Here is a 143,124-nt window from a genome sequence, read left to right as displayed (position 1 = left end):
ACTTTGTGAAATTTGTATTCTTGTTTTTGTTTGTTTTTTCTTTTTCCTTTTGAAAGCTTCACACGATTCTTCGATAGCAGCAATTTTTGTAGACACGAACGTGGTTTGAGAGATTTTGAAAATTTTCAATAGCGGTTTCGATCGTGAAGAATGAATGTTATTTCATATTCAAGCGCAAATGGTAACGTTTGGAAGGAGAGGGTTCGCGCGTGTATATATATTTCATTTAATGAGACTGAATAAATTACTTAGATGTATAGTCCAACTGTTATATATATATATATATATATATATATATATATATATATATATATATATATATATATATATATATATATATATATATATATATATATATATAGGCATTTAAAAACCAACAAAACTTACTGTTTTGGATATATATGATGTTTATAAATCAAATGGTTAATTTGTATTATTCAAAAAGTTAGAATTTTATTATTTTAATAATATTAAGTAAACTGTCTTTTTATATAGTACTTGTAATAACCACACAGAGCCTTACACTTAGGATGTAAAACAGAGGTGGCGAGGCGCTACGACCTCTAAAATAAAAATTTTATATATATAATATAGTGAAAAATGTTTATAACTAGGAGCCTTTGAAGAAAAGGTTAAAGCAAAAACCGTTAAATTGAAAAGCGCAACACTCCGCGTACTGTAACGTAAGCAAGATAGAGCAAACTAACGAATTTATATACCCCTTCCAAAAATACATGTAACAAAACTCAAGACTCGACTCGCGAAGATAAACTGGTCCGAGCACATAGTTATACATATATAGATATATATAGGAAAACCCAAAAGAAAACCCAAAAATACAGAGTCACAAAACCTGAATCTCCAAGATCACCTCTAAGAGGAATAAATACAGCATATATATAACAGGTAGAGATATTAAGTATCTAAACAAATACATATAACCAAAATAAACTCAAAAGGTAAAGATCTTCGCAACATCAGAAGCTTCCAGCATGCTTCAGCGAGGTACCGCCTGCCTTACATCTGAAAACCACAAAATCCGCATGGGTGAGAACCGGAGGTTCTCAGCATGGTAACAGTGCCCACATATCTAATATATAATGTTCTGGGAAAGTCGGAGGCAATCCTAGAACTTCCAACAGTTAAATAAAGCTTAAAACATAACTAAACCATAAAGAGAAAACAGGCAACTAGCTTAGGGTCTTCAGAGCTATCTAAAACTCTCATTTTTAACTCCTCCAAACCTTCCAACCACCAACGGAACCCAATGCAACAAACACAATGATTACAAACAGATAAATCACAAATAGAATTCAAATAGAGCAGATAATCAAGTAGCATTTAGTTATGCAATTACTTAGGCAATCCAAACAAGACATATAGATGCATATGATGCATGCCTGTCCTAGTGGCTGATGAGTCTCATCTGTCGGTTGCAAAGCCAACCCGACATGTCCTGGTAGCTAACCATTGGACAGAACACCAAACACGGAGTAAGTGGGACCACGCCACAACCCTTGCATCTTACCCGCGTACCCGGAGCAGGGGACAACTTCACCCTGCTTCTTACCCAGGCAGTGTTACTTTTTCGGCCCGGAGCAAGCGGCAACAAAACACAGCCCTTGCGTCTTACCCGCAGCCTCATCCGGAGCAAATGGATAACACCATTGCGTCTTACCCGGAGTCACATATATAAACACAGTTTCATTATCATTACCATTCGTTCATTCATTCATTCATTTATTCTCAAACCATACCCAGAGCGAGTGGTTATTTCCCACCGCCTCTTACCCGGCACCTCTATCTCATTCAATCATACGCATATACATAGTCCATTCTAACAGATAATTCTCCTCATTCCTTCACCAATAACATTCTCATTAACAATTATTAGCCATCAACAATACTAACCATTCTCAACAACTATAATAATTCTCAACATTAATCATAACTCATCATAATATCCCCTTTCATCGCCCATAAGTTACCCCCTTCCCTAGCTTCCTCTCAATTACTATACATTCTATATTGATCTAAGATTTGAAGGATGAAATCGGGGTTTATAAACATGAAACAACATCCCGGAAGGTTACAAGCTTGTTGGAAATGTGAAAGACTTGAAAACAGAAGCTTTAGTAAAGAACAGGGTTGTGTGCGTACGCACAGGACTGTGCGTGCGCACACAACCCAGAAATCACAAATTCTGCAGAATTTGTAGAATTTAGAATTTTTTGGCCCAAACTTCCAACAATCATATCTCCTTCCACAAAATTCAGATTTCAACCAAATTTAAACCATTTTAAAGCTTATGAAATTATCTTTCATTTGATATAAAAATTATCAATTTCCAAAAACAATATCTCAAGATATGATCCGTTGAAGTTCGTCAAAATCTCAATTTTACCAAAGTTCATCATTTCAAACTTTCAAAACTTACACTTCCAATTTCATCACAAACCAACCAAACTCAACTATCCCAGCATCAAACATCTCTAACCTCTCATCCAATCATTAACCCACCAAACTTTTTCATATTTAGCCACATTTCAAATCAATAATCTCAATTTACAATCAACACTCCATGATTCAACTTTCCAAGCATTTATTCAAGTTATCAATCATCATGAACATACACATATCAAAGTCATACATCCAATCCTACTCACCAACACAAGCCTCAACCTTACCATCAATTAAACATAATAGTTCATATCCCATACAACATCACATGCTTTATCAACCATTATCACCATTACTCATAAATTCCACTCAATCCAAATCATCCAAACAATTACATCAATATTTCACAATCCACCAAGATACATACATAATAACACAACTCACATCATCCATAAACCACATCAATATTTCCAAATATTATCCTAGGGCCACTAGCCTACGTTTTCACAACCACATTACATTTTAGATACAGAAAACCGAAACCATACCTTGGCCGATTCCCCGCTCAACTCGGAATACTTTCAATTTCACTTTTCCTCAAGCTCTTGGGGCTCCAACACCACCAAACTCAGATTTTCAGCATCACAACTCCACTTCCAAGCCTTTCCAAGACTTCAATCAAGCTCCAATTTGACAATTTCAACTCTAATTCAACATAAACTCAACTAGTTCATACAATTGAATAATTTTAACACTAGGGCACATGAAATTGGATAACCACAAGGGTTTAGAACTTCCTTACCTTTACCCACTGATCTTTGAGCAATGCCCATAAGGAATCAACTCTAGTGAACCCCTAAAACATGAAAATCATCAAGGAATTGAGTTTCTCAAACCTTAAACCCGAAATTGATATACCAGTAGAAATGGAGCTAGGAAAACGCAACTTACTTGTGAAAATTAGTAAAGCTAATTTTAGAAAATATACAAATAAATAATAACTAAATAAAATGAGAGGTAATAAACAATCTTAGTTTATAACCTTAGAATTTTAGTGGTTGAAAAAGAGAAGAATTATATACCTCTAATTGACGGATGGTTCATATTGAAGAGACTCACCTATAAATTGAGTTTTTCTTTAATTCATTTCAATCAAGTCATCCAGATAGAATAACATAATATTTCTTTGAGTAGTTTTCTCCTATATATAGAGAGAGAAGTGTGTTCTCCTTTTGTCAAGAGAGAGTGTTATTGTAATCTCCTTGTAATAGAGAGAAGTTGTAATTCTCAAAGAAAGTTATTCAATTGTTTCTATATTTTATACAAATTTCTAATTTTTCATCTCTATATTTTGCTGTGTCATTTGTCTGGTACCTAACAGTGGTATCAGAGCCAAAGGTTGCTGATTAATATATTTTTTTTTCCGCTGCGAGTTACCGTCTAAAAAAAAATGGCAGCAAAGTATGAAATTCCGAAATTCAGTGGGAGTAATTTTTTCATATGGAAATTGAAGATAAAAGCCATTATGAGAAAAGACAATTGCGTGACAGCAATTGAAGGTAGACCCACTGGAATTACAGATGAAAAATGGAAGGAGATGGACAACAATGCTGTTGCAAACTTACACTTGGCACTAGCTGATTCAGTTTTATCAAGTGTAGCAGAGAAAAAGACAGCAAAAAAAATTTGGGATGCTCTCACCAAATTATATGAAGTCAAGTCACTTCACAACAAGATATTCTTGAAGAGAAGACTTTATACTCTTCGAATGAGTGAATCCACATCGGCAACGGATCACATCAACAATCTAAATACGCTATTTTCCTAACTTTCATCGTTGGAATATACCATAGCGGAAAACGAACGTGCAGAGCTCTTACTTCAAAGTCTACCAGATTCATATGATCAGCTTATCATTAACTTAACTAATAATATTTTGATTGATTATCTTTCTTTTGATGACATGGCTGCTGCGGTTCTTGAAGAAGAATCTAGGCGCAAGAATAAGGAAGATAAATTAGAAAGCTCAAAACAAGCAGAGGCTTTGTTGATGACAAGAGGGAGATCAATGGAGCGTGGTTTCAGTGGGAGTCAAAGTAGACCAAAGTCACAAAGTAAGAAGCAGGTCAAATGCTACAATTGTGGTAAGAGAGGGCACTTCAAGAAAGATTGTTGGAATAAGAAGAGTATAGAGAAGGTTCCAGAAGGATCAAGTTCTCAAGGATGTGTTGCGAGCACCTCTGATGATGGAGAAATCCTGTATGGCGAAGCAACAATTGGTTCTAAAGGCAGCAAGCAGCTCACTGATGTTTGGATTATTGATTCAGGAGCAACATGGCACATGACTCCTCATCGTGATTAGTTTTGTACATATGAACCTGTCTCGGAAGGATCAGTGTTTATGGGAAACGATCATGCCTTAGAAATTATTGGAATGGGTACTGTCAAGATAAAAATGTTTGACGGTTCTATTCGTTCACTTCAAGGGGTAAGACATGTGAAAGGCTTGAAGAAGAATTTGTTGTCGATTGGGGAAATTGGATGAACTTGGATGCAAGACCCATATTGAAGGTGGGATCTTGAAAGTTGTTAAAGGAGCTCTTGTGGTAATAAAAGCAGAAAAGATTGCAGCAAATCTATACATGCTTGTGGGAGATACTTTGCAAGAGGCAGAGGCATCAGTTGCTTCATCAAGCCAAGAAGAAATGACGATGATATGGCATTGTAAACTGGGCCACATGTCAGAACGAGGCTTGAAGATTCTTGTAGATCGTAATCTCATTCCCGGGCTCAAATCGGTAAACTTACCATTTTGTAAGCACTGCGTTACAAGCAAACAACATAGATTGACGTTTGGTAGATCAACTGCTCGGAGCAAGCACATATTGGAGTTGATTCATTCTGATGTGTGGGAATCGCTGGAGATGTCCCTAGGAGGAGCAAAATATCTTGTATCATTTATTGATGATTACTCTAGGAGGCTATGGGTGTACCCGATCAAGAAAAAGTCAGACGTGTTTGCGATGTTCAAAGAGTTAAAAGCAAAGTTAGAACTTGAATCTGGAAAGAAGATCAAGTGTTTAAGAACAGATAATGGAGGAGAATATGTTGATGGTGATTTTCTAACATTTTGCAAGCAAGTAGGTATTCAACGACAATTCACAGTTGCATATACGCCTCAGCAAAATGGTGTAGCAGAGCGAATGAATAGGACTCTCCTAGAAAGAGCACGAGCTATGTTGCAAACTGCAGGTTTAGCCAAGTCTTTTTGGGCAGAAGCTGTTAAAACCGCCTGTTATGTGATAAATCGGTCACCATCATCTGCAATTGGGTTAAAGACACCAATGGAGATGTGGCAAGGTAAGCCACCTAATTATTCTTCTTTACATATATTTGGTTGTCCTGTGTACGTGATGTACAATTCCCAAGAAAGAACAAAGCTAGACCCAAAGTCTAGAAAATGTATATTCTTGGGTTATGCTGACGGTGTTAAGGGGTATTGCCTGTGGGATCCCACTGCCCGCAAGGTAGTTGTCAGTAGATATGTGATATTTGCAGAAGATGAATTGCAAAAAGAACAAGAAAATGACAGCACTATTAAAGAGATAACCACTATTCAAATAGATGAAAAATGCAGAGAAGGTGATCTTTCTGAAGCAGAACCACAGCACGAAGAACAAGAAGCAGAGGCTAATGATATATAAGTTCGTCGATCCACTCGACAAAGAAGAACACCATCATGGCACTCAAATTATGTTTTGACAAACCATGATGCATATTGTCTTTTGACAGAAGATGGAGAGCCAACAACTTTTATGGAGGCTATGCACAATCCAGACGCTTCTATGTGGATGACAGCAATGCAAGAAGAAATTGAGGCATTACATAGGAACCATACCTGGAAACTTGTTGAACTTCCAGCAGGTCGGAAAGCCATTGGTAACAAATGGGTTTACAAGATCAAACGAGATAGTAATGATCAGGTGGAACGATATCGTGCAAGATTGGTTGTCAAGGGATATGCTCAGAAAGAAGGTATTGACTTCAATGAAATATTTTCTCCGGTGGTGAGACTAACTACTATTAGAGTAGTTTTGGCTATGTGTACTGCATTTGATTTACATCTAGAGCAATTAGATGTAAAGGCTGCTTTTCTTCATGGAGAACTTGAAGAAGAGATATATATGCTCCAACCAGAAGGTTTTGAAGAACAAGGAAAAGAAAACTTGGTTTGCAGGTTAACTAAATCTCTGTACGGTCTAAAGCAGGCGCCAAGGTGTTGGTACAAGAGATTTGATTCTTTCATTATTAGCCTTGGATACAACAGACTTAGTTCAGATCATTGTACTTATTACAAGAGGTCTGGTGATAATGATTTCATCATTCTACTGTTGTATGTGGATGACATGTTGGTGGTAGGTCCCAACAAAGATCAAATCCAAGAATTGAAGGCACAGTTGGCTAGGGATTTTGATATGAAAGACTTGGGACCAGCAAACAAGATTTTAGGGATGCAAATTCACCGAGACAAAAAAGATAGGAAGATTTGGCTATCACAAAAGAATTATTTGAAGAAAATCTTGCAACGCTTCAATATGCAAGAATGTAAGCCAATTTCAACCCCACTTCTGATGAATTTCAAATTATCCTCAAGTATGTGCCCTAGTAGTGAAGCAGAGAGGATGAAAATGTCTCGAGTACCGTATGCATCAGCGGTGGGAAGCCTTATGTATGCCATGATCTGTACAAGACCAGATATCGCTCAAACAGTTGCGGTGGTAAGTCGATTCATGGCAGATCCGGGTAAAGAGCATTGGAATGTTGTTAAGAGGATCTTGAGATACATCAAAGGAACCTCGAATGTTGCATTATGTTTTGGAAGATCGGAATTCATTGTCAATGGATATGTCAACTCAGATTTTGCAGGTGATCTTGATAAACGAAAATCTACTACAGGATATGTATTTACACTTGCAGGAGGAGCTGTGAGCTGGCTATCTAAATTACAGACTGTTGTAGCTTTATCTACTATAGAAGCTGAATATATGGCAGCTACACAAGCATGCAAGGAAGCTATTTGGATCCAAAGGTTGATAGAAGAACTCGGGCACAAACAACAGAAGATTTCTGTGTATTGTGATAGTCAGAGTGCCTTGCACATTGCAAGGAATCCTGCCTTTCATTCAAGAACAAAACACATTGGAGTATAATATCACTTTGTTCGGGAAGTAGTAGAAGAAGGAAGTGTTGATATGCAGAAGATTCACACTAAAGATAACCTAGCAGATGCCATGACAAAACCAATCAACACAGAAAAGTTTGAATGGTGTAGATCCTCATGCGGCCTATGGAATACATGAGCAACATGAATTTTGAAAATTTATCAAAATTAGCTTTAAGTGGGAGATTGTGAAAATTAGTAAAGCTAATTTTAGAAAATATATAAATAAATAATAACTAAATAAAATGAGAGGTAATAAACAATCTTAGTTTATAACCTTAGAATTTTAGTGGTTGAAAAAGAGAAGAATTATATACCTCTAATTGACGGATGGTTCATATTGAAGAGACTCACCTATAAATTGAGTTTTTCTTTAATTCATTTCAATCAAGTCATCCAGATAGAATAACATAATATTTCTTTGAGTAGTTTTCTCCTATATATAGAGAGAGAAGTGTGTTCTCCTTTTGTCAAGAGAGTGTTATTGTAATCTCCTTGTAATAGAGAGAAGTTGTAATTCTCAAAGAAAGTTATTCAATTGTTTCCATATTTTATACAAATTTCTAATTTTTCATCTCTATATTTTGCTGTGTCATTTGTCTGGTACCTAACATTACTTACAGTTTTGTTTAGATAGAATTGAAGATCTCGACGAACCCGACGCGTGGTCGCAAACGACTCGTCAATCGAAACTCCGGATCAAAAGTTATGATCAATTGAAGATAACCAAGGGTTTATGTTTCATGGAGTGCTCTTCCTCCTCTTCTCCAAGTGCTTCAGCGTGTTTTTGCTGAAGGAGAGAGGAAAGCATGGCCCATTTAATGTGTCTTGGCTGAATGGGTTGGGCCTTGGGCCCATTTTGGGCCCAGTTCAATCGGTTTGGTCCGTTTGGCCCAATTTTGGGCCGATTTTTTTAAAATTAGTGTCGAAATTCTCGTTTTAATTTTCTCTATCGTATTAGACCATAAAAAAACTCATTTCTTATTTTCTAAAATATATTTTAATTTATGGGTTAATTTATCATTAATTAACCGGGTTTTACAGTACTCTTAATGTATCTTTAAGATATTTGTTAAAAAAAATTAAATATTTTATAATTCATTGCACGGTAAACAAAAAATATTTAAAAATATATACTTTTTAACAAAAAAAATACTTAAAAAGAATTTAATTAACAAGTTTTAATATACTACAGGATAGGCAGAGGATAGCGGCTAAAAAATTCCGGCCGTTTATCTAATCGCCACAAATATCAGAAATCGCAGCAATTGACATCATGTGCCGCAGAGTCTGATTGATTAGCGGCTATTTCTTGAACAACCGCCACTAATCAAGACGTTGATCCTATTATTATTATTATTAAAACACTAACACCATCATATATACTACTCCCCCTTTGAAAAACCCTCTTTCGTTATACACTCCCCACCAGCCCTAACCCTCAGCTCTGACTCCCTATGCCCTCCAGCCGTCGAAGCACTTGCCTCTGGACGCTCTCACCTCACGCAGCCCTCGCCTGTAGCAGCTCTCGCCGTCGAAGGTCTGCTTATCTCCTCGTGTCGCTAGAAGGCCGTTTCGGAGTTGCTGCTCGCGATGCCGTCTCTGCCCTCTTCGTGAAGCCCGGACCTGTCCTCGTCGTCATCGTCGGTTCAGATCTTCTGCTGGCTCGCCTTCTCATCTCCAGTAAGCGCTCATCCCTAATTCTTCAGTTGCGTTTTTTTTCTTGTTAATTTTCAAAATTGTTGTTGGGTTTGATTCTGACTTCTAATGTGTTATAAAACTAGCCAGCTAGTACAATAAAGGAGTATGATTGCATTAAAATATATAATTGCTTTAATTGATTATTTAACGGTTTGATAATTTTTATGCTTTCCCAAGCCAATAATTCTCACTTTGTTAGCTGTTTAAGTCCTTTTTCAACATGTCCATTAATCATATTCAATTATATTTTGGTGTTTTAATTTGTTTTGTACAATAAAAAAAAAAAAAGAAGAAACAAGTGTTATGAGATGTTGAGAACTATGTCTTTTCTTAAGATGGAAATGTTTCCTCTATTGTTGTCTTTAGGAATTTTTTGGGCTGAGATTAATGCCATGTCTTCATGTATATTGATTCTCAAGATGGTAATGTGCTACAAGATTCTCTATCTTATTTATTATTGTGGATTATTTTCTTTAAGGTATAGCTAATCTTAATTTGGCATATTAATCTGATTCTGTTAATGTTTATTGATCTTAGTCTAGACCTGATCTATAGCATACATGATCATTTTCTACTTAATTGAAAATATGATATAGGTTTTTTGGATTTTTGGGCAACTAAACACAATTATATACTTTTCAGATAGTGAGGGAATTGAGATTTATTCAAAAGGGCAGTGAAACATATGTTGATAAATGGAAGGCAGTTTCTATACCAGTGCTACACTTCAGGTTTGTCATTTGTATCTGTAAGACCCAGAACTTTTGAAGGATCTTATTAGGAGCTGATTTTTAATATATTTATTATTAGAGATTTTACTTTCAGAAATTATTTCATTGAGATTGATTAATCATTCTCAATGAAATAATTTCTAAAAATAAAATCTCTAATAATAAATATATTAAAAATCAGCTCCTAATAAGATCCTTCAAAAGTTCTGGGTCTTACAGTATCACTTTTTTACCTTATGATAATAGAATTTAGTTGAGACCTTCACAAATTTTACCAATCTTATTTACAAGTTTTTCTTTGACTTTTGAATCAACTTGTCTGCTCATCAAATCTTTTACATATAGGAGTGTGTGATGATTGTAGACACTTTATCCATTATAATTTAGTAATATCACATCATTCTTTTTATTGTATATTTTATATGCTGCTCATTACGGATGAATATAACTGTAGAGTTTCTCACTCGTCATGTTTTTTTGACATCTTAATTTGTTTTGTCTTCTATTTGCTTACTACTTGTTTGCTCTTATTTTTCTCTTTTAACATTGGGAGAAATAATTTAAAAATTCTTTCTCTTATTTCTCAAATTGGTGTTTCCTTTGGAATTGAGCAATCTCTTTTTTATTTCTAATTTGTGTAAAATATGATACAGGCAACCTCTCTTGGTAGCAGTTTCATTTAAATATGCCTTGAATAAGTACCCTGTTTATGAATAATGTAGATGGTACGTCATTCTTCTCCATCTAGTGAAACTGAAATGCTAGTTGTGGACTCTGCGATAAGCATATTGTTACTCAGAATTTTAATCTTTTATGGGGTGAAATCCATTCAAATTTTTTGGGCTTAATCCTTGGCTTGTTTAGGTGCCAGGCGGTCCAGCTAATAAACATTTGGAGCTAGACGATGTGCTTGTTCGTATCAATGAAAAAGTAAGTGTGTCATGATACACAATTTTAGTACATCACAAAATCATATAATTCTTTCCAGTACATCACATCAGATCATTTCATATTATGTCACGTAATCATATAATTCTTTCAACAATTTTTTTTTTAGGTTTAGCACTACAAGAGAGTATAGACATTGCGGCGGTTTTTTTATTATTAGCGGCGGTTTTAAATCGCCGCAAAATCAAAGACCGGCGGTTAAGTAAAACGCCCTGGATAGTGGCGCGGGCAATTGTTTTAGCGGCGGTTTCCAGCAACCGCTGGTACAACCGCCACTAAATGGAATGAGTTATTTGCGGCGGTTTTAAACCACCGCTATTTGAAAAACAGGTTTTAAAAAAAAGTTGTGGCGGTCAGGAACCGCCGCAATTCAGCATGCATTTTTTTTAAAAAAAAAAAACAGCAAATGTTTATAACCCCCACAATCTTCACTATTATAGTAAAAAAAATAATTTCTCCACAAAGCTACCTAATTTTTTCTACAACTAGCCAAAAAAACACATTTTGATATTCCTTCAGCTTCTCCTAAAGAAGAATACAATGGTAATAACTCGCTCAAATCCATCACATGATTCAAACAATCCTCAGCCATATCTAACTGCAAGACAACAAGGCACTCACTTCAGAATATTTTGACATGGATAGTTAGAAATGAAATTCAGCTTAGGTGTTGGAGATATACAATTTAAGTTTCAAATAACATAAAAAGTACCCTTCCATTAGACATAGCTAATTCTCCCATCTGCTTCCATTTAGACTCACTCTGCATTTCTGTTGCAATACTCTGCAGCGAAAGAGGGCAAAAATTATTCATGGCATGAAATAGCAAGTGAAACACAAATATAGAAATTAACCAAGTTAACAACTTTTACAAGCCAACTAATATCTCTTTGCAGGCATTACAAGAACAAACCTTTGCAACTTCTAATCTTCCAAACTGTATTGTGCAAAGAAATACTATGTATTTGACAAGCATATCACCAAAATTGGGCTAAAAGAAATACACTGAATAATCCCTTTCACTCAACACCAAATTCAGATAAATCCCGCACATAAGTGACACAGTACCAACCTGTACCAGCTCTGGATGTAACTACTCTGGAATTGCCAACATTTGTAACAAGAATTCGGTCGCCCAACACCATAGCTGTTGATGCAGTGGACCCAGCATCCCTCTGATGGCCATTTTCCTTATTGAGGTAATCAACATCTGTCTGTTATGATATATAAATAATATATAAATAATATAATGTGCATTGGATATAAATATAAGATCCCCACTATCATTGTCGTTATGATATATAAATAATATAACGGGTGAGCGACTTAGTCCTCCTGTCATCTCTGCTTCATGGCACTTACTATAAATAATGTTCCAAATATTAAGTTGTAATCAAGTGAACAATTCAAGTTCTTTTGTGGCAAATGGAATGGACATAATTAAAGACATGTTGAATTGCAGATACCAAATTGGCAGGATATTTGCCTACTATATCTTTGGATAAATCGTAAGAAAATGGAAAAAGAAGAATACCGGTAGAGGTACTGATGGTAGTTAAGTTGCAAATGGTGTCACAGAGTTATTGCTGAGGCTGGCTATGGTTAACCAAGAATTCAATTGGTCTTGAGGGGTCAGAAGCATCATCCAGAGGCCTAGGAACGGCATCCAATATAATGTGATATATAAATAATATAATGTGAAAAATTAATATTAATTATGTACCTATTAAAAACAGAGAATGGTGGCCTGGCCTGGTGGTTGATTGAGAAGTCAATCCCTAATGCACGAGAAACTGGCAAATTATGTCCCAAGGTAACTATCATGGGATAGGCATATATATATATACACACGTTTGGTCAAGAAATTAAAATATATATAGCTGACAAAAGAAGACCCATATAGTGTTCCAAACTAGCACAGTTTAAACACAGGATAAATACATCTAGGTAAACACTTGGAAGGTTTAAGATTAATTATGTGATTTTTTTTAAATGAAAGTAAAAATTTGAAAAGAAAATTCACCTGAAACACTTGCTTTAATTGCCAAAGAAGTGTAGCAAATCTACAAACATTTATATTCAGGCTAATACAACAAAATCATCATTAAAATTGAGTTCCCCTCTGTGAGCAGACCGAAATTACATAATAAATAAAGACTATAGAAAAGGTGAAGATAGGAAAGGCATCTATCTAATTGTCTAGTAAGAGAAATAAAATCTTTTGTCCCTTTTCTTAAATGCCAACTAAATAACATAGCTAACTAAAAGTAATCACTTTTGTGATTAATCTGCAAGACTCCAATGGCTTTCTGCCACTGCTTGTCTTTGATACCTTGATTTCCCTGATTAAGTAACAAACTGAAAAAGTTAAAAGATAAATTAACAAAATAGTAATAATAATACAAGAAGAAAGAAAGAAAATCCAGTGTATAATGTACATGGATTCAAATGAAAGATAAGCATGGTTTATAACAGCTGAGTTTTAGCAAAAGATGATATCGTAAAATGTGCCAGCCATGTTGCATAATTATATCAGAACTCATAAAGTGCTGAATTTATCTAAAGAAGTATATAAAATTTGGTCCACTATATGATCAGCATGTGAGCAACAAAATTAATATAATCAGCATGTGAGCACAATTTGGAATAAAATTTGCAGACAACCATGCTATAAATTAATATTAATAAATTGTACAACTTGGATTAAAAATCTAAAGAAGTATATAAAACTTATAATAAGAGCAATAAATAAATCTAGATTATTGGATTAAAAATCTAAAGAAGTATATAAAACTTATAACAAGAACAACAAATAAATCTAGATTAACGGCTCATGCTAATGCAGTATGTCTAACACTACCATCAATTTCACAAACTTAAAAGCCTTTCTCACTAAAATAGTAATCCAGTATGTCTAACACTTTGGTCCACTGACTGAATATCAAAACCTAAAAGCAACTGGCAAACACAAATAACCATAACAGCTTAGGGAAAATAAAATAATGTATTGAGAAACAATCACATAATTGGTGAACATACTTTGTGTTTCCTTGCAAATAACCTTTCCAACAGCCGTTCAAGCAAACGAAATTTTTCACATTATTCAACTATCTCATTTACAGGAGGATAAAGCCCTAAGAAAGCAAAACACAGCTTAGTTGAGAACCATAAAGCACCAAACCAATAGAACCTCTAATAGCATGGTACTTACATGAACCATCAAAGGCAGACTCTAAGAGGTTAGGATGGTTACAGACTTCCCTAAGTTGAATAACCAAATTACAATATGTAGAGCACACTCTTAATTGATGACAAATAGCTCCAATTTTTGAGAAAATAATGTTAGTACCAACTTAAATTGACAACTTCAAGATATATATCAATTTAGTATCTAATTTTCAATTTTCAATTAGGCAAACACTAGCACACTTACACAGTTCTGAATAATGTAAAATTTCAACAATTCTAGTTCTATAAAATTAACAACAGACCTAAAAAACTAACAACAAAGAAAGTTGACAGCAACAAAATAAATAACAGTCCAAAGGCAGAACAAATTGTTAGGTGACATGAAAATTTACCAAGTATATATACAACAGTCAGTAGCAGCAACAACTTATCAAAACAGAAAAACATCAGTAGCAGCATTAAGTAACTAAACCCTAAATAGCCGACACAATATTCACAATGTTCACAACAGAATATACCAAGTCTAATTATCCCTAGGTACCAAATACAAATAAATCGGCAAGGGATGAGAAATTGAATACAGAGTGAATAGAATGAAAGAAGGTTCTCATAGAATATAAACATATTTGATGTTTTCAGATTAGGGATTTCGCGCACCGTGGAGGAGGAAGCAGGGGTTTCGCGCACTGTGGAGGAGAGCCGAAAGGTCGACGCCGGGAAGAGACAGACGGATGGCAGCCGCGCGACTCCACAACCCCATAGAGGCGCAGGGTGGATCAGAGATTAGGGATTTCGCGCACCCTGGAGGAGGGAGGGAGTAGGGGTTTCACGCTGTGGAGGAGAGGCGAAAGGTCGACACCGGAGAGAGGAGGATAGCTGGGCAGCAGTGGCGCACAGTGGAGCAGCACCATCAGGGCTTCGCGCGCTACCAATCTCAGTTCGCCGCTTTCTACAGCTTTAGGGGAATTATTAGTTATAAGATAAAAGAGAGATAGGATAAATGATGATAAAGATCCTGATTAGCGGCACATGAAAATCAATTGCTGGTATCCATGAAATTTGCGGCGGTTAGGTAAAAGGTTGGTAATTTTTGGCCGCTATTCTCCGCCTCTCTTGTAGTGTAGTAGTAGTTTCATAAATTATGTGATGAGTTTAGTCATGACCTAGGATCTTATTAGTCATATCAAGTAAATCTTTTGTACTTTATGGTCAATTGAACCATGTTTCATTCTTACATTATTTTCGAATGTGTATTTTACTATTGACATTTTATTTTTAAGATATCATTATCTTGATTTTTTATTTACTTTACTCGCACTACAAGAGAACCGGGTGTTAGCTGCGCTAAAACACCAGCCCCTTTTCCAGAGCGCTGCTGTTCGAGGGAGCTGCTGCCGTTCGTCATGCGGTTTGAAGGTCCGCATCTAAGAACCTTATTGCCGGCCCAAATTGCCGGCCGTTCTCCCCAACCGCTCCAGATTGCTCTATTTTGTTGCGATTCCTGCTGCGTGAATACTCCCCCGCTCCAAATAAACTGAACGGAGGCGGTAATGGGCCCTCACCGCAGCAGATGACATTGGGGGGAAGGGGATTTTGCCTCACTAAAATACCCAGAGCAAATTGATTTCGCGCCACAACCTTCAAGTATTTGGCGCGAGAACCCTTTATTCAGAGCCAAGGTATAGCAATCAACAAGGCTCCTTCCCCGCCGTCCTTACCCTTCCCTCTGTCAGATCCAACCGAGTCCGCTCCATCGTTGTTCCGGTCACCAGGCTCCTCCCTCATCCGTGTAGCTCCCGTGCACGAAGGTGAAGTAGAAGGGGTCGTCGGAGTCTTCTCCTTCTGCTGTGCATGCGTGTGAAGTCGTCGGCGTCATCCCAATCCATCCGTCCCTGTGTCATTCTTGGCAGCCTTCTCCCCTTTGGCGGTGCTTCGCGTTGCCGATTGCAATAGACTCCCCTCTCAGTGGTAAGTTCCTCTCCCTCGTCCCAATTTACGTTTCGGGGCTCTTGAGAAAACTATTCGAGCATCAATTAATCTTTATGCTTCATTAATTTTGGTCTGAACAACGTATGTTGATTAATTTTGGCCAAATTTTTCTTCAATTTAACACTCAGATTGAATTTTTCCCCAATATCTGAACCCCTGAGTCTTGATGTGTTTTTAGGAGTTAGTTGATTTACTTGTTAAATGCTGAAAAACCTGCTTGCTTTGCGTGGAACCTGTGATTGCTTTCTTTCGTATCAAGACCCATGCACTGTCTATCTGAATTTATTTTACAATCCTTTAATTTTTTTCATACTCTGAATAGTCTTCATGTTTCCAAGTTGGAGATGTATGTGTTTTTGAACTCACCAATGAAAAAGATCTGTTTGATGTTCATATTTGTAGAGCCCAATGCTAGGGTAATGTATTATAACTTCAGGAACTAAGAGCTTTTAATTCTTAAATAAGGTTAATTACGCGGAGATGCATCACCTTTTTTTTCCTTTTCTGCATAATCAAACTTTTATATTTGGTTTGGAGCAGGTTTATATATGTATGTACTAAGTATTTTAATTTTATTTCTTGTTTTGTCACTCCATGTTTGTGTTTTTGAGCTCATCAATGAAAAAGATAAGGAGGTAAAGTTGTAGCAAACTCCTAGTCCGCAGCCGTCAAATCTTGGGAAACATACCAGTGGTTCACCTTCAAGCTAAAAATATATCTGCTAAGACATATCAAAGTAGTAGTACTAAGCAATGCTATTGCGGTTATGTGCTTGATTCATGTAACAAAAAAAGTTCAACTTCTTATTGTCTTTCTTTTCTTCCTTTTTTAACTTTTTACCACATACTTTGTTGTTTGACTGCATTATTGCTTGAAAGTAACTATAAAATGGGCAGGTATATTTTCATGTTGATGGATAGATCCTCTTGCATGTTACATGATTGCTGTATTGAATTTAAGTTTTATTTTTATTGGAGTCGTAGATTTGGAATCTATAGAGAAAGAACATAAAAATTAAAGTGCAAAAACTGTTCAATCTAAAATGACTTCTTGGTAAAACACCTCAATTGACCATGTAAGGAAAGGGACATGTTTGGGAGTAGTTTGTGTTCAATTTTTCAAGAACAAATTATTCATTTCTTTGATTATATCTTATTAAAAAGAGATAGTGATGGTGACTTTGACGTGTGTATTCACATGCATTTGGAGAATTTGTGTTTTTGTTCATGCTGAGTAGTGGTACTATACAGTGACAATGAATGCATACACAAGGCTTTGATATGATGCGTTTGGTTGGCTTTTACTTTCCATGGTTAGACAACAAATATCTTTACAATATGTGCTTGTATAACAACACCATTAGCCCTACATCTTTAGTCTCAAGATGAAACCCATTTCCCATAAGCACTAACCAGTCCTTTCAAAGATGTTGACAGCATTTCAATAATGGTTTAGGTATTGCAAGAAAAAATATGCATATTCGTTGTGCAGTGTGTTTGATTTGGCTAGACCTCTTTTTTTCATTTTTTTTTCTCAAATGCGTTGGACTGTCTCCAATCTTTTTTTTCATTTTTGTTTACCATGTGCCAAGGCCTCGTCACATTTGGCTAGAGCTAGAGTTTATTTTGCAGTAAAGTGGTTTATATTTGATAGTTTGATATCTGTTATGAATGTTTATTTTCCATGGTTTTAATCTCAAGATCTCTCATCAGCTTATCAATATCTTGGTTACCATTGTTAAATGTTTCCTCTAATTCTCGGAGTTAAATTCTGACTTTCTCTGAACTTAATTTATTTGCATTGAATCAGGTTCTCGGACGAGCGGGTATATCGGAGCTCTGAAATAATTTACTTGGGGTGTGTTCCTGTACCTGCAGCTGTGACAGGTATTATCAATAGAGTAGAACCAATAAGTCTTGCACAAAGTCTTTTGGGGAATTTATTAAGTATTAATTTTTATATTTTTATTTGATATATTTTGTTTTTAGTTGAATTGGAGGATTTTGTTGTATTATTTTTAATTTTTTTTTTTGCATTTTTTCCCCTTAGGCTAGGCATCAGGATTTTGTTGAATGGGTGATTAGTATCTGTAAAATGACACTATAGTTTGTCTCGGAGAGTGTTATAGTGAATAGTGGATTTGGTTCCATACTTCCATTACTGTTAGTTGTTACAAGTTGAATGTGAAAAGGCCTGTTGTATCCCTCGTTTCTATCCATCCTTTAATTATGTATTCGTATTTTGTACTACTCAGATTCTTTTGCGAGTTTGCTGATTAGCGTATGGATGCTGCGTTGAACTGTGTTGTGGTGCATAGCTTTGATCCAATTTTGCTGTGTTTTGCATATCAAGCGAATTACTTAGTTATTTGATTTTAGTTAAATGTGAAAATTGTGTATACTCGTGTTCAGCATTTCTTTTTAGTCTATTTTATTTTATTTTTTTATTTTGCATCAGATTTGTACGTGAACTGTATTTTATATTTTTTTGCTGCTAGCAATCTGAGAGAGTTGTTTCTTATTTGATTGAATGCCAAAATCAAGTAGTTTTCAGTTTTTGAATAATATTCATTTTTTATTCTGAGTGAGTTGTTTTGGTTCTTTTTGTGACAGCTGTGTACGCTTGATATTTTTATATTCCCCCTTTTGACATGCATGGTTATATGAGATGTTATTATTTGATACGTGTATTCCATGAGGAAAACTGAAGTCTTTGTTTATCTTTCCATCGTGTAAATGATTTTGGATGCAGATTTTGAAGGCAAGACAGATCTCAACATTCGTGCTTTAGAGGTTGTGGAAGAACTTAGAACTAAAAGAGCAGACAAGCAGGTCAGTTATTAGTTATCACCCTTGAATGCTAATATCCATATGTCGTTGTCAGTGTTGTAAACTCTGGATCATACTTTGACCTTTTTCCTTTTTATGGTTTTCCCGTTGTCATTACCACTAATTTATAAAAGAAGGTTTTCAAAGTTTTTTTTCTTCTCAACTCTATTTTTCCTCTATTTCTCTGTAAAGAAACAAAGTTTAGCGTAAATTGTGAAGCTCAAGTCTCTTGAAAAGAATATGTAACTTCATTAACTATATAATTGTTATTTGTATTTATTAGATATATAATTATTTATATATTTTTACTTAAAAAATAATTTTTTAAAATAAATAATTTTATGACATAGTATCATAATATAATATTTAAAAAAAATCTGAAATTTGATCATTATTTTATTTTAGAAAAAATATTAAATACAAAACAAATAAAACAGTATTCATGCTTCAAAGCTTAAAAAGCGACTCTGTTGAGGAAATATTTTTACAAAAATAATTTTGTGATCATGTTATAGATGGAGAAATAGATATTACTATATTAAAGAGGGTTTAATTTTTATGGTAACTTAGAATCAGGATCCAGGTGATTTAGTGGACTTGAGTGAGTAATGATCAAGTAACATTTGCGGTTGTCTTGTTGACCACATTATATACGCAACTCAATTGGTTGATGAATGGTTGTTTACCATTTTGACTTACCCCTTTCCATTTCTATATTAGTGCCTTCGCCAACTCATACAGTATATTTTAATGCTATACTAATTTCTCATTTTTTTATTTCTCATATTAATATAATATTCCTCTTTTTCTTTTTTAAGGAAGGAATTTTATTTTTCATTTCAAATATTTGGCATCGGACCCAGAGTTTCTTTCTTCCAGTATTTTTGCGTTTGAAAGTGCAGCATTTTTCAATGAGTAAGCAAATTTCTCCTACATTTCTGGTGCCTGTGTATTATCCTGTATGCTAGTAATTAAAGGTTTTATTATTCGGTTTAACAATCAATTGCCAATTCTATATCAAGTGTTAATTACTTACTTTTTTCTCGTGGTCCGACTTTATTTTTCGATTTGTCGTCGTTCCAATTTTCTCAATAAACTAGATATCGATAAGAGCTGGATTTCAAAATCACGAGTTGGTGCAGAATATAGGGACGGTTTGACCAGATTCCTAGATTTTGCATTTGCCAATGCATCATCTGATGGGATGATACGTTGTCCATGTCCGAAGTGTGGTTTCCGCCTCTTACAAAATAGAGAGGATGCGTTCGATCACTTGGTGATCAACCCTTTCCCGTCTACTTACACATTTTGGATCCATCACGGTGAGAGACGCGGGGTCGAGCCCTCTTTCGACGGACAAGAAGATCAATCTGAACAACATTTCAACGCCCCGATGCTTGATATGGTCCACGATGCATTCAACTTCTCAGGACTTCCCGGTCCCGAAGAAGGCTCGGAGAATGAACCGGACGGCGGCGCTATGGATGAGTTGCCTAACTTATACAATGAACCTAGTCGAGAGTCCCGCAACTTTCAGTGCCTACTCGAAGACGGGGAGCAGGAGTTATACCCAGGATGTTCAAAGTTCTCTAAGTTATCTTTCTTGGTGAGGCTCTATCACATTAAGTCCATGTGCGGAGTGAGCGATAAGGCCTTCGGAATGATATTGGAGTTGCTCGCGGATGCGTTTGAGCATGCCCGGATTCCATCCACTGTGCACGATGCCAAAAAAGTCATAAGAAGACTCGGTCTCGAGTACAAGAAGATAGATGCATGTCCAAATGACTGCATGCTATACCAGGGCAACGACCAAGAGCTGACCAAATGCAAGCAGTGTGGGACATCGAGATGGAAGCATAAGACTAAGAAGAACTCTAGGGTAAGGATCAAAATGGTTGTCAAGAAGAACGGCAAACCACAAGCGGCGAAGATTCTTCGTTACTTCCCCCTTATTCCACGATTGCAGAGGTTATATATGTCTAGTAAGACAGCCGTTGACATGCTGTGGCATAAGAGAGGTCCTAACTCTGATGGTATGTATAGGCATCCAAGGGACGCCGAGGCATGGAAGTCATTTGACGTACGATATCCCGACTTCTCTCGTGATCCGCGTAGTGTTCGCCTAGCATTAGCCAGCGATGGCTTTAACCCTTTTGGGAACATGAGCTCGAAGTACTCAATTTGGCCAGTGGTTCTTATCCCGTATAACATGCCGCCCTGGATTTGCATGAAACCCACTTCGTTCATCCTCTCTATGATTATTGCTGGTCCTAAAATGCCTGGAAATGACATAGACGTGTACCTAGAGCCGTTAATCAACGAGTTGAAGCAATTATGGAGGGGTGTTGAAACTTATGATGCAGTCGAGAAAAAAACCTTCAAGATGCAAGCTGCGTTGATGTGGACAATCAGTGATTTTCCAGGCTTGGGGAACTTATCTGGGTGGAACACGTACGGTGGGAGAGCTTGTCCTGCGTGCAATTTGGATGCTGAAACTAAACGCCTTACACACAGCCAGAAATGGTGTTTCATGGGTCATCGTCGCTTTCTGAATCATGGCCACAAATACAGAAAAGACCGGTACTCCTTTGATGGAAAGTTAGAGGATAGAGGTCCGCCTATTAGAGTCTCCGGTAGAGACATTCTCGGGCAGTTAGAGGGTGTGCATGTCCAATTTGGCAAGGTGCAATCGGTTACGGGGAAAAGGACATGCGGACAGCAAACTCCCATGCAAGACGAGTCTCCTTGGAAGAAGAGGAGTATATTCTTTGAGCTGCCATATTGGGAGAACAATGAATTGCGTTACAACCTTGATGTCATGCACATAGAGAAGAATGTCTGTGACAACATAGTATTCACCATAATGAACGAGAAAGGTAAGTCTAAAGACCACATTAAAGCTCGAAGAGACCTCCAGTCGATGGGAATCAAGCATGATTTGTGGCCACGGGAAGATGGAAAGTACCCATCTGCCATCTTTACTATGACCAATCCACAGAAGGAGCTCTTTCTGCGGACTATCAAGAACGTAGTCTTTCCAGATGGATACGCTAGCAACATTTCCCGCTGCGTGGATTTACGACAGCGCAAGTTGTCGGGGCTGAAAAGCCACGACTGTCACATTCTAATGGAATATCTACTTCCAATCGCGTTAAGGAATGCATTGCCTCTCCAAGTGTCTTCTGTCCTGGCGGATTTGTCATCCTTTTTTCGTCGATTATGCAGCAAATCTATAGACCCTCAACAACTTCCTCTCCTTCAGAGTCATGTGGTTCATACTCTGTGTCGCATGGAGACGATTTTCCCTCCTTCTTTCTTCACAGTGATGGTTCACTTGACAGTGCATCTGGTCGAGGAGGTGCGTCTAGGTGGCCCAGTGCATTATCGGTGGATGTACCCAATTGAACGGTAATTATCAAACAAAATTATTAATTTTTGCCATTAATTAGTGCTTATGACACGTGTTATATTCCCAAAGGTACCTATGCCGTCTCAAGCAGTACGTGCGTAATAGATCACAACCAGAGGGCTCAATTGCAGAGGGATACTTATCCGAGGAGATTCTCGTATTCTGTTCAAGGTACTTAGATAGTGTCGAGAGTAGGATTAATCGACCATCCCGTGTTGACGATCGACCGCGTGAAGTCATGCCTGATGAGAGTGCAACCATGTTCCCAGAGGTTGGAAAGGCGGTCGGGGCTGCTTCTTTTTACACCCTCACACCAGCTGAAAAATTACAAGCTCACCGTCACGTATTGGTCAATTGCCTGGCCGTGGAAAAATATCTTGAGTAAGTGCATTTGAAAGTATCTACTTCGTATGATTTTGGACGGTTGGAGAACTTGACGTGACATTTTTGTGATGTTTGTAGTGAGTTTAGGGCGATCACAAAGAGAAAGTTACGAAGTAGGACAAGGTCAGAGTCTCACATAGACAGTGTTGTGCACAGAGAATTTTCCGATTGGTTTAAGCGTAAGGTGAAACGTTTTTTCATTTATACACATACATATTAATAAATGGTGTCATATTATTCGTATCCCAATATAATGAAAAGTCAATTTGTTCACTTCCAGGTTACATTGGGAAGCAGCATGCACCCAAACGAATTGCAGTGGCTTGCATGTGGGCCCAATGTTCAAGTTAGCCATTATACATCATACAACGTAAATGGATTTAAGTTCAGAACCCTATCGAGAGAGGAAGGGTTGAAAACCCAAAATAGTGGGGTGTATGTCACTTCTGACACTAGGAGTTACGCAAGCAAGCGCGATAGTAATGTTGCCGTTGGTAGCGTCTCGTATTACGGAAAACTAGTGGACATCATTGAGTTAAATTACAGTGGTCAATTCACAGTCGTCTTGTTTAGATGTATCTGGGCAAACACCACATCTGGCAGAGGTATAAAAAAGGACTCTTTGGGACACACAGTGGTTAACTTCTCTCATCCAATTCATACCGGTGATCGAGAAGATGATGAACCGTATATTCTTGCATCCGAGGCTCGCCTAGTGTACTATGTCGAGGATGATGCTGATAAAGAATGGAGTGTGGTAATCCATGTGAACCCAAGGGACATGTTTGAAATGGGTGAAGATATAGGACAGTGTAACTTCGAATTTTCTCCCCAACCGATTCTGACTGGGTTGGCTGAGTTTGACGTCGAAGGTTTGTCATTGAGACGGGACGACGATTTGGAGGAACCAACCACTGATGCCATTGATAACTGCGACGAGGCTGCCTATATATAGATGTCTTCGGAGACTAATTCTGGACATAGGCGCTATTTTTGTAGTGTATATCACTGTTGAGGGTTATAAGATTGCATAAATATTATATTGGCATCTAGCATGTAATAGGTTCTTAGAACTTGGTTACACCTGATGTATATTCCTATTTATTTATAATTAATTTACCTGGAGAATGTGATTTTTTAAACATATGTGTGGCTCAATTTATTTAACCAAGTAAGATGTTATTAGATTGTAATTGACACTATATATTGACTGACATGATCTTTTTTGCCAGGGAAATTGGAAGAGATGGACCTCTTTCTTTGTGCCTCTAGCGTCTTGTTTTGCAATGCAATGATCGAGGCCTCCCCGTTCATATCACTAGAGCACGCAATTTCATTCGCAAGAAACTTGTGGTTCAACACGTTGCCCATTCAGTCATGGCTGGACACATTCTCAGCACACAGGCACTTATCAGATGCTATTACTTTTGCGCGTGGGGATATTAGGATGGTAAGTTGTCATGTGTCTGCTCGCCTAAAGGCTGCTTGGCTTTATTTCAACCTGCCGTAGCAAATCTAGATGTTTTATTGTCTTTAATTAAAAGGCACCTTCGAAAGGGGCTAACATTTGTCTGAAAAAATGGACATTGCAGGGATTGCTTCAATACCTACCAGAGTACCGCAAGAAATTCGGCTTCGGGTTCGTGACTAGCACGAACCTGCGCCTTTCGCAACAAATACTGGAGGAGGTGCAGGTACCGTTTTTAATCTTTTTAACACGTGATTGTATGATTTAAGGAAAATAAATAAAAATAATAATAAGGGAGTAATTGAATGAGAAGAGAAGCAAATAGTGTGAGTGGGATTATAATAATTTTGTCCGATGAGTTAGGAAGAAGAATGGGGTTGTGAATGAAATTGGGTTGAAGACTTGTGACTCTGTTGGGGATGCTGGTGACATCATCATATTATTGATTATTAACAACAACTCATAATTGAGTGCATCTAGTTAACTCAATCCTAAAACCCTATAGTTTGTAAGATTACAGTAATAATTCTTTATGCATTTTTGTATGTTGATAAGTATATTTATTTTCCTCCTAAGAAAAAAATTCTCAAACTCTTGAACATGTTGTCTACGTGATTATGGGTGTGCCTTGAATTCAGAAATCTGTTTTTATTTGTTGTTTCTTCATCCAATTAAAGAATGGAGGAGGAAGTAGGTTACTTTTGAGGGGGAGGTGTTTACCATCTTCCTTCCCATCATTTTCCCATTTGATTGTGACGACTTCATGATTGAGTTACTAAACATGTTTGTTACTTGTTAGGCACAATTATTTTGTGATTGTTTATTCGCGCTAAGAAAAGTAAGCTTGTTTAGTGTTTTTAGTTAAAATAATTTGACGTCACAGATTGAGCCTCTCTTGTATTTTAGAAATTGTTAGTTAGTTTCAAAGGACCAATTAATTAGTTCATCATTTGGTTTGATGTGACGACTAAGAAATCACCACTCTAGTATTATACCATGTCTTTTCCTTGGACGCTCCTAAGTATGACTTTCAGTGATATTATTTAAAGAAAGAAAGAAAGAAATGAAGGAACAGCTTGGTATATATTTCTGACCTATATTTCTGATCTATACCACCATGTCAATTCAAATTTGTCAAGCATGTCCATTACTTAACTATATTTCTGATTGGTCTGGCTGATTTTGGCATGTTCTTGTGCAGGCACGATATCAGAATAGTCTGCAAGTTGAACTTGAAACGGCGTCTCGGGAGGAATTCACTCTTATAGAAAGACGTCTTACGAAACTATGGGAACGTAAGCCAAACCAGCAGTTTATAACATGGCGCTATTTTGTGCTTTGTTTTTTGGAAAATTTGTGACTTCTAATAACTTGTTTGCCTATGGTGTATCCGTCAGGTTTGTCTCGGGAAAAGATTCTAGAAGTTTCGGAAGAGACTGGCGAGGTAGTTCAAGATTCAATGCTCGAAGATGACGTTGCGCCAGATAGTTCTGATGAGGTTGTCTCTAAAGGACACCAACCTTCCATCATAACCTTTGACCTCAATAAAACTCCAGAGGAGAATGATATTTGCTGACTGCTCTCTTTATTATTAGTCTGCCTTATCTCACGAAATATTAGGACTGAACTGAACAAAGTGACTATTTGTGATTATTCATTTGCCTGTTGAATTCGATGAAATGATAATGAATTTGGAATAGATTAATCTCAAATTACTATATATCTAACATTAGATTTATTTAAGTTTTGCATGCATAAGTGTTATTTTTTTTATTTTATTGTTTATCTGATTTTATTTTTTATCTACTTTCTGTTTTTCACTTTGAAATTTATCAGTGATCAAATTCTAGACCTTTTAGATATGAAGTTTTGATATCATGTCATAAATTTATTTTTTCCAAAATTTTTAACTTGTAGAAAAAGACTACAGAATAGTTATATTGCTAAGAATATATTATTTAACTTTGATAAACATTTTGATTGAATCAATATAATCAACGATATATGTCTGCCTCCTTTCTCCTTCATCTCACTGAATAAACATAAATGAAATAATAATAATATATGAAGCAGGTGAAATTAAAATATTAAGTGAGCATAGAGTTATTTAAAAATGGTTAATGATTTGATAGTAAACATTTTTTATAAATATACGAACGGTGATTCCAAAGACACATATAATTCTTCAATGATTTTCTTGAAAGCTGGAGAATCATTGACTCCAATACGTAGAACATTTATCAATTTCTTAGTTTTACTAGTCAGACTATTATAATCAGCAAAAGTAAAAAGCACTTATCAATTTCTTAGTTTTACTAGTCAGAATATTATAATCAGCAAAAGTAAAAAGCTCGATTTGAATGGCTTCTTGAAATAGCCAATAGGCCTTTCTTATCAATTCACTTAATTCATCATCTGCTCAAGTTTACACTACTCATGATTAATAAATATAAAAGTAAAAAAAAAAGAGAGAAGAAGAACACAATAGATTACTTCAAATATGTAACCAAAATAGTCTCGAATACTTCTAAAAAATTAATATATACAGAACACAATAATTTGTTCGTTAAGTATTTATTTTTTTTTATTAGTTTAAATTTTGAAAGAAATAATATTATGATATGATATTAGAATTTTATATCTAAATAATTTAGAAATCGATCTTTAATAAACTTTAAAAATAAAAAATAACATAAAACAAATAAAAAACAGAAAAATTCTGAAAAATTAAATAAATCTAAAAAGGGCATTTGTTTGAAAATGAGTGTTAAAAATATAACACAATAGATTATTTTTTTATTAATTTAATTTTTTAAAAAAATTAATTTCATAATAGGAACGATGAAGAATAAAATATAAATTTATAAAAAGCATATATTTAAACAAAAACTATTAGCGTATATTATAAAATTAAAAAAATAAACCTAACGATTTCGGAGAATAAAATTAACATATATATTTGTTTATAAATATATAGATAACAAATTAATATAATCGTTAAGTACTTATTTTTTTAATTGTAATTTTTCTTTTAATACCTACTAATACTTTTAAAAAAGATACAAAAAACCGAAAAACACAAATTTAAATTTTAAATTAGATAAGTCATCGCCCCTTAAATCCTTATTTTTTTTCCTAATACCAATAATCCTTATTGGAGCTTGCTTCGTCCAGTACCTCTCTTCCACGTCCGTCTCTGCGGTGTGCCAGCGTCCTGGAGCCCCTTCTCTCGCTGTCCGATCCCCGGTGGTTCCTCTCTTACCCTCAAACCAGTCATCCCGCTAGAGGTAAGCACGATTAATCCTGGATAAAATTAAAGAAACAGCATAATCTTACTCTCGTCTTGGCTAATGATATCCTTTCTGATTCCCTCTCACCCCCGATTATTAGTTTTTCATAATTTCTCTCATTAATGAAGAGCCGCCCTGCACCATGCGAATAAGTGTCCCTTTTACATTCATACGTTGCAATGTCTAGTTAGATTTATTTTCTTTTAATATGATTAATTAATTAAGCTTCTTCAAGAATTTACTAAAATTCTACATTGAAGTTCTATTTTCTATTTTAAATTGAGTATTATTATTGTACTATTTTGAGTACATTTGGAGGAACCCGAATTTTATGTGTACTAATCTAATAGTTAGACTTTTTTGCAATTCTATTCCAATAGTACACCACATTCTTATGGTTCTAGGCATTATAGAGAAATTGGAAGTACGTCAATGTTAGTTTTATGTCTAACATACTTGAGTTCCTTGTTAATATACTCTTTTAATTGACAAACTCATGTACTCTCGTATTTATTGAATGCAGTTGGGACCTCTGATAATTTATATTATGATGTACACTTTAATTGTTATATTCATGATGATAAAAATGATACAGGATTAATTATATTTAACATAAATAATTGAATAAATTATGAATATATCAATTTTTTTAATGCCCCACATATTTGATTTCTTTGTTAACATGCTATCTCAACTCATGTACTCATGTACACATGTCCTCATGTAACTGGGGTATGCCGGTGTCCTTTTTGCATGTTAATTTATATTATTATGTACACATTAATTGTTATTACTTTTTTATAATTCAAATGCAGTTGGGAAAGATGCCTCGGGTAGGTCGTTTCACGAAGAAAGCCCGTGTAGACACAGCATGTCAGCAGCCTCAAGTGGGAGGTCATGCGGCTTCAACTTCGCAGGGAGCGGACTGCCCAATTCCGCCGCCAATTGGCAGTAGTGCCCCCACATCCTCGTCTTTACGCCCCTTTCGTCCGCCCCGAACCGAACCACTGCCTGCTCCACAGGCTTCCATGAATGATGTTGAAAACTCGGAGCCGGACGCCGAGGCAGATGAGGTAGATTCTTTTGACCAACATGTTGATAACCTTTTAGCTGCACAGGATGCTCAGAAGCGCAAGGGACGCAAGACCACAGAATTTTGGGATGTTAAAACAATTGGTATAAGAAAACTTATTTAATTCTACATTTTATTGCTCCATTTTTCTATGATTTATTTGCAGCTTGACTCCAATGGTAGCTAACTAATTATTAATATTTTTTACAGAATCCGATGGCACAATCAAACAAGTCAAACTGAGTGTGAAGGAAGCTATGAAGCCACCTAACGGAAGAAAGGTGGTACTCAGGTTTAACAGTGCACTGCAACCAGTTGGGGATGAAGCAGGTTTACTGAGCGGCGTTATGGGACTGCTAGGATCTGACTACACCAAATTCCCAATCGGCGAGAGGGACTGGAGAAAGGTTCGCACCAGGGACAAGGTCTATAATGAAATAGTAAAGGTAAAATGTTATTTTTATTTCTTCGTACCATTCCAAACTCATACTTTGAACACTACTCACAGCTTAATTCTAATGTTTCAGGAAATGTTCCATTTTGAAGAAGATAGTAGAGGAATTATAAAGTCTGTAATATTCAAGATGCTGGGAAGGGTTTGGAAGGAAACGAGAAGTAGATTATACCATCGCTACTATGACGCAGAACTTTCACTTGCAGAAAATATTGAAAACCGCCCAGATGGAATTACTGCGGAACATTGGAGAAAGTTTCTCGATTATCGCAATAGCGAAGAGACACAGGTAATATAGTTTTAGTTTCATATCAGACAAAGTCTATTTATATTACAATTAGTTCGTTAGAACTAGTGTCTAGTAACTCTTAATTTGATGGCATGACAGGAGAAGTGTAAGAAAAATGCCGAGAATCGATCAAAGCAGCTTTACACCCACACCGGCGGATCGAAAAGCTTGGCAAGGCTCGGAGAAGAAGAGGTAATCTAAGTTTGAGAATATTTTAGAATTATTTGTTCCTCTACCTTATTCACTTTGTCGTCATTATTGGTACAGTCGGAACGACAAGGGAGGAGAGTTAGTAGAGGAGAGTTGTATCTCTTAACGCACAAAAGAGATGATGGCTCCTATATCCATGATGCGGCTCGCGCTATTGGAGTAAGTAATGTGTTTTTAGTTTTTTAAATTTTATTGGAAGTCTGTGCGGTTAGTGACATGCTAATAAATGCTCTTAATTGCTTATCTATGTGTGTAGGAAAGAATTGAGGCTATTGAGCAAGGCGATGAATCTTCTAGACTGTTATCCCAGAATGATTCGCTTGCTCAAGCTCTCGGAAAAGAGCACCCGGGTAGGGTGCGTGGCATGGGGTTGGGACCAACTTCTAGTCAAGTCTTTGGTATGAATTCCCATCAGCCGTACAATAGTTTTGAAAGGGAGGAGACCCAAAGGGTGCTGCTTGAACTGCAAGCAGAGTTGGCAGCAGAAAAATTGAAAAGGAAGGCAGTGGAGGATGAAGTAGCAGCCGAAAAGACCAGAAGACAGGCAGTGGAGGATGAAGTAGCAGCTGGGAAGGTCAGGATGCAGGCAATGGAGAGTGCTTTGATATGTCTACTTCAAGGCAAGGTAGGGAGCTGCCATCAGACGTCGCCACATGGATGAGTGCGTTGGAGGGACAGATTAGAAAGTAGTTCTTGGGATTGTGGAACCTTTTATTCTTTCAGATATACACTTTTATTTTGTTGATTATGCAACTCTTAGTAAGGAGTACACTTAGTTGATATTCGGATAATTATATTAATTAAGTTAATGGTTTTGCTATTGTCGTTTACCCTGCAATTTATTTTTCGGGATTTTAAATAATTTAACTTACTAATATTAAGAACAATTAAAAAAAAAACGAAAAAAATGTACATTGAAATAAAAAAAAAGCGTGATTGCCAGTGTACAAAACAGTATTTTTGCGGCCATATAACTGAAAAATAGTGGCGGTTGCGAACTAGCCGTTAGGAATTTGAAAATTCGGGTTAGGAGATAGCGGCGGTTTTAAACCGCCGCCAGTTACATTTCAAAAAATATTGGCCGTTAAACCGCGACGCTTTCAAACCGCCGGTAAATGCATTAGTCTTTAAACCGTGGCCATTAAACGGCGGCGGTTTGAAACCGCCGAACATTTCGTGTCGACTACAGATTTCCAGATTGCGGCGATTTTAAACCCCCGCTAAACATTGCGACGCTAATCTTGGATTTTGCGGCGGTTGTGCCAGCGGTTCTTGAGAACCGCCACAAAATCATATAACCACCCCCTAATAGGCGACGCTTAACGAACCGCTGGAATCCCGTTTCGCGGCGGTTTAAAACCGCCGCAAATCACTCTAGGAACCGCCGCTAACACCCGGTTCTCTTGTAGTGTCGTGATATTTTAGCCATCTTTAGGTTGTTCTTATTTATGCATTTGTCTAGATGAAGCAATATAATTGAGTAGCTTTACAAAGCCATTTTTTTAATATAATTGTGAAAATTGTGGGAGTTATAAACTTCCATAGTATACATTTTTTTTAAAACATGTTAACCAAATTGCGGCGGTTTTTGACCGCCAGTAAAGATGGCGTCAATCCTGACACTTGTACATTGCGGCGGTTTTAAACCGCCGCCAAATAAACTGCCGCAAAACATTGAATCAGCGACATTTATACCAGCGGTTGCTGGAAACCGCCGCGAAATCAAATGCCCACCCCAATAACCACGGTGGTTTTTCAAACTGCCGGTTTTAAACCGCCGCTAATAGCGAAAAAAACCGCCGCTAATCTCCGTTTGTGTTGTAGTGATATAGAGATTTTTTTTTTTGTTTTCACTGAATTCTTTAATTCAGTAGACCAAGAACTAATCCTTCATAGATTAGAGCTTCATTTAAGAGTTTGTCGTTAGCTAATGCCAACATGCACAAAACAAAATTCGAATCCCCAACATTTGTTTACACAAACTAACCACTAGACCAACCTAATAAAAATTTAATAAAAACTTTTTAAGCTGTAAAAACTTTCATAAAAATTTAATAAAATTATAAGAATTACGAGACTAATTAAACCTAATTATAATTACATACCAAATGCTGCCCTAGCTGCGATCCCATATGTCAATGAGAAAATCTTCTTGCTGAGATTAACAATGGAGCCTTCACTTTCAGATATTGTTTTAACCATCTCGGAGACCTCTTCTTGTCTGATGAACCTAAAAGATTGAACACGTTTTGTTGTTAATAGCTCCATGGTGCATATCTTCATTAGTTGTCTCCAATAGTCTCCATAGGCAGCAAAGGAAACGCTTGTTCCATTGTAAGTAATAATTCTAGCAAAAAGAGTTTCATGAGGCCTATCAATAAAGTTGAGATCTTGAGTCTTCATAATCTCTAGTGCCATTTCAGGTGAAGAAACTATGATGTGGGAGACTTCTCCTAGTTGAAGGTGCATTAAGGGTCCATATTTGGATGCTAAGTTTCTTAGGGTTTCATGGAGTTGTGAAGAACCAACAAGTTGGTGGATATTTCCTATGAGTGGTAGTTTACATGGCCCTGGGGGTAAATTCGTCTTATTACAAGTGGATTTCTTAATAACTAAATTGAATAGTACAAAGAGAAAGAGGAAGGTGGTTAGAATAAACAAAAGGTTTTCAAGATCCATGATATATATGCATGGTAGAAGGTTGTATATATTTGCCTACCATTATTATATAATAACTATGATATGTTGCTCAATAATTGATTATAAGTTGTCATTTACGAAAACAACAAATTAGTATCGGTGCATGAACACTAACAAAAACTCACGTTTAAATAATTCAGTGATTCATTGTCAGAGATGAGATGACAGAACCAATAGTTTTTTATCTAATACTCTATTCCAAAAATATCAATATTTATCAAATATATTTTTATTTAATAAAATACTATATATTAGATTAAATGATAAAAATATTGTTGAAAAAAAAAAAGATTTTTTTCGGATAAAATGATTGTTGCTATTTGCTCAAAAATCTTGTTGAGAAAAAATGACTTTTTTCGGATAAAATGATTGTTACTATTTAATCCAATAATAAATAATTGGTTTAACTGAATAACTAAATTAAATAGATAGAATATTAAAACAAAGTAAAATTTTTAATTTTTTACTAGGTGTCTAACGCAAAAAAAAAAAAAAAAAAAAAAAAAAAAAAAAAAAAACTCAAGAGCAAGCATATTATAATGATTTTTTTCTTTATTTTTGGTTTTTTTATCTCTCAAATTTAACTGTTAGAATAATTAGTTATTTTAAATATAATAAATATATAATTATAAATATTATATATATAATTATAAATATTAAATTAAATAATTTGTTATATACTCTGGCCAACAATATTAAATTGTATAAACTTTGATTCCAAATTAATAATTAAGTTTAATTCAACTCTAAAGATTAATTAAAAATTATGAAAATATTTAATAATAAAAAAATTAGCTAAAAACAGTCAGAATATATTTTATTTAATATTTATTAATTATTATCATAATTAATAAATATTAAATAAAATAAATTTTGACTTTTTTTTTTTGTTTTCTTATTAGCATTATTATCAAAAAAATAAGTGGTCAACATTTTTTATTTATAAACACTTTAAAAATTATATTTTTAAGGATATAAAACATATAATAAACTCAATGGTGCATATCTTTCGTACATGCCTCCAATACTCTCCATAGGGGACAAAGCCAATGCTTGTTCGATTGTAATTCATTACTCTTGCAAAGATAAGGTTTGGCCTATCACAAAAGTTTAGATCTTGAGTTTTCATAATCTCTTGTGCCATTTCAGGAGATGTAATTATGATGTGGGAGACTTCTCCTAGTTTAAGATGCATTAAGGGTCCTTATTTGGATGCTAAGTTTCTTAGGCATTCATGGGGCATTGATCCTACAAGGTTGTGCATGTTTCCTATGATGGGTAGTTTTCTTGGTCCTGGGGGTAAATTGGTAATATCCTTGGAAGAACTAAATTTCTTAATGGCTATTTTCAATAGCATAAAGAGAAAGAGGAAGGTGGTGAAGATAGAGATAAGGTTTTGAAGATCCATGGTATGTGGTGGAATAATGTATAGACTGAGGAAGAAGGAACTAATTGGAGATAGATATATCATATATGTAACTAAATAAACTATAACATGTATTTATAATCCTTTTCTTTACTGAAATAAAAATATAGATTTATTTAGAAAATAAAATATATCTATTTTGAGATCAATTTTGTACTTTTTCAATAAAACAAAATAAATTTTGAACATTGTTACTTGATATTTATTCTATTAGTTAGAATTTGTTACTATAATAAACTATTATTTCTCTTTGTATAGAAAGTTGTTAGTAGTGGATTTGATTACACATGCTGAGCTGTATAGTTTGTTAGTAGTGGGTTTGATTATACATGCTGAGTTGTATAATTTGTTAGTGCAGCTATACAATTCTGTTAGAAGTAGTGTTTGTATAAATAGCAAATTATAGCATTGTATTCTTTGAGTCTTATCATTATACAAGTTCAATTCTCAATTCCTTCTTGGCTTCTCTGTTCTTGTTCTTCTCCATGCTCACATGCAAATTTCACATGGTGCGGTGAGCGTGGATGGAGGAACGTTGAGATCCTGATTGAAGGATGAGAAACTTGCTCTCTAATTCACAATTCATTGACGTGATTAGAGAAGGATGATGAGTCCAACTTCACAGTTGAAGCGCTCGTTTGCGGTTTTTGGCTCGTGAATTTTTCTCCCCTTTTTTTTCTTCGTTTGATTTGAACTCACACAATTTCTTCCGATCTCCCTTTCTTCATACATGTTTGAAATCTCAGCATCCGCTCCTCTTCCTCATCTATTTCTTTTCTTCTTCTTTCTTGAACTCACACCATAAAGTTTGATGAGATCTTTATTATCTAACTGTCTTCCCGTTAAAGAGAGATAACGAGTTTTCGATCAACGAGATCAAGAAAGAAAGGTTACAACCACTTCTGGCATCTTCGCAGCAATGGAAGAAAAATCAAATTCAAGTGATGGATCCACAGGAGGTGGTCCTACGATGGACATGCAACAATTCGTAGCGTTCTTCAGTCAAGTGGCACAGATCCAGAGCCATATCAACAAGACAAATCCGAATCAAGATCTCTCAAGTCCTTATTACATACTTCCTTCTGAAAATCCAGGTATACCTATTACCAATGTAATCCTTACTGGTTCAAATTACAGTGCGTGGAGCAAAGCTATGATTAATGCTCTTACATCCAAAAATAAAATTGAATTTATTGATGGTACTATCCTAAAACCTGAGAAAACTAATCCTGATTTCAAGGCATGGCAACGATGCAATACCTATGTAGTTGCTTGGATTAACCTTTTCCTTAGTCCAGAAATCTATCAGAGTGTTCTTTGGAACAACATAGGCTACGAATTATGGAATGACCTTAAGCATCGCTACTATCAGGGTGATAGGTTTCAAGTAGCTGAATTGAATGAGGAGATTTATGCATTAAAACAAGGGAATTTGTCTGTTACAGCTTATTTTGCCAAACTAAAAATCTTTGGGAAGAGATTATTGATGAATTTAGACGTATACCTGCCTGTGATTGTGTTAAATGTGAATGTGGCTTAGGTATTGTTAGGCAACACAGGGAAGAGGACAGAGTCACCAAGTTTTTGCGTGATCTTGGAGAGCAATATTCCACTGTTAAGTCACATGTTATGTTAATGGATAATTTACCTAGTGTGAACAGAATTCTGTCAATGATCACTCAGCAAGAAAGGCAGCTGTTCAGCTTTGATAATGCCTTAGATGCTAAGATTTTGGCAGCCTCTTCTCAGCCTGACAACAAAGGTAGAAATCCATCTAAAAAGGGGCAAAATTGCATCAAATTGTAGTGCACTCATTGTGAAAAATCAGGACACATTTTGGATAACTGCTATAAGAAGCATGGTTATCCACCTAACTTCAAACCCCGGTTTGAGAAAAGGTCTCCTGTCCTCAATTGTCTTACTGCCGCAGACAATCCTGAAGATGAAAATGATGATTTCAATGTTCCACAATTGGTTAGAGGTGAACCAACTATTAATGAATTCACTCCAGAGCAACGAAAAGCTCTTTTAGCCTGCTCAACAAACAAGATGTGCCTCATTCTCATAGTATCAACCAGATTTCAGCCAAAGCAAATCCTTCTCCTTATACAAGTAGAATGGTAAATATTTTACAATTTGATTCTCATGCCAAAGCTCTAAATATTTCAATCAATAAACACAAACCATGGGTACTTGACACTGGAGCTACTGACCATGTATCATATACTCTGGCAGATTTTTAAAATTACTTCAAAGTTGATCCAATTATTGTCAAATTACCTAATGGAGCACTCACTATTAGCTGCATCATGGGCACTATTATGTTTTCTGACAATCTTTTTCTCACTAATGCATTGTTTATTCCCACTTTTAACTTCAAACTCATATCAGTTTCGAAACTTACTGCATCTTTACATTGCAAAATGAGTTTTTTACTGACAAGGCTTGTGAGATACAGGATCTGCACACTTTGAAGATGATTGGTGCAGCTAGCAATGTTGATGATTTGTACATTCTGCACAAAGAAGTCAAAGCTCTCCCTCACATCACAGCAACTTCCCGCAGCCAATTTTCTCAGTCTTTATGGCATGTTAGATTAGGGCATCCATCTCATGATAGGCTTGTTACATTGCAAAAGAATTTTGAGTTTATTGATTGTACAAAACACACAGAACCGTGTCACTCTTGCCATCTTGGCAAACAAAGCGATTACCCTTTTCTGTTAGTTCTAGTACTGCAGCTAATGTACTTGACCTCATTCATGTTGATATTTGGGGACCTGTTTCTGTTTCCTCTTTTACTGGAAAGCGTTATTTTCTTACTATAGTGGATGATTGTTCTCGATTTACTAGGATTTTGTTCATGAAAACTAAAGCTGAGGCTTCTTCATTGGTTAAAGATTTTGTCATTTTTGCTAAAACCCAATTTGATGCAGTGGTTAAAACAATTCACATGGACAATGGGCCTGAGTTTTTAATGCATGTTTTTTACAGCTCTAATGGCATATCTCACCAAAGAACTTGTGTGGAAACTCCACAGTAGAATGGCATTATTGAGCGCAAGCATCAACACATTCTTTCTATGGCTAGAACTCTCTTGTTTCATGCTCATTTACCAAAATCTTTTTGGAATTACAGTGTTGGACATGCGGTCTATTTAATTAATCGACTGCCAACACCCTTTTTACAAAACAAGTCTCCATATCAAGTTCTTTATAAAACTTTGCCAAATCTTTCCTTTCTCAGAGTCTTTGGTTGTTTAGCATATGCTGGCAGCCTTGCACGACAACGAGGCAAGCTGGATCCAAGAGCAAGAAAGTGTTTGCATCTTGGATTCAGGGAGGGCACAAAGGAATACCTGCTCTTTGATTTGTAAACTCGAGAGATTTTCCTATCTCGGGATGTCCAATTTTATGAGAATTGTTTTCCTTACTGTCACTCCAATAATGCCAATAATGACAATTTTTCAGCTTCCTCTCATTCATCTCATGTTGCATCTCATCCCTTTGATTATGAATTTTTGGAAGGGAGTCGGATACAAGTTTTAAACACTGATGATGCAGCCATTCAACCAAGCTTGCATCACCCAACTCTCATCCATCAGGAAGATAATGCTTCCTCTGAATTAAATAAAACTGATGAAATTCTCCCCTATCCTGAAATTCATGATCATTTAGAAACCACATCTGCATCACATGAAGGATTTTTAACTCATAATTCTGCTGCTCTGCCTGAATCCTCCATCATGCCTGAAGTTGCTAATGTAAGGAGATCAACTAGGCAAACTAAACCACCTACATACTTGCAGCACTATGAGTGTCAAACCATCAACACTGTTTCACCCTCATCGCAGCTCACTGCTCAAAGGTATCATCTCTCTAATGTCTTGTCTTATACTAGACTTTCTCCCATGCATTTTGCATTTTCTGTTGCTATTCAAAATTTAGAGCCTAAAACCTATGAGGATGCAATCACTCAAACTTGTTGGAAAGAGGCAATAAGAGCTGAACTGACTGCCTTGGAAGAAAACAAAACATGGAAGCTAACTTCTTTACCAATTGAAAAGAGAGCAATTGGATGTAAATGGGTCTTTCGTACAAAAGACCACCCAAATGGTACAGTGGAGAGGCACAAGGCAAGACTTGTTGCTAAAGGATTCACACAAGTGGCTGGTGTTGACTGTCGAGATACCTTCAGTCCTGTAGTGAAGCTAGGGACTTTGAGAGTGGTACTTGCTGTTGCAGCAGTAAAAGGGTGGCACCTTAAACAAATTGATGTCAACACAGCATTTTTACATGGTGAACTCGATGAGGAGGTCTATATGAAGTGCCTCCAGGTTTAGAAGTCTCGCCCGTCAAGTTTGCAAGCTTGAAAAGTCCTTGTATGGATTGAAACAAGCGAGTAGGCAGTGAAATTGCAAGCTCAAATCTGTTCTACTCGAGCTGAAATTCACTCAATGTAAATCGGATTACAGCCTCTTCACCAAGACTACTTCACTTGGATTCACAGCAATTCTCGTGTATGTCGATAATTTAGTATTGGTAGGTAATGATCTAAATGAAATTAACTCGGTTAAAGATGTTCTTCATGAGAGATTTCGGATCAAAGACATGGGAGACTTGAAGTACTTCCTTGGTCTGGAAATGGCAAGATCCAAGATGGGAATTGCTTTTACCAGAGAAAATATGTTCTGGATTTACTCAAGGAAACAGGATTTGTAGGGTGCAAACCTGCCACCACTCCCATCAATTATGGAGCAAAGCTCAGTAAAACTGCTGGAAAATTGCTCACTGATTCTAGTCAGTATAGAAGAATTGTGGGAAAGCTCTTATATCTAGCAAATACTAGGCCTGATATAAGCTATGTCATTGGGAAGCTAAGCCAGTTTTTGGACTGCGCCACTACTGAGCATTTGAAGGCGGCACATAGAGTGCTGCGTTATGTAAAAGGTTTCCCTACTGCAGGCCTCTTCTTCTCTGCAGAATCTGATTTGCAACTTACTGGTTTCTCTGTCTCTGATTGGGCTGGTTGTGTTGACTCTCGAAGATCTATCTCGGCATATTGTTTTTATTTGGGACCATCATTGGTTACTTGGAAGAGTAAGAAATAGCTTACAGTTGCAACCTCCTCCTCAGAAGCGGAGTATAGAGCTTTAGCTCTGGCCACCAGAGAAGCCCAATGGCTGAACTATGTTCTTCAAGATCTTGGTGTTCCAATCACAAAGCCTATTAATTTATACTGTGATAGCAATTCAGCTAGTTAAATTGTAACTAATCCTGTGTTTTATGAACATACCAAGCATATCGAAGCTGATTGCCATATAGTCCGTGACAAATTGCAAGAAAAGTTGATTCATCTTCTTCCTATTTCCACCAATAATCAAGCTGCCGACATTCTCACTAAACCTCTTGCTCCTGGGCTTTTCAATGCAGGTTATTCTAAGCTTGGATTGTTAGATCTCTTTTCTCCCAATGGTACGGTCCAAGCTTATGGGAGGGTGTTACTTGATATTTATTCTATTAGTTAGAATTTGTTATTATAAGCTATTATTTCTCTTTGTATAGAAAGCTGTTAGTAGTGGGTTTGATTACACATACTGAGCTGTAAAGTTTGTTAGTAGTGGGTTTCATTATACATGCTGAGTTGTATGTATAGTTTGTTAGTGCAGCTATACAATTCTATTAGAAGTAGTGTTTGTATAAATAGCAAATTATAGCATTGTATTCTTTGAGTTTCATCATTATACAAGTTCAATTCTCAATTCCTTCTTAACTTCTCTGTTCTTATTCTTCTCCATACTCACATGCAAATTTCACAAACATAAATAAAAATAAATATACTTTTGATTTAATTTCTATTTTATCAATATAATGTCTCATCAAACACTAAGGGTATAATAATATTCTAAATCAATTCTTAAAAAATTTTAGTCAAATATTTTTTAAATATTTTAATTTTTATTATTAAAATTTTATCAAACACATTGAAAAATAAAAGAATATTTTTTATTAAAAATATTTTTTGTATTAATTTAATCATACTCAAACAAGTACTAATTCAAAAGAAGTAGACGGACAAAAAAAATCTGAGGAAGTGGACAAATTAAAGATGCTTAGTTGATCACTACTCGATTGATTTTTATACGAAAAAGATAATCATTGCTCACCGATATTTCCATCGAAAATATCTGATTTTGAAATGGTATAAACCAAATTAATAAAACGTAGCAACAATGCTTTGAGGCCCATACAAAATTTGGAGCTTGAGAATATATATAATCACTTAGGTGTGCGATTAATAACGTGTGATGGAGCTTCAGCTATATAAGAGTGATCTTTTATGGTCGTGACTTTTTTTTACCAAAGATAGGAGATTCGAACCCGCAACTTCTTAATTAAGTAAATATGGGATTGGCAAAAATTAGAAAGATAGGAGACTCGAACCCACAACCTCTTAATTAAGTATGGAAAGTTTATGCCATTTGAGCTATTATTCATTCACTTTATGGTCGTGACTTTGTGCAAATCAAACTCAACGATTGTATCATTTAACGGCCTTTTTTTTACATATATAAATTACGGAAAAATTAAATGTTTATATAACAATAAAGTTAGAGGTGAAATAATTTTTAAATCAAGTCCATTTGAATTCTTTTTTGGAGCCGTTACCAACCGTCGTAAGAACTTTGCATTTTTAAATCGAAAAATATTACTTATCCTTTAAAATGTAGTATTTTGTCAATTTTTTAAAATTTATTATTATTTAATTAATTTAAATATTTATTTTTACGTACTAATTATTTAAAATATAAAAAAAAAATTATTTCCTCTAGTTGCACTGTTTTAAATCATGCATAGCGGTAGTTTTAAACCGTCGTCATTAGCTACGTGTCTTGTGTAATAGTAAGGAACAAGCAGAATTTGTGATGTTTAGCCATCAATTAGCCATCATCAATATTTTTAATAGTGTGAGATGACATCTAATAATATAAAATTAATCATTTTTCTTTTGATGATTAAGTGCCGACTAAATTTCAACAAAAGTGCTGTCTCCTAGACTTTCTCTATTCTAACGGTTATCCACAAAACTATCACCGTTTCTATGTCGATGGTTTATCTATTTGCGTTTTTCGGACCATAACGGTTGACATCAAACAGCGGTTTAAACCATTGTGACTCGAATCGAGAACCACCGTCGCTTGCAATTTTTGTTGCAGTGTTGTTTGTTGACTATATACTTCACTTTATATAATAATGTAATAACAATGGATTCATGTGTTATTAGAATTGAAATTTAATAAGCTTAACTCCACTTCAATTCGAAACTATAATTTATGAAACGAGAGATGCTTTATACCTATGAACTATTTATAAATAATTGAAACTATAATTTATGAAACGAGAGATGCTTTATACCTATGAACTATTTATAAATTTTATTTTTGAGAGATATATAAACTTGTAACAGAAATAGACAAATGTTAAAAAAAAAATTGAATAAAATATAATACATAAAATCATTCTTTTAATTTTCTCACAGCGGGAGATAATTTATAAGTGAAAACTCAGTCGCTAAATAACAATTTAGTTAAACTTGTCAAAATATTTAACGATTCTTAACTATAAACTTCACATGAAGTTAACTACACCTGAATTTTCATCAAATTTATATTAATTGTTAAGGTTGATGATGAATAATGGGAATCAAGCAGAGATCATTTCTTCTTCTTATAGTCATCCCAAACAACTCAGTCATATCAAGTTCCTCATTCTTGATTCCATTGGGAAGCTTCCAATCAAAATGGTAAAGAAATTGAGCAAGTGACAACTCCATGTTTGGTGTAGCAAATGCAATTCCAGGACACATTCTTCTTCCACTACCAAATGGAATAAACTCAAAGTTTGTGCCTCTATTATCAATTGAATATTCATCAACAAACCTCTCAGGCTTAAAATCCATGGCATCAATCCAATACCTAGGATCTCTTCCAATTGCCCAAGCATTGATAATAATTCTAGAATTGGATGGAATTTGATACCCTTTGATTTGGCATGGTTCTCTGTTCTCTCTTGGAAGTAACAACGGCACAGATGGATGTAACCTTAAGGTTTCTTTGATGATACACTTAAGGTATGTTAATTGGTGCAATTCTGATTCATCCACATACCCTTTGTTACCATAAACCCTTCTAACTTCAGATTGTGCTCTTTCCATCACTTTTGGATTCTTTATCATTTCAGCCATTGCCCATTCCACAACTGCTGAGGATGTTTCTCCACCAGCAGTAAATATGTCCTGCAAATGGATTAATTATAAATTTATAATAAAAATTTTGTTAAATTAATATGCTTATATATTTCACTTGATGAACACATGGCCTGTTTAGTTTCACAAAAACAATTAAACTGATAATAATTGTTTTTAGGGTAAAGTATATTTTTTGTTCCTGAAGTTTGATAAAAGTTTTAAAAATATCCCTAAGTTTTATTTTGTTTCAATTTTGTCCCAAAAGTTTTCGATTTGCATCAAATATACCCTTGATAGTTAATTTTTCAAAAAATTTAAGACCAATTCAACAACAATTTCATAAGAACAACTCTCAACAAAAACAAATCAAGCATAATTTTCATGCATTATTGTTAAATTGGAACAAAATTAAAATAAAATAAAACTTAGAGATATTTTTAAAGTTTTTACCAAACTTTAAAAACAAAAAGTATACTTTACCCTTGTTTTTATTAGACTAACCTGGATGATTGCTTTGATGTTGTCATCAGTCAAAGGATATTCAGATTCTATTTGTTGAAACTTGAGAAGAACATCAACTAGATCTTCACTACCTTCTTCTTCTTCTTCACATTTGCCATCTTTTCTATTTCTATGATCATCTATGATGTCTTGTAATACCTTATCAGTCTTTATATACAGTTCTTCAAGTTTAGCCTTGTCTCTACTCATCATTTCAAGCACTACTCTAATTGAAGGATACAGATCAGCAATGCAATTTCCTCCTCCTATTTGAATTGCTTTCTCAATAGATGATATAAAAAATTCTTGGTAGCTATATTTTTTACCTATATTGTCAAATAAAAGTCATACAATTATTAGATAGCAAATATGATAGAAATACATGTAATGAGATATAAATGTAACAACAACAACAATAATAATAATAATAATAATAATAAATGTAAAATTAAAATATTTGCACTATGTATCATTTTTTTTTTTTTTTACCAAATACTATTCTTGCTGCTATTCCGTAGGTCGTTGAAAAAATCTTGTGAGAGAGATTAAAAATGGAGCCTTGACTTTGAGATATTGCTTTGACCAACTCTGAAACCTCTGCTTCTCTTATGTGCCTAAAAGATTGAACACGCTTTGCTGTTAATAACTCCATGTTGCAGATCTTTCGTATATGCCTCCAATAATCTCCATAGGGGCCAAGGGCAATGTCGGTGCGATTGTAAGTCATGACTCTAGCAAAGAGAAGGTTTGGCCTATCACAAAAGTTGAGATCTTGAGTCTTCATAATCTCTTGTGCCATTTCAGGTGATGTAACTATTATGTGGGACACTTCTCCTAGTTTAAGGTGCATTAAGGGTCCATATTTGGATGCTAAGTTTCTTAGGCATTCATGGGGCATTGATCCTACAAGGTTGTGCATGTTTCCTATTATGGGTAGCTTTCTTGGCCCTGGGGGTAAATTGGTAATATCCTTGGAAGAACTAAATTTCTTCATGGCTATTTTCAATAGCATAAAGAGAAAGAGGAAGGTGGTGAAGATAGAGATAAGGTTCTGAAGATCCATGGTATGTGCTAGAGTAATGTATAGTTGAGGAAGAAGGAACTAATAATTGGAGAGAGACACATACATGTAACTAAATAAACTATGATAACATGTATTTATAATCCTTTTCTTTACTAAAATAAAAATATAGATTTATTTAGAAAATAAAAAATATCTGTATTTTGAGATAAATTTTGTATTTTTTAATAAAATACATAAATTTTGAACATAAATAAAAGCAAATATGCTTTTGATTTAATTTCTATTTTATCAATATAATGTCTCATCAAACACTAAGAGTCATAATATTCTAGATCAATTCTTAAAAAAATTTTAGTCAAGTATTTTAATTTTTAATAAATTTTAATTATTAAATTTTTATTTTATTTAACAAATCAATTTCGTATCATATTATTTATTTTATGGAAGAATTTATCTAAAAAATTTAAAAAGTTATTATATATTTCATTAAATAACAATCACAATTAATTTATCTAATAAAATAAAATATTAAAAACTAATTTAATAATTAAAATTAAATTATCTTATTAAAAATTTTTGAAAGATAGATTTAACTAAGATATGAGCAATTTTTATATGGCCAACAAATATTATTATTTTTTGTCAACACTTAGCCAGCAATAATTTACGCTCATATTTACATATATTTTGCACATAAAAAATATATAATTTGGACACATAAATAAATACAGTTTACACTTATTTTTTAGAATTTGCATATATAAATTAATAAAATTTATTTATTAAAAATAATTTAATATTTATACTAATTAAATAATAAACCAAAATATTAAAAATTATTATCCCCAAGAATTTCTCTTAAAATATTACTCTCGCCCATTATTATGAAAACCAAACAGTAATAACAGATTGATATCTCAATATAAGGTACAGAATATAATATATAGGGAAGCCTGAATCAGAGGAAGTGGACGAACACCAAAAAAAAAAAAAAATCAGAGGAAATGGACAAATTAAAGATAATCACTACTCATTGATTTTTATTCGAAAAAGATAATAAAAAGTAGCAACAATAATCTGGTCAGTCCATATAAAATTTGGAGTTATATATATATATATATATATATATAGTGTTACTCATGACTTAGGTGTGCGATAAATATGTGTGGTGCAGCTTCAGCTATAAGAGTGATATTTTAGGTTCAAATACTCAATGTTTATATCATTTAAGGCTTTTTTTTTTTACATATATAAATTAAAGAAAAATTAATATTATATGATTCTATTAGATATACGATTAGTAGCATAAGTTAAAGTTAGTTAGAAATTAAATTAGCTATACCAATTAATTAGAATTGGGACTCAATTAGTCACAAGCTTGATTAACTTCATTATAGTGCATGTATATAAACTCTCAATTGAAAAGCTCAATAGCAGATTCTATTTTTCCCTTCTTTCTGTTCAATATGGTATCAGAAGCAAACTCTTCTTGAAGCTTTCATAACCGTTCACTCTCTCTCTTCCTCTCCCTTTTCTCTCTGCCATTTCTGCATCTTCTTTCCTCGATCTTCTTCTTTCTTCCTCTCTTTCTCTCTTCTTGGCTCACACGATAGAGATTGATGAGATCTTGCTTGTTTCATCCCTGTTTTTGAATCGAAACAGCAATTTCTGATCAACGAGCCTCGACGAGAAGATATTCATCGTGCGTGTTCATGATCAACTAGGTTTGATCTTAGTCACTCAACAACTCAGTGAGGACAACTATCATTCATGGAGCCGCGCTATACAAAAAGCCCTCAATGCCAAGAGAAAGCTTGGCTTTATCACAGGTTCTGTTCCTCAACCTGATCCTACCATTAAACCAGAAAAATTTGAAAATTGGCAGTGTGTCAATGATGTAGTGAGCACTTGGATTCTAAACTCTGTTTCAAAAGAGATAGCCACTTCACTGGTGTATACAAATTCGGCTGCTGAACTTTGGAATGATTTGAAAGACCGATTTCAGCATGGCAATGGCCCTCGCGTTTTCGAATTGAAACGTGATTTGATGAATTTCTGCCAAGGCACGATGACTGTAAACCCCGGTTAAATTAGTAGATAATTAGTTAATAAATTATTTTTTAATAAGGAGGATTAGAAATGCGAATATTATATCAAAATAGGGTAGAGCTCATCGAAACGAGAATTTTGACACTAATTTCGAAGAAATCGGTCCAAAAATTAGACCAAACGGACCGAACCGGTTGAACCGGACCCAAACCGGGCCGTCGGTCCAACCGGACCAACTCATTAAAATGAAGCTGAACCCTTTCTCTCCCTCATTTGGATGCAGCAGCGTGAAACACTTCCAGGGAGGGGAGAAAGCTTCCGTAACTTTACGGTAAATTTCCGATCCCCGTAACTTCTCCGTCCGAGCTCCAATCGCCGCACCGTTTGCGGCCACGCGTTCACCGCGTCGAGCTCTACATTTCTACCGGAACAATTTCACTGGTAACTTGTTTAATCACTCTCAGCTTCATCTTCCCCCAATTTTCGAATTTTAAGTGGGAATATTGAATTTCTTTGATTTCTGATGTTTTAGGATCCAATTAGCTTGAGAGAAACGTTCACTCTTGCTTATGTGAAGCTTGGGTAAGGTGAGGATACGATAATTCTATTTTAATTTCATTAAATTTGAGCTTTGAGTATTAAATTGGGTATATATGTATTATGAATGTGTATTTGTTACCTGCAGTAGTTGTAACTTTCTTGTGTTTGCCTTTATCTGTTTATTTGTCTGTGAAAATGCATGATGGAATTGGAGGTATGGAGGAATGGCAGTATAGGACTTAGATTTAAGGTTAAGTTAAGTTAGGATTAAATATTTCTAGGAAACCACCTTTTATGGCTTCTGTTTAATACTTTAAGCTCTACAATCTGAGTGCCGGCGTTCTAGGATTGCCTCTGGCATTCCCAGGACCTTATATATTATGTGTGTGGCACCTTTACCATACTGAGAACCTCCGGTTCTCATTCCATACTATGTTGTTATTTTTCAGATGCAGGTCGAGAGGCATCTCGTTAGGCGTCTGGACTCTTGAAACGGAGTGGTTACTGGGATATTTTGTTATGCTATGATGTATATATATGTGCTTAGTTTTCTCTCCGCATGACTTATTCTTTTTGATCCTCTTAGAGGTTTATGGAGAGGCAGGATTGTGTATATGTACTTTTGGGTTTTGGATATGTATGTATATATATGTGTAAATATTCTCCGGCCAGTCTTGACTTCGCAGGCTGAGTTAGGAGCTTGATATTTGTATCTTTGGCACTCTGTTCCCACTTCTGTTAGCTTATGTTTGATAGTTATGGTTTTCTTAGCACGTAAGTTAACTCGTTCCTTGAGCGTTGCGCCTTTATTGTGCGATTTTTATTTCCCCCTTTTCTTCAAGGCTCCTAGCATATTATAACTCTTCTGCTATTATATGTACTTATTTTATTTTAGAGGTCGTAATACCAGATCACCTCTGTTTTACAACTTAAGCGTAAATCTTTGTGTGGTAGGGTGTTACATTATGGTATCAGAGCAGTTCGTTCCTATAGAGCCTGAAAGACGGACTGATTGTGCTTCTGTGCATTCTCTGTATATGTGTTTATGTGCTATTAGGATATCTGATTGATATATATGGCATAAACGTTTGTGAGCATGCATTTGGAACTTAAAGCATTAGACCTGCGATATTGAGACTGATCAACTTAATATCACTTGTTTGGTGTGTATAGGGACCAGATGTCGACTCGCGGACGCGGTCGCGGGCGAGGTAGAGGTAGGACAGGCACCGTTACTCCTGTACCCACAGGGACTGATCCAGTAGACTTTATGGCTGCCTTGGGAAATATGGCTGCAGCTATGCAGGCAACAGCTGAGGCACTGGGTAATCAGATAAATCAGGGTAATCATGGGAACAATAATGATGGAGATGGTCCTATGACACTTGCTACATTTCTGAAAGTTCGCCCTCCGACTTTTAGGGGAACCTCAAATCCCACTGATGCAGATAATTGGATTCAGGCTATGGAAAGGGCATTACAGGCACAGCAGGTTCCTGAAGAGCAATGGGTTGAATTTGGGACTTATCAGTTGCAAGGTGAAGCTCAGTATTGGTGGCAGGGAACACGACGTATCCTGCAGCCTGATGGTGCTGCGATTCCTTGGGAGGTTTTCTGGACAGAGTTCTATAAGAAATATTTTCCTAATTCAGCCAGAAATGCCAAGGAACTTGAATTAATGCAGTTAAAGCAGGGACAGATGACTATTGCTGAGTATACTAGCAAATTTGAGGAGTTATGTCACTTTTCTCGTATCTGTCAAGGTGCGCCTGAAGATTTTGCTGAATGGAAGTGTATTAAATATGAGGGAGGTCTTCGGAGCGATATTCTGAGCTTCGTTGCCCCAATGGAGATCAGGGTATTTTCTGAATTGGTGAATAAGAGTAGGGTGGCTGAGGATTGTGTGAGGAAGGCGGCAGCAGAGAAAGGGAGTTTGAGGATGCCTTTTCAGAGGCCTTCAGGGAGGAACTTTGCTCCGAGAGGTAGGAATTTCAAACGTGGAGGTTTTGTTTCGCAGCAGACTCAGGGTCAAGGTAATTACAGAAGGCCGAATACCAATGCTAGTCAAGGAAAAAGGTTTGGGAAGCAGCCACAGCAAGATCTGAATTGTCAGAAGTGCGGAAAGTATCATCCTGGAGTTCCGTGCAGACTAGGACTTGGAGTGTGCTATTCCTGTGGACAGCCCGGGCATATAGCCAGTAATTGCCCTGAGAAGAAGAAGTATGAGACTGGTAGGGTGCAGCAGCTGGGGAGAGTATACACCACTTCTACCATTGATGCTGAGGGATCTGAGACACTTATTAGAGGTAATTGTGAAATGGCTGGTAAAATCTTAAATGCTTTATTTGATTCAGGAGCAAGTCATTCATTTATTGCATTTGAAAAGGCCCATGAATTAGGATTGAGAATGGTGGTTCTAGGTTATGATTTGAAAGTATATAATGCTACTCATGAAGCTATGGTGACTAGGATAGAATGTCCACAAGTTCCTTTTCGAGTGCAACAGCGTGAATTTGTGCATGATTTGATTTGTTTGCCTATGACTGGTCTTGATCTCATTTTGGGATTGGATTGGTTATCCAAGAATCATGTTTTACTTGATTGTTCTGAGAAGTCAGTACAGTTTATGCCAGAAGGGTCAGAAGCACCGGTTGTGGTGAATAGTTACTATTTGAATTCTATGATAGTAAACTGTTCTGGAACCGAATGTCAGGGTACTATGTTATTAACTGCGGGAGTATCAGGTGATGATCAGAGTTTAGAGCATATTCCCGTTGTATGTGAATTTCCAGATGTGTTTGCGGATGATATTAATGAATTTCCACCTAACCGGGAAGTGGAATTCGCAATTGAGTTGGTGCCTGGAGCCGGTCCGATTTCAATTACTCCTTATAGGATGTCACCTTTAGAAATGGCTGAACTGAAAGCTCAGCTGGAAGATCTGTTGGGTAAGCATTTTATCCGACCAAGTGTTTCTCCGTGGGGAGCGCCAGTGTTACTAGTAAAGAAGAAGGATGGGAGTATGCGGCTGTGTGTCGATTATCGGCAATTGAATAAGATCACTGTGAAGAATAAATATCCGTTGCCTAGAATCGATGATCTAATGGATCAGTTACAGGGTGCCGGTGTATTTTCTAAGATTGATTTGCGATCCGGATATCATCAGATAAGGGTTAGAGACGAGGATATTCCGAAAACTGCTTTCAGAACCCGTTATGGTCATTATGAGTATACAGTGATGTCTTTCGGGTTAACTAATGCCCCGGCAGTATTTATGGATTATATGAACAGGATTTTTTGACCGTATCTGGACAAGTTTGTTATTGTCTTCATTGATGACATTCTTGTTTATTCTAAGACTGAAGAGGAACATGCTGATCACTTGCGGATTGTGCTTCAAATTCTGAGAGATAGGAAGTTATATGCTAAGTTATCTAAATGTGAGTTCTGGAAGAGTGAAGTGAAGTTTCTTGGCCACGTGGTGAGTAAGCAGGGGATAGCTGTGGATCCTGCTAAGGTGGAAGCAGTGATGAATTGGGAGCGACCAACTTCAGTGACAGAAATCAGGAGTTTCTTAGGTTTGGCGGGGTATTATCGCAGATTCATTAAAGGATTTTCACAGCTTGCCTTACCTTTAACTAAGTTGACTAGGAAGGATACACCTTTTATCTGGACTCCGGAATGTGAAGAGAGTTTCCAGGCATTGAAGCACAGGTTGACTACTGCACCTGTATTGGTATTACCTGAACCAAGTGAATCGTTTGAAGTGTATTGTGATGCGTCTCTGAAAGGGTTGGGGTGTGTTTTGATGCAGCACCAGAATGTTGTAGCATACGCCTCACGGCAGTTAAGGCCACATGAGATGAACTACCCGACACATGATTTAGAACTTGCTGCTGTTGTGTTTGCGTTAAAGATTTGGAGGCACTATCTCTATGGTGTTAAGTTTCATGTTTTCTCAGACCATAAGAGTTTGAAGTATCTTTTTGAGCAGAAAGAATTGAATATGCGTCAGAGGAGATGGATGGAACTTCTGAAAGATTATGATTTTGAATTGAATTATCATCCAGGAAAAGCGAATGTTGTAGCGGACGCTTTGAGTCGGAAGTCTTTATATGCAGCTTGGATGATGCTACGGGAGGAAGAGTTACTGAAGGCATTCCAAGGTTTGAATTTGGGAGTTAGAGAAGAATCTGGAATCCTGTGTTTGAGTCAGTTGCAAATTTCTAGTGATTTTAAATCAGAACTTCTGAAGGCTCATCAAGATAGTGAAGCGTTACATAAGGTATTACCAGCAGTTGAACAGGGAAAACAGTGGAGAATGTCAGAAGGTCATGATGGTTTATGGAGGTTCAAGAACCGGATTATTGTGCCTGATGTTGGAGACCTGCGACAAAGTATCTTGAAGGAAGCTCACAAGAGCGGGTTTTCAATTCACCCAGGGAGCACTAAAATGTATCAGGATCTGAAAGCGATGTTCTGGTGGCCAGGTATGAAGAATGATGTGGCATTGCATGTATCTAAATGTTTAACGTGTCAGAAGGTTAAGATTGAGCATCAGAGACCATCAGGGACCCTTCAGCCTTTGGAGATTCCACAATGGAAATGGGAGAGTATCGCAATGGATTTTGTAATAGGTTTGCCTAGAACTCGATCTGGTTGTGACGCTATTTGGGTGGTTGTAGATCGACTAACAAAATCAGCTCACTTTCTTCCTATCCGAATAAGTTGCACAATGGAGGAATTGGCTCGAATGTATATCAAAGAGATTGTCAGGTTACATGGTGTGCCCTCTACTATTATATCTGATAGAGATCCCCGTTTTACATCAAGGTTCTGGGGAGCTTTTCAGCGTGCATTTGGGACTCAGTTAAGCTTGAGTACTGCGTATCACCCTCAGACAGATGGTCAGTCAGAAAGAACTATTCAGACCTTGGAGGATATGCTAAGGGCTTGTGTTTTGGACCAGCCGGTAAGCTGGGACCGGTATATGCCATTAGTAGAGTTTGCTTATAATAATAGCTATCATGCGAGCATCGGAATGGCTCCATATGAGGCTCTGTATGGCAGGAAATGTCAGTCTCCGTTGTGTTGGTATGAAACTGGAGAAAAGAGTTTATTAGGGCCTGAGATGATAGCTGAAACGACTGAGCAGATAAAGAAGATTCGTAGTCGAATGCTTATAGCCCAAAGCCGCCAAAAGAGCTATGCTGACCAGAGGCGAAAGCCTTTGGAGTTCGAAGAAGGAGAACATGTCTTTTTGAAAGTTACACCAACCACTGGAGTGGGAAGAGCTATTAAGACTAAGAAACTGAATCCCCGTTATATTGGACCGTTTGAGATCCTGAAGAGAATTGGGCCAGTGGCTTATAGAATTGCCTTACCGCCATACCTTTCGAATTTGCACGATGTATTTCATGTATCACAGCTTCGGAAGTATACTCCTGATGCAAGTCATGTTCTAGAACCAGAACCAATCCAAGTGAGAGAAGATCTAACACTCCCAGTAATTCCGGTGAGGATTGATGACACCAGTGTTAAACGATTACGAGGAAGGGAAGTATCATTGGTAAAAGTAGCTTGGAGACGAGCTGGTATCGAGGAACATACCTGGGAACTCGAATCAGATATGCGAAAGGACTATCCACATCTCTTTTCAGGTAACTATATTTGAATTTTGAGGGCAAAATTCTTTATTAGGTGGGTAGGATGTAAACCCCGGTTAAATTAGTAGATAATTAGTTAATAAATTATTTTTTAATAAGGAGGATTAGAAATGCGAATATTATATCAAAATAGGGTAGAGCTCATCGAAACGAGAATTTTGACACTAATTTCGAAGAAATCGGTCCAAAAATTAGACCAAACGGACCGAACCGGTTGAACCGGATCCAAACCGGGCCGTCGGTCCAACCGGACCAACTCATTAAAATGAAGCTGAACCCTTTCTCTCCCTCATTTGGATGCAGCAGCGTGAAACACTTCCAGGGAGGGGAGAAAGCTTCCGTAACTTTACGGTAAATTTCCGATCCCCGTAACTTCTCCGTCCGAGCTCCAATCGCCGCACCGTTTGCGGCCACGCGTTCACCGCGTCGAGCTCTACATTTCTACCGGAACAATTTCACTGGTAACTTGTTTAATCACTCTCAGCTTCATCTTCCCCCAATTTTCGAATTTTAAGTGGGAATATTGAATTTCTTTGATTTCTGATGTTTTAGGATCCAATTAGCTTGAGAGAAACGTTCACTCTTGCTTATGTGAAGCTTGGGTAAGGTGAGGATACGATAATTCTATTTTAATTTCATTAAATTTGAGCTTTGAGTATTAAATTGGGTATATATGTATTATGAATGTGTATTTGTTACCTGCAGTAGTTGTAACTTTCTTGTGTTTGCCTTTATCTGTTTATTTGTCTGTGAAAATGCATGATGGAATTGGAGGTATGGAGGAATGGCAGTATAGGACTTAGATTTAAGGTTAAGTTAAGTTAGGATTAAATATTTCTAGGAAACCACCTTTTATGGCTTCTGTTTAATACTTTAAGCTCTACAATCTGAGTGTCGGCGTTCTAGGATTGCCTCTGGCATTCCCAGGACCTTATATATTATGTGTGTGGCACCTTTACCATACTGAGAACCTCCGGTTCTCATTCCATACTATGTTGTTATTTTTCAGATGCAGGTCGAGAGGCATCTCGTTAGGCGTCTGGACTCTTGAAGCGGAGTGGTTACTGGGATATTTTGTTATGCTATGATGTATATATATGTGCTTAGTTTTCTCTCCGTATGACTTATTCTTTTTGATCCTCTTAGAGGTTTATGGAGAGGCAGGATTGTGTATATGTACTTTTGGGTTTTGGATATGTATGTATATATATGTGTAAATATTCTCCGGCCAGTCTTGACTTCGCAGGCTGAGTTAGGAGCTTGATATTTGTATCTTTGGCACTCTGTTCCCACTTCTGTTAGCTTATGTTTGATAGTTATGGTTTTCTTAGCACGTAAGTTAACTCGTTCCTTGAGCGTTGCGCCTTTATTGTGCGATTTTTATTTCCCCCTTTTCTTCAAGGCTCCTAGCATATTATAACTCTTCTGCTATTATATGTACTTATTTTATTTTAGAGGTCGTAATACCACATCACCTCTGTTTTACAACTTAAGCGTAAATCTTTGTGTGGTAGGGTGTTACAATGACCATCTCACAATACTTTACCAAGATCAAAGTTCTTTGGGAGGAATTGAACTCCTACAGACCCGTACAATGCAACTGCAGTGATGCTCGAGCTATGCAAGAATTTCTTCAAGCAGAATACGTCCATTGCTTCTTGATGGGACTAGATGAATCTTATTCTCAAATTCGGGGCCAAATCCTACTCATGGAACCTCTCCCTGCGATTAACAAGGTGCTATCTTTGGTGACTCAAGAAGAGAAATATCGAGCATTAGGAGCTTCCTTGAATTCACTGCCACAACCTCAAGTCGCTTTCCTCGCTCGCAATCCTCATGCCACTCAGCCTCAAGGTCGTGGCCGAGGCACACTCAAGAAATATCGTCCTCTCTGCTCTCATTGTGACCTTCTTGGACATACAATCGATAAGTACTATAAGCTCCACAGATTTCCACCAAATTTTGGCCTTCTTTCTGTTCAATAGATTCACCTAAACAAAAATTAAATATTTATATAACAATAAAATCAAAGATCAAATAATTTTTAAATTAAGTCCAATTGAATTGTTTTTTGGCGGCAGTTACAAACCGTTGCAAGAACTTTGTATTTTTAAACCATGCGTTATGCGTAGCGGTATTTTCAAATTGTCGCCACTTGCTCCGAGAACCACCGTCGCTTGCAATTTTTGTTGTAGTGTTTGTTGACTATATATTTCACTTTACATTAATGTAATAACAATGGGTTCATAAGTTATTAGAATTGAAATTTAATAAGCTTAACTTCATTTCGAAACTAATTTATGAAATGAGAGATGCTTTCTATCTATAAACTATTTATAAATTTTATTTTTAAGAGATATATAAAACTTGTAATAGAAATAGACAAATGATAAAAAAGGGTGAATAAAATATAATATATAAAATCACTGCTTTAATTTTGTCACGCTGGGGATAATTTATATTAATTATTAAGGTTGATGATGAATAATGGGAATCAAGCAGAGATCATTTCTTCTTCTTATAGTGATCCCAAACAACTCACTCATATCAAGCTCCTCATTCTTGATTCCATTAGGAAGCTTCCAATCAAAATGGTAAAGCAGTTGAGCAAGTGGCAACTCCATATTTGGTGTAGCAAATGCAATCCCGGGACACATTCTTCTTCCACCACCAAATGGAATAAACTCAAAGTTTGAGCCTCTATTATCAATTGAATAATTATCAACAAACCTCTCCGGCTTAAATTCCATGGCATCAACCCAATACCTTGGATCTCTTCCAATTGCCCAAGCATTGATAATAATTCTAGAATTGGCTGGAATTTGATACCCTTTGATTTGGCATGGTTCTCTGTTCTCTCTTGGAATTAACAATGGCACAGGTGGATGTAACCTTAAGGTTTCTTTGATGATAGACTTAAGGTATATCAATTGGTGCAATTCTGATTCATCCACATACCCTTTGCTACCATAAATTCTTCTAACTTCAACTTGTGCAGCTTCCATCACTTTTGGTTTCTTTATCATTTCAGCCATTGCCCATTCTACAACTGTTGAGGATGTTTCTCCACCACCAGCAAATATGTCCTGCAAATCGATTAATTATAATAACGGTTTTGCTAACAAATATGTTAAGGATTTAATAATCTTATTAATATATAGAAAAAAATTTATAAGAAATTAAATAGTTAAAACTTCTAATGCATTTAAGTTATAATATTATATATATTAGACTAACCTGGATGATTGCCTTGATATTGTCATCAGTCAAAGGATATTCAGAATCTTTTTGTTGAAATTTGAGAAGAACATCAACTAAATCTTCACTGCCTTTTTCTTCTTTACATTTGTCACCTTTTCTATTTCTATGATCATCTATGATATCTTGCAATACCTTATCAGATTTTCTGTGCAGTTCTTCAATCTTAGTCTTGTCTCTACTCATCATTTCAAGCAGTACTCTAATTGAAGGATACAGATCAGCAATACAAATTTTTCCTGCTATTTGCAATGCTTCTTCAAAAGATGATATAAAAACTTCCTGGTAACTATATTTTTTACCTATATTGTCAAATAAAAAACATACAATTATTAAATAACAAATATGATAAAGGTATATGTAATGAGAGAGATTAAAATAATAATAATAATAATAATAATAAATGTAAAAGAAAAAGTATTTGTGCTGTGTATAAATTTCTTTTACCAAATGCTATTCTAGCCGTGATTCCATAGGTCATTGATAAAATCTTCTGAGAGATATTAAAAATGGAGCCTTGACTTTGAGATATTGCTTTGACCAACTCTGAAACCTCTGCTTCTCTTATGCGCCTAAAAGATTGAACACGCTTTGCTGTTAATAACTCCACGGTGCATATCTTTCGTACATGCCTCCAATACTCTCCATAGGGGCCAAAGACAATGCTTCTGCGATTGTAATTCATGACTCTTGCAAAGAGAAGTTTTGGCCTATCACAAAAGTTGAGATCTTGGGTTTTCATAATCTCTTGTGCCATTTCAGGTGATGTAACTATTATGTGGGACACTTCTCCTAGTTTAAGATGCATTAAGGGTCCATATTTGGATGCTAAGTTTCTTAGGCATTCATGGGGCATTGATCCTACAAGGTTGTGCATGTTTCCTATTATGGGTAGCTTTCTTGGCCCTGGGGGTAAATTGGTAATATCCTTGGAAGAACTAAATTTCTTAATGGCTATTTTCAATAGCATAAAGAGAAAGAGGAAGGTGGTGAAGATAGAGATAAGGTTTTGAAGATCCATGGTATGTGCTAGAATAATAATGTATAATAATTGAGGAGGAAGGAACTAATAGGAGAGAAAGATATATATATATATATATATATAACTACTATGTAAATAACATGTATATATAATCCTTTTCTTTGTTGAAATAAAAATATAGATTTATTTAAAAAATAAAATAAATACAATATTGCTATTTTAAGACAAATTTTGTACTTTTTTAATAAAATAAAAAAATTATGCACATAAATAAAAGCAAATATGATTTTAATTTGATTTCTATTTTATCATCAAACAATATTATTATAAAAATCAATCAGTAGTCACAACAGATTATTAATTATTATCTGAATATAAGGTACAGAAAGTGGACAAATCATAGAAGATCACTACTGTTCATTGTTATTTTATACAAAAAAGTTAATCATTGCTCACTGATTTTCTCATCGAAAGAATCCGTGCTTATCTGCTTGAAATGGTATACACCAAATTAATAAAATAAAAAATAGCAACAATAATCTGAGGTCTATATAAAAATTGGAGTTTTAGAATAACTTTCAAAATATATATATATATATATATATATATATATATATATATATATGGAGATATTCTAAAACAACGCTTTATAAATAACTTCTTTTTTACTACCCACTTATTACTTATTATTTTTTATTTTAAATTAAAATTTTTGCCTTTAATACATAGAATAAATCATTGAAGCCTAAAACAAAAAAATCCAATCATTGCAAGAATGATAGTGTTAGTTAAAATAAAACAAATTTAAAATATTGGAGTTGGAGCTTATTTGGTATTTCTGAAGGTAATGAAGCTCATCCCAAAAGATTTATCGACAAGAAAAATGGGCTCGATCAAAAGGATTCACTGAAAAAAAGTGAGGTAATGAAACGGTAAAAAAGTTAACAAATGAAGATAAGCAGGACGGATCCAGAAATATTATTATAGATGGCTAATAACATATATAATATTAAAAAATTATGCAAAAAATTATATAATATATAATGTATTACAAAAATATATCGATAGAGAATATATTTTAAAATATAAAAAATATGTATGTATTTTTTATTAACAAAGTGGTCAATTTTTCGTATCATAAAATTTATCAATAATAGAATCTGTGGCAAATTTTTCAGCAATTTTTTTTAATATAATTAAAAGACAATTAACAAAAAATTCATCTTTCATTTTGTTTCTGAGTTATTCTTCACAATATTCATAACTGAAAAAGATTTCTCAGCTGTAGTAGTTAAAACATAGAGAATTAATACCAAATGAATAAAAAAGGACGCTCAAAAGAAGAAGAAAAATCTACTTTATGAAATTTGAAAAATTTTATTTAATTTAAAAATATTAGTAATAATATCTTTTCAGATTTTTTTAATATTGTTACTTACTTTTTAGATATTAGAAATCATTAATATTTAAGTTAAATTAGACTTTTATTTATATTTAACTAAATACTAAATAAATTTTTTAAAAAATTAAATCATACTTAATAACTTATTACTATTAATATTTTTTTAAAAAAGTTGGGGGGCCGAGGCCTCCACTCGCCCCCGTATGTCCGTCCCTGAACTAATGGTAGTTTTGGTATTAATCAAAGCGCGGGAAACAGTTATGTAAGAATTCGCGTATATGGAAAATATGTTAGAATTTGATTGGTCGAAAAGTCTTATAAATAGTTGAAAAATAGAAGAAAAATAAAAGGAGTTGGAATTCAGTTTCAGAAATATTCTCATGAACTTAAATCTTCAGCAACTTTCTGAGTTTGTGAAGAGCTTTTTTCTGTAGAATTCTTTTCATTTACGTTTCTTTTAATTTTTTTGTACTCTTTTCCTTCATGCAAATTTATTTTTCTTTCCACAAAGTTGTTTCATTTTCTTTTAGATTTCAATGTTGCATTTTGAATTCAAAGTCCTTTGACCTTGTCGAAGATAATTTACTGCTTTCTTTAAATTCAAAGCTATTTTCTTCGTTTCAGCAATTTCGTTTCCAAGTCATCGATTTTTTTCTTTTATATTTCAAGTTTTTTCCTTTGTCTTTCCGATCAAGTGACATAATTTTTGGTGCACGATCGAAAAACTAGTACTCATAAGACGAGTAGGTTTTGTTCCCAGAATTTAGACGTCAAACCAATCCAGATTTGTAAAAAATCTGCATAACAAATTGGTACGCCCGGTGAAACCATTTTAAAAAAAGTGTGTAAAAAATTATTTGTAATGATTTAGTTTATGTTACTTAAAAGTGGAACAATTATATATATGGCGGACGAAATTTCTAATACCAATGGTGGATCATCAATAAATAATAATTTTTCTATAGTTGCACAAAATTCTGCAGAGCTGACATTATTGCATATGGAAGGTAGTATGTTGGGAGAAAATGCGACGGTCAACAACCTCCTGTTGGGAATAGTGGGCGTAATCCACGCCCACGAATTGTTCCAACACAAACACAACCGCCAGTAACTGCAGGTTGGCTTCCTTTTGGGCTTCCTCTAGATTATAGTCCACCAGTGGGTGGTTATAGACCTCCAATTCGATTTGAAAATGTATCAGGAGTAGTTAACAATCAACCACTTTTACAGTATCCTGAGTTTGTACGTGATTATCAAGTAGGCTCAACATCAAATGGTCCTAGTTCAATAACGGCGTTTCGACAACATGTCAATTAAAGTCATCAAATGACTCTTGCAAAGAGAAGGTTTGGCCTATCACAAAAGTTGAGATCTTGAGTCTTCATAATCTCTTGTGCCATTTCAGGTGATGTAACTATGATGTGGGACACTTCTCCTAGTTTAAGGTGCATTAAGGGTCCATATTTGGATGCTAAGTTTCTTAGGCATTCATGGGGCATTGATCCTACAAGGTTGAGCATGTTTCCTATGATGGGTAGCTTTCTTGGTCCTGGGGGTAAATTGGTAATATCCTTGGAAGAACTAAATTTCTTAATGGCTATTTTCAATAGCATTAAGAGAAAGAGGAAGGTGGTGAAGATGGAGATAAGGTTCTGAAAATCCATGGTATGTGTGGTAGAGTAATGTATAATTGAGGAAGAAGGAACTAATAATTGGAGAGAGACACATACATGTGACTAAATAAACTATAATAACATGTATTTATAATCCATTTCTTTACTAAAATAAAAATATAGATTTATTTAGAAAATAAAATATCACTATTTTGAGATAAATTTTGTATTTTTTAATAAAATAAATAAATTTTAAACATAAATAAAAGCAAATATGCTTTTGATTTAATTTCTATTTTATCAATATAATGTCTTATCAAACACTAAGAGTAATAATATTCTGGATCAATTCTTAAAAAAAAGTAGTCAAGGACAAATCAATTTTTATATCATATTATTTATTTTATGGAAGAATTTATCTAAAATTTTTAAAAATTATTATATATTTTATTAAATAACAATAAAAAAGGTAATTTATCTAATTTTTAATTAAAATTTAATATGAAAAATAATTTATTTAATAAAATAAAATATTAAAACTAATTTAATAATTAAAATTAAATTATCTTATTAAAAATTTTTGAAAGATCGATATAAGATATGAACAATGTTATATGGCCAATAAATGTTATTATTTTTGGGTAATACTTAGCCAACAATAATTTGCACCAATATTTATATATGTTTTATTGTTTTACACACAAAAAACATGTAATAATTTACATCTATATTTATTAAAATTTTACACACATAAATCAATATAATTTAAATTATAAGTCCATTTGAATTATTTTTTGGCGGCCGTTTCCAACCGTAGTAAGAACTTTACATTTTTTAAAACCATTGCATGCATAGCGGTAGTTTTGTACTGTCGCCACTTGCTATGTGTCTTGTGCGATAGTTATCCTAACGGTTATACACAAAACTACCACCGTTTCTATTGTCGATGCGATGGTTTATCTATTTGCGTTTTTCGAACCACAACGGTTGGCATCTAACAGCGGTTTAAACCATCGTGACTCGAACCGAGAACCACCGTCGCTTGCAATTTTTGCTCTAGTGTTCGTTGATCATAAGTTATTAGAATTGAAATTTAATAAGCTTAACTCCACTTTGAAACTAATTTATGAAAAGAAACTTGCTACACATTCAAGTATTTTTTCATCCAAGTTCATCCAAATAGACGCAACACCAACAAAAACCACTCTCATTAAAAGAGCGTGATCACACGCGCATTTCATAACGCAACTCTTCGTCTTCGTCTTCGTCTTTGTCTTCTCCTTTTCCGTTTCCTCCTTCTCTTCCTCCTCCTCTTTCTTTTTTTTAAATTTGCGCACGTAGGTTATTCTTTTGCTTCTTCTTATTTTTTGCGCACGCAAATTCTTCTTTTTTTATAGTCATCACCAACAACACCAACATTTTGCTCGGTTAAGTGGAATTACTCATTTTGATTCACTTGATTGTTAATGTGTTCAGTTAAGTCCTTGTGCATGCAGAAATATTTTTTTTACAAATTGAATGTTTATCACGTTTTATTCAGCACATGATTGGTGTTCGGTTCAGTGGTGTTGGTCATTTCGGTTCACCTGATTGTTATGTGTTCAGTTGACTTCTTTTGCATGGAAAAATGCTATTCTTGATGATTTAATGTTTATGACGTTTTATTCAGCACATGAATGTTGCTTGGTTTAGTGGAGTTGCTCATTTTGATTCACTTGATTGTTAGTGTGTTCAGTTGAGTCCTTGTGTATGTAGAAATATTTTTCTTAATGATTAAATGTTTATCACGTTTTATTCAGAACGTCAATAGTTTTGGTTCAGTGGAGTTGCTCATTTTGATTCATTTGATTGTTAGTGTGTTCAGTTGAATCCTTATGCATGCAGAAATATTTTTCTTGCTGATTGAATATTTATCACGTTTTATTCAGCACATGATTGGTGTTCGGTTCAGTGGTGTTGGTCATTTCGGTTCACCTGATTGTTATGTATTCAGTTGACTTTTTTTGCATGAAAAAATGCTATTCTTGATGATTTAATGTTTATGACGTTTTATTCAGCACATGAATGTTGCTTGGTTAAGTGGAGTTGCTCATTTTGATTCATTTGATTGTTAGTGTGTTCAGTTGAGTCCTTGTGCATGTAGAAATATTTTTCTTGATGATTAAATGTTTATCACGTTTTATTCAGAACATCAATAGTGTTGGTTCAGTGGAATTGCTCATTTTGATTCACTTGATTGTTAGTGTGTTTAGTTGAGTCCTTGTATATGCAGAAATATTTTTCTTGCTAATTGAATTGAATGTTTATCACATTTTATTCAGCACATGATTGGTGTTCGGTTCAGGGATGTTGGTCATTTCGGTTAATTTCTATTCTACACAATTTAAAACTCTTCCTCCTCACCTTTCACTGCTTCTTCACCAGGGAGAGAAGGAGAAAAAGACAAGAAAATACAGCAACAACAACAACAAAAGAATAACGATAAGAAGAAAACATGTGAAGAAGAAGGAACGCAAAAAAGAAGGAGGAGAATGAGGAGGAGGACGAAGGCAAAGAAGAAGACGCTCCGTACGTAAACGAGCGTGAGAAGAAGAAGAAGAAGAAAAAGAAGCGCGGGGGATAAGAGAAAAAGAAAAAAAGAAGCACATGACCTAAAATTGCTTGGATGAACTTGGATGCCAAAATAGTTTGGATGTGGAGAATATCTCAAAAACAAGATGCTTTATACCTATGAACTATTTATAAATTTTATTTTTGAGAGATATATAGAACTTGTAATAGAAATAGACAAATGATAAAAAAGAGGGTGAATAAAATGTGAGACTTTGTCTCCTCCTCCTCCTCCTCCTCCTTCATCTTTTTTTCATTATCTTCATCGTCACTACCACTATACCACCACATTCATCTCCTCCTCCTCCTTCTCCTCTTCCTCCTGTTTCTTTTTTATTTGAATTTCTTTGATCTCCTCCTTCCTTTTCTTTTTTCTCCTCCATCATCATTATTGTCATCACCAACAACACCAATATTTTGCTAACATTTTTATGGGTTCTGATTCTCTGTGGCGATTGAATGAACCGAAAATATTATCAAAATGAAACCATCGTATAATGCCAAATGAACCGAAAATATCCATTATATAAATTCAAATTCAGAAATACCTGCGTCTCGAATGAACCAAAAATATTATCAAAATGAAACCATTGTATAATACCAAATGAACCAAAAATTGTACATTATATAAATTCGAATTCAGAAACACTTGCGTCTTGAATGAACCAAAAATATTACAAAACGAAACCATTGTATAATACCAAATGAATAAAAAATTGTACGTTATATAAATTCGTTTCAGAAACACCTGCATCTCGAATGTACCGAAAATTAGTTCAAAATAAAACCATTGTATAATATCAAATGAATCGAAAATTATCCATTATATAAATTCGAATTCGATGATAACGATAACGACGATACGTATTCGAAGAAGACAATGATGATGATGGAGGAGATGGATGAAAAGGAAGGAGGAGACAAAATTCCAATAGGAGGAGGAGGAGGAGGAGATGTTGTTGGTGACGACGGTAACAAAATTGAAAAATAATAAGAAGGGGTAAGTATTGTTTTGGTCCCTAACGTTGAAGCTGGAAATCGAAACCGTCCCTCATCTAATTTTCGATTTAAAATCGTCCTTAACGTTTTTTTTTCATATTAAAATCGTACTTTTTATTTAAATTTTTAATTTTATTCCTAAACTACTCCTGCTTTAAAAAATTATAAAATTAAAAAAAAATAAAACAGCGCGTGTGGGGGGGGGAGAGGGGAAAAGGGGAAGGGAAGGGACGCGGGGTGGGGTGGGGGTGGGGGGAAGGGGACGGCGGCGGCGTTGGTGGTGGTGGTGGTGGTGTTGGTGGTGGTTGTGGCGGTGGTGTCGGTGTTGGTGGTGGTGGTGGTGGAGGAGGTAATTGTGTTGGTAATTGTGAGGATATTTTTGTCCAAAAAAATAAAAAGGACAATTTTAATACGAAAAAAAAAACGTTAAGAATAATTCTAAATCGAAAATTAGATGAGGGACGGTTTCGATTTTCAGCCTCAACGTTAGAGACCAAAACAATACTTACCCCTAATAAGAAAGAGGAGGAGGAGAAAAAGAAGAAGAAGTGCAGGGGGAGGAAGAAAACGGGAAGAAGAAGAAGAAGAAGAAGAAGAAGAAGAAGAAGAAGAAGAAGAAGAAGAAGAAGAAGAAGAAGAAGAAGAAGAAGAAGAAGAAGAAGCGCAAAGAGGGGAGCAAGAAAAAGGAAAAAAGAAAGACTTAACTCAAATCACTTGGATGAATTTAAATGTAAAATTGTTTGAATGTGGAGAATTACTCTAAAATATAATATATAAACTCACTCCTTTAATTTTCCCACGCTAGAGATAATTTATAGTTGAAAACTCAGCTGCTAAATAACAATTTAGTTAAACTTGTCAAATAATTTAACGATTCTCAACTATCAACTTGTGAAGTTAACTGTCCACCTGAGTTTCACCTAATTTATATTAATTGTTAAGGTTGATGATGAATAATGGGAATCAGGCAGAGATCATTTCTTCTTCTTATAGTGATCCCAAACAACTCAGTCATATCAAGTTTCTCATTCTTGATTCCATTGGGAAGCTTCCAATCAAAATGGTAAAGAAGTTGAGCAAGTGGCAACTCCATGTTTGGTGTAGCAAATGCAATCCCGGGACACATTCTTCTTCCACCACCAAATGGAATAAAATCAAAGTTTGTGCCTCTACTATCAATTGAATAATTATCAACAAACCTCTCAGGCTTAAATTCCATGGCATCAACCCAATACCTTGGATCTCTTCCAATTGCCCAAGCATTGATAATGATTCTAGAATTGGATGGAATTTGATACCCTTTGATTTGGCATGGTTCTTTGTTCTCTCTAGGAACTAACAATGGCAGAGATGGATGTAACCTTAAGGTTTCTTTGATGATAGACTTAAGGTATGTCAATTGGTGCAATTCTGATTCATCCACATACCCTTTGCTACCATAAACTCTTCTAACTTCAGCTTGTGCAGCTTCCATCACTTTTGGTTTCTTTATCATTTCAGCCATTGCCCATTCCACAACCGCTGAGGATGTTTCTCCACCACCAGCAAATATGTCCTGCAAATGGATTAATTATAAATTTATAATAAAGATTTTGTTAAATTGCTTATATATTTCACTTGATGAATTTAACCAAATATTATCTAAAAGTAAGTAATAGCATCTAGCTTTAGACCAATATACATTGTAAAAATTTAAGAAATTACTTGCAAAATTTTCTGAACACGTGGCCTGTTTAGGTTCACAAAAACAATTAAACTGATAATAATTGTCTTTATTAGACTAACCTGGATGACTGCTTTGATGTTGTCATCAGTCAAGGGATATTCAAAATCTTTTTGTTGAAACTTGAGAAGAATATCAACTAGATCCTCATTGCCTTCTTCTTCACATTTGTCATCTTTTCTATTTCTATGATCATCTATGATGTCTTGTAATACCTTATCAGTCTTTATATGAAGTTCTTCAAGCTTAGCTTTGTTTCTACTTATCATTTCAAGCACTACTCTAATTGAAGGATACAGATCAGCTATGCAATTTTCTCCTCCTATTTGCAATACTTTCTCCATAGATGATATAAAAAATTCCTGATAGCTATATTTTTTACCTATATTGTCAAATAAAAGTCATACAATTATTAAATAACAAATATGATAGAAATATATTTAATGCGATACAAAATCTTGTAGAATAATAATAATAATAATAATAATAATAATAATGATAATAATAATAATAATAAAGTATTTGCGCTGTGAATAAATTTCTTTTTACCAAATGCTATTCTAGCCGAGATTCCATAGGTCATTGATAAAATCTTTTGAGAGAGATTAAAAATGGAGCCTTGACTTTGAGATATTGCTTTGACCAAGTCTGAAACCTCTGCTTCTCTTATGTGCCTAAAAGATTGAACACGCTTTGCTGTTAATAATTCCATGGTGCATATCTTTCGTACGTGCCTCCAATAATCTCCATAGTGGCCAAAGACAATGTCTTTGCGATTGTAAGCAATGATTCTTGCAAAGAGAAGGTTTGGCCTATCACAAAAGTTGAGATCTTGAGTCTTCATAATCTCTTGTGCCATTTCAGGTGATGTAACTATGATGTGGGACACTTCTCCTAGTTGAAGGTGCATTAAGGGTCCATATTTGGATGCTAAGTTTCTTAGGCATTCATGGGGCATTGATCCTACAAGGTTGTGCATGTTTCCTATTATGGGTAGTTTTCTTGGTCCTGGGGGTAAATTGGTAATATCCTTGGAAGAACTAAATTTCTTGATGGTTGATTTCAATAGCATTAAGAGAAAGAGGAAGGTGGTGAAGATGGAGATAAGGCTCTGAAAATCCATGGTATGTGTGGTAGAATAATGTGTAGATTGAGGAAGAAGGAACTAATAATTGGAGAGAGACACATACATACATGTGACTAAATAAACTATAATAACATGTATTTATAATCCATTTCTTTACTAAAATAAAAATATAGATTTATTTAGAAAATAAAATATCTCTATTTTGAGATAAATTTTGTATTTTTTAATAAAATAAATAAATTTTAAACATAAATAAAAGCAAATGTGCTTTTGATTTAATTTCTATTTTATCAATATAATGTCTCATCAAACACTAAGAGCCATAATATTCTAGATCAATTCTTAAAAATTTTTAGTCAAATATTTTAATTTTTAATAAATTTTAATTATTAAATTAATGTTTAAATTTTTATTTTATTTAACGAATCAATTTCATATCATATTATTTATTTTATGGAAGAATTTATCTGAAAATTTTAAAAATTATTATATATTTTATTAAATAACAATCACAATTAATTTATCCAATTTTTAATTAAAATTTAATGTGAAAATTAATTTATCTAATAAAATAAAATATTAAAAACTAATTTAATAATTAAAATTAAATTATCTTACTAAAAATTTTTGAAAGATCAATTTAATTAAGATATGAACAATGTTATATGACTAACATAATATTATTATTTTTTTTCAACATACACTTAGCCAACAATAATTTACAACCATATTTACGTACATTTTGTACACAAAAAACATATAATTTATACACATAAATTAATACAGTTTACACTCATTTTTCAAAATTTATACATATAAGTTAATAAAATTTATTTATTAAAAATAATTTAATATTTGTACTAATTAAATAATAAACCAAAATACTAAAAATTATTATCCCCAAAAATTTCTCCTAAAATATTACTCACCCACTATTATGAAAACCAAACAGTAATAACAGATTGATATCTCAATATATATAAGGTACAGAAAATAATATATAGCGAAGCCTGAATCAGAGGAAGTGGACGGACACCAAAAAAAAAAATCAGAGGAAATGGACAAATTAAAGATGATCACTACTCAGAGGTCCATATAAAATTTGGAGTTTTTCGAATATATATATATATATATATATATATATATATATATATATATATATATATATATATATATATATATATATATATATATATATATATCACTTAGGTGTACGATAAATAATGTGTGGTGCAGCTTCAGCTATAAGAGTGATATTTTAGGTTCAAACTCAATGTTTATATCATTTAAGGCTTTTTTTTTTTACGTATATAAATTAAAGAAAAATTAATATTGTATGATCCACCTAAACGAAAATAAAATATTTATATAACAATAAAATTAATAATGTGTTTGTTGACTATATATTTCACTTTACATTAATGTAATAACAATGGGTTCATAAGTTATTAGAATTGAACTTTAATAAGCTTAACTCCATTTCGAAACTAATTTATGAAATGAGAGATGTTTTATATCTGTAAACTATTTATAAACTTTATTTTTAAGTTGTATAGAACTAATTGTAATAGAAATAGACAAATGATAAAAAAAAATGAAGAAAATATAATATATAAAATCACTCATTTAATTTTCTCACGTTGCGGATCATTTATAGGTGAACATATATAGTTAATTTCATGTGAAGTTAATAGTTAAGAGTTATTAAATGATAATTTAATTAAATTTATCAAATAATTATTTAATGATTTTTAACTATCAACTTTATATGAAATTAACTGTACCTGAATTTTTATCTAATTTATATTAAAGTTTAATTACTCTGTTAGTCCCTGTAGTTTTGCGAAATTTTTAATTAGGTTTCTATATTTTTTTTCCTTTCAATTGAGTCTTTGTACCAATTTTTTTTTATTAGATCTCTACACTTTTTTTTTCTTTTATTTGGGTTCTTATACTATTTTTTTTTTAATTTGGTCTCTATAAAATTAAGCCAATTACTATCAAGAGGGACCTAATTAAAAAAAAAATAGTACAGATACTCAATTAAAAAAAAGGTATAAAGACTTAATAATTAAAAATTTCGTGAAATTATAGAGATGAACAGAGTAACTAAACCTTATATTAATTGTTAGGATCGATGATAAATAATGGGAATCAAGCAGAGATCATTTCTTCTTCTTATAGTGATCCCAAACAACTCACTCATATCAAGCTCTTCATTCTTGATTCCATTGGGAAGCTTCCAATCAAAATGATAAAGCAATTGAGCAAGTGGCAATTCCATGTTTGGAGTAGCAAATGCAATCCCGGGACACATTCTTCTTCCACCCCCAAATGGAATAAACTCAAAACTTGTGCCTCTATTATCAATTGAATAATTATCAACAAATCTCTCTGGCTTAAATTCCATGGCATCAACCCAATACCTTGGATCTCTTCCAATTGCCCAAGCATTGATAACAATTCTAGAATTGGCTGGAATTTGATATCCTTTGATTTGGCATGGTTCTCTGTTCTCTCTTGGAAGTAACAATGGCACAAATGGATGTAACCTTAAGGTTTCTTTGATGATAGATTTAAGGTATGTCAATTGGTGCAATTCTGATTCATCCACATACCTTTTACTACCATAAACTCTTCTAACTTTAGCTTGTGCAGCTTCCATCACTTTTGGTTTCTTTATCATTTCAGCCATTGCCCATTCCACAACCGCTGAAGATGTTTTTCCACCACCAACAAATATGTCCTGCAAATGGATTAATTATAATAAAGGTTTTAGTAACAAACATGTTAAGGAATTAATAATCTTATTAATATATAGAAAAAAATTTATATAAAATTAATAGAAAAGAATAAATAGGTCCCTGACCTTTTGCTTTGCAGACAATTTTGTTTTTGACCATTGAAAAATACTTTTAAGTCTCTGACCTTCACAAAATTTGGACAGATCAGTCTCTGACGGAGGCATTTGAACGGATCAGTCCCTGACGGAGGCATTTAGACGGAGGGACTGATCCGTCCAAGTTTTATGAAGGTTAGAGACTTAAAAATATTTTCAATAGTTAGGGACAAAAATATCTGCGGGCCAAAAGGGCAAAGACCTATTTGTCTTTTTCTCTAAAATTAATTAATTAAAAATTCTAATGTATTTAAATTATAATATTATATATATAAGTTTCATAAGAAAAGAGCGAATCAATTCCAAATAAATGATAATAATATGTCAATAATTTCTGTTAATCTTTTATTAAAAATTGATATAAGAACTAATTTGTGTAATAATTTTAAATCCTAAGAGATGGATAATTTTTTATCATTAAGAAAAGGATTGTTTAATTTACAAATGGTCAGAGAGAAGAGACAATGTTTATTTTTAATTATACTGAAATTGTTAAATCGGTGGAATTAAGCTCTTGTAAGTTGTACACTTATAATAGTATAGAAGTATACAAGTTATTATGACAAGTGTTTTAAAAAAAATATAAATAAAAAATTATGTGTACACATTAAAAATCGGTTATCACATATATTATTGTATTGTTTAATTAATTTATTTTTGTGTATTTTTATTATTTTGTATATATGTAATGTTGAAAAAAACAAATATTTAATAATTAATTTTTATTAAAAAATCAACTCTTTTGATATTTCTCTTGTATCTCGTCAACGAAGCTACATGCCTAGCTACATAAAAATTTTAACAATATTATATCCACGTTAAAGTTAAAAATAAATACGAACCACAACTTTTCACAATTAAGTCTAACGTTTTATGCATATTTATCACTCTTATATTGTAAAAATTTAAGAAATAAATTTTCTAAAAACGTGAGTTGTATGTTGAGGTTCACAAAACAATTAAAATAATAATAATTATCTATATATATTATTAGACTAACCTGAATGACTGCTTTAATATTATCATCAGTCAAAGAATATTCAGAATCTTTTTGTTGAAATTTGAGAAGAACATCAACTAGATCTTCATCATCAACTTCTTCTTCACATTTGCCACCTTTTTTTATTTTTATGATCATCTATAATGTCTTGTAATACCTTATCTGACTTTAAATACAGTTCTTCAATCTTAGTCTTGTCTCTACTCATCATTTCAAGCACTACTCTAATTGAAGGATACAGATCAGCAATACAATTTCTTCCTCTTATTTGCAATGCTTCTTCAAAAGATGATATAAAAACATCGTAGTAACTATATTTTTTATCTATATTGTCAAATAAAGAACATACAATTATTAAATAACAAATATGATAAAGTTATATGTAATAAGATGTGAAATCTTGATAGAATTATCACAGTAAAAATTAATTATTATATTATTGACATATAGTCTAAAATCTTACAATATTTTTTATGTGTTAGTCTTTAATATAAGATTTTTTTTAATATAAGATTTTTTATGATATTTCATTTTGTCTTTTGTTGGCCGAAACTCTTCACAAATAATAATTTCTTTTAATTGGTCGATTTTAATAAAAATACTAATCTAATAAAATATAAATTATTAAAAACATTATCACCACAAAAATTAACTAATACGATGAAAGAGTCTAAGATCTTATAAATTTGTTTTTAATATTGGCTTTCCTAGGATTCTTTTTACCATGATAATAATAATAATAATAATAATAATAATAATAATAATAATAATAATAAATGTAAAATTAAAGTATTTGCGCTGTGTATAAATTTCGTTTTACCAAATACTATTCTAGCTGCTATTCCATAGGTCATTGATAAAATCTTGTGAGAGAGATTAAAAATGGAGCCTTGACTTTGAGATATTGTTTTGACCAACTCTAAAACCTCTGCTTCTCTTATGCACCTAAAAGATTGAACACGCTTTGCTGTTAATAACTCCATGGTGCATATCTTTCGTACATGCCTCCAATACTCTCCATAGGGGGCAAAAGCAATGCCTGTTCGATTGTAAATCATGACTCTTGCAAAGAGAAGGTTTGGCCTATCACAAAAGTTGAGATCTTGAGTCTTCATAATCTCTTGTGCCATTTCACGTGATGTAACTATGATGTGGGACACTTCTCCTAGTTTAAGATGCATTAAGGGTCCGTATTTGGAAGCTAAATTTCTTAGGCATTCATGCGGCATTGATCCTACAAGGTTGTGCATGTTTCCTATGATGGGTAGTTTTCTTGGCCCTGGGGGTAAATTGGTAATATCCTTGGAAGAACTAAATTTCTTAATGGCTGTTTTCAATAGCAAAAAGAGAAAGAGGAAGGTGGTGAGGATAGTGATAAGGTTTTGAAGATCCATGATATGCATGGTAGAAGTTTGTATTTGCGTACCATTATATAATAAAGGAAAAGTATGAGGAGACAATAACTTTATTGTACAATGTATATAATGGGGTTTAATTGAAATTAAAATTAAATTTTGGATAATTAATTATTTTTGAATAGTTCAAAATTTTCGTCAGTTACCAAAACTCACCCAAATACTGTTTTCCTCTCTCCATTTGTTGTTATCTAACCCTTTTTTTTGACACCTTTCACCCAAGAACCCTCTTTCTCCCAAAACTGCCACTGTCACGCTCAGCAATCATCTCACTCACCGGCGGTAGAAGCTCCACCACCGTCAACATCGTCAGCCCTCGTAGCCCCTCTCCCGAGCGTCTGTCTCTCCCTCGCCGGCAGAAAAAGTAGCGGAAGGCCCCATTTATCCTCGTCGCACGTCTCTCTCTCAGTCGCCGGTAGCCATCAACGCGGAAGGCAGGTCATCCCGCCACGCGGCCGTCTTGCAAGGGTCATCTCTCTCTACCGCGCCGGAAGCCATCCTCGGCTCGTTTCAACCACCGCCATATCTCTCTCCATCAGCCATATTCCTCGTCGATTAATGCCTCGGATCAGTAGCTGCTACGGCACCCATCGCCGACCGGCATCGACCTTTCAGCAACCGCACGGCCAGCCTTATTCGTGCGTCCTCAGATCGGCAAGAAGCCCCCCGCACCCAACGGGGTCGCTGTCCTCCTCAACGCACATGTACGTCGTCGCACAGCTTTCTAGTGGCGTCGTCATCACTCCCAAAATCTCTCTATCAACGGAGCTCTCCACCCTCATCGGTGCATCAAAAGGTTAGGTGGTGACTATGGGTTTAATTAATAACTAGATGTTCACTGAATGCACACAAGAAAGAATAACAATAAACTAAAAAAAATGTTTTTTCATTTGGTGTGGTGGTGGTGCTGGTTTTTCAGCTACAACAATATATGATCTATCTATAATTCTAGAAATGCCAAAATGGACAAAACTCGAAACTTGAGGCCTGGAGCTATCAGATTCTGAAAACCCAACAACAACAAGAGACCACACATGAATCATAAGCAATCTAAAAGACACAAACTCTTCGTTGAGTGTATTACAATTTTGCTTCCAAAAAGTCATCATTTTCTTAATTTCTTTTTCACAAAGAAAGAAAACCCATTTTTAAAAAATTGTCTTTTTCTGTGTTTGTTTCATTGTTCTTTTTTTTCTCTCTTCATATATCTAAGACTTTTAAAATCCAGATAATGCTTCTCTCTCTTCCTAAAAATGTAAGTTACTATATGTTATTATTATGAATTATGATACTCTTTTGAATTTATTTAGTTCTTAAACTAATGGCCATGTCTTTGGTGAAATGATTTATTTGGCAGTTTATGAATGGTGTTCAACATGCCTTGGTCCCAAGGAAGCTACATTCAGGTGAGTTTCTGTGATTTTTTTCTCTATTTTTATCTTAAAAGCTTTCACGATTGTTTATATCTCCAACTGGATTTTGGGTTGCTACCTTATTATCACGAAATTAACTTTATTTTTATTATTTTTATAAATGTTAATTGGTGAACTTTAGATTCGGTTCCCTTTTTCATTTACTCTGTCTATTTTGCAGTCTCTTTAGTGTGTTATGTACTTTCTGAAAAATAATAAGTTTGTGTAGTTTTGTTTTTATAAATTATCATAAAGCTGTGTCTTCTCATGTGTTGGTTCTTGTAGGGGAAGGAAAAATGTGTCCCTTTTTTTATTATCTTTTTTCTTTTTTCTCTTTGGTTAAAATAAAGTTTAAGTACATTTATCTTTTTCCTCTTTGTTAAATTGTAGCCATAAAGAAGCGTAGCCGTGAATTCATGTTATTTGATTCAGAAAAGGTGAACCATAAGATCAATGGAATATTAGAATCTCCAAAAAAGGATGGAATAAAGAAATCCAAAGTGAGTGTGGTGAGTTATGCAAGTTTCAAAATTTTGATGCATTACTTGATTGATCTGCTTTTGTACATCCAAATTGGATTGTGAAAAATTGGGAGTGTTTTTAAAAATAAAAGGAAAAGTACAACCCAGTTTAATATTTGTTGAAGTGATATTGCTTGTGAATCTAGAACTCATGGAGTATGCACGCATGCCGATTGTGAATTTGTGATGATATTTTGATTTGTTGAACCAATGAATCTTTGTTCTTCTTTTATAATACTTTATATGGCGGATGCAATATTACGTTACTTGCTTGGAAGAACACGGATGTTTAGTTCACTATGTATAAGGATGGTTGGTTCCTTTAATAAATGGATGTTTGAAAAGGGACAACTCCGCATGACATTTGTTGATTTGAATTGAATTGCTGGCTTTGGCATTCAAATACTCCGCATGCTTATTTTGTTACGTGCTGTGGATTTGATTCAATTGAGTCATGCTCGAATCGAAATTAGGACTAATTTGTGTCATTTAAACCAGGTGCACGGGCGATATTTTGGTCAGTGAGCTAGTTGTTACAGAAGCAACAAGGATGATGTTCAATTTACCTTGTATGTAGACTTTGATTAAACAGTTAGCATAGACTTAGTTTAATTGTTGCTGACTTGACGTAATTGGCTTAACTTCAGTAGTATGCATCCGTTATAGTTTAATTGCTGCTGACTTGATATAATTGTCTTTTGCTTAATTTGCTATATTTTGCATGCACATGCTCTGCATGTTTCTTTTGTTATATGGTTTGGATTAGATTTAGTTTAATTTTGCTTGAATTGAAGTTGGATTTTTGTTAAGCCATTTAATCATGGTGTCCGAGTGGTATTTTGATCAATTTGTTAGTTGTTTATTATCAATTAAAGTGGATGTTCATTTATGATGTATGCGGATGGTGCTTTCATAAGAAAATTGGATGTTTATTTGGGTTATATCATTGGTCTTTTGCTTGATTTGCTGGATTGTACATGCACATGTTCTGCAGGTTTCTTTTGTTATGTGGTTTGGATTAGATTTAATTTATTTTTTCTTGAATTGAAGTTGGATTTGAGTTAAATCATTTAATCATAGTGCGCAGGAGGTATTCTGGTCAATTCGTTAGTTATCTCTTATTACCTAAAGATAATGTTTATTTTACTATGTATACGGATAGTTCATTCATATGAAAGTGGATGTATATTTGGGTTATACTATTGCTCGTTTACTTGTTTTGATGAAACGGCCATCTTCATTTTAGGAAAGTTTTATCCAATAATTAGCTCATAAGTTGTTAATGTTCTTATCCAGGGAAGTTTTCATTAATAATTTTTTTTTGTTTTAGAAGAAGGAGCATCTGATCTTGATGGTATTAAATTAGTTGCATTGACTCGTTATTCAGAAGAAGTAGTAGAAGTGAACAATTATGGGTACAGTTGGGTATTTAAGGAAGATTTGGAACATTTAAACCCAAAGAGGATGTATAGCGCTAACTCTTCAGCTCATAATCAGAAGCACAAGTTTTTGGAAATTCAAGATGAACAATAGCTCGCAATATTTATATCCATGAATTAATTTAAATGTTTTATTGCAAAAGTGAAAAGTGTTTATTAGTTTCATTACCTATTATAAATGAAAAGTATTTTTTTATCACAATATATTCATTACTTCTGTTTTTTGTATTTATTCATTGGTTCCATAAATGAAAAAAAAATTCCTCACTGGCTGCTCACTTTAATAAGGATTCGGATGTTTACGTTCATAAATAAAATAGATGGTTATTTTTGTCGCCTAGTAAGTATTTATGATTGAAAGATATTCTACGAATTTATTCAGACAAGTTCAGAAAATAAATGAGCAATCATATGTTAGTCCTCATCAAGACTCATGAACAAAACCTTAATACTCCAACGGGTGAATTAGCTCAATAAGCATTTTGTATTAGAAAAAAAAATCCTGTATTGAACCCTAATGAGTTGAACATCTGGCGTATTTTAATTGTATTTACTTAAATATAATCCAATCAAATAAACATCCATTTAAGAATAAAAGTAACCATCTGCATACCTACTGAATTGAACATCCAGAATATTATAATTGTATTCACTTAAAATTCAATTTAATCAACTAAACAACTACTTAAAAATAAAAATAAGCAATTTTATATCTAATAAAATGAACATCTAGTATATTATGAATTGACCACAATTTTTAACATGTACATTAAATTTCTCATTCATAGATTTAGAATAATTGTGGAATATGTTTTCTCTCAACAGGAGCATTCCCATTTTAAGAACATTCATGAATACAAGAGACACTGCAATAAGTAAGAAATGTGTATTTAATTCGTCATTAACCAAAATCATTCACTAGTTTCATTTCTAATAGTCTTTTGAATTAAATTGTGTTGCAGTATCAATGGATATTGTTGCTTCATCTAGAACCAAAATCCTTCTATTCTTCAATAGCATCCTAGCAAGACAAACAAGTTGCATTTGTCCAACGCTCCAATTTTCTCTATTCTCAACCACTGTAACGTTGCACAAATTTAACCAAATGTCAAATAGATAGAATTAAACATAATAAGCACAAAGATATTTTTAAGGTTTATCACTGATATACTCCTAAATGGTGTAATGTATTCCTTTTATTTTCTTTAAAAAAATGCCTAAGCTAGTGCATCAAGAAGTCTTGGATCCTGCTTTACAATTTCAGCAATATGGTACTTCTTGAGAACTTGAATAGCAAATTTGAGGACCATATAGACATAAGCTAATTTAAGCAAAACTTTAAAAAGTTTCAATGACCGATCTAAGGAATTTAAAAACAAAAAAACAGCACCATGTTGCTCAAGTAAATCTGTGCTGAAGTGTTCAACATACACAAAATTCATGCAGTACCTGATTCAAATATACCAACAAGATAGCAAAGACAAATAGCATTCACTATAACGAAAATCAGTCATCCGGATAAGTAAGAAAGTAACCATCCCTTTTATGTCAAATACAGATCGACTATGATCAACTAATTTAAGTAACGTTGCATTCAAAAGACCAAATGGTGAGCCAAAACTGCTGTACTAATTAAACTGAAATTTTGCAAAATTTTGCACACTAGAATAAAAACCAATGCAACCATAAACAACAACAACTTGTACAATTTATTTCAACATATTATACACGTCCCGTTATAGTGAAGTTGTAACAATTGATTTTTTCACTATTAACAACTAAACACCTCAACAAGATTCATTGCTTGTAAAACTAGTAGCATTATAAACAGTTATAATCGCATAAAAAAATCAACTCACTAACCTCCAGTTGTTCATGGATGATGTTCGGTGTTTTGGGGCCGTAACAGTGACACCCACGACGGAAACAGAAGGCGACCACACTGAGTTCTTCCGGCTACTGAAGAGGAGCGCTCTGGAGGGTGAAACGGTGGTCTGGCGCCGCTGAAGTAGGATGCGCCGCGGTGGTCTGGTGCGGCACTGCTAAGGGGTGACCCACGGTGTTCCTATTCAGCGCTGATGGAGGGTGAGCCGCGAGAGTCCGGTACAGCGCTGATGGACGGCGAGTCTCGGGGGTCTGGTCGGTGCTGTTGGAGGATGAGTCGCGTGGGACAGGTCTGGGCCGATGGAGATGCAGTGGTGGAATGGTCAGGGGCGGTGAGGGTTTAGTGAAAAGGGTTGCCGTTGGGGAAGAACAATAGGATTGGGGGTAAATTTGATTAGGATTTGGATGGTTATGATTAAAATAAAACTCACTGGGTTATTTGAAATTAGGTTAAATGTGGGTTGATTTTCATTTTTAATTCATATTGGGCCAAATAAACAGCCCATTGTAGATATTGTAGAGATATTCCATTGTCTCCCTAGCGGGACTCTATAATAAATTAGAACGAGACTCGCGCGATGCGCGGGACAGTAAATTAATGATAGTATATAATAAATATTAAAAATTATTATATTTTGTAGAATTAAATTAAATGTGTAAACTAAAGTTAAATTTAAAAGGTATTTTATTTAAAATAATTTGTAGTACAAAAAATTTGAATATTAGAGTTGTATGTACAAAATGACATTTTTATTTGGTGGTTTAATTTTTGTATTTGTTTTAGTTGATGAACTTAGTCTTCTTATATGGTGCTCGTCCTCCCTTTTTTTTTGTTAGTTGTTGTTAGAGTTGTTACTTTCTTCTTTCTGTGTACGTTCTTGTGAAGACGTGTTCTTTATGAATTGTTGAGTTATATGTACTTTCTATTGTGTTGTTTGTTCCATCTTTGCAAGTATGTTCTTCTTCCGAATATGTGTCTTGAATTTGTATAATTTTCTTTCTCCTTAATCTCTTGATGGGTATGTGATCTTTGTCTAATGATATTAGTGTTGACGAAGTTAGTTCCTATAATCAATGAATAATTTAAATTAGAAATAAAAATGATGTCTAAACTAACTAAAATAAGTAATTTTTTTAGTATTACCTGTTTTATTTGTTGTAATGAGTGTTGAGATTCAGTGTTTTTTGTTGGAACAAATGTCTTGGTAAGAGTGTATCGTTTAGAACTTTCTTTAAGATTAAAATAATTTACATTGACTTCAAATATAAGTGAGGTTGCACAAAATTTTCAATTGGGGTGGTGTTTCAATGTCATTACTTTTCTGGAGTGTCATTAGATATGAAACATTTGTACCCAATAATTTTTTTGCTTCGCCATCAAATAGTACAAAAGTAGTTGTACCACTTTGATCTGAAACCTTTAATTGAATTTCGAACCTAAAATAAATATTAAGTTAGTAACTAATAATTTGATATATGGGATTATTAAAAATATATAGAGTTACCTTATTGTTGGATAGCGTGGTGTTTGTTTATTACATGTGCCACAAATGTAGTTATCTCCTTTTTCATATGCTTTCTTCTTACACTTTTCACATTTAACATAATTATTTCCATTGAGTAAGTTTGAGATGGTGTGTAGTTCGAAAATAATTTTTTTATACTAAATTTGATGTTATTTGAAGGAATAGTAATAAGAGACTTATATAAGTAGTTCAAATAGTATGGAATTTGAATATTTGTAATGTAAAATTTATTATAATTAATAATATTATTATGATATTTGTAATATGAGTTATTTATAAAAATTAATAAATTAATTATTAGAATTATAAATTTATTGTATTGTTTACAATGGTAAGATAATAAATATAGAAATATGGATTTAATGTCTTTGTAAATTACAAATTTGGTTAAACGTATTAATTTCTAATTATTGTCGTTGGTAATTATTGTATTATTTTTTGTATATTTTGTTTTTTTATTTTACTAATTTGAAAATAATAGATGATTTGGCAAAAATTAAGTGGTTGATTCTAAAATTTTGTCAAGTAAGCGATGTTGCTGACATGACATTAGTAGGAGAAAAAAATATCTTAAAAGTAATATGGATAAACCGTAAACTTATGTATCTACTTTAATATATTAAGAATAGATTAAAAAAAATTATAAGTAGATATGAAAATATTAAATAATGTGAATAATAGATATATCGGATATTTAATTTACTAAGTGTGCAAATAATTATTCTAATATTAAGATTTAGATGGATAATTTGAAAATGTAATATATTTTTATTTTATTAGATCAATTTTAAAATTTATTACTTATATTGTTCACAAAAATAATTGTTTATCTAACAAAAGTCCATAAATTAATAACTATGATATGTTGCTCAATAATATAAATTGTCATTTCCGAAAACAACAACTTAGTATAGGTAAATGAGCACTAACAAAAACTCAAGTAGTTTACATGATTCAGCAATTGACCAAATAGCTCAAATTTAACGGTTGGAATAATTAGTTAATTTTAAATATAATAAATACATCATTATAGATGTTATATATATAACTATGAATATTAAATTAAATAATTTTTTTAGTATTACCGTTAGATTTTATATATATATATATATATATATATATATATATATATATACTCTGGTCCAACAATATTAAATTATATATAAACTTTGGTTCCAGATTAATAATTAAGTAGATTTAATTTAATTTTAAAAATTAATTTAAAAAACAAGTGGATGAAATTTTTATTTATAAGCACTTTAAAAATGATATTTTTAAGCGATATAAAATTTAGGATAATTCACATTAATAAACTAATATTCATTCAATTTTATGTGAATCACCCAAAATGAAAAACATAATGTGAATCATCTCAATCATATCTTTATGCAAATCGAATTAGCCAGAAGTCTAGATTAAATTTAGTTTTCTATATAAATCGAAACAGTCTGGTTCGATTTATACATATTTGCTTGTTGTTCTAGTAAATCTAATCACCACGTTTCAATTTATACATACACGCATGCTATCTTAGTAAATCTAAGCACCCTATTTCGATTTAGCCTTGGACGTTTGCCCATAGTAATTCGAAATAAACCGTTTCAATTTACGGGCATTGAAAAGCCCATAGTAATTCGATTATGGCCGTTTCGAATTACCTACGATTTCGTGCCCATGATAATTTGAATGAATCTAATTAGATTTACTAGGAGGATCCTTATAAATAGAGTTCGAATTGGACTCATTCGAACCACAAATCCAAAACGCTCAGAGAAACCTCAGCCCAAACACTCCAACATTTGATAAATAATGTGATGGGAGATAACTCGGATCGTCTTTATCGTTTGGATGGAGTTGCCCATATTACTGGTATCATCAATGAAGAGGTTGGTGTATACCATTTTTTTTCAAAAATAGTATTAAATATTTTACGTTAATGCTTTTTTGTCTCTTTTAATGATGGTCATTATTACAATTGTTAAACTAAATAGAGTGGTTAGATTGGTGGCTCAATAATCTCTAGAAGTTTGATCGAGCAAGTTCTAATTTGGAAAGTGGTTACAAATAAGTAGAAGAATATAAGTAGTGAAGATAACGTGTAGTGAAACTTAGTTAGAGTAAGACTAGTCAATAAACTTGATGTTGTAATTTGGGTTGTTAGTAAAAATATTTTATTAGTATTAAATTTATTTTTATTCGGCCCAGTTTGATGAATATATAAATTTATTTTGTGTTTGTATCCGTAACATTATTTGGTTGTATTTATGGCATTATTTAGATTAAGATATGCATTAGTTGATATTGTTATATAAATATGTTTTGATGTGGTCGTAAGAGACAATTTGTTATGTTGTTTATATAGCACCACCGATGTATCGGTAGCATGAGACGATAGTAAGGTATGTACTTGGATAAGAGGCTCGTTTTGTACTTGCAGATGGCCGGTTTATACCATCTTACAAGATTGAACGAGACTTGGTTTAGGTTGGATGAGCCGTTGGTGAATGCATTTGTGGAAAGATGGCATCCGGAAACGCACATGTTTCATATGCCGTTCGGAGAGTGCACGATTACAGTGCAGGACGTGGCGTATCAGTTAGGGCTGCCGATCGTTGGACAGTACGTCACTGGATGCCTGATGGAGTTTGAGCGATACATCGAGGGTGGTCGCCCAGTTTGGGTGTGGTTCTAGGAGCTGTTGGGTGTTTTGCCTCCTACGAATTGCATCGACAAGTTTACAATGAGATGCAGTTGGATGCAGGGCACATTCGGAGAGATTCCTGATGGCTCTGACGATGCCACTATTAGGAGATATGCCCGGGCCTATATCGTGATGCTTTTGGGGATTCTGCTATTTGGCAACAAGTCTGGTACTCACCTGCACATTTAATGGATGCCATACGTAGCCAAGCTTAAGGACATGGGTGGGTACAGTTGGGGATTAACTGCTCTGTCATAGTTATAACGGTGCATGTGCCGCGTGGCGAACAGAAACGTTGTGAAGTTAGCTGGTCCATTGTAGCTGCTTCAGTCACGGATCTTCTAACAATTTTCTGGTTTCAAGCCCGCTGGATATGATACTTTTGGCTGGCCTTTGGCCTTGAGGTGATGTTCTATTTATGTGCTATCTTTCTCTTTTATTTTTTGGAGTTATTTTCATTTAGTGATAACGTGTGTTTCGGGTGCAGGTGGTCAGATCACAACCTGACTACGAGTGAGAAGGGACCTCGAGTTGCTCATTGGAGGCTCAGGATAGATCTCCTACAAACTGGGGATGTCACTATTTTGTCAAATCTAAATAGTTAATATCTAATGTCAGCTTGACAACACTGTATATCTAATGATGACGTTTCAAAACTATTTCTATGCACATTACATAGTCAATCCTTTTATTCCAATCACTCATGGCAGGATCTTCGAAATGGAGAATATCAAACCAGTAGTCAAATTCAACCCCAGTCTTGGCATAAGCCGCATTCACCAATAGCCTTCATGCATTCTTGTCCTTAAAGTTTAGGATAAAATTGGCGGCCACATGTCGAATACAAAATGCACGGTAGAAAGCGGGTGCTACCCAACCTCCGTCAGGAGCTTCTAGTGCAGCCTTGATGATACCGTTGTGCCAATCCGGTATCACTAGAAGACCCAACTGCGGAATAATGTGCTGGCAGATATAGGATAGAAAAAATAACCACGACTTAGAATTCTCACCCTCCATAAGTGCAAATGCAACAAGTAGGATGTTGGAATTCTCATTTTGGGCAATTGCAACGAGCAATCTCCCTCTGTATTTAACATACAAGTGGGTCCCGTCAATACTGACCAATGGCTTGCAATGTTGGAAGGCCTCAATACATGGCGAAAATGTCCAAAAAAGTCGGTGAAAATAGGAATGCAACTGATCCACTTGCTCACCACTCGCACAAGACTCGTCCTTAGCACTGCAACACTACCCGGCATCGTCATCTGGACACCTAGTACCCATCACGGCAACTCGTTGTATGACTCATCCTAATTTTCGTAAATTTGTGCCATGGCCTTCTGCTTAGCCAACCAAACCCTCATGTAAGTCGGTCTAAAACCGAAATGTGTCTCTATCACATTCAGAAGTACCTTGATACACACGGCAGCATCAACTCTAACCATTGGCAGTATGAATGTTGAGATCACATAATAATCAAGACTCATGTGATCACTCGATATCAACGTGGTTATACAAGTATGAGGTCAATTGTACCTTTTTATCTCCAAAATACCTCTACGCTGGTGGAGACTGATCCGAATCAACCATGCGCACCGGTTGCCAAATTCCTTACACTTTTCATAGTACTTGCGATAATCAGACTCCACCACTTTGTACTGAACACCGCATCAGATGCTATAAGTCTTCAAGCTTAACACGACCTCCTCTTTATCCTAAAACTGCTGACCAACCTGAAACTTTGCTAGTCCTCCAGCATCTTGTGTGTCTCTGGCACCAAATCCAATAGGTTCACCAGGAACTCCTTGTTATCTCATGGCATCCAAGTCCAAATTTGAAAAGTGCAGGGGTTACTGCTGAGTCCCTGAACTAGACGCAGCACCACCCTCAACTAGATTACTCCCTGCTATGTCATCATCACTATCATTGGCAATTATGTTTGGCTCTACATGGTCATCCTCATCATCATCCCGTAGTACATCGTCTATACCATCCGGTGCTCTACCCTGTAATAAAACCGGTGCCGTATCAGTAATACCTACTTCTCTGTCACCACTGTGGTTTAGATCAGCTGCGAAGGACGGAGAGGCAACCAACATTGCCTTAGGCAGAAGCAGAGCCACGTACAAGCCAAGGGGGCATTGGGCTCCCCCAACTATCAAGTTTTCCTTATAAGTTATGCATAAATTTTTGTTTAGCCCCCTTAAAATTTTTATTTTATTCTTTGTTAATTATAAAGTTTTTTTTGGCCCCTCCCTGAAAATTAATCTAGCTCTGCCCCTGGCCTTAGGCACAATCACAGGCACGGATGAGGAGGCACCACCAGACCTCGAACTAGAACAGGCTGCCGTTGCTGGAGCTTGGGGAGCCCAGTTCGAACCACTTGAGTTGGAGACCACATCTATAAGCTTGGCCAACAGCTCGGGGGGTCTTGACCTCAGAAAACTGCCAACGACAATGGAATAAAACTTCCAAATCTTCGTCACTCCCTATGACGAACAAATCGTACTTCACGTTATCCCATAAAACTGAAATCGAAATTCTATAGGATGATTTCTTAACCCGTTTTACGCCTTGCAACCCCAGTTTTTGGATTATAGAATTCAGGAACTCAGTGAAACTCGTTGAAGGTTTCAAAAAAACACTATGGGGATCCTTATCAGTAAACTTAATTCCAGAACGTATTTTTTTTCTTAATCGACCCTCTATAGTGCACTAATACTAGAAATTTATCCTCATTAGCCATTGTATTTTACTCTCATACAGAATTAATGTTCATGTCATATTTATATGGCCTCACAGTAAATCTAATCAGTCCCATTAAAATATATGAGAACAATATCAGGGTGTAATTCGAAATAGATTGTTTCGAATTACTATGGGCTCATGTGCATGGCTAAATCGAAACAATGTGCTTAGATTTACTAGGATAGCATGCATGCATGCATAAATTAAAACAGATTGATTAGATTTACTAGAACAACCTGTAAAGATGTATAAATCGAACCAGACTTTTTCGATTTAATTATATAGAGAGCTAAATTTAGTCTGACTCATTCAATTTTTAGAGATGTGATTGTGGTGATTCACATGACGTTTTTTATTTTAGGTGATTCGCATAAAATTATTGGACGAATGTTGATTTATTAACGTGAATTATGCTAAAATTTATAATAAATTCAAAATATACTTACAATCAATTAGACTCATTTAAAGTAAAAATAAAAAAAAAAGTAAAAAACCGAGTGTCTAAATTCTTAAATTAAGATACTAAAATGTATACATTATAAAAATTATAAATTCGATAACCGTTAATTCTTATTTTATTTCTTTATAAATCTTCAAACTTTAGAATTTACATAATTTTTTTTTCAGTTGTGACTTAAGGTGTTATAAATAAATTAATGAAACAAATCAAAAGTATTTTGTTCCTAAAATATTTATGGTAATTAAAGATACGTGACTTGATATATCACCGGAGTGATGGGTCACGCATTGATGAGATTGCTTGGCGTGTGGAATAATTCCATATGAATACAATAATGATCACACTACTCTACTCTCTCAATTTTCAGTGATAGTTAATTAAGTCAAGCCCCACTTATATTAGATTGGTGAATGTTATGGTGTTTTTAAAATTGTGCCTAACTTACTAAAAAAGGTAAATAAATAATATTTAATAAATTTTAAATATTTTATTTTTTATTTTAAATATTTTATTTTTTATCTTTAAAAATAAATTAGACAATTTAAATATTATAGTAAAAATCACCATAAAACTCACCTATTAGACATGGACATTTATTAAGAACCAATAAAACTTACTGTTTTGGATATATATGATGTTTATGAATCAAATGGTTAATTTGTATTATTCAAGAAGTCATAATTTTATTATTTTAATAATATATGTTAAGTAAACTGTCTTTTCATATAGCACTCTTAATGTATCTTTAACATATTTGTTAAAAAAATTAAAAATTTTGCATCACTAATAAAATTGAAAAAAGTTCAAGAATTCGTAAAATTTCTTATTTTTTATTAGTATTGTTAACTATTAATTTATTTTTTTAATATAATAATTTAATGATATATTTTAGTCTATATTTTTAAAAATTGTTAATTAACTGATGAACAAAAATAATAAATTATATTAATTTTCTAATGAGGAGTGTTAGAAGGCCAGCAACTTTTGTGTTTTGTAACCATTAATTAGTTATCAATAGTATTTTTAATTGTGTGAGATTAAATTCAATGATGTGGGACTGGAATCATTCAATTTTCTTTTGATAGTTAAATGCTGGCTAGCTACTGGTCTCGAGACTTTCCCTTTTCTAATATTTTATAATAAAGATTTTTAGTAATTTTAGAGGTATGAATTAAGGTATATAAAAAATATCTATTCAAGCAAGAAGGGAGATTTGTTTGATCATACATGATTGTAGTGATAAGCTTCTGTTAATCCATATTCAATCTCTCAAGAATTGCATCGATGTCTTCTTCAGAGGTGGTAGAGATACCAAGAAAAGTAAAAATATCTGCAATTTGTTTAATTTTAGAGATATATTCCTATACAATTAAGCCCTGTTTCTCTCAAGTGCTGTTCGGATCTGAACTTATGCTCTTGATATCATAAAGTGATCTTGAAGAATATGCAGTGTGTGTAAGAAATAAGTGAAAGCTTAGAGAGAAAGAACCATTTGATCATATATTAGTAAAGAAGAAAATGGAAATTGTGTTATTGACCATAGCAAAGTTTAACCTTATAAAGAGCTTACATAGGTTACTCACAATCTTAGAATGAAAACAGAACCAAACAGAATTACTAATAGAATTACCTAACCAGACCACCAAGGCTAACTATATGTAACTAATAATCCTAAATGCTGATTACATTGTTATCTTTATGCATATCCTTGACAATAATGGGAATTAAGCAGAGATCATTTTTTCTTCTTATAGTGATCTTAAACAACTCGGTCATATCAAGTTCCTCATTCTTGATTCCATTGGGAAGCTTCCAATCAAAATGGTAAAGAAGTTGAGCAAGTGGCAACTCCATGTTTGGTGTAGCAAATGCAATCCCGGGACACATTCTTCTTCCACCACCAAATGGAATAAACTCAAAGTTTGTGCCTCTATTATCAATTGAATAATTATTAACAAACCTCTCAGGCTTAAATTCCATGGCATCAACCCAATACCTTGGATCTCTTCCAATTGCCCAAACATTGATAACAATTCTAGAATTGACTGGAATTTGGTACCCTTTGATTTGGCATGGTACTTTGTTCTCTCTTGGAACTAACAACGGCACAGATGGATGTAACCTTAAGGTTTCTTTGATGATAGACTTAAGGTATGTCAATTGGTGCAATTGTGATTCATCCACATACCCTTTGCTACCATAAACTCTTCTAACTTCAGCTTGTGCAGCTTCCATCACTTTTGGTTTCTTTATCATTTCAGCCATTGCCCATTCCACAACTGCTGAGGATGTTTCTCCACCACCAATAAATATGTCCTGCAAATAAATTAAACATAATAAAAGTTTTGCTAACAAACATGTTAAGGAATTAATAATTTTATTAGTATAAAGAAAAAAATTATAAAAAATTAAGTAGTCAAAACTTTTGATGCATAATATATATATATATATATATATATATATATATATATATATATATATATATATAGTTTTATCAAAAAAGAGCTCACTAATCCCAAATAAATGATTTGTTAGTAATTTCTGTTAATCTTTCATAAAAAATTTGATATAAGAACTAATTCATCTAATAAAATAAAATGAAAAAAAATTTACTATTAAGAGACGGGTTGTACTGAAATTGTTAAATCAATGGAATTGAGCTCTTATAAATTGTACTTGTAATAAGGGATTCAGAAATTTTAATATGGAGGGGCTGAATTTTAGATAATTTTTTTCATTCTATAAAAATAATTAACATAAAATTATCAGAGTTAATTTTTTAAAAGATTTATGAAAATATATATATAATTATAAATTTTTTTCGTAATTTTATTTTTAATATTATTATAAAATTATAAAATACCAATAGGTTATAGCATGTTTAGCTAACAATTATCATATATCTTATTAATTTAAATTAATTCTTTTAAAATTTTAAAAAATTTGAAAATTAATTATAAATTATTAATTGTTTGAAAGACACAGTACTTTTATAGAATACAAGATATAAGATATCAGTATACAATTTTTTCTTTTAACAATGTAAATTTAGAAAAAAAATGAATATTTTTTATAAAAAAAGAATATCTAAAATACATAATGTGATTACTAAAATATAACTACGTAAATCATTATTAATATAATAATATAAATGTTAAATATGTTAATATAAAAAAATAAATAATTTTTTCTAAATAAATATAAAAATTATTATATAAAAACTAATTTAAAAAATATAAAGACTTGAAGGTATAATATTAAAATAATTAAATAAAAAATATTAATAAATTAAATCTAAAGGTTTTATTTGTTTTATTATATCCACTTTAACCACAATTTTTCACAATTAAATCTAAAGGTTTTATGATCACTCTTGTAAAAATTTAAGAAAATAAATACCGGCAAAATTTTCTGAACACGTGACTTGTTTAGGTTCACAAAAAATAATTAATAAATTAATAATAATTGTCTTGATTAGACTAACCTGGATGACTGCTTTAATGTTATCATCAGTTAAAGGATATTCAGAATCCTTTTGTTGAAACTTGAGAAGAACATCAACTAAATCTTCACTGCCTTCTTCTTCTTTACATTTGCCACTTTTTCGATTTCTATGATCATCTATGATGTCTTGCAATACTTTATCAGATTTTTTGTGCAGTTCTTTAAGTTTAGTCTTGTATCTACTCATCAATTCAAGCAGTACTCTAATTGAAGGATACAGATCAGCAATATAATTTTCTCCTGCTATTTGTAATGCTTTTTCAAAAGATGATATAAAAACTTCCTGCAAGTAACTATATTTTTTACCTATATTGTCAAATAAAAAATACAATTATTAAATAACAAATATGTTAAAGTTATATGTAATGAGATGTAAAATCCTGATAGAATTATCATAGTAAAAATTAATTATTATATTAAAAGAGTCTAAAATCTTACAACATTATTTATTTGTTAATTTTTAGGGTAAAGTATATTTTTTATCTTTAAAATTTGATAAAAATTTTAAAAATATTCTTAAATTTTATCTTCTTTTTTTTTTTTAATTTTGTCTTAAAAATTTATTATTTGCATATTAAATATATCTTTGATGGTTAATTTTTCAAAAAATTTAAGATCAATTCAACAATAATTTCATAAGAACAACCCTCAACATAAACAAATCAAGCATCATTTTGATGCATTATTATTAGATTGGTCTTAAATTTTTTGAAAATTTAGCCGTTTATGATATATTTGATGCAAATAAAAAATTTTTCGAACAAAATTAAAATAAAATAAAACTTAAAAATATTTTTAAAATGTGTCAAATTTTAGAAACAAAAAGTATATTTTACCCTAATTTTTAATATAAGACTTTTTTTTAATATTCCTCTTATGAGACTCCTAACATGTATAGTATATTTTTAAGAGTAAATATTAAAAAAATATTAAAAAATTATCACCACAAAAATTAACTATTATGATGAAAGAATCTAAGATCTTATAAATTTATTTTTAATATATAGTGGCTTCCCTAGGATTTTTTTACCATGATATTCTTGACAATACACTAATAATAATAATAATAATAATAATAATAATAATAATAATAATAATAAATGTAAAAAAAAGTATTTGCGCTGTGAATAAATTTCTTTTTACCAAATGCTATTCTAGCCGAGATTCCATAGGTCATTGATAAAATCTTGTGAGAGAGATTGAAAATGGAGCCTTGACTTTGAGATATTGCTTTGACCAACTCTAAAGCCTCTGCTTCTCTTATGCGCCTAAAAGATTGAACACGCTTTACTGTTAATAACTCCATGGTGCATATCTTTCGTACATGCCTCCAATACTCTCCATAGGGGGCAAAAACAATGTCTGTTCCATTGTAATTCAAGACTCTTGCAAAGAGAACGTTTGGCCTATCACAAAAGTTGAGATCTTGAGTCTTCAAAATCTCTTGTGCCATTTCAGGTGATGTAACTATGATGTGGGACACTTCTCCTAGTTTAAGGTGCATTAAGGGTCCATATTTAGATGCTAAGTTTCTTAGGCATTCATGGGGCGGCATTGATCCTACAAGGTTGTGCATGTTTCCTATGATGGGTAGTTTTCTTGGTCCTGGGGGTAAATTGGTAATATCCTTGGAAGAACTAAATTTCTTAATGGCTATTTTCAATAGCATAAAGAGAAAGAGGAAGGTGGTGAAGATAGAGATAAGGTTTTGAAGATCCATGATGATATGCATGGTAGAAGGTTGTATTTGCGTACCATTATATAATAAATTATAAAGTATATAGGTAGACAATGAAAATAGTAAAGAATGTGAATAATGAATATATCGAATATTTAATTTATGGTGAATACTATCCTACCTTCTCTAAAATAACATGTAAGTTATCCTCTTTAATGTGTCATATTTTAATTTGGTGTTTATTTTAACCTGAGTTAGAAGAAGAAAATGGAACACCCAATAAGACGGTGATACTTAGGAGGCACATTGACAACGACAAAGGAGTGGAAACAAGTAAAGTATACGCAATTAGAGAGAGTTGAAGTACCTTTTTTGGAAGAATGATTTGGGAAGAGAAAATAAGACATCCAATGAGACGGTGATTCTTGGGAGGCATAATGACGATGACGAAGGAGTGAAGAGGAGTAAACACAATTAGAGAGAGTTAGAGTACATTTTCTAGAACAATGATTTAGGAAGAGAAAACAAAACACCAATGCGACGGTGATGCTTGAGAGTCGCAATGACGACGAAAGAGTGGAGAAGGTAACTCAGGTTAAAATAATCACCCAATTAAAATATGACACATCAGAGAGGGTAACTTACATGCTACTTTAGAGATGGTAGAATAGTATTTATCTTAATTTATTAAGTGTGTAAATGATTATCTTAATATTAAGATTTAGGTAGATAATTTGAAGATGTAGTATATTTTTGTTTTATTGAATTAATTTTAGAATCAATTGTTCATATTATTCACAAAAATTATTATTTATTTAACAAAATCTATAAATTAATAAATTAATAACTATGATATGTTGCTTAATAATAATTGATTATAAGTTGTCATTTACGAAAACAACAACTTAGTAAGGGTGCATCAACACTAACAAAAACTCAAGTAGTTTAGATGATTCAGCAATTGACCAAATAGCTCAAATTTAACGGTTGGAATAATTAGTTAATTTTAAATATAATAAATACATCAATATAGATGTTATATATATATAATTATGAATATTAAATTAAATAATTTTTTTAGTATTACCGTTAGATTATATATATATACTCTGGTCCAACAATATTAAATTGTATAAACTTTAGTTCCAGATTAATAATTAAGTAGATTTAATTCAATTTTAAAAATTAATTTAAAAAATAAGTGGATGAAATTTTTATTTATAAGCACTTTAAAAATGATATTTTTAAGCGATATAAAATTTAAGGTAATTCACATTAATAAACCAACATTCGTTCAATTTGATGTGAATCACCCAAAATGAAAAACGTAACGTGAATCACTCCAATTATATCTCTATACAAATCGAATTAACTAGAAGTCCAGACTAGATTTAACTTTCTATATAAATCAAAACAGTCTGGTTCGATTTACACATATTTGCATGCTGTTCTAGTAAATCTAATCACCATGTTTCGATTTATACATGCATGTATGCTATTCTAGTAAATCTAAGCACCCTGTTTCGATTTAGCCTTGGACGTTTGTCCATAATAATTCAAAACAAACCTTCAATTTACGAGCATTGGAAAGCCCATAGTAATTCGGTTATGGCTGTTTCGAATTACCCACGGTTTCGTGCCCATGATAATTTGAATGAATCTAATTAGATTTACTAGGAGGATTCTTATAAATAGAGTTTGAATTGGACTCATTCGAACTACGAATCCAAAACGCTCAGAGAAGCCTTAGCCCAAACACTCCAACATTTGATAAATAACGTGATGGGAGATAACTCAGATCGTCTTTATCATTTGGACAGAGTTGCTCATATTGCTGGTATATATATCATCAATAAAAAGGTTGGTGTATACAATTTTTTTTTTCAAAAATAGTATTAAATGTTTTACGTTAATGCTTTTTTGTCTCTTTTAATGTTGGTCATTATTACAATTGTTAAACTAAATAGAGTGGTTAGATTAGTCGCTTGATAATCTCTAGAAGTTTGACCGAGCAAGTTCTAATTTGGATAGTAGTTACAAATAAGTAGAAAAATATGAGTAGTGAAGATAATGTGTAGTGAAACTTAGTTAGAGTAAGACTAGCCAATGGACTTGATGTTGTGATTTGGGTTGTTAGTAAAAATATTTATTAGTATTAAACTTATTTTTATTCGGCCAGTTTGATGAATATATAAATTTATTGTGTGTTTGTACTCGTAACATTATTTGGTTGTATTTATGGCATTATTTAGATTAAGATATATATTAGTTGATATTGTTATGTAAATATGTTTTGATGTGGTCGTAAGAGACAATTTGTTATGTTGTTTATGTAGCCCCACCGATGTATCGGTAGCATGAGATGATAGTAAGGTATGTACCTGGATGAGAGGATCGTTTTGTACTTGTAGATGGCCGATTTATATCATCTTACGAGGCTGAACGAAACTTGATTTAAGTTGGATGAGCCGTTGGTGAATGCATTCGTGAAAAGATGGCATCCGGAAACGCACATGTTTCATATGCCGTTCGGAGAGTGCACGATTACAGTGCAGGACGTGGTGTATCAGTTAGGGCTGCCGATCGTTGGACAGTACGTCACTGGATGCCTGATGGAGTTTGAGCGATACATCGAGGGTGGTCGCCCAGTTTGGGTGTGGTTCTAGGAGCTGTTGGGTGTTTTGCCTCCTACGAATTGCATCGACAAGTTTACAATGAGATGCAGTTGGATGCAGGACACATTCGGAGAGATTCCTGATGGCGCTGACGACGCCACTATTAGGAGATATGTCCGGGCCTATATCGTGATGCTTTTGGGGACTCTGCTATTTGGTGACAAGTCCGGTACTCACCTGCACATTCAATGGCTGCCATACGTAGCCAAGCTTGAGGACATGAATGGGTACAGTTGGGGATTAACTATTCTGTCATAGTTATAATGGTGCATGTGCCGTGTGGCAAACAGAAACGTTGTGAAGTTAGCTGGTTCATTACAGCTGCTTCAGTCATGGATCTTCTAACAGTTTTCTGGTTTCAGACCCGCAGGATATGATACTTTTGGCTGGCCTTTGGCCTTGAGGTGATGTTCTATTTATGTGCTATCTTTCTCTTTTATTATTTGGAGTTATTTTCATTTAGTGATAACATGTGTTTGGGGTGCAGGTGGTCAGGTCACAACCTAACTGCGAGTGAGAAGAGACCTCGAGTTGCTCATTGGAGGCTTAGGATAGATCTCCTACAGATTAGGGATGTCACTATTTGTCAAATCTAAATAGTTAATATCTAATGTCAGCTTGGCAACACTGTATATCTAATGATGAAGTTTCAAAACTATTTCTATGCACATTACATAGTCAATCCTTTTAGCCCAATCATTCATGGCAGGATCTTCGGAATGGAGAATATCAAACCAGTAGTCAAATTCAACCTCAGTCTTGGCATAAGCCGCATTTACCAAAAGTCTTCGTGCATCCTTGCCCTTAAAGTTTATAGAAAAATTGGCGGCCACATGTCGAATACAGAATGCACGGTAGTATGAAGTCTATTGTACCATTTTACCTCCAAAAACCTCTACGCTGGCGAAGACTGATCCGAATAAACCATGCGCACCCGTTGCCAAATTCCTTACACTTCCCGTAGTACTTGCGATAATCAGACTCCACCACTTTGTACTGAACACCGCGTCGGATGTTATAAGTCTTCACGCTTAACACGGCCTCTTCTTTATCCTAAAACTGCTAACCAACCTGAAACTTCACTAGTCCTCCAGCATCTTGTGTGTCTCTGGCACTAAATTCAAAAGGTTCCCCAGGAACCCCCTGCTATCTCATAGCATCCAAGTCTAAATTTGAAAAGTGCAGGGGATACTGCTTAGTCCCTGAACTAGACGCTGCACCACCCTCAACTGGATTACTCCCTGCTATGTCATCATCACTCTCATTGGAAATTATGTTTGGCTCCACATCGTCATCCTCATCATCATCCCATAGTACATCGTCTATGCCATCCTCACTAGCCATTTTGTTTTACTCTCATACATAATTAACGTTCATATCATATTTATATAGGTTGTCCTTACAATAAATCTAATCGTCAGTCCCATTAGAATATATAAGGACAATATCAGGGTGTAATTCGAAATAGATTGTTTCGAATTACTATGGGCTCACATGCATGGCTAAATCGAAACAGTGTGCTTAGATTTATTAGGATAACATGCATGCATGCATAAATTGAAACATATTGATTAGATTTACTAGGACATCATGTAAAGATGTATAAATCGAACCAAACTTTTTCAATTTAATTATATAGAGAACTAAATCTAGTTTGACTTGTTCGATTTGTATAGAAATGTGATTGGGATGATACACATGATATTTTTTATTTTAGGTGATTCACGTAAAATTATTGGACGAATGTTGATTTATTAATGTGAATTATCCACTACTAGAAAACTAGTTATTACAGACGGATATTTTCGACGGATTTTATCCCACTGAAATACAGACAGAATTTCAGAGGGATTTTTTTGTCAGAAAACAAAAAAAATAGATTAGGATAAATTACAGACGAAAAAGAGAATCCATCGATAATTCCGTTGAAAAAATTAATTTTTTTCTGTGAGAAATGGTTACAGACGAATTTTCCATCTGTAATTAAATGGACAAAAAATTGCATTTTATTAAGTTATTACAGACGGATTTTCCGTCTGTAATTTAAAAGTTTCCGTCAGAAAATATATTGAAATTAGGGTTGTTACTGATAACTCCTCCATTCAATCACGATCCTTCTACTTCTACACACTCATTTCCTCCAAATGCTCCGTCAGCGCCGCCTCTCAGCCTTGCAATGCCGTCGCACCGAACCTCCATTGTACTGAGCTTCTGTTGCACCGAAGCTCTGTTGCATACAGGACCAGTGCACACACCTCCTCATCCCTCTCAACAAGTGCCGCCAGGCCGAGTTCTACCTTCCATGGAAGTGCGAGAACGAGCGTCACTCCTACGAGAAGTGCCAGTACGAGCTCCTCATGGAGCGCATGTTCAGATGCAGAAGATCAAGGAACGAGCCTCCCTTAATCACTCTCAATCCAAGGGCGCTGCCTTTCCCGTCATCTCTAAAATCGCCAATGCCTGATTCATTCCAGGTTTCTGCTTCTCCAAGTAGAAGGATCGTGATTGAATGGAGGAGTTATCAGTAACAACCCTAATTTCAATATATTTTCTGACGGAAACTTTTAAATTACAGACGGAAAATCCGTCTGTAATAACTTAATAAAATGCAATTTTTTGTCCATTTAATTACAGATGAAAAATCCGTCTGTAACCATTTCTCACAGAAAAAAATTAATTTTTTCGACGGAATTATCGATGGATTCTCTTTTCCGTCTGTAATTTATCCTAATCTATTTTTTTTGTTTTCTGACAAAAAAATCCCTCTGAAATTCTGTCTGTATTTCAGTGGGATAAAATCCGTCGGAAATATCCGTCTGTAATAACTAGTTTTCTAGTAGTGAATATTATTGACTAACTGATGAATAAAAATAATTAATTATGTTAATTTTTTAATATTTCATAATGAAGGTATTTAGTGATTTTAGCTATATAAAAAATATCTATTCAAGCAAGAAGGGAGATTTGTTTAATCATACATGATTGTAGTGATAAGCATCTGTTAATCCATATTCAATCTCTCAAGATTGCATCGATGTCTTCTTTAGAGGTGGCAGAGATACCAAAAAAAGTAAAAGTATCTGCAACTTGTTTAATCTTGGAGATATATTCCTATGCAATTAAGCCCTGGTTCTCTGAAGTGCTGTTCGGATCTAAACCTATGATCTTGATATCATAAAGTGATCTTGAAGAATATACAGTGTGTGTAAGAAATAAGTGAAGGTTTAGAGAGAAAGAACTATTTGATCATATATTAGTAAAGAAGGAAATGGAAATTGTGTTATTGACCATAGCAAAGTTTAGCCTTATAAAGAGGTTACATGGGTTACTCACAATATTAGAATGAAAACAGAATCAAACAGAATTCCTAATAGAATTACCTAACCATACCACCAAGGCTAACTACATGTAACTTATAATCCTAACTGCTGATTACATTGTTATCTTTATGCATATCCTTGACAATAATGGGAATTAGGCAGAGATCATTTTTTTTTCTTACAGTGTTCCCAAACAACTCAGTCATATCAAGTTCATCATTCTTGATTCCATTGGGAAGCTTCCAATCAAAATGATAAAGAAATTGAGCAAGTGACAACTCCATGTTTGGTGTAGCAAATGCAATCCCGGGACACATTCTTCTTCCACCACCAAATGGAATAAACTCAAAGTTTGTGCCTCTATTATCAATTGAATAATTATCAACAAACATCTCAGGCTTAAATTCCATGGCATCAACCCAATAGGTTGGATCTCTTCCAATTGCCCAAGCATTGATAACAATTCTAGAATTGGCTGGAATTTGGTACCCATTGATTTGGCATGGTTCTTTGTTCTCTCTTGGAACTAACAATGGCACAGATGGATGTAACCTTAAGGTTTCTTTGATGATAGACTTAAGGTATGTCAATTGGTGCAATTCTGATTCATCTACATACCATTTGCTACCATAAACCCTTCTAACTTCAGATTGTGCTCTTTCCATCACACTTGGTTTCTTTATCATTTCAGCCATTGCCCATTCCACAACTGCTGAAGATGTTTCTCCACCACCAGCAAACATGTCCTGCAAATTGATTAATTATATCATTTTTTCTAATAAGATCAATCCATATATAGTTAACAGACTAACCAGGATGACTGCTTTGATATTGTCATCAGTAAAAAAATATTCAGAATCTTTTTGTTGAAATTTGAGAAGAACATCAACTAGATCTTCTCCTTCTTTGTCACATTTGCCACTATTTCTTCTATTTCTATGATCATCTATGATGTCTTGCAATATCTTATTAGACTTTCTGTGCACTTCTTCAAGCTTAGTCTTGCCTCTACTCATCATTTCAAGCAGTCCTCTAATTGAAGGATACAGATCAGCAATACAATTTCCTCCTCCTATTTGCGTTGCTTCCTCAACACATGATATAAAAACTTCCTGATAGCTATATTTTTTACTTATATTGTCAAATAAAAAACATACAATTATTAGATAGTAAATATGACAGAGTACAATAAAATAACAATAAAAATTGAATGTAAACTACAAATATTAAAATATGTATTAAATTATAAGAAATTTTCTTAATAATTATATTTGGAATGACATCACAATAATTCCAACAAATTACGAAGTTTTTTTCAGTAGTCTTAGAAAAGGTAGAAACTCAAGTGCACGGTTAATTTCATATGAAGTTAATAGTGAGAGTTGTTATATGATATATTTAGTCAAACTTGTCAAATCATTTAACGACTCTCAACTATCAACTTTACATAAAGTTAACTGCACCTGAATTTTCACCTTTAGAAACCTGCCCCTAAAGTAAATAATAGCTTTGCCAGCATGACATGTATCAACTATGACTATTATTACAGTAATTATGATAGTTATATAATTTTAAAACACTTTTAATATTTTTAAAATTAAAATAAGATCTTTTACAGTTTTACATATTTAAAATATTTTTTAATTTGAAAATAAAAATAAAAGAGTTATAAAAATATAAAAAAATATAATCTTTATTTTAACAATAATTTTTAAGTATTATCAAAATTATATAACTATTGATTAAACAATCTTAAAATATCAATAATATTAGAAAAATAAAAAATATATAAATTTATCTTATTTAATATTTATTAATTTATTAAATAATTAATAAATATTAAATAAGATAAATTTTGACTGTTTTTACCTAATTTTTTTTACTCAACATTTCTATGAAATATAGTAGTTAATTATAAACAAAAGAATATAAGATAATACGCATATGATGACTGATGATGAGAGCATAATTTTATTTTTGTACCAAATGCTATTCTAGCCGTTATTCCATAGGTCGTTGATAAAATCTTGTGAGAGAGATTGAAAATGGAGCCTTGACTTTGAGATATTGCTTTGACCAACTCTGAAACCTCTGCTTCTCTTATGTGCCTAAAAGATTGAACACGTTTTGTTGTTAATAACTCCATGCTACATATCTTTCGTACATGCCTCCAATAATCTCCATAGGGGCCAAAGGCAATGTTTGTGCAATTGTAAGTCATGACTCTTGCAAAGAGAAGGTTTGGCCTATCACAAAAGTTGAGATCTTGAGTCTTCATAATCTCTTGTGCCATTTCAGGTGATGTAACTATGATGTGGGACACTTCTCCTAGTTTAAGGTGCATTAAGGGTCCATATTTGGATGCTAAGTTTCTTAGGGTTTCATGGAGTTGTGAAGAACCAACAAATTGGTGGATATTTCCTATGAGTGGTAGTTTCCATGGTCCTGGGGGTAAATTGGTCTTACTAAAAGTGGATTTCTTAATAACTAAGTTGAATAGTACAAAGAGAAAGAGGAAGGTGGTGAGAATAAACAAAAGGTTTCCAAGATCCATGATATGCATGGTAGAAGGTTATATTTGCCTACCATTATATAATAGAAAAATTATTCTAAATGATTGTTAGAAAAATTTAATTATTAAAAAGAATTATTAATATTAAAATTATTAAGGAGGATTAATTTTATAATATAACAACAAGAATAACAAAGTCTTGTCCCACTAAGTGGAGTCGGCTACATGAATCAAACGTCGTCATTGTGCTCTGCCATGTATCATGTTAATAGAGAGACCGTTTTCATGTAGATCTCGTTTGATCATCTCATAAATGGTTTTCTTAGGTCTTCCTCTGTCTTTTACCCCTTGTCCATCTTCCATCTCATCCACCTTCTTGACTGGATGTTTTATCGGTCTTCTTCTTACATATCCAAACCACCTGAGATGCGATTCAACCATCTTTTTCACAATGGGTGCTACTCCAATTCTCTCCCTTATATTTTCGTTCCTTATTTTATCCAATCGCGTATGACCACTCATCCATTTCAACATTTTAATCTTTGCCATTTTATCCAATCTCTTAAAAGGATTAATTTTATAATATTTAAAAAATAAAAATTTAATTATTTTTAAATTAAGATAAGAAAAATTATATATAATAAAAATTATAAATTTAATATTGCTCGATTATATATTTATTTTATTTTTTTTATAAATTTTTTCACTCTAGATAATTCTTTCTAGTGGTAACATAAGGTGTTATATATAAATATAAATTAACGAAACAAATCAAATGTATTTTGTTGCTAAAATATTTATGGCAGTTAAAGATTAGTGACTAGATATATCGGCGGAGTGAGTCGGGCACTGATGAGATTGCTTGGTATGCTGAATTCTCTTAATTTCCACTGATAATTAATTCAGGCCCCACTTATTAGATATGGACATTTATTAAGAACCAATTGAACTTACTGTTTTGACCCGTTTTGTAGCTAGTGAAATTGTTTGGATATATAAGATGATTTTAAATTAAATTATTAATTTTTATTGTTCAAAGCAATATAAAAATATTTTGAGAAAAAAGTTAAGATTTAGCTAAAAGGTCCGTTAATAACATTATGTAAAAAGATAATGATAGAAATTGTTTGATAATGTTTATGTATTAAAATATAACAATTTTGCCTTTTTAATAATATATAATAATTAGTAAGCTTTGTCTTTTTATATAGTACTCTTGACTACTAGTACGTTTAAGATATTTGTTAGAAGATTTTAAAAAGTATCCCTAATAAAATATACTATCAGTTATCGAGACTGTGTTAAAATATAAATGTTATAGAATTGTATTGATCATGTAAAAATATTTTAGACCGAGCTAGATGTATACATATAGAGAAAACATGAAGAGCCAAAAAATTTAGTATATAATGTGTATAATAGAGATAAAATTAAAATTAATATTAAATAATAATTAAATTAATTAATTTTTAATAATTTATAATTTAAAATTTAAAATAAATAAAGATTTGCAACAATTACGTACACTGTAAAAATGACTTTTTTCTCTCATGTGATGTGATTTTTTTCTTGTCTAGTTTCTTCTTATCTCACCCGTGTCACGCTACTATCAACAGCAGTCGCCGTCGCCCATAGCTCTGCCGTCGTCCGTAAAAATTAAACTCATTCACAATACGAATGGTCACTCCTATTCTCACCATATGCTCCCAGTTTCCGGTGCCTCTCTTGCTGCCGCAGCCTCATCTATACCGTTGTCACCCCTCTCGGCCGACTGTGCCGCCGATGTTGCCGCCGCAGAATCCAGTCGACGCCACCACGGATTCCCGCATACGCCGTCAAAAGCTCAACAATGCCGCTGTTTGAATTAACCGTGTGAGTATGGTAGATATAACGCACGCGTGTTTGAACGCAATATCAAATCAAACACTCAATTGCTTACTTTTGATTCTCACTAATGTCTCCTCATTTGTTCAAACTTTTTTTTATTTTTTATTTCTCCAGTTTTATAGTTACATCAAATCATAAGACTCATGTGTCAAATTATACATTTTTTTTAATAAAAATTAAATGATGATCATAGTTGCTTTTTCTGTTTATTCATCTCCTTCTTCTTCTATTTTAGTGATCAATTTAGGATGATCATTTTAGTAGGTATCCGAATGGTTATTTTAATTTTTATGTAGATAATTATTTTGATTGTATTGGATTTAGTTATATATAATTAAAATATGTTAGATGTTCAATTTATTAGGTATGCGAATGATTATTTTTATCCATAAGTGGATGGTTATTTTTACTAAGAGTGAGTGACGTGTGGCAAGTCAAGTAGTGATGGTGAAGTGAGATGATTATTGATGAAGGTGGGGGTGGCTGCCGGTTGAAAAAGAAGAGAGTATTGGAGTAAAATACTTTGTTAAATTAGGATTTCGAATGGTTATTTTTTTGAAATAACTAATTGGATTTTTTAAAATTTTGAAATTTGAAATTGGGGGATTTAAAATTTGACATTTGATGTAAAATAATTGAATGAGAGTTTTTGAATTTAGGTAATCTGTGGAGTAATTTTTATTATTTATCCTTATTGGAGTAAATAATAAGTTTATTGTACACATTGTCAAGATTTCTCACTATTTTCCTAGCAGAATTTATACATATATGTCACACGCAAGAATTTTAAATATTCTTTAAACATCAATATTTTAATCTATAAAAATTTTATATAATATATTAATTAAAATGATTAAAATATCATTATTTTAGATATATTTAAAAAAATTTTCAAACTATAAGCCTTTACACGTTATATGTTAAAGTTGTTAGCTGCCAATTAGTTAAGATGGTTACTTAATTATACCTAACTTCTGACTTTGGTATAGTAATGTATAGGTGATGCATTCTTCTTTGATTTTTCTGCTTCTCCATAACCCATATATATAATATTTGGTGAAAATTTATTACATGCAAATTTGAAATTTATATTTCACATTCGATAGATAATTTGATCAATTTAATTAAATTATTATTTAATACTTTTTAATTATTAATTTCATATGAATATACCTATATGTAAATATATGTTTATCTTAATATTTTTATACCCATTTTTTGAACCATTTTTTGGCAGCTTTTACAAACCATGACAAAGAACTTTAATTTGCATTTTTAAACCATGTATAATGACAATTTCAAACCGCCGTCGTTTACTGTGTGCTTAATATAGTAGTTATTCTAATGGTTATATATAAAATAGCTGCCACTTAGCTTCTATGCCGACAATTTATCTGTTATCATTTTTTAAACCGTTGTGGGTGATATTTAACAGTAGTTTAAATTAAACCGTCATGACTTGATCGAAAAATCGCCGTTGCTCGCAATTTTTGTTGTAGTGTTTGTTGACTATATACTCCACTTTAAAACAGTGCAATAACAACAGACTTATAAGTTATTAAAATTGAAATTTAATAGGCTTAACTCAACTTCAAAATTAATTAATTTATGAAATGAGAGATATTTTATATTTTTGAATTATTTATAGACTTTATCTTTGGGGTTATAGAATTTGTAATAGAAATAGAAAAATGATCAAATGTGGTGAATAAAAACATAATATATAAAATCACTTTTTTTTATTTTCTCACTCTAGGGATAATTTATATTAATTAGGGTTGATGATGAATAATGGAAATTAAGCAGAGATCATTTTTTCTTCTTATAGTGATCCCAAACAACTCACTCATATCAAGTTCCTCATTCTTGATTCCATTGGGAAGCTTCCAATCAAAATGGTAAAGAAGTTGAGCAAGTGGCAACTCCATGTTTGGTGTAGCAAATGTAATCCCGGGACACATTCTTCTTCCACCACCAAATGGAATAAACTCAAAGTTTGTGCCTCTATTATTATCAATTGAATAATTATCAACAAACCTCTCAGGCTTAAATTCCATGGCATCAACCCAATACGTTGGATCTCTTCCAATTGCCCAAGCATTGATAATAATTCTAGAATTGGCTGGAATTTGATACCCTTTGATTTGGCATGGTTCTTTGTTCTCTCTAGGAACTAACAATGGCACAGATGGATGTAACCTTAATGTTTCTTTGATGATACACTTAAGGTATGTCAATTGGTGCAATTCTGATTCATCCACATATCCTTTACTACCATAAACCCTTCTAACCTCAGATTGTGCTCTTTCCATCACTTTTGGTTTCTTTATCATTTCAGCCATTGCCCATTCCACAACCGCTGAGGATGTTTCTCCACCACCAGCAAATATGTCCTGCAAATGGATTAATTATAATAAAGGTTTTGCTAACAAACATATTAAGGAATTAATAATCTTACTAGTATAAAGAAAAAAATTATAAAAAAATTAAATAGTCAAAACTTTTGATGCATTTAAATTGTAATATAATATATATATATATATATATAAAGTTTTATCAGAAAATAAATGGTATGTTAGTAATTTCTGTTAATCTTTCATAAAAAAATTGATATAAGAACTAATTCATCTAATAAAATAAAATGAAAAAAAAATTACTATTAAGAGATGGGTTGTAATGAAATTGTTAAATCAGATTGAGCTCTTGTAAATTGTACTTGTAATAGTGCAGGTGTCCTTGAGTGTACTATATATATATATATGCATGCAAGTTATTATGACGGCTCATTTTTTTTGTTATGGAAACTTTGTTTGTGTTGTGCATGATTATGGGTTCCTGGCATGTTACATTAATAATTGTCTTGATTAGACTAACCTGGATAACTGCTTTAATGTTATCATCAGTTAAGGGATATTCAGAATCTTTTTGTTGAAACTTGAGAAGAACATCAACTAAATCTTCACTGCCTTCTTCTTCTTTACATTTGCCACCTTTTCTATTTCTATGATCATCTATGATGTCTTGTAATACCTTATCAGTCTTTATATACAGTTCTTCAAGCTTAGACTTGTCTCTACTCATCATTTCAAGCACTACTCTAATTGAAGGATACAGATCAGCAATACAATTTTTTCCTGCTATTTGCAATGCTTCTTCAAAAGATGATATAAAAACTTCCTGGTAACTATATTTTTTACCTATATTGTCAAATAAAAAACATACAATTATTAAATAACAAATATGATAAAGTTATATGTAATGAGATGTAAAATCCTGATAGAATTATCATAGTAAAAATTAATTATTATATTAAAAGAGTCTAAAATCTTACAACATTATTTATTTGTTAGTTTTTAGGGTAGAATATACTTTTTGTCCTTGAAATTTGATAAAAATTTTAAAAATATTCTTAAATTTTTTTTTAAATTTTGTCTTAAAATTTTTTTATTTGTATCAAATATACTTTTGATGATTAATTTTCCAAATAATTTAACACCAATTCAACAACAATTTTATAAGAACAACACTCAATACAAAAATAATCAAGCATCATTTTTATGTATTATTCTTAGATTGGTCTTAAATTTTTTGAAAATTTAGCCGCTTAGGATATATTTGATATAAATCGAAAACTTTTAGAACAAAATTAAAACAAAATAAAACTTAGAAGTATTTTTAAAACGTTTGTCAAATTTCAGAAACAAAAAGTATATTTTACCCTAATTTTTAATATAAGACTTTTTTTAATATTCCTCTTATGAGACTCCTAACATGTATAGTATATTTTTAAGAGTCAATATTAAAAAAATATTAAAAAATTATCACCACAAAAATTAACTATTATGATTAAAGAATCTAAGATCTTATAAATTTATTTTTAATATATAGTGGCTTCCCTAGGATTTTTTTACCATGATATTCTTGACAATAATAATAATAATAATAATAATAATAATAATAATAATAATAATAATAATAATAATAATAATAAAGTATTTGCGCTGTGAATAAATTTCTTTTTACCAAATGCTATTCTAGCCGAGATTCCATAGGTCATTGATAAAATCTTGTGAGAGAGATTGAAAATGGAGCCTTGACTTTGAGATATTGCTTTGACCAACTCTAAAGCCTCTGCTTCTCTTATGCGCCTAAAAGATTGAACACGCTTTACTGTTAATAACTCCATGGTGCATATCTTTCGTACATGCCTCCAATACTCTCCATAGGGGGCAAAAGCAATGTCTGTTCCATTGTAATTCATGACTCTTGCATAGAGAAGGTTTGGCCTATCACAAAAGTTGAGATCTTGAGTCTTCATAATCTCTTGTGCCATTTCAGGTGATGTAACTATTATGTGGGACACTTCTCCTAGTTTAAGGTGCATTAAGGGTCCATATTTGGATGCTAAGTTTCTTAGGCATTCATGGGGCATTGATCCTACAAGGTTGTGCATGTTTCCTATCATGGGTAGTTTTCTTGGCCCTGGGGGTAAATTCGTAATATCCCTCGAAGAACTAAATTTCTTAATGGCTATGTTCAATAGCATAAAGAGAAAGAGGAAGGTGGTGAAGATACAGATAAGGTTTTGAAGATCCATGATATGCATGGTAGAAGGTTGTATTTGCGTACCATTATATAATAAATTTAGGAAAAGTATATAGGTAGATAATGAAAATATTAAATAATGTGAATAATGAATATATTGAATATTTATTAATTTATTAAGTGTGCAAATAATTATTCTAATATTAAGATTTAGGTGAATAATTTGAGGGTGTAATGTATTTTTATTTTATTGAACCATTTTTAAAGTATATTATTCATATTGTTCACAAAAATTATTATTTATCTAACAAAGTCCATAAATTAATAAATTAATAACTATGATATGTTGCTCAATAATTGATTATAAGTTGTAATTATTACGAAAACAACAACTTAATAGTAAGGGTGCATGAACACTAACAAAAACTCAAGTAGTTTAGATGATTCAGCAATTGACCAAATAGCTCAAATTTAATGGTTGGAATAATTAGTTAATTTTAAATATAATAAATACATCAATATAGATGTTATATATATAATTATGAATATTAAATTAAATAATTTTTTTTAGTATTACCGTTATATTATATATATATATATATATATATATATATATATCTCTGGTTCAACAATATTAAATTGTATAAACTTTGGTTCCAGATTAATAATTAAGTAGATTTAATTTAATTTAAAAAATAAGTGGATGAAATTTTTATTTATAAGCACTTTAAAAAATAATATTTTTAAGGGATATAAAATTTAGGGTAATTCACATTAATAAACCAATATTCGCTCAATTTGATATGAATCACCCAAAATAAAAAACATAACGTAAATCACCTTAGTCATATCTCTATGCAAATCGAATTAACCAGAAGTCCAGATTAGATTTAGCTTTTTATATAAATCAAAACAGCCTGGTTCGATTTACACATATTTGTATGCTGTTCTAATAAATCTAATTAACATGTTTCGATTTATACATACATGTATGCTATCCTAGTAAATCTAAGCACCCTGTTTTGATTTAGCCTTGGACATTTGTCCATAGTAATTCGAAACAAACCGTTTCAATTTACGGGAATTGGAAAGCCTATAGTAATTCGGTTATGGCTGTTTCGAATTACCCACGGTTTCGTGCCCATGATAATTTGAATGAATCTAATTAGATTTACTGGGAGGATCCTTATAAATAGAGTTCGAATTGGACTCATTCGAACCACGAATCCAAAATGCTCAGAGAAACCTCAGCCCAAACACTCCAACATTTGATAAATAACGTGATGGGAGATAACTCAGATTGTCTTTATCGTTTGAACAGAGTTGCCCATATTGCTGGTATCATCAATGAAGAGGTTGGTGTATACAATTTTTTTTTCAAAAATAGAATTAAATATTTTACGTTAATGCTTTTTTGTCTCTTTTAATGATGGTCATTATTACAATTGTTAAACTAAATAGAGTGGTTAGATTAGTGGCTTAATAATCTCTAGAGATTGGACCGAGCAAGTTCTAATTTGGATAGTGGTTACAAATAAGTAGCAGAATATGAGTAGTGAAGATAATATGTAGTGAAACTTAGTTAGAGTAAGACTAGTCAATGGATTTGATGTTGTGATTTCGGTTGTTAGTAAAAATATTTTATTAGTATTAAACTTATTTTTATTAGGCCTAGATTGATGAATATATAAATTTATTTTGTGTTTGTACCCATAACATTATTTGGTTGTATTTATGGCATTATTTAGATTAAGATATGCATTAGTTGATATTGTTATGTAAATATGTTTTGATGTGGTCGTAAGAGACAATTTGTTATGTTGTTTATGTAGTCCCACCGATGTATCGGTAGCATGAGACGATAATAAGGTATGTACATGGATGAGAGGATCGTTTCGTACTTACAGATGACCAGTTTATACCATCTTACGAGGCTGAACGAGACTTGGTTTAGGTTGGATGAGCCGTTGGTGAATGCATTCGTAGAAAGATGGCATCCGGAAATGCACACGTTTCATATGTCGTTCGGAGAGTACACGATTACACTGCAGGACGTGGCGTACCAGTTAGGGTTGCCGATCGTTAGACAGTACGTCATGCCTGATGGAGTTTGAGCGATACATCGAGTGTGGTCGCCCAGTTTGGATGTGGTTCCAGGAGCAGCTGGGTGTTTCGCCTCATGCAAACTGCAACGACAAGTTTACAATGAGATGCAGTTGGATGCAGGACACATTCGGAGAGATTCCTGATGGCGCTGACGATGCCACTATTAGGAGATATGCCCGGGCCTATATCGTGATGCTTTTGGGGACTCTGCTATTTAGCGACAAGTCCGGTACTCTCCTGCACATTCAATGGCTGCCATACGTAGCCAAGTTTGAGGACATAGATGGGTACAGTTGGGGATTAACTGCTCTGTCATAGTTATAACGGTGCATATGCCGCGTGGCAAACAGAAACGTTGTGAAGTTAGCTGGTCCATTGCAGCTGCTTCAGTCATGGATCTTCTAGCAGTTTTCTGGTTTCAGGCCCGCTGAATATGATACTTTTGGCCGGCCTTTGGCCTTGAGGTGATGTTCTATTTATGTGCTATCTTTATCTTTTATTATTTGGAGTTATTTTCATTTAGTGATAACGTGTGTTTGGGGTGCAGGTGGTCAGGTCACAACCTAACTGCGAGCGAGAAGAGACCTTGAGTTGCTCATTGGAGGCTTAGGATAGATCTCCTACAGACTGGGGATGTCACTATTTTGTCAAATCTAAATAGTTAATATCTAATGTCAGCTTGGCAACACTGTATATCTAATGATGACGTTTTAAAACTACTTCTATGCACATTACATAGTCAATCCTTTTAGCCCAATCACTCATGGCAGGATCTTCGGAATGGAGAATATTAAACCAGTAGTCAAATTCAACCTCAATCTTGGCATAAGCCGCATTTACCAAAAGCCTTCGTGCATCCTTGCCCTTAAAGATTAGGACAAAATTGGCGGCCACATGTTGAATACAGAATGCACGGTAGGCAGCAGGTGCTACCCAACCTCCGTCGGGAGCTTCTAGTGCGGCTTTGATACCGTTGTGCCGATCCGGTATCATTAGAAGACCCAGTTGCGGAGTGATGTGCTGGCAGATGTGGGATAGAAAAAATGACCACGACTCAGAATTCTCACCCTTCCCAAGTGCAAATGCAACCAGTAGGATGTTGGAATTCTCGTCCTAACCAATCGCAACGAGCAATGTCCCCCCGTATTTGATGTACAAGTGGGTCCCGTCAATATTGACCAATGGCTTGCAATGTCGTAAGGCCTCAATACATGGTAGAAATATCCAAAAAATCCAGTGGAAATAGGAATGCGACTGATCCACTTGCTCACCCACTCGCACAAGGATCGTCCTCAGCACTGCAACACTACCCGGCATCGTCATCTGGATACCTAGTACCCATCACGACAACTCATTGTATGACTCATCCCAATTTTCGTAAATCTGTGCCATGGCCTTCTGCTTAGCCAACCAAACCCTCATGTAAGTCGGTATAAAACCGAAATGTGCAGTGCCTCTGTCGCATTTAGAAGTACCTTGATACACACGGCAGCATTAGCTCTAACCATTGGCAGTATGAATGCCGATATCACATAATAATCAAGACTCCTATGATCACTCGATATCAACGTGGCTAGACAAGTATAAGGTTCATTGTACTGTTTTACCTCCAAAATACCTTTACGCTGGCGGAGACTGATCCGAATCAACCATGTGCACCCGTTGCCAAATTTCTTACACTTTTCGCAGTACTTGCGATAATCAAACTCCACCACTTTATACTGAACACTGCGTCGGATGTTATAAGTCTTTACGCTTAACACGACTTCCTCTTTATCCTAAAACTGCTGACAACCTGAAACTTCACTAGTCCTCCAGCATCTTGTGTGTCTCTGGCACCAAATCCAATAGGTTCACCAAGAATCCCCTGCTATCTCATGGCATTCAAGTCTAAATTTGAAAAGTGCAGGAGGTACTGCTAAGTCCCTAAACTAAACATTGCACCACCATCAATTGGATTACTTCCTGCTATGTCATCATCACTATCATCGGCAATTATGTTCGGCTCCACATTGTCATCCTCATCATCATCCCGTAGTACATCGTCTATACCATCTGGTGCTCTACCCTGTAATGAAACCAGTGCCGTATCAGTAATACCTACTTCTCCGTCACCACTGCGGTTTAGATCAGCTGCGAAGGACGGGGAGGCAACCAACATTACCTTAGGCGTAATCACAGGCACGGATGACGAGGCACCACCAAGCCTCGAACTAGAACAGGCTGCCGTTGCTGGAGCTTGGGGAGCCCGGTTCGAACCGCTTGAGCTGGAGACCACACCTATAAGTTTGGCCAACAGCTCAAGGGTCCTGACCTCGGGAAACTGCCAATGACAATGGAATACTTCCAAATCTTCGTTACTCCCTATGAAGAACGAATCGTACTTCACGTCATCCCGCAAAACTGAAATCGAAATTCTATAGAATAATTTCTCAACCCGTTTCACGTCTTGCAACCCCAGTTTTTGGATTATAGAATTCAGGAACTCAGTGAAACTCGTTGAAGGTTTCAAAAAAACACTATGGGGATCCTTATCAGTAAATTTAATTTCAAAACGTGTTTTTTTCTTAATCGACCCTCTATAGTACACTAATACTAGAAAACTATCCTCACTAGCCATTGTATTTTACTCTCATACATAATTAACGTTCATATCATATTTATATAGGTTAGCCTCACAGTAAATCTAATCAGTCCCATTAGAATATATAAGGACAATATCAGGGTGTAATTTGAAATAGATTGTTTCGAATTACTATGGGCTCACGTGCATGGTTAAATCGAAACAGTGTGATTAGATTTACTAGGATAGCATGCATGCATGCATAAATTGAAACATATTGATTAGATTTACTAGGATAGCATGTAAAGATGTATAAATCGAACCAGACTTTTTCAATTTAATTATATGGAAAGCTAAATCTAATCTGACTCATTCGATTTATATAGAAATGTAATTAGGGTGATACACATGATGTTTTTTATTTTAGGTGATTCACGTAAAATTATTGGACGAATGTTAATTTATTAATGTGAATTATCCTAAAATTTATAATAAATTCAAAATATACTTACAATCAATTAGGCTCATTTAAAGTAAAAAAAAAATAAAAAATAAAAAAACGAGTGTCTAAATTCTTAAATTAAGATAATAAAATTTATATATTATAATAATTATAAATTCGATAACGGTTAATTTTTATTTTATTTCTTTATAAATCTTCAAACTTTAGAATTTACATAATTTTTTTTTTTAGTTGTGACTTAAGGTGTTATAAATAAATTAATGAAACAAATCAAAAGTATTTTGTTCCTAAAATATTTATGGTAATTAAAGATACGTGACTTGATATATCACCGTAGTGATGGGTCACTTATTGATGAGATTGCTTGGCGTGCGGAATAATTCCATGTGAATACAATAATGATCACACTACTCTACTCTAGTTAAGTCAAGCCCCACTTATATTAGATATGGACATTTATTAAGAACCAATAAAATTTACTGTTTTGGATATATATGATGTTTATGAATCAAAGAAAAAGTTTGGTAAGCCATAATTAACTAAAATTTTTCATAATTTACTTCATTTACATTACTTAATAACAGTTTTATTTTTTATTTTATTCTCTTATTATTTTATTTATCATATTCTTATCAACTTCACTTATTAATCATATTAATTATAATATCATATCTCTTACTATTAGATATTCTTATAATTAATATTTAATATTTTTTTATAATTTAATTTTTATATTTAATAAGGAAAAGTATATAGAACCAAAAGGTTACCAGCCAAAAACTAAACAAAACCACATTAATTTATATTAATAATTAATTTTAAATTTTTTAAATTCAAAATTTAAAAATTAAAAATTGATTAACTAAACCTAATTAAAACCTATAAAAACCTTCCTTTTATCTCTCACATTAATCTACCCACCTCTAACAATCAATCTCTCTCTCACCGGCAGGCCCTCTCCGCCTCCCAACCGCAACCCACTCCTCCAATCGCTTCCACTTCTAGTCGGAACTGTCTTTACCAGATCGGGAGCTTGTGAACCTTATGTTTGGACTCGAGTTTGAGTCTCGGAGTTTCCGCGCGTCAGCGCACGTGACTTCCCCCTCGGAGCCGGCGTCAACAGCGACAGAAACAGGCGCGTCGAGACCGAGTAGCTCCGGCATAAGCCTGAGGCCGATTGTGCTATCTAAGGAGGCGACGGAGGCCATCAATGATGAGCCGGTTTGTCCGAGGCCATTTAGTTTTGACTTTGAGCATCCAACATGCACTGAAGAGGATGTCAAGGAGCTCATATCCAACATGCACTGAAGAGGATGTCAAGGAGCTCATATGGAGGGAATTTGTCAAGTTCAATCCAGATCCACCTTCTCACTAATTGATTTCTGTTACCACATAAATACCATCATCATCCTATGTAGATGATTTGCTAGGGACAACAAACTTCTCTTCCTTTGTAATCTTAGACTTAAATGTCACCAACCAGGTTATAAACAAAATTTCTCGTGGATGTTACAAGCATTTAAACAAAAATATAAAAAAATATTCATCTAATATGAAAAAAAACATCCTAATATTTAACAAAAGAAATATCTAATTATATTTTAGCAAAAATAATTAAATATCTATAAAATTTTAAAAAAATGAAATTTTTAAAGAAATAGAGGCATTCACATTTGCAATACAAAAAAATTCAAAAAATATATAAAAGAACATTCATTTAGTATGAAAAAGAAACATTCTGATACTTAGCAGAAGAAACATCCATATATATTAATTCGTAGAAATTTTGGATTCACCAAAAATATTTTGGCTGATTTTTGGCTAATACCCTTTTGGTTCCCTAGCATTGCTCATTTAATAATACATTAAATATTAATAATAATAATAATAGACGGTAATGATAATATATATTAATTGAGTTAATTGCACTTGATTCTTTGTTTCTCTTAAGGCATTTAATACCAATCAATAGAGATACGAAAAAATTATTAATTCTTTATTTCCGTTAAGGTATTTTAATTGCACTTAATTTTTTTGTAATATATACCTTCCATTAATTCAATTATGATCATTCAAAAATCATGACTCTAATACCATTGTAAGCACAATAGTGTATAAGTCAAGAAATTTTACAAGAAATCGCGTTTATCATTGCAAATAGTATGGCATTTGAATTCGACCTTAATACGGTACCTATCTAATGAAGAATTTGAACAACAGACGGACTCACCCGACGAGGTTGTCAGTCAACCAATTTTCGAGAATATGAAAAACATACTAGCTTTGATGAGGTATGATAATAAACTGACTTAATTTTTTTTTGTACTTTTATGTGCATTTATAATTATATTGTACTAACTAAATTCATACGTTCATATACATAACATCCATAATTACATACAACTAACATCTAAAAATTAAATTTATGTTTATTAGATATTACATCCATATACATATCATTTTTTAATTAGTTATTGCATAAGTAACTATAAAGTTAACACATATGTTTTTAAATTTTATCATAATTGAATTTAAAAAAAATATCAAATTCTTAAATTAAAAATTGATAAATTTACTCATAACATCCATAGATTCATACACATAACATCCATTATTTCATGTTAATAACATCCATAATTTGTACTCATAATATTCATAATTTCATACCTATATGATGTCTATAATTAATAAATTTTTATAATTAATATTATCGAATTTTAAACTATACGTTTTATTGTATTTTTCAAATTATCTCATATGTGTACTAATAGGTCATAATTTTAATTATTTTAATATTTTTATTTAATATTCATATGTATGCTTATTTATTGATTTTAATATAATGAGTTAATAATTATTTTTAAAAATTTATTTTTTAATTTTTGTTTATATTTTATGTTTTATTTTTTAATAGTCTATGTGTAAAATATAAGTTGTATAGTTGAAGTTGTTAAAAATTTTTAATTTAATTTTTATAATTTTTGCAGAAAATTATTACATTTTAATGGATAATAATGTGATTGAGAGATGTTAGGGATTTGATTTGGGAGAAACTGAAATTGATTTTGGAAAGAACATTAATGACTCCAAACATGCAGCAAAATAGTAGGTGATAAGGAGGATAAGTGATAAGGAAGTGCATGTCACTTGCTTATCAAGAGAATGAGAATTTTTATGTGACATTTTTATATTGTAATTATTTTTTGGCTTCCTAGCATCACCCATGAATCAAATGCACTACAAGAAAAACACCTATTCAGGTACACTTGAAAAGTGTAGTAAAAAAATAATGCCTTAAGCTACGGCTACGCTTTTTGGGGGATGCCTATTCGGCCGTTACCTATTCTCAAAGGCTACGCTTTTGGTGTTTGGGAATAGGGTACGTTTTTCAAGTGATGCTGTTCAAGACCAAATGCTATGCTTTTTAGCTTCCATTTTTACCAGAATAGGCTACGCTTTTCAACGCTACTGCATCACCTATAAAGCGTAGCCACATTGTATACCATGGCTATATTTTATAAGTGTAGCCTTAGGTCCCTCATTTTTTTTGTATACTATAGCTACTGTATATAAGTGTAGCCTTAGGTCTCCTTTTTTTTTTTTGTATACTATAGCTACTGTATATAAGTGTAGCCTTACAACACCTCTTACAAGGACATTGAATTTATCGTCCGTCCGGTTCTCCCTCGGAGTATGCAAAGTATAAAAAACTAATAACACCATTGATATACTCTTCGCTATACCTCGGTAGATCCATCCAATCCTTTGGCATATCACAAAATCTAATTGATAATTATTAAATTTTTTAGGAGAAAAATTTACAAGGAATCGCAAAGTGAAGATAACAAGAATAGAGGAGGAAGGGTGTTATTCGCTATAAAGGAAATGGGCAATAAAAAGGACTTTCAAAGCCTTGTAATTAGGTTGGGAAATAGTTCCTAGTCTTAGAAGTAATTCTATAGAAACCCATTGAGGTAAAACAAATAAAGAAAAACATAGAATTTATAGTACAAATATAATAAGTTAAATTGCAATTTCAAAACTAACAAAACTCAGAAAACTTGAAATTGTTGAGTTTAGAAAAACATGAAATATGATGATGATCAAACATTATTAAAAATTATTAATTATAAAGTTATTAATTTGTTTTTTTATTTCAATTGGTTGTTTAATAATTTTGTTGAGTGTGCATATTTTTGTGGGCCAAAAGTCACATAAGCCTAATTTGATGAGAAAATATTTAACCTTGGTGCAAAAATAATTTCAAGCAAAGTGGCTGAATTATTTTTTGCATAAGCAAATGCTTATTGGGCCAGAAAACTAATATGAAGCCCAAAACAAATTTCTTTTGATCCAACAAATTTGTTGGTATGAAATTGAAGAAGAAATAAAGGAATTGGAGCATGCTTCATTTGGTTACCTACTCCCCTTGTGGAATGGAATTCAAAATTAAATTGGTTTAATTTCTTGCCTTGGTAACTGAAAGAAAATTTAAATTGATTTGATGGCAATCAATGCTACACACATTACTATATGCATAGAAAAATGGAAGTGGGATTTAATTTGTTTTAATTTCATTCATTGCATCCAAAGCTTTTTCTCTCTTCTCTCTCCTTTCTCTCTTTGCATACGGTCATGTCATACAGGAAGGAAGAAAGAAGAAGTTATCAGAAAAATTACAGAGAAGCTAAGAAGAAGAAAAAAGGCTAGGATAATGGCTTTAGCAAAAGGAAGATCCGAAACTTGGCGTGGCTAAGATTTTTGCCACTAAAGGCAAGATGTAAAGAAGAAGCTTCAAGATTTCCACACCAAGAATAGAAGCAATCGGCGTCGGTTAGAGAAAAAGATCTCAGTGGTAAAGCTCGTTTCTATTTTTGTTCATCCAAGACATAAGGTAGCTACTGGAGCTACGTGGAGAAAGAAGCAAATATGGAAAGGAAGGAGCTGTCAAGGATCAAAGATTCATCAAGGGTCTGAATTCATTCTTGGGGACAAAGTCAAGATGAAAGGCTCAGATTGATGAAGCTTGATGAGAAAGGATGAGAGAGAGGTACATGCATGTTGATTTGCTTTTGGTTTTTCCTCTCTCTTCTCTCTGTCTGAATCGGCTATGTGTTGGAGAAGATGTTGGTGGCTTGGTTAAACCGGTTTCAACCTTGGAAGCTTCCCCTTCTATAATAAGGGTGAACGGCCAAGGGTTGAGGCAAGGAGAGAAAGCACAGAGTTCTCATAGCTACCCTAAGCTAACAGAGTTCTTCTCCTTCAATGAGTTTTATTTTGTATTCTTTTCTTTAGTTTTGTCTGTCTGAGTCTCATGGTGAAAAAGGCAAACAGAGTGAGGTTTGTAAGAAAAAGCCAGTGAGAGAAAAAGGCAAAGAGAGAAAAATTAAAGAAAAATCTATAGATGTTTAAGAGTTCCTTTGTACATCTGTGTTGTGTTTCATGATCCTGTGTGAATTCCCTTGCAAGTTGGGTTAGCACTTTTCGGTTGAAAGCTTGGTAGGTGACCAAGTCAAGTTCAGTTTTGGGGATAGATTCTGGACTTGTCCCGGATAGGAATGGGTAGTTCCTAGGGAAGAATTGGTGTAGTAATCTGTTGATTATAGTGAAATTCCGTCACTGTTGTGATGGAGACTGGACGTAGGCTGCATTGCCCTTAGCAGCTGAACCAGGATACTTCTGGGTGTGATTCTCTCTTTCTCTTCTACTCCATTTCTGATTCTGTTGCATAGGAGACAAAATTGAAAAATATTTCTTAACTGGTTACGAGACAAAAAGAAAATGTCTCTTGACTAGTTACGAGACAAAAACAGAAATATCTCTTGAAGCTATCTTAAAAGGCAGAAAGCTATACATTGCAAAAAGGGGCTAAGATTCAACCCCTCCCCCTTCTCTTAGCCACTGATTACTATCAAAGAATTAAAGTATGCATTGTACCTTGCCATGACACGATCAATGTTTTGACAAAATCTGCTTGGAAGACCTTAACCAAAAACTTCCGCCTTCAATTTTGGTCAATGCAAACAAAAAACAAAGTCAACTTTCTAATAATATTTTTGCAACCATTCATAATAAACTCAAACGCAAATTATAGTAATATTTTTGCAATCCTGCAGTTGCTATATAAAATTTTAGGAGGGAGTTTTTTAAAATAAAAATATAAATATTTAATCAACAAATTTTATTATTAGATTTAAGTAAAAGCATTTTGCAGGTGAATAGTTAGTTAAAAATTAAAATTATTACTAGAAGCGTGAAGAGCAGCAGGGCAGGAAAAAAAAAGACAACCTAGAAGAAGGTGGAAATTAGGGTAGAACCGGATAGCACATGGCAAAAGAGCAGCAGGCAAAATCGAAGAAGGCAAAAGCTTGTTCCTTGGATAGAAACAGGGCAGATCAATTAAATAAGTGCAGTATCTAAAATAAACAAATGCAGATTAATTATTATACTTATTTATTTGTTGTTAACTTTGAAATCAAGGCTGCTAAATTCCCTTACCCAGATTTTAGAACAATATATGTTGGTTTGAATGAGGTTTGAAACAAAGGCTATTTATGCAAAATCATAAACTCACCCAGATTTATGAACTTGAAATAAATAAATCAAATTAGACATAATAAATAAATTAATAACAGTGACAAGCATAAAGAAATCCAGAATCAGTCTTATTCCTTTTTGTATGGATTAAGAGTGAAATCAATCAGCAACACTAAGCAGTAAAATGTGCACTCATACAAAGATTTTGGTCAATGGAGGCAACGTTGAGGTCTAAAATAGCATTAATTTCTTTCACTTTTTAATGTAGCACAGCACAAAGCAGAAACTAAAGAAAATACAACAAGTAATTTCACTCAGCAATCCCTTGATTTCTAACAAAGATTCTAACAATAGTTTTTCGTGGGCAGTATCTCTCTATAATAAATCCTTCAAGATTTGGTTCTCTCATGAAAATTCCAGAGTTTTAAAAGAAGTACATAAAGATCATAAAGAAGTACATCCAAGAGTACCTTAAGTTGTCGTATATCCAAGTAAGTTTCAAAGAAGTACATAAAGATCATAAACCCTGAAAATTGATTAGATGAGAAAAATAAATCAGGTATATCCTATATGTTTCTGACATGTAATATTACCACAGTCATACACAGATTAAAATCATTTTCAGATGGGGCACAAGACAACTCAAAGTTTCTTTCCAGTTCATTTTAATTTCATGTAATAGTAACTTGCAAAGTATAGTACAACACGAAATGGAAAATCCGAACTAACAATGAGTCTAACTCATTTATTGAACAAATTTTGGCATGGAACTGATAGGTAGAAACTATAATACCTGACTTCAAATTCTCATCCACGGCCCAATCGAGGGCTTTTTGAGCTGGTTTGGTCAAAGGAGGATGCTCGGGGCTAAAGAAATACAGGTCATATTTCCTAAGTAGCTCTACTGTTTCTTCCGGTACTTTGAAAAGAGAAATTTCATTGGCTCTCAACAATTTTGCAGCTTTACTTGTTCCTAAAAGAATACAAAAAAAAATTATGTTAGTGCTTATGAGTAGAAGAAAGGCACAGAGCTATAAATCAAGATGGAAGGACATTGCTTTCTGATCAGCGCTAAGATAGCACACACTTCAGGATTGCTGTTTAAGACTGAAGTTGGAAATCAAATTTTATTTAATTAGTATCCAATCCAAATTCTGACCTGACCTTCCCACGATCTACAACCATAAAATTTTATCATTACATTTCTATTTATTCAAAGAATATCATATTGCTCTTGCTTCAAACACTGCAACAAAACTCTACATCATTCTAACATCCTCGCACTTGGTTCTTGCACAAAATAACCAAATACCTTAAAACATAACTTCGATACAAGTAATTCCCAAAAAGGAAACATATGAAGCAAACTGTAATGCAATTGGATAAGTTCACTGCCAGTAGCATTAAGTAAGCTACAACTGAAATTTAAAAGACACAATTATGCATTCAATCAATGGATACTGCACAAGTCCAGTGGCTGAATCACAGCCTTCATGGAAAAACACAAATCAAGCATGGTATCACTATATATTACTAAAATTTCAAAAGGGATCCAATTACAACAAGTTAAGTAAATGGTACTGATTAGCACCTGACATGTTAAGTAAGTGAATAAGTGTGAGTATCAAAATTGTTTAAGGTGGAGTTAATGTCACAATTTATATATTACGTGCAAAGTTTTTATTTTACTTATTTATTTATTGTTAGCTTTTTATTTCTTTTTTTGCAATTTGCATTCTATTCTCTATTATCATAAAGTCAAATTTAAAAACTATATTTGGATCTACTAAGAGTAAGAAACCAAATTAGAAACAAAAAAATGATTCAAGAAAAATCTGATAATGCAGAAACAAGTGCTACTAAATTGTCAGAAAGCAAGTTGCGTGAGAACTTGAATAAACTGCAGGTAAAATATTTTGGTTTAACACAAAAAAATGCAGAACACAAAAAGAGAAGCATGTTCTTCATTTTTCACATTTTACTGTAAGGAAACTATTCTATTATTTATCAGAAGGTAGGATAAACATAAAAAATCACTAATCTAACAATACTCACTAATCTGTTAAACCACGCATCTTCATCAACAACAGCATGCATGTTATCAAATTACAATTCAAAAACCCATATTTCACAGATTAAAACTCCCAAATTAAAATCCCTAAAATCGGAACCCTAAACCTCTGAAATTTCAAAACCAAATAAAAATCAATACATACATATTCAACAATGTGAGCACAGAAAAGACGATGATGAGAAGAACGGCGAAGAAGAGCGATGGTTAGTGCAGCAACAGCGACGATCAACAGCGACGGTGACTGGCGGTGAGTGGTTACTGGGTGGTGACGGTTATAGCGATGACGATCAAACTGAAAGGAGAAGGACGATGAGAAGCGCAGAGATGACGATGCTAAGGGCGGCGCAGCTCGGTGTAGGAGGGCAAAGAGGAGCAACGGTCAGTGGCGATAGTGAGTGGTGAGTGGTGAGTGTGCGGCAATGTGGCGATAGTGAGTGCTGCGTGTGGTTCTTCACGATGGTGAGAGGGTTCCAAAAAGGGGATAAAGGCGCTGTGATTCACTAAGTGTTGTGAGTTTCAGAAAGGGGATAATAAGCTTTGGAGGGAACAAAAATTTCACTAAGTGTTGTGAGTTTGCTTTCGATCGGGAAAAAGAGGGAAAAGCGCTCATTAGGCATCACTTTTGAAGCGCACCCAAAACTTAACAAATAGGCTACCCTCAAAAAGCGCTCTCTTTGATACAAAAAGTGGACCCATAGATATCAACATACGGCTACGCTTTATAAGTGATTTCTATAATACCTAAGGCTACACTTTTTAAATGATGCCAGAATTGTATTTCCTTTTCTCTAAAAAAAAGGCAACACTGAGAAAAACATAGTCTATTCTATGAATAGTCTACGCTTTTCAAATGTAGCTTAAAAAAGTGTAGCTAAATGAGTATTTTTCTTGTAGTGATGATTAATTTGTAATATTCAAAAAGTTATAATTTTATTATTTTAATAATATTAAGTAAACTGTCTTTTCATATAGTACTCTTAATGTATCTTTATGATATTTGTTAAAAAGATTTAAAATTTTTGCATCACTAATAAAATTGAAAAAAGTTCAAGAATCAGTAAAATTTCTTATTTTTTATTAGTATTGTTAACTATTAATTTAATTTTTTTAATATAATAATTTAATGATATATTTCCGTCTATATTTTTAAACATTGTTGATTAACTGATGAACAAAAATAATAAATTATGTTAATTTTCTAATATTTCATAATAAAGATTTTTAGTGATTTTAGAGGTATGAATGAAGCTATATAAAAAATATCTATTCAAGCAAGAATGGAGATTTGTTTGATCATACATGATTGTAGGGATAAGCATCTGTTAATCCATATTCAATCTCTCAAGAATTGCATCGATGTCTTCTAATTGAGAGGTGGTAGAGATACTAAGAAAAGTAAAAATATCTGCAATTTGTTTAAGAATTTCGCTGGAAAGCCAATGGAGTATTTGTACAATGTGTACAATGGGCTATTTATTTGGCCTAATATAAGTTAAAAAATGAACATTCAGGATAAAATACTACTAATTTCTCAAACACAATTGACCCATACTATCCAGGCCAGAATAACTATCCGGGTACCAGGAATAATAAACATCGGATATCCTACTGAATCGAACATCCCTAAACCCCATTGTACACATTATACAGATACTCCATTGGCTCCCTATACTTCCTCTTTATTTAATCTTGGAGATATATTCCTATGCAATTAAGCCCTGTTTCTCTCAAGTGCTGTTCGGATCTGAACCTATTTGGGATGGCAACACTACCCGAACCCGCGGATACCCATCCCACCCCTACTCGCTCCCGCACCGGGGCGAATTTTTAGCGGGGCGAGTTCTTGGACGGGGCGAGGCGGGACCGGATTTAGGTACTATCCGTCCCAGTATATTTATAATATATAATATGTGTAATATATGTAAAATAATTGATAATATTGTATCATATTTAAAATTTTACTTTAATTTATGTTATGTATGTGACAATGGTTATATAAATTTTGAAATTTAATTTTATTTATTAGATTTTAATAATTATAGGGGTGGGGCGGGTACCTGCAGGGACAGGTTAGGGTTCAACCATTTACTACCCGCAGGTAGGAGTGGGGCAGGTTTTATGCGGGTTATTGTAAAGCGAAGCGGGGTCAAAAACCCGATCCTACCCGCCCCGTTGGCACCCCTAGAACTTATGTTCTTGATATCATAAAGTGATCTTGAAGAATATGCAGTGTGGTGTAAGATTTAAGTGAAAGCTTAGAGAGAAAGAACTATTTGATCATATATTAGTAAAGAAGGAAATGAAAATTGTGTTATTGACCATAGGAAAGTTTAGCCTTATAAAGAGCTTACATAGGTTACTCATAATATTAGAATGAAAACAGAATCAAACAGAATTACTAACAGAATTACCTAACCAGACCACGAAGACTAACTAACTGAATTTTTTAAAATTTTGAAATTTGAATTGGGGGATTTAAAATTTGAAATTTGATGTGAAATAATTGAATGAGAGTTTTTGAATTTGGATAATCTGTGGAGTAATTTTTATTATTTATCTTTATTGGGCTAAATAATAAGTTCATTGTACACATTGTCAAGATTTCTCACTATTTCCCTAACGGAATTCATACATATATTGTGTCACACGCAAGAATTTTAAATATTCTTTGAACATCAATATTTTAATAATTTTAACTGTTGATCTCGACTATAAAATTTTTTTATAATATATATTAATTAAAATTATTAAAATATCATTATTTTAGATATATTTAAAAAAAATTTCAAACTATAAGCCTTTACACGTTATATGTTAAAGTTGTTAGCTGCCAATTAGTTAAGATGGTTACTTAATTATACCTAACTTCTGACTTTGGTATAGTAATGTATAGGTGATGCATTCTTCTTTGATTTTTCTGCTTCTCCATAACCCATATATATAATATTTGGTGAAAATTTATTACATGCAAATGTGAAATTTATATTTGACATTCGATAGATAATTTGATCAATTTAATTAAATTATTATTTAATAACTTTTAATTATTAATTTCATATGAGTACCTATATGTAAATATATGTTTACCTTAATATTTTTATACCCATTTTTTGAACCATTTTTTGGCAGCTTTTACAAACCATGACAAAGAACTTTAATTTGCAATTTTAAACCATGTATAATGACAATTTCAAACCGCGGTCGTTTGCCGTGTGCCTAATATAATAGTTATTCTAACGGTTATATATAAAATTGCTGCCACTTCTATGCCGACAATTTATCTATTATCATTTTTTAAACCGTCGTGGGTGATATTTAATAGTAGTTTAAATTAAACTGTCATGACTTGACCGAAAAATCGCCGTCGCTTGCAATTTTTGTTGTAGTGTTTGTTGACTATATACTCCACTTTAAAATAGTGTAATAACAATGGGCTTATAAGTTATTAAAATTGAAATTTAATAGGCTTAACTCAACTTCATTCAAAATTAACTAATTTATGAAATGAGAGATATTTTATATTTTTGAATTATTTATAGACTTTATCTTTATGGTTATAGAATTTGTAATAGAAAAATGATCAAATATGATGAATAAAACATAATATATGAAAAGACTTTTTTTTTTGGTAAAAAGCCGGGCCTAAACCCAAAAGAAAACTACAAAATAGAAATAAATTGGGGTAAGGTTGTTCCTCTACAGTCATCATTTAGGATTAACCTAAGATTACAAGGAAGACTATCAATAAACTGACATCCTGATAGTGATTTTAAATTTTCTTTGGCCAGCCAATTCGTACATTTGTTGTCCTCTCTGTATATATTTTCTATTCTTAGTTCCCAATTCTTTTGCATCAAGTTTGCAATGCTTCTCACAAGAGGTTCAAGGTGGGAGTGCAACCCCTCTTTCTTGTTAAGTATAGTGACTACTGCTGTTGAATCTGACTCCATTATAATCCTTCTTAAGCCTAGATCCCAAGCAATTTTTAATCCATGATAGATACCCCACATTTCTGCCCAAAACGCCGAACAACATACTAGATTGGCCATAAAACCAGCCACCCATCTTCCTTGCTCATTCCTAATAACACCTCCGCATCCTCCTGCATTCGGATTTGTTGATGCTGCACTGTCCGTGTTAAGTTTTGTCCAATTTTCAGGTGGGTAACTCCACGCTACATGGACCTCTCTGTGCCTTCTTCCTTGAGGGGTTAGGCCAGATTTTTCAAAAGCTGTCTTAATAGTATGAGCATGGTTTAGAACTATAACATATTCATTGTGGGGTCTTTGGTATGGTGGTGAGAAGAGTTCTTTATTCTTCCATTTCCAAAGCCACCAACATGAAACAAGGAATTGAGTTTTTCAAGTTTCTTGGTTGGTGGCAATTCCGACATTCGTTGTGAGGTTCCAACGAAGCCAAGTATCAAAGGGAGCTCTAAAGAAAAAGTTGATATGAGTGTGATGTATGATTCTTACCCATAACCTGGATGCCGTTGGGCAATCTCGTAAAACATGTTGTATAGTTTCAGGCACTCCTTTACATCGATGGCAGCTAGAGTCCGAACCAAGGAAACACGCTCTCCTTTGTGCTGTGAGTAACTTTTGGTGGGTAGCCATCCAAGTGAAGCATTTAATCTTTTCGGGGCTTTGCCATTTTCACACACTGTTCCAAATCCAATCTTTAACCCCTGCATTGTTTTTCAGAGCCTTGTAGGCACTAGCCACTGAAAAATTTCCATCTTGAGTGAACTTCCATTTCTTCCTATCTTGTCCGAGGTTGTCTGTTGGGGGGAGGATAGCTTGAATTTTTCTAATGGTGTCCTCATCAAGGTATTGTCTAAAAAATGGAATGTTCCAGGAGTCTTCATTTAACTTTGCTTCATAAACTTTTATGTCTTGCAATATTTCTTCAACCGGTCTGATGACATAATGGAGAAGAGGTTCATCCTTCTCTAGCCACGTATCCTTCCACAAGTGGGTTAATCTCCCATCCCCTAAAGACACGGTCAGGAACTACACAAAAAAGGAATGGATTTTAGCAAGGTCTTTCCATAATGAAGAATCTGCATTATTACATATAATTTGCTGAGTTAAATCACATTTCCTTCCATATTTATTGATGAGGATTCGGGCCTAAAGGAAATCTTGGTCTTGGTTAAGTCTCCAGAGAATCTTTATTAAGAAGGCTTTATTCATAGCATGGAGTGATTTAAAGCCCATGCCTCCCATACTTCTTGGTTTACACAGCAGTTTTCAGCTAATATGGTGCATTTTTCATTGCTCTCCTACCTCCCCCCAAATAAATTTACGTTGCAATTTTTCAATTTCATTGCATATGCCAGTGGGAATCACGGAATGCATCATATCATGATTAATGGAAGGGCTAATGACAGTTTGTTCTAGAGTCACACGTCCTGCTATAGATAGGCAATGAGCTTTCCAACCTTTAAGTTTGCTTTTGACTCTTTCAAGAGTGTTCTTGTACTTGTCCTTCTTCTTGCGACTATTAGTGAGCATAGCCCCGAGATATTTTTCCAATTCAGTAGCTTCATCAAAACCACTTAGGTTGGTGATAGCACTTCTAGTGGCAACATTCACATTCTTTGAGAAAAAAAAATAGATGTTTTCGATGCATTAACTTTTAATTCGGAAGCTAGACGAAAATCTCGCAGAGAGTCAAGGATAACCCCCATTTGGCTAGTGTCTGCCTTAGCAAAAAGGAGAAGGTCATCTGCAAAAAGGAGGTGGGAGATGAGAGGTCCGTTCCTTCCCGCTTTAATGGGTTTCCATATTTTCCGATTCACCTTTTCCTCAATGAGCTGTGATAATTTATCCATAGCAATGACAAAGAGGTAAGGAGATATCGGATCTCCTTGTCTAATCCCTCTCGTGGGTTGGAAGCCATCTGTTTTGCACTCGTTCTACATTAACTTGTAAGAGACTGAGGTTACTTCTGCCATGATGACATCCAACATGTGCTGCGGAATTCCAAATTCCCCAAGACATTTTCTATCATATGCTTTCTCAAAGTCAATCTTTACCACCATATAGCATTCTTTTTCGTTCATTTTTCTCATCTCATGAACCATTTCCTTAGCAATGATGATGTTGTCATGAATCATCCGTCCTTGAATGAAGCTAGATTGATTTGGTGCTATTCGGCTTGCCAAGGTGGGCTTAATCCTCTCTACAAGGATCTTTGAGAGGCATTTATATACCACATTGCAAAGGGCAATTGGCCTGAATTGTGTAATGTATTCTGGTTGATTGACTTTTGGAATCAAAGTGATTAAGGTCTGATTTACCTCTTGTATGCTTGCTGGTTCTTCCCAAAGATGTGTTATACAAGTGTAGACTGAGTCCTGGATGGTGTTCCAGTGTTTCTTATAAAACAAATCTGGAAATCCATCTTCTCCGAGAGCTTTTAAGGATCCCATACTGAAAACAGCCCTACGAATTTCCTCATGAGTAGGGACAGCTTGCATCACATCTCTGGGTCGGTTCTCCATCTAGGGAAAGGTATAAGTAGTTGGCAAGATAGTGCTTCCATATTCATCTTGACGAAAGAGATCTTTATAATAGTCCACAGCTAAGCTTTTCAACTCTTCCACATTATCAAACCATCTTCCATCAGCATTTTTAAGTTTAAGGATCCTATTTTTACCTCTTCTAATAAGAGTTTTTGTATGGAAGAACCGTGTATTCATATCTCCTTCTGTTGTCCACTGTTGTCTAGATTTTTGTAACCACATTATCTCCTCTTGTTCAAGAATAACTTCTAATTGTGCAGACAACTCTTCTTCAAGTTGGTCAAGGAAGGGTTTTTGCCATAATTATGTGCTCTTTGTATGCCGGATAGCCTATTCAGAATATCTTTTTTCCTTTTGAATATGTTTCCGAAGATCTTCTTATTCAACCTTTTTAAGCAAGTTGTCAAGTCTTTCAGAGCTTCAGGGAAAGGTTTGTCTTTTTTCCATTCATTAATCACAAATCTGTCAAAATATGGGCGAGTCTCCCACATTGCTTCAAAACGAAAGGGTTTGTTTCCTCTATCCAGACGATCAGGTATAAAACGCACAATCAGGGGATGATGATCAGAATGCACGCACGGTAAGACTTCAATTCTCGCATCTGGGAATAGAGTTCTTCATTCAACATTACCTAGTGCTCGATCAAGCCTTTTAAAAACTCTGTCAAGATCCCCTCTCACACCACCCTTCCAAGTGAATCGTTGTCCTACATAACCCAAGTCTAGAAGTCTGCAGTCATCAATCCACTTCTGGAATCTTCTGCAATTGTGGATATTACATAAACCACCTCCTCTCTTCTCTGTTTGATCAAAAATATCATTGAAGTCCCCCATAAGAATCCAGGGCTCCGCTAAATTATGTGCAATGTTCTGAATGCTATTCCACATTTGCTTCCTCTTTCGCTTTGGGGGCTTGCATATATTGCAATGAGAAAATATTTTCCAATTCCCATCCTATCAAAACTGAAATGCACCAGCTGCTCTTGCCGTTCTATAATGTTAATATTTAATTTAGGGTCGTCCCATAGCACCGAAATTTCACCCATAAAACCAATAGCTTCTTCAACAAAAGAATTCATAAAGCCCAACTCCCTGATCACTCCTTGCGCCTTATTTCCACTACAGCGGGTTTCAAAGAGAAGAGTTATATCTGACTTGTAATCTTTTTTGTACTCTTTCAGGGTTCAAATGGTAGCCTTATTCGCTATCCCTCTAGTATTCCAAGCAAAAACAATTATTGTCATATAGAAGGGGAAGAAGAGGAAATACCAGGCCCCGAGGCCTTACGCAAGTTGCATATCTTCCCCTTGTGGGGATTGGTCATTTGTATCACAAAAGGTCTCATCAATGATTTCCAATATATGAAAAGACTTTGTTAGATAGACAATGACTTTTGTGAACAATGAGTTCTAAAATTGGCCCAATAAAGTAAAAATACACTATACCCCAAATTACCCACCTAAATCTTAATATTAGGATAACCATCTGCATACCTAGTGAATTAAACATTTGATATATCTATTGTTTACATTATTTAGTATTTTCATTGTCTACTTATACTTTTCTTATATAAAATCACTCTTTTAATTTTTTCACTCTAGGGATAATTTATATTAATTAAGGTTGATGATGAATAATGGGAATCAAGCAGAGATCATTTCTTCTTCTTATAGTGATCCCAAACAACTCACTCATATCAAGTTCTTCATTCTTGATTCCATTGGGAAGCTTCCAATCAAAATGATAAAGCAATTGAGCAAGTGGCAACTCCATGTTTGGTGTAGCAAATGCAATCCCGGGACACATTCTTCTTCCACCACCAAATGAAATAAATTCAAAGTTTGTGCCTCTATTATCAATTGAATAATTATCAACAAACCTCTCTGGCTTAAATTCCATGGCATCAACCCAATACCTTGGATCTCTTCCAATTGCCCAAGCATTGATAATAATTCTAGAAATGGCTGGAATTTGATACCCTTTGATTTGGCATGGTTCTTTGTTCTCTCTAGGAACTAACAATGGTAGAGATGGATGTAACCTTAAGGTTTCTTTGATGATAGACTTAAGGTATGTCAATTGGTGCAATTCTGATTCATCCACATACCCTTTGCTACCATAAACTCTTCTAACTTCAGCTTGTGCAGCTTCCATCACTTTTGGTTTCTTTATCATTTCAGCCATTGCCCATTCCACAACTGCTGAGGATGTTTCTCCACCACCAGCAAATATATCCTGCAAATGAATTAATTATAATAAAGGTTTTGCTAACAAACATGTTAAGGAATTAATAATCTTATTAGTATAAAGAAAAAATTATAAAAAATTAAATAGTCAAAACTTTTGATGCATTTAAATTGTAATATATATAAAGTTTTATCAGAAAAGAGCTAATTAATCCCAAATAAATGATATGTTAGTAATTTCTGTTGATCTTTTATAAAAAAATTGTATATATGTAATGTTGAAAAAAACATAAATATTTAATAATGAATTTTTATTAAAAAATCAACTCTTTGATATTTCTCTTGTATCTCGTCAACGAAGCTACAAAAAATTTCAACAATATTATTGTATCCACGTTAAAATAAAACTAAATACGAACCACAACTTTTCACAATTAAGTCTAAAGTTTTATGATCACTCTTATATTGTAAAAATTTAAGAAAATAAATACCGGCAAAATTTTCTGAACACGTGGCTTGTTTAGGTTCACAAAAAACAATTAAATTGATAATAATTGTCTTGATTAGACTAACCTGAATGACTGCTTTAATGTTATCATCAGTTAAGGGATATTCAGAATCTTTTTGTTGAAATTTGAGAAGAACATCAACTAAATCTTCCCTGCCTTCTTCTTCTTTACATTTGCCACCTTTTTTATTTCTATGATCATCTATGATGTCTTGTAATATCTTATCAGTCTTTATATACAGTTCTTCAAGCTTAGACTTGTCTCTACTCATCATTTCAAGCACTACTCTAATTGAAGGATACAGATCAGCAATACAATTTTTTCCTGCTATTTGCAATGCTTCTTCAAAAGATGATATAAAAACTTCCTGGTAACTATATTTTTTACCTATATTGTCAAATAAAAAACATACAATTATTAAATAATAAATATGATAAAGTTATATGTAATGAGATGTAAAATCCTGATAGAATTATCATAGTAAAAATTAATTATTATATTAAAAGAGTCTAAAATCTTACAACATTATTTATTTGTTAGTTTTTAGAGTAAAGTATATTTTTTTTTTTAAAATTTGACAAAAATTTTAAAAATATTATTAAATTTTATTTTTTTTAATTTTGTCCTAAAAAATTTTTATTTGCATCAAATATATTTTTTATGGTTAATTTTTCAAAAATTTAAAACTAATTCAACAATAATTTCTTAAGAACAACCCTCAACACAAACAAATCAAGCATCATTTTTATGCATTATTGTTAGATTGGTCTTAAATTTTTTGAAAATTTAGCCGTTTAGGATATATTTGATACAAATCGAAAACTTTTAGAATAAAATTAAAACAAAATAAAATTTAAAAATATTTTTAAAACATTTGTCAAATTTCAAAAACAAAAAATATATTTTACCCTAATTTTTAATATAAGACTTTTTTTTTAATATTCCTCTTATGAGACTCCTAACATGTATAGTATATTTTTAAGATTCAATATTTAAAAAATATTAAAAAATTATCACCACAAAAATTAACTATTATGATGAAAGAATCTAAGATCTTATAAATTTATTTTTAATATATAGTGGCTTCCCTAGGATTTTTTTTACCATGATATTCTTGACAATACACTAATAATAATAATAATAATAATAATAATAATAATAATAACAATAAATGTAAAAAAAAAAAAAAAGTATTTGCGCTGTGAATAAATTTCTTTTTACCAAATACTATTCTAGCCGAGATTCCATAGGTCATTGATAAAATCTTTTGAGAGAGATTAAAAATGGAGCCTTCACTTTGAGATATTGTTTTGACCAACTCTGAAACCTCTGCTTCTCTTATGCGCCTAAAAGATTGAACACACTTTACTGTAAATAACTCCATGGTGCATATCTTTCGTACATGCCTCAAATACTCTCCATAGGGGCCAAAAGCAATGGCTTTTCGATTGTAATTCATGACTCTTGCAAAGAGAACGTTTGGCCTATCACAAAAGTTGAGATCTTGAGTCTTCATAATCTCTTGTGCCATTTCAGGTGATGTAACTATTATGTGGGACACTTCTCCTAGTTTAAGGTGCATTAAGGGTCCATATTTGGATGCTAAGTTTCTTAGGCATTCATGGGGCATTGATCCTACAAGGTTGTGCATGTTTCCTATTATGGGTAGTTTTTTTGGTCCTGGGGGTAAATTGGTAATATCCTTCGAAGAACTAAATTTCTTAATGGCTATTTTCAATAGCATAAAGAGAAAGAGGAAGGTGGTGAAGATAGAGATAAGGTTTTGAAGATCCATGGTATGTGCTAGAGTAATGTATAGTTGAGGAAGAAGGAACTAATAGGAGAGAAAGATATACATAACTCAACTATATATATAATCCTTTTTTTTTGGTGAAATAAAAAATATAGATTTATTTAGAAAATAAAATAAATACAATATTGCAATTTTAAGACAAACTTTGTATTTTTTTAATAAAATAAAAAAAATTGTGAACATAAATAAAAGCAAATATGATTTTAATTTAATTTCTATTTTATCATCAAATAAATAATATTATTATGAAAAACAATTAGTAGTCACAGATTATTATTTAAATATAAGGTACAGAAAATAATATGTGGCGAGCCTAAGTCAGATAAAGTGGACAAATTAAGGATGATCACTACTCATTGATATTTCTGATTTCCTCATCGAAAGAATATGCGCTTGTCTGCTTGAAATGGTATAAACCAAATTAATAATAAAAAAAAATAGCAACAATAATCTGAGGTCCATATAAAATTTGGAGTTTTCGAATATATAAATTTTATAGAGATATTCTGAAAAAATGCTTGATAAATCACTTCTTTTATTGCTACTTATTATCTTTTGTGTCAAAATAAAGTTGATTTTAGAATAATGTTATATATTTAATTTTTTTTATAAATTAATAAATTTAATTAAATTAAATAATAAAATTTAAAATAATATTAATTATAAAATTTAGATGTTATATATATAAAATTTAGAATAATATTATATATATTAGACTAATTTTATTAAATTTGATTAAAACAAATTTTAGATGTGTTATATTATTTTTTATTTTAATATATAAAATAAATAATTATTGTAGTCTTGCAATAAAAAAACTTCAGTCGTTGCATGAATGATTAGGAGTGGTAATGGGTAGGGTAGGGTAGGGTTTGGATCTAACTCTAATCCTATCCGCGGGTTGAGATTTTTATATAAACTCAACCCTACTCTATTTGCAGGTTGAAAATATCCCAACTCTAACCCTATCCGCTTTTAACCTGTGTGTATCCAACTCTACTTGCGGGTTACAAAAAATATACAACATTATTATATAACTTGATGATAATTTAAAATAGAACTGATTTTTATGTAAAAAAAAAAAAAATTAAATTATCAATTAATGATTTTCTTTTAGTGGTTAAGGATCTTTTGCATGTAGTGAGAGGTCTTTAATTCAACATCCACTTAAAATATATTTTTATATAAATATATAACATAAACATATATAGAGTGCGAGTTGATCGGATAGAATTGAGGCTCAACCCGCACCCTATCCGACCTGCACGAAAATCCTACCCGCACCTTACTCTATCCGCTGTGAATCGGGTTGATAAGCCTACCCGGTCGAATAGGATCGGGTTGGGTACTCGCGAATAGAGTACATATTGCCACCTATGAATGATAGTGAGATGGACTGTCACATACGCATGTTCCGCTTGATGATAATAATAACTAACGTGTCCCACCCACATGTCTCTTTAGTTTCAAAAATGGACAAAAAGAGAAACAAAAAAAAAAAAAAACTATAACTCTATATATGTCACAAACTAAATTACAACCATGCAAATTCATATTTTATATATATATATATATATATATATATATATATATATATATATATATATATATATATATATATATATATATACTATACCCGACCTTAAAATAATAAGAAGTTAAATGCACATACATGTTAAGTTTTGAGATGGAAATTTGAGACACATAGGTGGATATATGTTAGTCACTCAGGTGCGCGATTAATAATGTGTGATGCAGCGAAGCTACAAAAGGGATATTTTATGTTGGTGTAAGTCAAATTCAATCTTTAATTATATCATTTAATAAGTTTTTGTTGAAGAAAGTTTTAAACTTTTTTTCAATCTGAACGTATGTATAAATCACTACTATAAAAATTCAAATTATTTCAAAATGGTCAGGTAGAACATTTTTTATATATTTAAAATAAAAACTTCTTAAATATATATATATATATATATATATATATATATATATATATATATGCGCGCTATGCGTGTGTAAAAAACAAATATTTAATTGATTCTAAATTAAATTTTTTAAAAATTTAGTTGTTATGAGTATATTTGATATAATAAATTAAAATTTTTTGAGATAAAATTAAAAAAAAATAAAATTTAAAAATATTTTTAAAACGTTGGACAAATTTTAAGAATAAAAAATTATATATTTTACTTATTTAAAAATTATTAATAATGAAATGTACTTTTAATTACCGAAACTGTATTGAAAACTTGAAATATTAAAAGTATATTTTCAGTAAAAATTAACCATCAGAGTTTGTTGAGTTTGAAAAAAAAAAAAATAATTTGATAATGATCAAATGTTATAATATTGGGCCTGAATTTAAAGTAGTGTAAATAATTTGTTTTGTTAGTGTGCAACCAAAATTTAAAAGAAAGAATAACAAACAAGGCTCAATGATGGTCCAGACTCATAATCATAGCATTTAGCTCATTTATTCATGAAATGGAAATTTTTTTTCACGAAAATATCCTCTAAAATTGTGATTAGGGTTCTAAACGTGTGCGACACGCGTTTGTACAAAATTGTCAAGTCTTTTATATTTGTCTAACAACTCTTCATGCGCCATTAACAAAGCTTCTAACTCTTCAATTGACACTGGAGAAAACCTAGCAGTTATAGTGGTGATGAATGAGGTATACTCCTCTGGCAGCCCATTTAAAATAGCGTCTACATGATCAGAGTCATTTATCGTCGCTCCAACACAAATTAAAGAATCTACTACCTTCTTTATCTCTAGCAAATAATCGCAAATCGAACATTCTTTCTTCTTGTTTACTAGTTTGTTCTTGAGTTGTCTAATCTTCACCGTGATCTGTGATGCAAAGAAAGTCTCCAATCTTTTCCAGATCTAGTGAAAAAACATACATCCAACCATGTGTGTATTGAATCTCTTACGCATTGATGCAAGAAGCCAAATCTTGAGTTGTGCATCCTGTTTCTTCCATGTTGCGTATTTTGGATTCACTGTGCCTAAAGCTTCATCTTCAATTAAAAGATGCTTCATTGGAATTGACTCGCCTGTGATGTGATTCAACATTTCGTAACCTTATATCATAGATTCTACTTGATCTTTCCATGGCAAAAATTTTTTTTCATCCAGTTTCATTGCAATCGGACTTGAGAAAGCTTGAGCAATTTGTGCAGTAGTTAGTGATGCGGAAGTCATGGTCACAAGGATCTGGAGCTCTGATACCATATAGGTATCAGGCCAGAACTCAATAGAGAGAGCGAAGAAGAGAGATAGCGTTAGAGGAAAAAGAATGATCTGAATTAGAAAATGTATGGTTAGTTTACAATGGTGTGTGTGCCGATTTATATACCCACTAGTGTGACTAATCCTTTTAACAGACCCTCTGCATAACACACACACTCACTGCATGACAAATAGCTAATCACATTACAAAAAAGTTTAACTAACTATTATTATACACACCACATGCTAATCTCTTTCAATAAATTTAACTCAACTTCAAAATTAAGTAATTTATGAAATGAGAGATATTTTATATTTTTGAATTATTTATAGACTTTATCTTTGGGTTATAGAATTTGTAATAGAAATAGAAAAATGATCAAATGTGGTGAATAAAACATAATATATAAAATCATTCTTTTAATTTTCTCACTTTAGGAATAATTTATATTAAGGAGAATGCTAGGGAGACAATAACTTTGTTGAACAATATAAACAATCACTAATCAAATAAAACACACTACACCTCCAAATTAACCCTCTAAATTTTAATATTAAAATAATCATCCGTACACTAATAAAATGAACATCTGATATATCTATTGTTTACATTGTTTAATATTTTCATTGTTCACCTATACTTTTTCTTATATTAATTAAGGTTGATGATGAATAATGGGAATTAAGCAGAGATCATTTCTTCTTCTTATAGTGATCCCAAACAACTCAGTCATATCAAGTTCCTCATTCTTGATTCCATTGGGAAGCTTCCAATCAAAATGGTAAAGCAATTGAGCAAGTGGCAACTCCATGTTTGGTGTAGCAAATGTAATTCCGGGACACATTCTTCTTCCACCACCAAATGGAATAAACTCAAAGTTTGTGCCTCTATTATCAATTGAATAATTATCAACAAACCTCTCGGGCTTAAATTCCATGGCATCAACCCAATACGTTGGATCTCTTCCAATTGCCCAAGCATTGATAATAATTCTAGAATTGGCTGGAATTTGATACCCTTTGATTTGGCATGGTTCTTTGTTCTCTCTAGGAACTAACAATGGCACAGATGGATGTAACCTTAAGGTTTCTTTGATGATAGACTTAAGGTATGTCAATTGGTGCAATTCTGATTCATCCACATACCCTTTGCTACCATAAACCCTTCTAACTTCAGATTGTGCTCTTTCCATCACTTTTGGTTTCTTTATCATTTCAGCCATTGCCCATTCTACAACTGCTGAAGATGTTTCTCCACCACCAATAAACATGTCCTGCAAATGGATTAATTATAACAAAATTAAAGGTATTGCTAACAAACATGTATGTTAAGGAATTAATAATCTTATTAATTTAAAGAAAAAATTTTATAAAAAATTAAATAGTTAAAACTTTTGATGCATTTAAATTGTTATATATATATATATATATATATATATATATATATATATATATATATGCATAATTTTATCAAAAAGTGCTAATTAAATCCAAATAAATAATAGAAATATGTCAGTAAATTTTGTTAATCTTTCATCAAAAAATTGATATAAGGACTAATTTGTCTAATCAAATAAAATATGAAAGGGTTAATTTTTTATTATTAAGAGATGGGTTGTTTAATTTACAAATGATCAGAGATAAGGCCATTACAAAATTTTCTGAATACGTGGCTTGTTTAGGTTCACAAAAAATAATTAAACTGATAATAATTGTCTTGATTAGACTAACCTGAATGACTGCTTTAATGTTATCATCAGTTAAGGGATATTCAGAGTCTTTTTGTTGAAACTTGAGAAGAACATCAACTAGATCTTCACTACCTTCTTCTTCTTCACATTTATTGCCACCTTTTCTATTTCTATGATCATCTATGATGTCTTGCAATACCTTATCAGACTTTCTATGCAGTTCTTCAAGCTTAGTCTTGTCTCTACTCATCATTTCAAGCACTACTCTAATTGAAGGATACAGATCAGCAATACGATTTCCGCCTCCTATTTGCAATGCTTCCTCAAAAGATGATATAAAAACTTCCTGGTAACTATATTTTTTTCCTATATTGTCAAATAAAAAACATACAATTATTAAATAACAAATACCATAAAGTTATAATAATAATAATAATAATAGGTAAAATTAAAGTATTTGCACTGTGTATCAAATTTTTTTTACCAAATGCTATTCTAGCCGTGATTCCATAGGTCATTGATAAAATCTTTTGAGAGATATTAAAAATGGAGCCTTGACTTTGAGATATTGCTTTGACCAACTCTGAAACCTCTGCTTCTCTTATGTGCCTAAAAGATTGAACACGCTTTGCTGTTAATAACTCCATGGTGCATATCTTTCGTACATGCCTCCAATAGTCTCCATAGGGGGCAAAGACAACGCTTGTGCCATTATAAGCCATGATTCTTTGATAGAGAACGTTTGGCCTATCACAAAAGTTGAGATCTTGAGTCTTCAAAATCTCTTGTGCCATTTCAGGTGATGTAACTATGATGTGGGACACTTCTCCTAGTTTAAGGTGCATTAAGGGTCCATACTTGGATGCTAAGTTTCTTAGGCATTCATGGGGCATTGATCCTACAAGGTTGTGCATGTTTCCTATTATGGGTAGCTTTCTTGGCCCTGGGGGTAAATTGGTAATATCCTTGGAAGAACTAAATTTCTTAATGGCTATTTTCAATAGCATAAAGAGAAAGAGGAAGGTGGTGAAGATAGAGATAAGGTTTTGAAGATCCATGGTATGTGCTAGAATAATGTATAATTGAGGAAGAAGGAACTAATAGGAGAGAGATTTATATAACTCAACTATATATATAATCCTTTTTTTTTTTTGTGAAATAAAAAATATAGATTTATTTAGAAAATAAAATAAATACAATATTGCTATTTTAAGACGAACTTTGTATTTTTCTAATAAAATAAAAAAAATTGTGAACATAAATAAAAGCAAATATGATTTTAATTTAATTTCTATTTTATCTTCAAACAATAATATTATGAAAGCCAATCAGTATAGTCACATATTATTATCTAAATATAAGTGAAGGATTACCGTGTGTTCATAACACGCAGTGGAAGAAAAGAAGGTAATTCTAAAGATCTATTTTTATGTTTAAATTTTATTCCAATATCTATTTTTATGTTTAAACTTTATTCCAATAATAATATATAGATCAGATCTAAATACTTTTAAATGCTTTAGTAAAAATTACTTACTCCTTCGATGGTACGAAGGCGCTATGCGTATTCACACCGAAACCAATCTTTGCTGTCAACTCCTTGATCAATGGACATCTGATCTAAATTGAGAAACCTCTTGTAACTCTTTGCACGCCATAAAATTCTTCTCCAAGAATCGGCTCACATACATTTATGTGTGTAGAGGTAAAGGAATAAAATCCTTGTGTTTTATTCTCATCTCCGTCACATTCCTCTACTCTTGGCATACAAATATATAGTATGAGATTTGTTACTTATTTTAAATTTGAATCTCAATTCAAATTTAAATCATATCTTGTTATTTTAAATCCGAATCCTTCAAATTTATAAATCATATCATAACTCAATTTAAAACAGAATCAGTTAGAATCTCATCCAAATTTAGAAATAGAATAACTAATTATTCTCAAATCTCATTTAATATTCTCAATTATCATACTATTATTATATTCTTGGTGTTAGCAAAGAATATAATAATATTCTATTTAAATTAATATAATTATTTATTTGATCAAATCAAAATAATAATTAAATAATTCTACAGCAAAGGTTAGAACACTCGTTAGTGTGTGACACTATAGGTTCAATACTAAGCGGGTAGTAAATTAGTCATACTAAATTTACTAATCAAGGTTGGCGTCTAGCAACACTCCTCAACGACCCGATAGTATGAAGTAATATATTTTTACTAAGAACCTTAGAAGAACAAAGTATAATTCCTTCCATCTTTCCAGCTCTTGGTTAACCCTTAGAGTATAGTTTAATTGTCAAACTCTAACTTGTTACCATTATTATAATGAACTGTGAATGACTTAAGAAACTCATTTCTTCATTCATTCAATCCCCTTGGCCAAGGTTTTATTCATAATCAGAGCTCAAACTCTTTACCGAGAGTTGACGGATTTCTTATTGACTAATCATTAATTCTACAAGTATTTAAATCATACCCAATATCCATTCAACTAGCACCCTAGGGTATTAGGTGTCCGGAATCAAAGTATAATAAATACATTGTTAATTACTATGATAGTCGCAGGTCAAAGGAAACTCTATTACCATGTTCATCTTGAGAATATCTTATTGACAAATGTGCGGTAATTATAACCATTAGGAATTTTCAGAGTGAGTCAGTTCAATGGTCATATCTCTATATGCACCATATATATATATATAATTTAATAAATGAGATCTATTAATTTTCATCCAATAAAGACCATTATATATATATTGATCTTTTCGGATTATTAATGTCTTTTTTAATAATTTTATGACCAAGAACAATTTAGATTAAATTATAAAAGATTTATCTCTCAATATTATGATTACTATCACAATGATAAATCTCTAAATTTAATCAAGGACCTTATTATATTAATATTTTAATATAGTAACAATAATAAATTATTTGATACATGATTGATTGGATTGTGGTCATACTCCTTATTCTCAACAATAAGGTACAGAGAATAATATGTGGCTAGCCTAAATCAGATAAAGTGGACATTAAGGATGATCACTACTCATTGATATTTTATCCCAGAAAGGTAATCATTGCTCACTGATTTTCTCGTCGAAAGAATATGGGCTAAAAAATTTTGATATGGAAGCAAAATGAGTAATATACTTTAACATGGTAATTTTTTGTGTTTTTTAAAATTGTGGAAGTACATCGATTTGTGTTTAAAAAGTTGAAAAAAATTTAGAGTATACAAATCGGAGGGTCCGATTTGTGTTAAAAAAATTGAAAAAACTCAGAGTACACAACTCGGACCATGCGAGTTCTTTGGTTATGAAAATTTGCTTCATAAATCGCATACTCCGATTTGCAGCTGATGAAATTTAAAATCTAAAACGTGGAATTCGGACCCTCCGTTTTTTCTTGTTCTGGATAATTTTTTTTTACATTTTGAGGGACACAACTCGCAGGGTCCGAATTCTGCTTCCTCTGATCCCACAATGAGGTGAAGCACCCCTCCTCCCCATACGCGAGTCCAACACTTCCTTTGCTTCCATATTCAAATTAAATTTCCAAGAATATGCGCTTGTCTGCTTGAAATGGTATAAATTAAACCAAATTAAAAAAAAAATTAGCAAAAATAATCTGAGGTCCATATAAAATTTGGAGTTTTCGAATATATAAATTTTATAGAGATATTCTGAAAAAATGCTTGATAAATCACTTCTTATATTACTACTTATTATCTTTTGTATCAAAATAAAGTTGTCGTTGATTTTGAGTTAATAGTTAAATTCGTCCTCAAAAATTACTCATTTTTTAAATTAGTCCACATAATTTTTTTAAGTCATATTAGTCCTTAAAAGATAAAACGTAAGTCAAGGGTCCTTCTGTTAGTTAGATGATAACGGCTGATGATGTCTCATGTTAAGTGTCACGTGGCATGATGACGTGACAGGTTAATGCCACGTGTCACAATATAATTGGTTGACGTGTCAGGTCAGTGACACTTAGCATGCTATGTGTCACTTGATGTATAAAAAAATTATTTATAATCAAAATAGTGCCTAAAAATTTAGACGTGAGTGATTTTCATCTTTAAAATTTTAAAAATGAATCAAATTAATCCTTATATAATTTTTCTTATTTTTTCTTCATAATATTAAACTCCATCACTCTTTTAATTTTCTCACTCCAGACATAATTTATAAGGCAATTTTTTCAAATAAATAAAAGGGCCTTCATATTTACCTGATTACACATTTTCAGAAACCCAGACGCAATTGCATTTTTTCACCAATCTATAGAAACCGCTACTGTCAGCAGCGGATTACGAACAAAGACGTTTTAACAGAAATCGCTATAGGCAGTAGTGGTTTCTGTGCAGCAGTGTTTGACCATAAACCGCTACAGGCAGTAGCGGTTTACGTGAAGGAGGCGTCTATATAATCCGTGGCTTGCAGTTGCGGATTTTATTTGTGCATTTGTGGGGTTGCCTAGAGAGAGAAAACTTGTAGAGAGAAGGAGGAGCACTTGGAGCAAAGGGCCATTGGATATTTTTCGAGCGCTGACTTGAGGCAGAGAGCATGGCAGACGAACAGAGCTTGTACCAGCTAAACGGTATTGCCCACGTTGCTGGTGCCATTGCTGATGAGGTTAGCTTTATGTTATTTACCTCAACAATAACATCTGTTAGATAGGTTATGGAATGTAAGGTGTAGATGCTAGAATATGTTAATGCTATGAAAATTAGACCGGACCGGTCGGTTCAACCAGGTTAACCGAAAATCGGTCATCTGGCCATGAAATTTAGTTTAGTTAGTGGGTAGGTTATGAAATTTTATATTTTATTATTATATGAATGATTGAATTTAAATTTTAAATGTAGGGTGTATATGCTAGAATAGATTAATGTTACTAAAACAGGACTGGATCGGCCGGTTCAACCGGATTAACCGAGAACCAGTCATCTGGCCATGAAATTTAGTTTAGTTAGTGGGTAGGTTATGAAATTTTATATTTTATTTTTATATAAATGGTTGAATTTAAATTTTAAAAGATTTATATTATACTTTTAATAATGTTATTTTATACTTAACGTAACCGGTTCGACTACGGTTCAACCACGGTTGGACCATATTGAACTATTGTAACAGTAATTGAAAAAGATTTATATTATATTGTTAATAATTTTCTTTTATTTTATATTATACTTTTAATAAAATTTTAATTTATTAATTGTTTAGTTGTGTCGTTTTGTGGCAATATTTATTTATTTATTCGGTCGAATAAGTTAAGATTTTTCCGTGTTGCATGTAAATTTGAATAACGCTGGACTTAATCGCTTCCTGCAACACTTTAATCGTAACCGACGTATCCGCTCTGATCAATGGAAAGATCCTTGCACAGATGACATGATAATCAAGTTGTCTGTGGTCGCTCGATATGGATGTGGCCAAACACGTGTGCGGTCCGTTGTACCTCCTAACTTCCCACGAGTTCTTGCGCTGCCTCAGTGCGATACGGATCATTCACGTGCACCCTTTTTCAAACTCCTTGCACTTCCCTTAGTATTTCAAATGGTCCGATTCCATCACCCGGTACTCAACTCCACACCGGATGCTGTAATCCTTCACACTCAGCACGGCTTCCTCCTTACTCTGGAATGATTGGCCGAGACGAAATTCCGCCAACCCGGATTCATCATGCAGACCCTGACCCACATACGTCTCCCCCATCTCTCACTGTTCGCCAATGGCTTCCAAGTTCAACACTGACAAATGTGGAAGATATTGCTGTGTGCCGGAACCGGATGCTCCTTGGGGTCTATGTGTCATGCTCGGAATATCCTCCTCACTGTCCCCAACAATGTCGACCGGCTCATCCGCTGAATCATCATCTCGCGTGGCATTTTCAACACGATATGGTCCAACCTTAGAGTCAAAATCAGGGACATTAACAGGCACAACAGTAGTACTAATCGCAACACATGGAGGATCCTGGAAGGTGCTACCATTGGCATTGACGTGGAGGCACCACCCATCATCTTCGACTGAGGATTTGTCGCAGATGTCCCAGAGCTGTCGACGCCATCCTCCAACTTTGCAAACAACTCCGATATTCTGACCTCCGGAAAACTCCGCCAACAGTGAAACAAGACCTGCAAGTATTCATCGGACCTATGACAAATGTCTCATACTTCACCCCGGCAGCCACAACGGCAATGGAAATCTTGTAGAACAATTTCTTAATCCACTTGGCCCCGCACACACCAAGCTTCTGTAATATGCTCTGTTTTATTTCTTCCAACGTACTCGATGACTGAATAAAAACACTAAGGGGTTCCCTATCTGTAAATTTAACTTCGTGCCTATTACTTTTTTTTTATTTTTCCAGAACAAAGCACTAAAGCAACAAAACACTCATCTCCTTCTATTTGTGAGAAATGAGACTCTTCTCAACTCAACAATGCATTGGAGGGGTATTTATAGGCAACCAGCCTCGGCGCCCCCTTCCACGTAAACCGCTACTGCTTGTAGCAGTTAATGGTCAAACGCTGCTGCACAGAAACCGCTACTGCCTATAGCGATTTCTATAGATTAGTGAAAAAATACAATTGCGTCTGAGCTTCTCAAAATATGTAATCAGGTAAATATGAGGGCATTTTATTTATTTGAGAAAATTGCCCTAATTTATATTAATTGTTAAAGTTGATGATAAATAATGGAAATCAAGCAGAGATAATTTCTTCTTCTTATAGTGATCCCAAACAACTCACTCATGTCAAGTTCCTCGTTCTTGATTCCATTGGGAAGCTTCCAATCAAAATGATAAAGAAATTGAGCAAGTGGCAACTCCATGTTTGGTGTAGCAAATGCAATCCCGGGACACATTCTTCTTCCACCACCAAATGGAATAAACTCAAAGTTTGTTCAATTGAATAATTATCAACAAACCTCTCAGGCTTAAAGTCCATAGAATCAATCCAATACCTTGGATCTCTTCCAATCGCCCCAGCATTGATCATGATTCTAGAATTGGCTGGAATTCGGTACCCATCGATTTGGCATGGTACTTTGTTCTCTCTTGGAACTAACAATGACACAGATGGATGTAACCTTAGAGTTTCTTTGATGATACACTTAAAGTATGTTAATTGGTACAATTCTGATTCATCCACATACCCTTTGTTACCATAAACACTTCTAACTTCAGATTGTGCTCTTTCCATCATTTTTGGTTTCTTTATCATTTCAGCCATTGCCCATTCCACAACCGCTGAGGATGTTTCTCCACCACCAATAAACATGTCCTGCAAAATGGATTAATTATAAATATTTTAATCAACAAATAAAAATGTCTTAATAAGGACATTAATTTGTGCATGTGTTTATTAATAGAAAAATATTTTATCAAAAACTAATGATAGTTAAAACTTTTAATGTATTTGTAATGTATTTATTAAGAAAAAACAAAAAACATAAAAAATAATTACTAATGATAATCTTAATAAAGAAAAAAAAAGAAAACCTAATAATTATATTTTGACTTTTAGTGGCATGCATTAGTAACAGGAAGGAAAGGGGATCTATCTTGAGAATCTATATATCTAATGAATAATTTTTCTATTTCTATGATCATCTATGATGTATTGCAATATCTTATCAGACTTTCTGTGCACTTCTTTAAGTTTAGTCTTTCCTATACTCACCATTTTAAGCACTCTGATTGAAGAATATAGATCAACAATACAATTTTCTACTGCTAGTTGCAATGCTTTTTCAACAGATGATATGAAATCTTTTTTGTAGCTATATTTTTTACCTATATTGTCAAATAATAAACATACAATTAGTAAATATCAAATATGATAGAGTAAATTACAATAATAGTAAAATTAAATGTAAAATATAAATACAGAAATATGTATTAAATTATAAGAATTTTTTAATAATCATATTGGATTAGATACTACACCATCTCCAACCAATAGCAGTATTTTTTGGTGACGGTTTTCAAAAACTGCCACTAAGTGACAGTTTTGTGCCAGCATAACATACGTATGATAATAACTTTATATATAGGTGGAGTAGTCTATATGACTACTACCATTACGGTAGTTATGATGATTATATAATTTTAAAATAATTTTTAAATGTTATTAAAATTAGAGTAATATTTTTTAAATATTTAAAAACAGGTTAAAGTATATTTTTTGTTTTTAAAATTTGATAAAAGTTTTAAAAATATCTCTAAGTCTTATTTTGTTTTAATTTTGTCCCATAAATTTTCGATTTGCATCAAATATATCCTTAATGGCTAATTTTTCAAAAATTTAAGACCAATTCAACAATAATTTCATAAGAACAATCCTTAACACAAGCAAATCAAGTGTAATTTTCATGCACTATTGTTAGATTAGTCTTAAATTTTTTAAAAATTTAGTCGTCAATAATATATTTGGTGCAAATTGAAAACTTTTGGAACAAAATTGAAACAAAATAAAATTTAGGGATATTTTTGAAACTTTTGTCAAATTTCAGAGACAAAAAATAAATTTTACCCTTAAAAATATTTTTTAATTTGAATATAGAAATAAAAATTATTATAAAAATATAAAAAATATCATTTTAATTTTAATAATAATTTTTAAATATTATTAAAATTATATAAATACCATAATTATTATAATAATCACCATATAACATGCATGTAACTCATATATATAATATAATATAGACATAGATATATAGAATGAACAAATTTTTTTCTTTTGGCAGATTGAACAATCTTACAAATACATATAGTAGTTAAATATAAATGAAAGAAATATAAGATACTACGCATATGAAGAGAGCAAAATTATTAAACTATATGCATTGTGTAACATTTTTTTCTGAATAAATGGTTAAATTAATTTTTAAAAAATCACATTTTTTAATTTAGTCTTTGATTTTTTTTATTAAATTCATTTTTTTATTAAAATCATATATGTTTTTAATATGCTTTCTATTTTATCAATATAATGTATTATGACACACTTTTATGAAAGGAAAATTCTATGGTGCTTTTTAAATTCTTATTTAACTTGTCTAAATAAAACTAGTTTTTAGTGATGTAAAAGAAATTATAAGTAAATTCTACTCTTTATATTTGTGTTAGACAGCTTAATTATAAATACCATAGCAATAACTTTCATGAAAACCAAACATTAGTCACAAATTATTATCTCTATATATGGGGTACAGAAAATAATATGTGGCCATGGAGCCTAAGTCAGAGAAAGTGGACAAATTAAAGGTGATCACTACTTTGTATATGTTTTTATATGGATAAGGCAATCATTGCTCACTGATTCTCTCAAGTCTCATGGAAAATCTGGCTTGAAATGGTATAGAAACCAAATTAATAAAAAAATAGCAAAATTAATCTGAGGTCCATATAAAATTTGGAGTTTTAGAATAACTTTCAACATATGGAATATTGTAAAAGAATGCTTTATAAATAACTTCTTTTATTACCAGTTATTACTTATTATTTTTTATTTCAAATTAAAATTGTTGCCTTTAATACATAGAATAATAAATCATTGAAGCCTAAAACCAAAAACTCCAATCATTGCGTGAATGATAGTGAGATGGATTGTCCATACGCAATAATACGCATGCATGTTCCGCTTGAAGATGATAACGTGCCCGCCGGTTCCCCACATGTGACATGTCTCTTTGGTAGTTTGGTTTCAAAAATGGACAAAAAAAACACTACAACCATGCACATTCATATTATATATATATGGTGAAAACTCGGTGACGGTATCAACTTCACGTGAAGTCGACTTCACCTGAATTTCCACCTATATATATATACCCGACCTTAAAATATAAA

The 143,124-nt window shown here is 33.1% G+C and overlaps 17 protein-coding genes, 1 long non-coding RNA gene and 1 pseudogene across 18 annotated transcripts; 6 read left to right on the top strand and 13 right to left on the bottom strand.

Annotated features, from left to right (window-relative positions):
- Positions 1–12,724: 12,724 nt before the first annotated feature.
- On the bottom strand, positions 12,725–14,887 carry LOC107607981 (uncharacterized). The gene is made up of 3 exons (XR_002350949.2): positions 14,848–14,887; positions 13,025–13,064; positions 12,725–12,794 (listed from the first exon to the last, which is right to left on the bottom strand). It is a non-coding gene; the product is annotated as an uncharacterized LOC107607981 (long non-coding RNA).
- A 2,180-nt stretch (positions 14,888–17,067) lies between these two features.
- LOC107639803 (uncharacterized) lies at positions 17,068–23,755 on the top strand. The gene is made up of 8 exons (XM_088493387.1): positions 17,068–17,075; positions 17,989–18,065; positions 18,931–19,010; positions 19,063–19,066; positions 19,985–22,415; positions 22,486–22,797; positions 22,879–22,984; positions 23,081–23,755. Exons 1-8 carry the CDS (start codon positions 17,068–17,070, stop codon positions 23,753–23,755), a joined length of 3,693 nt encoding a protein of 1,230 aa, XP_088349513.1.
- A 285-nt stretch (positions 23,756–24,040) lies between these two features.
- LOC107607976 (uric acid degradation bifunctional protein TTL-like) lies at positions 24,041–25,844 on the top strand. The gene is made up of 4 exons (XM_088493600.1): positions 24,041–24,250; positions 24,393–24,494; positions 25,470–25,563; positions 25,666–25,844. Exons 1-4 carry the CDS (start codon positions 24,047–24,049, stop codon positions 25,842–25,844), a joined length of 579 nt encoding a protein of 192 aa, XP_088349726.1. The 5' UTR covers positions 24,041–24,046.
- A 2,538-nt stretch (positions 25,845–28,382) lies between these two features.
- Positions 28,383–30,244, top strand: LOC110270768 (uncharacterized). The gene is made up of 6 exons (XM_088493599.1): positions 28,383–28,734; positions 28,841–29,076; positions 29,158–29,373; positions 29,473–29,565; positions 29,641–29,742; positions 29,840–30,244. Exons 1-6 carry the CDS (start codon positions 28,383–28,385, stop codon positions 30,242–30,244), a joined length of 1,404 nt encoding a protein of 467 aa, XP_088349725.1.
- Positions 30,245–41,208: 10,964 nt separating this feature from the next.
- Positions 41,209–43,578, bottom strand: LOC107607972 (cytochrome P450 71D10-like). The gene is made up of 3 exons (XM_016309864.3): positions 42,946–43,578; positions 42,457–42,782; positions 41,209–42,003 (listed from the first exon to the last, which is right to left on the bottom strand). The coding sequence occupies exons 1-3, from the start codon at positions 43,517–43,519 to the stop codon at positions 41,386–41,388; spliced, it is 1,518 nt and encodes a 505-aa protein (XP_016165350.1). The 5' UTR covers positions 43,520–43,578; the 3' UTR covers positions 41,209–41,385.
- A 3,671-nt stretch (positions 43,579–47,249) lies between these two features.
- LOC148550134 (uncharacterized) lies at positions 47,250–52,770 on the top strand. The gene is made up of 2 exons (XM_088492474.1): positions 47,250–48,375; positions 52,745–52,770. Exons 1-2 carry the CDS (start codon positions 47,250–47,252, stop codon positions 52,768–52,770), a joined length of 1,152 nt encoding a protein of 383 aa, XP_088348600.1.
- Positions 52,771–53,258: 488 nt separating this feature from the next.
- On the top strand, positions 53,259–53,720 carry LOC148550133 (uncharacterized). Its single transcript, XM_088493383.1, has one exon. The coding sequence runs from the start codon at positions 53,259–53,261 to the stop codon at positions 53,718–53,720; it is 462 nt and encodes a 153-aa protein (XP_088349509.1).
- A 419-nt stretch (positions 53,721–54,139) lies between these two features.
- Positions 54,140–56,042, bottom strand: LOC110262442 (cytochrome P450 71D10-like). The gene is made up of 3 exons (XM_088494094.1): positions 55,441–56,042; positions 54,973–55,295; positions 54,140–54,821 (listed from the first exon to the last, which is right to left on the bottom strand). The coding sequence occupies exons 1-3, from the start codon at positions 56,012–56,014 to the stop codon at positions 54,204–54,206; spliced, it is 1,515 nt and encodes a 504-aa protein (XP_088350220.1). The 5' UTR covers positions 56,015–56,042; the 3' UTR covers positions 54,140–54,203.
- A 7,257-nt stretch (positions 56,043–63,299) lies between these two features.
- On the bottom strand, positions 63,300–65,598 carry LOC107607973 (cytochrome P450 71D10). The gene is made up of 3 exons (XM_088494095.1): positions 64,872–65,598; positions 64,385–64,704; positions 63,300–64,154 (listed from the first exon to the last, which is right to left on the bottom strand). Exons 1-3 carry the CDS (start codon positions 65,443–65,445, stop codon positions 63,537–63,539), a joined length of 1,512 nt encoding a protein of 503 aa, XP_088350221.1. The 5' UTR covers positions 65,446–65,598; the 3' UTR covers positions 63,300–63,536.
- Positions 65,599–67,480: 1,882 nt separating this feature from the next.
- Positions 67,481–70,714, bottom strand: LOC107607979 (cytochrome P450 71D10-like). Its single transcript, XM_088494062.1, has 3 exons — positions 70,129–70,714; positions 69,309–69,632; positions 67,481–68,155 (listed from the first exon to the last, which is right to left on the bottom strand). The coding sequence occupies exons 2-3, from the start codon at positions 69,444–69,446 to the stop codon at positions 67,538–67,540; spliced, it is 756 nt and encodes a 251-aa protein (XP_088350188.1). The 5' UTR covers positions 69,447–69,632; positions 70,129–70,714; the 3' UTR covers positions 67,481–67,537.
- A 208-nt stretch (positions 70,715–70,922) lies between these two features.
- Positions 70,923–73,362, top strand: LOC148550132 (uncharacterized). Its single transcript, XM_088494063.1, has 3 exons — positions 70,923–71,519; positions 72,081–72,129; positions 73,155–73,362. Exons 1-3 carry the CDS (start codon positions 71,282–71,284, stop codon positions 73,231–73,233), a joined length of 366 nt encoding a protein of 121 aa, XP_088350189.1. The 5' UTR covers positions 70,923–71,281; the 3' UTR covers positions 73,234–73,362.
- A 7,633-nt stretch (positions 73,363–80,995) lies between these two features.
- On the bottom strand, positions 80,996–82,305 carry LOC148550131 (uncharacterized). The gene is made up of 4 exons (XM_088493382.1): positions 82,061–82,305; positions 81,940–81,976; positions 81,743–81,864; positions 80,996–81,290 (listed from the first exon to the last, which is right to left on the bottom strand). The coding sequence occupies exons 1-4, from the start codon at positions 82,303–82,305 to the stop codon at positions 80,996–80,998; spliced, it is 699 nt and encodes a 232-aa protein (XP_088349508.1).
- A 2,612-nt stretch (positions 82,306–84,917) lies between these two features.
- LOC110264772 (cytochrome P450 71D10-like) lies at positions 84,918–88,647 on the bottom strand. Its single transcript, XM_088494061.1, has 3 exons — positions 88,062–88,647; positions 86,899–87,224; positions 84,918–85,730 (listed from the first exon to the last, which is right to left on the bottom strand). The coding sequence occupies exons 1-3, from the start codon at positions 88,636–88,638 to the stop codon at positions 85,086–85,088; spliced, it is 1,548 nt and encodes a 515-aa protein (XP_088350187.1). The 5' UTR covers positions 88,639–88,647; the 3' UTR covers positions 84,918–85,085.
- A 5,934-nt stretch (positions 88,648–94,581) lies between these two features.
- On the bottom strand, positions 94,582–97,145 carry LOC107607977 (cytochrome P450 71D10-like). The gene is made up of 3 exons (XM_088495173.1): positions 96,575–97,145; positions 95,404–95,723; positions 94,582–95,337 (listed from the first exon to the last, which is right to left on the bottom strand). Exons 1-3 carry the CDS (start codon positions 97,143–97,145, stop codon positions 94,693–94,695), a joined length of 1,536 nt encoding a protein of 511 aa, XP_088351299.1. The 3' UTR covers positions 94,582–94,692.
- A 3,547-nt stretch (positions 97,146–100,692) lies between these two features.
- LOC148550130 (cytochrome P450 71D10-like) lies at positions 100,693–103,597 on the bottom strand. Its single transcript, XM_088495172.1, has 3 exons — positions 103,014–103,597; positions 101,865–102,187; positions 100,693–101,383 (listed from the first exon to the last, which is right to left on the bottom strand). Exons 1-3 carry the CDS (start codon positions 103,594–103,596, stop codon positions 100,763–100,765), a joined length of 1,527 nt encoding a protein of 508 aa, XP_088351298.1. The 5' UTR covers position 103,597; the 3' UTR covers positions 100,693–100,762.
- Positions 103,598–106,337: 2,740 nt separating this feature from the next.
- Positions 106,338–108,261, bottom strand: LOC148550129 (uncharacterized). The gene is made up of 3 exons (XM_088493377.1): positions 107,579–108,261; positions 107,117–107,369; positions 106,338–106,754 (listed from the first exon to the last, which is right to left on the bottom strand). Exons 1-3 carry the CDS (start codon positions 108,259–108,261, stop codon positions 106,338–106,340), a joined length of 1,353 nt encoding a protein of 450 aa, XP_088349503.1.
- A 16,936-nt stretch (positions 108,262–125,197) lies between these two features.
- LOC148550128 (cytochrome P450 71D10-like) lies at positions 125,198–128,355 on the bottom strand. Its single transcript, XM_088493761.1, has 3 exons — positions 127,723–128,355; positions 126,566–126,888; positions 125,198–126,041 (listed from the first exon to the last, which is right to left on the bottom strand). The coding sequence occupies exons 1-3, from the start codon at positions 128,294–128,296 to the stop codon at positions 125,424–125,426; spliced, it is 1,515 nt and encodes a 504-aa protein (XP_088349887.1). The 5' UTR covers positions 128,297–128,355; the 3' UTR covers positions 125,198–125,423.
- Positions 128,356–132,089: 3,734 nt separating this feature from the next.
- Positions 132,090–134,364, bottom strand: LOC107607971 (cytochrome P450 71D10). The gene is made up of 3 exons (XM_016309862.3): positions 133,728–134,364; positions 133,284–133,609; positions 132,090–132,826 (listed from the first exon to the last, which is right to left on the bottom strand). The coding sequence occupies exons 1-3, from the start codon at positions 134,299–134,301 to the stop codon at positions 132,209–132,211; spliced, it is 1,518 nt and encodes a 505-aa protein (XP_016165348.1). The 5' UTR covers positions 134,302–134,364; the 3' UTR covers positions 132,090–132,208.
- Positions 134,365–139,943: 5,579 nt separating this feature from the next.
- Positions 139,944–140,563, bottom strand: LOC110264447 (cytochrome P450 71D10 pseudogene; annotated as a pseudogene).
- Positions 140,564–143,124: the final 2,561 nt, after the last annotated feature.

The sequence above is a fragment of the Arachis ipaensis genome, chromosome B7 (assembly GCF_059453495.1).
Source record: "Arachis ipaensis isolate K30076 ecotype BB chromosome B7, ASM5945349v1, whole genome shotgun sequence".
Classification (NCBI taxonomy): domain Eukaryota; kingdom Viridiplantae; phylum Streptophyta; class Magnoliopsida; order Fabales; family Fabaceae; genus Arachis; species Arachis ipaensis.
The sequence above is the reverse complement of the archived record's forward strand: the minus strand, read 5'-3'. Positions and strand labels throughout refer to the sequence as shown.

Coding starts and splice junctions, on each gene's coding strand:
- LOC107639803 (XM_088493387.1), top strand. Junction 18,066..18,930: donor TGTACCTGCAGCTGTGACAG/GTATTATCAATA, acceptor TTTTGGATGCAG/ATTTTGAAGGCAAGACAGAT. Junction 22,416..22,485: donor TGGATGTACCCAATTGAACG/GTAATTATCAAA, acceptor ATATTCCCAAAG/GTACCTATGCCGTCTCAAGC.
- LOC107607976 (XM_088493600.1), top strand. CDS start 24,047: ATGGACCTCTTTCTTTGTGCCTCTAGCGTCTTGTTTTGCAATGCAATG. Junction 24,251..24,392: donor CGCGTGGGGATATTAGGATG/GTAAGTTGTCAT, acceptor TGGACATTGCAG/GGATTGCTTCAATACCTACC. Junction 25,564..25,665: donor TCTTACGAAACTATGGGAAC/GTAAGCCAAACC, acceptor TGTATCCGTCAG/GTTTGTCTCGGGAAAAGATT.
- LOC110270768 (XM_088493599.1), top strand. CDS start 28,383: ATGCCTCGGGTAGGTCGTTTCACGAAGAAAGCCCGTGTAGACACAGCA. Junction 29,566..29,640: donor CAAGGCTCGGAGAAGAAGAG/GTAATCTAAGTT, acceptor TTATTGGTACAG/TCGGAACGACAAGGGAGGAG. Junction 29,743..29,839: donor ATGCGGCTCGCGCTATTGGA/GTAAGTAATGTG, acceptor CTATGTGTGTAG/GAAAGAATTGAGGCTATTGA.
- LOC107607972 (XM_016309864.3), bottom strand. CDS start 43,519: ATGGATCTTCAGAACCTTATCTCTATCTTCACCACCTTCCTCTTTCTC. Junction 42,783..42,945: donor AGCAGCAAGAATAGTATTTG/GTAAAAAAAAAA, acceptor TTGACAATATAG/GTAAAAAATATAGCTACCAA. Junction 42,004..42,456: donor ACATCAAAGCAATCATCCAG/GTTAGTCTAATA, acceptor ATCCATTTGCAG/GACATATTTACTGCTGGTGG.
- LOC148550134 (XM_088492474.1), top strand. CDS start 47,250: ATGTCGACTCGCGGACGCGGTCGCGGGCGAGGTAGAGGTAGGACAGGC. Junction 48,376..52,744: donor ATCTGAGACACTTATTAGAG/GTAATTGTGAAA, acceptor GTTATTTTTCAG/ATGCAGGTCGAGAGGCATCT.
- LOC148550133 (XM_088493383.1), top strand. CDS start 53,259: ATGACCATCTCACAATACTTTACCAAGATCAAAGTTCTTTGGGAGGAA.
- LOC110262442 (XM_088494094.1), bottom strand. CDS start 56,014: ATGGATCTTCAAAACCTTATCTCTATCTTCACCACCTTCCTCTTTCTC. Junction 55,296..55,440: donor CACGGCTAGAATAGCATTTG/GTAAAAGAAATT, acceptor TTGACAATATAG/GTAAAAAATATAGTTACCAG. Junction 54,822..54,972: donor ATATCAAGGCAATCATCCAG/GTTAGTCTAATA, acceptor ATCGATTTGCAG/GACATATTTGCTGGTGGTGG.
- LOC107607973 (XM_088494095.1), bottom strand. CDS start 65,445: ATGGATTTTCAGAGCCTTATCTCCATCTTCACCACCTTCCTCTTTCTC. Junction 64,705..64,871: donor CTCGGCTAGAATAGCATTTG/GTAAAAAGAAAT, acceptor TTGACAATATAG/GTAAAAAATATAGCTATCAG. Junction 64,155..64,384: donor ACATCAAAGCAGTCATCCAG/GTTAGTCTAATA, acceptor ATCCATTTGCAG/GACATATTTGCTGGTGGTGG.
- LOC107607979 (XM_088494062.1), bottom strand. CDS start 69,446: ATGATCATAAAAATAAAAAAAGGTGGCAAATGTGAAGAAGAAGTTGAT. Junction 68,156..69,308: donor ATATTAAAGCAGTCATTCAG/GTTAGTCTAATA, acceptor ATCCATTTGCAG/GACATATTTGTTGGTGGTGG.
- LOC148550132 (XM_088494063.1), top strand. CDS start 71,282: ATGCCTCGGATCAGTAGCTGCTACGGCACCCATCGCCGACCGGCATCG. Junction 71,520..72,080: donor CCTCATCGGTGCATCAAAAG/GTTAGGTGGTGA, acceptor TTTATTTGGCAG/TTTATGAATGGTGTTCAACA. Junction 72,130..73,154: donor CCCAAGGAAGCTACATTCAG/GTGAGTTTCTGT, acceptor CATTTAAACCAG/GTGCACGGGCGATATTTTGG.
- LOC148550131 (XM_088493382.1), bottom strand. CDS start 82,305: ATGTTGGTTGCCTCTCCGTCCTTCGCAGCTGATCTAAACCACAGTGGT. Junction 81,977..82,060: donor TCTAGTTCAGGGACTCAGCA/GTAACCCCTGCA, acceptor ATTTGGTGCCAG/AGACACACAAGATGCTGGAG. Junction 81,865..81,939: donor GAGGACTAGCAAAGTTTCAG/GTTGGTCAGCAG, acceptor TGCGGTGTTCAG/TACAAAGTGGTGGAGTCTGA.
- LOC110264772 (XM_088494061.1), bottom strand. CDS start 88,638: ATGGATCTTCAAAACCTTATCTCTATCTTCACCACCTTCCTCTTTCTC. Junction 87,225..88,061: donor CTCGGCTAGAATAGCATTTG/GTAAAAAGAAAT, acceptor TTGACAATATAG/GTAAAAAATATAGTTACTTG. Junction 85,731..86,898: donor ACATTAAAGCAGTCATCCAG/GTTAGTCTAATC, acceptor ATTTATTTGCAG/GACATATTTATTGGTGGTGG.
- LOC107607977 (XM_088495173.1), bottom strand. CDS start 97,145: ATGGATCTTGGAAACCTTTTGTTTATTCTCACCACCTTCCTCTTTCTC. Junction 95,724..96,574: donor AACGGCTAGAATAGCATTTG/GTACAAAAATAA, acceptor TTGACAATATAA/GTAAAAAATATAGCTATCAG. Junction 95,338..95,403: donor ATATCAAAGCAGTCATCCTG/GTTAGTCTGTTA, acceptor ATCAATTTGCAG/GACATGTTTGCTGGTGGTGG.
- LOC148550130 (XM_088495172.1), bottom strand. CDS start 103,596: ATGCATATCATGGATCTTCAAAACCTTATCTGTATCTTCACCACCTTC. Junction 102,188..103,013: donor CTCGGCTAGAATAGCATTTG/GTAAAAAGAAAT, acceptor TTGACAATATAG/GTAAAAAATATAGTTACCAG. Junction 101,384..101,864: donor ACATTAAAGCAGTTATCCAG/GTTAGTCTAATC, acceptor ATCCATTTGCAG/GACATATTTGCTGGTGGTGG.
- LOC148550129 (XM_088493377.1), bottom strand. CDS start 108,261: ATGGCTAGTGAGGATAGTTTTCTAGTATTAGTGTACTATAGAGGGTCG. Junction 107,370..107,578: donor CCAATTGATGGTGGTGCAAT/GTTTAGTTTAGG, acceptor CATCCGACGCAG/TGTTCAGTATAAAGTGGTGG. Junction 106,755..107,116: donor ATGCTGCCGTGTGTATCAAG/GTACTTCTAAAT, acceptor GCGATTGGTTAG/GACGAGAATTCCAACATCCT.
- LOC148550128 (XM_088493761.1), bottom strand. CDS start 128,296: ATGGATCTTCAAAACCTTATCTCTATCTTCACCACCTTCCTCTTTCTC. Junction 126,889..127,722: donor CTCGGCTAGAATAGTATTTG/GTAAAAAGAAAT, acceptor TTGACAATATAG/GTAAAAAATATAGTTACCAG. Junction 126,042..126,565: donor ACATTAAAGCAGTCATTCAG/GTTAGTCTAATC, acceptor ATTCATTTGCAG/GATATATTTGCTGGTGGTGG.
- LOC107607971 (XM_016309862.3), bottom strand. CDS start 134,301: ATGGATCTTCAAAACCTTATCTCTATCTTCACCACCTTCCTCTTTCTC. Junction 133,610..133,727: donor CACGGCTAGAATAGCATTTG/GTAAAAAAAATT, acceptor TTGACAATATAG/GAAAAAAATATAGTTACCAG. Junction 132,827..133,283: donor ACATTAAAGCAGTCATTCAG/GTTAGTCTAATC, acceptor ATCCATTTGCAG/GACATGTTTATTGGTGGTGG.